At 48.8% G+C, this 141,664-nt stretch overlaps 2 protein-coding genes and 1 long non-coding RNA gene across 5 annotated transcripts; 2 read left to right on the forward strand and 1 right to left on the reverse strand.

Annotated features, from left to right (window-relative positions):
• The first annotated feature begins 5,486 nt into the window (after positions 1–5,486).
• Positions 5,487–59,134, forward strand: CCNJL (cyclin J like). Of its 3 annotated transcripts, XM_032337136.1 has the most exons (7): positions 5,487–5,855; positions 6,252–6,366; positions 29,456–29,490; positions 31,286–31,498; positions 53,912–54,214; positions 55,381–55,540; positions 56,992–59,134. In XM_032337136.1, the coding sequence occupies exons 2-7, from the start codon at positions 6,308–6,310 to the stop codon at positions 57,413–57,415; spliced, it is 1,194 nt and encodes a 397-aa protein (XP_032193027.1). In that variant the 5' UTR covers positions 5,487–5,855; positions 6,252–6,307; the 3' UTR covers positions 57,416–59,134. The 3 variants fall into 3 exon arrangements, with proteins under 3 accessions (XP_032193027.1, XP_032193028.1, XP_032193029.1); XM_032337137.1 differs by lacking the exon at positions 29,456–29,490 and having other exon boundaries at positions 5,488–5,855; positions 31,285–31,498; XM_032337138.1 differs by lacking the exons at positions 5,487–5,855; positions 6,252–6,366; positions 29,456–29,490; positions 31,286–31,498 and adding an exon at positions 48,636–49,087.
• A 7,168-nt stretch (positions 59,135–66,302) lies between these two features.
• On the reverse strand, positions 66,303–71,069 carry FABP6 (fatty acid binding protein 6). Its single transcript, XM_032334959.1, has 4 exons — positions 70,983–71,069; positions 69,588–69,763; positions 68,315–68,404; positions 66,303–66,406 (listed from the first exon to the last, which is right to left on the reverse strand). Exons 1-4 carry the CDS (start codon positions 71,047–71,049, stop codon positions 66,353–66,355), a joined length of 387 nt encoding a protein of 128 aa, XP_032190850.1. The 5' UTR covers positions 71,050–71,069; the 3' UTR covers positions 66,303–66,352.
• A 41,661-nt stretch (positions 71,070–112,730) lies between these two features.
• LOC116585634 lies at positions 112,731–119,247 on the forward strand. Its single transcript, XR_004283736.1, has 3 exons — positions 112,731–112,800; positions 114,387–114,575; positions 118,135–119,247. It is a non-coding gene; the product is annotated as an uncharacterized LOC116585634 (long non-coding RNA).
• Positions 119,248–141,664: the final 22,417 nt, after the last annotated feature.

Below are 141,664 nucleotides of genomic sequence, written 5' to 3' on the forward strand. Positions count from 1 at the left end.
TAATTAAAAAAGTAATATGGGCCAGCTTTCCAAATGTCCTAGGTTTTGAGCTCTGTTTGCAAAATGCTGTCTTTTTATTCTTCCTGCCTGGTTCTCAGAGATAATCTATAGAGTTGTATCTCAAGAATTTCTGGCCAAGGATCATAAAGGATTTGGCCAACGTTCTTCTGATTATGTACAGCATACTTCTAGAAACAGTTTGAGAGCGTTGGCTTGGTTTCTGGTTAAAGACCAAAGGGGTAAGTAAACAAGGCTTATGTCTTTAGGTTTATGGTCCAGATGTCTTCCTTCTGTCCCTATAAACAGAGCCAGCCTTCATGAATCGAGTTCTAAATGAAGAAATGCAAACCATTAAGACCCAAAAGAAACACTGCTCAAAGTATATGCTTATCTTCCCCTGAAAAGCCGAGTGCCTGAAGAATTTTTATCACTGACCCCTTTGACCCTGCAGGGTGGTCATGCCAGCAAAAGGCTGGAAACAACCTAAATGTCCAGCAGAAGGAGACTGCTTACATGTCTCATGATGGATCCATTCGCTGGGACATGGGATAATGCGCGTCTCTGCAGCCACAGGTGTGGGACCAGGAGGAAATAATAAGGTGCAGAGGGATGTGGACCGTAGACTGTCGTTCATGTGCAAGGAAAAAGGCAGGAATGTCTAAATTATTAAATGCACAGATCACTTCTGGAAGGAAACATAAGGCACCAGTTTTCCTCGGGGAGGAGAACGAGTCCTGGGACCAGAGTGAGAAGACGAACATTTCGCCCTACATATTTTAATGTGAGAGCTTGTATCCCATGAAAAAATGAGAGAAAAAGAAAAATTAAAGTGAGCATCTGGTAATATTAGATTGACTTGTCCACTGAAGCAGAGGGGAAAGGCCAGAGAAATTTTTTTTCCTTATTTTATACATGGGTAATTTGCAGATAGGTAGGATGGTCTTGCCCTGAACCTTTGGCTCCCAACCTGTGGGCTTCAGAGACTGGGGGTGGGCAGGTGTTAAGTGGCTCACAGTGAGCCCTTGATAAAGGTTTGGTTTTGAATGAATGACTGAGTGAACCAACAAATACTTCTTGGCTTGGGTGGGATGTAGTGGCGGGAGAGTAACTAATTGTGTGGTTCCGGGTTGGTGGCCGGAAACCTCTCCTGCTAGGAGCACCGACGTCATTTCTCCCTGTGGACAGGGACTGACCACCCAGACCATCCGTGCATTGCATATTTGTTCTTCAGAGATACCAGGAAAAAGAGAGTCTCCTGTGAATGATACGCAAAGGACAGCAGAGTACCCATGACTTCCTGAATCGTCTTAAAATCGCTCCTGGAGAAAAGCCAAGTATCTGCCTCCCTGGGCCATACAACAGAACTCCCGATAAGGAGAGTGGACATTCAGGAAAAGAGGAGTCCAAGTTAGTGAATCATCAAGGCCTTTCTTCATTTGGTGGACCCTGCATAGAGAGATGATAATGCAGCTATGAGGAAGGAACAACAGCAACACCGACAAAAAGCCAGATCATACCGTGACTTGTTATTCAGTGGAAGGCCCCACCAGTGAGCAAGGACATCATGTCATTTAAAAAAAAACAAAAAACATTGATGGGGCACCTGAGTGGTTCAGTTGGTTACACGTCTGCCTTCGGCTCAGGCCGTGATCTTGGGGTCCTGGGACTGAGTCCTGCATGGGGCTCCCCACTCAGCAGGGAGTCTGCTTCTCCCTCTCTCTCCCTCTGCCTTGCTTGGTCTTTCCCTCTAAACAAATAAAATCCTTTTTTTAAAATTGGCTTTTTTCCTGATTATAAAAGTAATACATGTTTCTTGTAGAAAAGTTAGAAAATACAGATGTCGGGGCACCTGGGTGGCTCAGTGGGTTAAGTCTTTGCCTTCAGCTCAGGTCATGATTGCAGGGTCCTGGGATCGAGCCCCACATTGGGCTCTCTGCTCAGCAGGGAATCTGCTTCCTCCTCTCTCTCTGTCTGCCTCTCTTCCTGCTTGTGATCTCTGTCAAATAAATAAATAAAATCTTAAAAAAAAAAAAGAAAAGAAAAGAAAAGAAAATACAGATGTCCTAGAATAAAAAGCAAAAGAAAATTTCCCATAATCCCACCACTCTGATTATAGTTAATATTTTTACAGATATTCTTCAGTATTTTTTGTGTATGTGTTTCACCAGTCCCTGTTCTAATAGTTTGGTACAATAGAAAAAAATGTGATAAACCTCCCTGTAAAGAAACCTTTGTACTCATCTGCTTCTTTCTTTTTAAATAAATTTCCAGGGATGCCTGGGTGGCTCAGTTGGTCAAGCTTCTCCTTCAGCTCAGGTCATGATCCCACAGTCCTGACATCGAGTCCTGCATTGGACTCCTTGCTCAGTGGGGAGCCTGGTTCTCCCTCTGCCTGCTGCTCCCCAACTTGTGCGCTCTGTATCAGTCAAATAAATACAATCTTTAAATTAATTATTAAAATAAATTTCCAGAAGTGGAATAGTTAGGTCAAAGGATACATTTAAATTTTTTTGAGTTTTATCTTTTAGTAAGAGGGTGTTAACTTATATTCCCAACAACACTTACATTTGTCAAATTTACACGTTGTGTTTCTAAAAATCCTCAACAAGGATGTACCACACTGTTTCTAAAAAGAAAATTTTTTTTAAGATTTTATTTATTTATTTGAGAGACGGTGTGACTGGGGAAGAGGCAGAGGGAGGGAGAAGCAGATTCTCTGCTGAGCAGAGAGCCCAATGTGGGCTCCATCCCAGGACCCTAGATCATAACCTGAGCCGAAGGCAGATGCTTAACCAACTGAGCCGCCCAGGAACCCCTAAAAAATTTTTTTGTAATGTCTTTGCTATTGAGTATGAACATTTTCAAAATGATACTAATCCATTTGAATTTCTTCTTTCACGGCGTGCCTGTTCATCCATTTCTGAATTTTGGTGTTAGTGTTTCATGTAGTACTGATTTACAAGAGGTCCAAATAGTAGTAAGACAAACTTAAGTCACGTTTATTAAAAACATTTTCTCCAATTTGTCATTTGCCTTTTCAGTGATACTCTACATGTCTAAGTCTTGCACACTCATTCAAATATATATACTCATCCTTTGGTTTCTTCCTGTGCTTTGTATCTGGGCTTTCTCCTCTGAAATAATTCACCTATGTTTTCTCTTAATTGTCTTGTGATTTTGTTGTTGTTTGCTTGTAGTTCTTTGGGCTTGATAAAGCTAATTTATAGGTAGGGACCCATAAAATGGAGGCTACCCTAGTGACCTGTTCCACATCACAAATCCAAACCTAAGTCAGACTGCACTCTTCCGGAAACACCTGGCAGGGAAACCTAACATATACCAATCACGAATCTCCAAATTAGCTTTAGCTAGTTTACCTTACCTTAGAAAATTCCAGGACCGGCTAGCCTTCTAAGGAAATCCCCATCCTCCTACTGAGCCAATCATACCCTGCTTCTGTATTGCCTTTTCTAACATCCTGGAAAACTTGTTCTTGCCCCAGATCCCTTCAGAAGACAGCTCCGCTGCTGGTGAGGCACTGTCTTCCCACCCCCCACCCACCCCCCACCCCCCACCCATGGACTGTCTTCCCTTGAATAAAGGACATCAAACTTGTCACTAAATTTTTTTAGTCATTTGACAGGTTCTTATATTTACCTTGGAGATGGTTTAAATAAATCTCTATAGTTACTAATTTCCCCAGCCTAATTTATTGAAGAATTTATCCTTTTCCCCACAAAAGTGAAATGCCACACTTATCTTAAGGATGATACTTAAATATCTTGTATATGCATCTTGACTTCAATTACTCCACTGATGCTTACCTGCCCATTGTTGTACCAACACCACACTATTACAATTGCAGCTTGGCAATATGCTCTAAGATTCTTAGTTTTTCTTCACAGATATTCTTCCCTTTGAGTCTTAGAAAAAGTGTTATGTGTCCTCCCTCACCCACCGCTATCTATCTGTAATCATTAGAATTTTATTAAAAGAACTAATTTGAGGGGCATCTGAGTTGCTCAGTTGGTTGAGCATCAGACTCTTGATTTCAGCTCGGGCTTTCAGCTCAGGACTCTGATTTCAAGGCCCAGGGTGGCCCCACGCTGGGCACAGAGCCCACTTAAAAAAAAAAAAAAGTTAATTTGAGTCAAGTCGGTATTTTCACCTCCTTCTATTTCTCCAAACCTTTCTTATTATGTTTCAACTTTTCTAATTTTTTCATTAACAGCCTGCACTTAACAGTAAATTTATTCCTAGGTATCTTATACTTTCACAAGAGCATATATATATCATATATATACATACACATATATGTATATATATACATACACACATATATATTACATATATATTATACTACAATAAATATATGCGTTACATTAAAACTGCTCTTTAAGCTCCAGTTGAAGCTTATCAATGCTGACTTAAAAATTTTTTTCCAGGTAGGTTATGTGCTTGCGGGAAATCAGAAACTAAAGGTTCTTTAGGCATGCCTATTTTTTTTGTTGTTGTTGTTCGTTTTTTTTTTTTTTTAAGATTTTATTTATTTATCAGAGAGAGAGAGAGAGAGAGCAAGCACAGGCAGACAGAATGGCAGACAGAGGCAGAGGGAGAAGCAGGTTCCCTGCTGAGCAAGGAGCCCGATGTGGGACTCGATCCCAGGACGCTGGGATCATGACGTAAGCCGAAGGCAGCTGCTTAACCAACTGAGCCACCCAGGCGTCCCTGTTGTTCGTTTTTTTTTTATACTTGTCATGGCCATTATTCTTTTACACGAATTATCTTATGTGATAATACATTATCTCCAGCAGGCTGGTGCAATTTTTATTCCCATTTTACAGAAGAAGGTTCCCAGCCTCAGAGTGTGTGAGGAACTTGGCAAAAAACATACACTTTGTAGGTGTATTTGAAACACATCTGTAACTCTCCAAAAGTAACACACACACACACACACACACACACACACAAGTCAGCCAACAGGACAGCTCACAGAAGAGCCAATAGATCAGCTGATTCATGGGAGTGCCTTTCCGAAAACAATCAGCTGAATTAAAATAACAATGCTTTCCATCCACCGTACCCTTCCAAAAGACAGGTTTTCCTCCAACCTAAGACGAGATCTACACTCTGCAGGAACATGTTAAATACTCGTTGGTATACTGATCCTCCTTTAGAATTAAGGACTCGTGGATAACCAAGAGTGGCTTTTCTCGAGCTTTCGTGGGAACTGTCCGTTTGGGAATCTACCTCCCGATAGCAGGACAAGTTTAGGGGAAAAAAAGAAAAAAAACCGTAAAGAAAAAACAGGTGAAACCTACGTAAGGCTGGCTACAGCGGAGCACGCGGGAGACAGAACTTTCTGGGGGCATCCTGCCCGCGCGTTTCACGCGTGGTGCACGCAGGTGGCGCTGCGGTCCCTGCGCTCCGCGTGCAAGCCCACGAGGCGCCCGGGAGGCCACCCAGAGACTCGCGAAGGTGAGAGGAAGCTTTCCACCCAGGCGGGGGAGGAGGGCGGGCAGGAAGCGGAGCCAGCCCTGGCGAAAGAAAAGACTCCAATTCCCAGCCCCCCGCCCCGCGGGGGTGCGGGCCGGCGGCGCATGCGCGACGCCCGGCCCCCAATTCCCCCAGCGAGGGAGGGAGGCCCCCGGCGGCCGGGAGGCTGCGAGCCGCGGCGGGACCCGAGCGCACACAGGGGCGCGGCGGCGGGGGCGAGCCGGGCTGCGGAAGCGGCGGCGGAGAGCGTGGAGCGCCCCGCTCGTCCGTCCTGGCGCGTGCAGGCACCCGAGGGCACCGCCGGCTCGGCCCTGATAGGGGCCTGGCGCCCGCAGCCCCCCACGGCCGAAGAGGGATGCGTGAGTTTCGCCCCGGCTCTAGGGCAGGATGTGGGAGCAGGACAAAGGCTGGGCGGCGGGGGAGGAGTGGGGGACGGCGAGCCGGTGGCCGCTGCCGGAGCCCCAGCCTCGGGCGACCTACCGGAGCCGACAACTTTCTCTGCAACTTTTGCAAAAAGGAAGATAAAAATTCTGCCAGTTGTTGCACAGCTCCAGGTCGCTCCGGCTCCCGCGAGCAGAGGGCAGAGGGGCACCGTACCCTCGCCGGGACCGGAGGCGACCACCAGCTCCGCCGAGCAGGGCAGGAATGGGCGCCCGTTCGGGCTCCAGCTGGGGACGAGCTAGGGTAGGGGTGCCGGGGGTCGGAGTCGGGGAGGGGGGCGTGCTGCGGCTGCTCGAGTTGCCGTGTCCACGCAGGGTGCGCCCTGAGGGCCCGGTAGCGTCGGATCGCTGCGCTGCAAACCCGATGATGGATGAGCCGTGGTGGGAAGGGCGCGTCGCCTCGGACGTCCACTGCACCCTGCGCGAGAAGGTCAGTTCCTCCCCGCCGCGGTCGTGGGGCTGGGCATTTAATGGGGTCTCGATTCGATGTCCTCACGTCGTCCCGCGTAGGTGCTCAAACTCCCGGTGCCTTGCCTTCGTCCTGCCCTTCCCCTTCTCCCGGAGTGTCGTGGGGGGAGACATTTGAGATTGGGAGAGCTTTAACTGGTCTTACTTATTAAGAACCCAGACGGCTCAACGGAGATAGTCACTAAACTCCTTAAAGCTGCGTTTCCCATAGTATTGACAGCTGAGGTAATTTTAAACAGTGCGTTAAAAAAAAAAGACTGTATTTATTTTAATGTGAAATTTAAAAATGTATATCTAGCAAGTTCTGCATAGGCTAGATGGTAATGATTCCCATTGATTGTAACGATGTAGCAGTTAGATAGAAAAAGCTGTGACTCGATGTAAAGAAATGATAGGTAAATGAAAGTACGTGGTATATATAGTTATGCCCCCCTCAAAAAAAAAAAAAATCTCTGGGATGGGACTGAATAAAATTGAAGAAACACTAGTCTAAAAGAGAGATTGCAGAACTGGGAGAATGTGGGGAGAAAACAGACACTCCCCTCCCCCTGCCAGTTTGCCTCTGGGGGCAGCTGAAATGTGATCCCTACACTCACTCCCCTCACCTTAAAGGGAGAAGTGCTGATGGGCACGGAGAAGGTAGAACTTCGGAGGTTGGTGGCATGGCCTGTGTGTCTTGCCTCCTGTTTCTGGGCTGAGACTGGGAAGGGTGGTGTGGGGAACAGGTGTGAAATAGAGGAGTGTGTTGGTTTTCTTTCTTTCTTTCTTTTTTGAGATTTTATCTATTTATTTGACAGAGAGAGCGCGCGCGTATGAGCAGGGGAGAGAGGAAAGGCAGACTCCCCAGTGAACAGGGAACCTGATGACGGGCTCCATGTAGGACCCTGAGATCATGACCTGAGCCACGCAGGTGCCCCCTGTGTATTGGTTTTCTAGGGCTGCTGTGACAAGGGGACTTAAAACAACAGAACTGTGTTCTCTCACAATTCTGGAGTCTAGGAATCCAAAATCAAGATGTTGGTGGGGCCATCCTAATCCTTGGAGTTCCTTGGCTTGCAGATGCGTCATTCCAGTGAGTTTGGCTGTCACAGGGCGTTCTGTTTATGTGTCTGTCTGATTTCTCTCCTTATAAGAACACTACTCATTGGAATAGAGTCCACTTCAATCCAGTAAGAGCTCATCTTAATTAATTACGTCTGAAAAGACCCTCTTTCCAAATAGGACCACCTACAGAGATAATAGGTGGACATGAATTTGGGGACATAGGTAGATACTATTCAGCCCAATATAGGGAGGGAGAGGTCTTCCTTGTGGGGTACCTGGGTCCCTACACAGATAGGTCCCACAACCAGTGCATTTGTATCCATTGTCTATGGAGTTCTGCTTAAAAAGTCACCAGCTGTTGGGGCACCTGGGTGGCTCAGTGGATTAAGCCTCTGCCTTCTGCTCAGGTCATGATCTCAGGGTCCTGGGATCGAGCCCCACCTTGGGTTCTCTGCTCCGCAGGGAGCCTGCTTGTCCCTCTCTCTCTGCCTGCCTCTCTGCGTGGTTGTGATCTCTCTGTCAAATAAATAAATAAAATCTTAAAAAAAAAAAGTCACCAGCTGTTGAGGGTTTTTTTCCCTCAAGGGGGGAGTGGCTGTTTTCCATTATTATTATTACTAACTTTTTTTCCTGTACCTATTAATCTACCTCTGTCTGACCTTGGTTCCCCAGGCTGTAGTTTTTTTCTGCTTCCTTTGGTGCTCTTTTGGGAGAGCAGAATGGCCAGGGTGCAGCCCATTCTGGTCATCTGGAGAAGGAATCCGGGTCTTGGTGGTCAGGTAGAAAGCAGGGATAGCCGTTGGTGTACCAGGCAATCTAGTCTTGGTTCTTTCCCAGAGCTGGTGGCTAAGTGAAGTAGTGAGAACTGCCATGGAAACTGGGCTTCCTTGTTTCCCATAGGCTTGAGTGTAGTCAGTTCTGCTCAGATCTTGGGAGCAATGACTGTCCTTGATTTGTCCCTTTGATGCAGGAAGGCTTTCTGCGAGCAGCATCAACTGAACTAGCTCAGTTACCTGAGAACCCCCCCATCTTTCATACGAGCCTTCCAGCCGCTCAGAGGAGCAGGGGCTGACAGTCCCCTGTTAACTGTGCCTCAGCCACACCGTGGTGCCATGGTAATTTCTTACGGGCTACCCACCTCAGCGAGGACACATATGTCCAGATTTTACAGGTTAGAAATAGAAGCCTCACCCAGGGGTTGATGCCCGGGGTCTTTTAAGGGCAAATCCCACGTTCCTTTGGGTATGGTGTCCTACCTCCTCAATATATTAACTATTTTTCTCCTTTATTTCTTCTCTCTGCCCAAAGAAACAGACGTCCCTCGAGACAGTTTGGCTTTATGGAGAGTTTGCAGAGAAAAGTGAGGACTAGGGGGAACCCACACCAGCCTCTCACCTTTCTTAAGGAATGAGGGCTGGCCTTTAATTTTCCCCAGAGTAATTTTTTGGTAGGCGTCTATTCCAGTAATACGTTTCTAACGCTGTAGGACAACTTCGCAAGTGTCTGGCACTTAGTCGACCCTCATTGTTTGTCACATGTTGCCAGGTGAACACAGAGCACGTTTGCTCGTGTGCTGTTGAATTGTCAGTCATTGAACCAGGCGCGGTTCTGCTCCCTGACAGATGTAGGAAGCAAGGCTGATCACATAGATAATGGCAGCCCCACTTTGTCAGATGTGCGATTCCTGTTCTCTGTGTCTCTCCATCAAATCATCCTGTTTTCTTTCCTTTAGAGTATTTGCCAGTACCTGGATTTATTTTCTGGTGATTATCTTCTCCCCTGCACTAGAATGTATGTTCTGCAGGAATTGGCCTGTGTCTGTCTTGTTCAGTGCCAGTGTCAGTATCCAGAATTGAGTCTCCCTGATCTGAGCAGAGTGGCAAGAAGAATGAATCTCCTTTGGGATTTTTTTAAAAAAGATTTTATTTATTTATTTGTCAGAAAGACAGGCAGAGCGAGAGAGGGAACACAAGCGAGGGAGTGAGAGAGGGAGAAGCAGGCTTCCCGCGGAGCAAGCAGCCTGATGTGGGGCTCGATCCCAGGACACTGGGACCATGACCTGAGCTGAAGGCAGACGCTGAACGACTGAACCACCCAGGTGCCCCTCCTTTGGGATATTTTATAGGAATGTTAGGAGCGAGTGAGGACCTGAGAACTTGGGAGATATGTCACATGACAGGCACTGTGTCTTTCCACTTAATGATTGTTAAATGTGAAGCTCAATGTGAAACGGATCATTGCTTTCACGTAGTGTGTGGTCAGAGTAAGGCCTGGGGCTTGTGACCACCCTCGGAAGGCTTCACAAGTGTGACAGGTAATCCTTATGAAGAAAGGCATCATTATCCCATTGGGCTTTTGGGTGGCAGGGGGTTGAGGCTGGGAAAGCCTTCAGTTTGCCAAAAGTCACGTCCTTGGGACCTAGCAGCTAGACACCATCAGCAAAATCTAAGCAGTTAGCCTAAAGCATCCTGACCATGTCGGGGAGAATGGAACCCTCCTCCCACCCACATCCCTCTGGAGAAATGTCTCCCTCTCTAGCTACTTTATTCCCATGCTCAGCCTTAAATTCCTCCCTTTGTCATCCTTCCTGGCTCTATTGCTTCTGCTGGAACCGACCTAGAACCCCTTTCTCCAGCTCCTTCCTGCTGGGGGTTGGGCTGCCAGCCGGTACGGGGGTGGGGGTGGCAGTGGTGGTCAGGTTTCTTTCTTGTAACACCTGTGCCCTTGAACTTCAGTGAGCAGGAGGCAGGGAACAGATCCTCACTTTTAAAGCATCACATCCTTTAATGTGTCTCTTCCAATGTCCGTGGTGGTTTTTTTTCTTCCACTCATTCTTCTCCCTTAATTCCTTAAACTTCCCCACTGCAAGGCCGACATTTGACTTTTCATAGAAAGTGTTGATCCAAGTCCCTGCTCCGCAGTTTGACTGGGTCACGCCCTCATTGGTTTTTCTATTCCCCTCCCCTCCTTTGGGGCTTCTGCACACCCAGGAGTGAATTCTTCCCAAATCAGGAGCCCAGACTAGATCTACCAATACCAAAATGCTCTTGACACTGGCCACAAGATGTGTCTGCCCAGCTTAGTTCCCGAAATGTGTCATTTAAGCCTGTCAGACCCCATTGGCTGGTTTGGATAAACCCTTAACTTCTGACAGAGCTGCCTGCGGTTGTGGTCTTCAAGGGAGATCCTAAGCTGTTGGCCCTTAGGGCCCCTTCCTGGAGGGTGAGGTGAGGCTTTTAGTATAAGCAGACTTCCCTGCAGCACTGTTGACAAGGGTGATTGGGCTTCCCCCACTCCCCTACCCCTGGGTTGTATAGAGGGGATGGAAGACGGATTGGGAAATGGCGTGCTCAGTGGGCCCACAACACTCACCTGAGGCTTGGTCTCACTGCACCTTACCTGTGGAAGAAGCACATTATTTTGGAGTCTTCCTTTCGCCTGCCCGTCAGGATGGTGTGATCCCTGCCCCACCTGCCTCCCAGGTGTCCCAGAGAAAATACATGGATATGGGCGTACTCAGTCAGCCTTTGGGGCCTCATGGATTTTGGGGTGGGGCAGGGGTTGGCAGGTGCCCCAGCTGACTGAGGAAGCCTGTGCCAAGTGAGGGAGGACGTTTCAGGCTTTGAGCTGGCCCTGTGCCTCTGCCCTTGACTTGTTCTTTGTCTTCCTAAACCACACACCCCCTTGGGTAAAGCGAGCGCAGCCAACGATTCTCTCGTATGTCTGAGCACCTGGCAGGTGACACTGTGGGTCTGCAGTTTTCTCTCTTTTTGTTTTTTTAAAGTTCTTAAACCGTGTACACACACACACAGTGGGGTGGGGTTTTTTTGCTTGTTTGTTTAGGAGACTGCAAAAACAAATAAAAGCAAGCAGAAGAAAGTCAAATTCCTCCTCCAGTCCCAGCACTTGGAAGTAATCTCTGTTGAAACTTTGGGTTAGGTTCTTCTCTTCCTTTGTGTGGATGTCATCATCATGCGTTTTATTTTGTTTTCTGTGTTTTGTTTTTTTGGTAAGAGCCCCGGGGGGGGGGGGGGGGGAGCTTGTCTCTAAACACTCTGTTCAATTCACAGTGTATCATGCCCACATTTCTGTATCATTCTTCTGTACCCAATTCCTGGTTATTGGACACTAGCAAAAAAAAGTAGAAACAAGTGATTGTGCTTATTTAGAATAATTAATATGAGAACATGGTAACAAAAATTAAGCTACACAAAAGGGTAGATAGTGGGGCACATGGGTGGCTCAGTCGTGTGTTGAGTGGCTGCGCTGGGCTCAGGTCATGATCCTGGGGTCCTGGATTAGGACCCCTGCTTAGCAGGGAGTCTGCTTTTCTCTCCCTCTCCCCTCCCCCTATTCATGCTCTCTATCTCTCTCTCTCTCACACACACACACACACCCTCTCTCAAATAAAATCTTGAAAAAAGAAAAGGGGGTAGATAGTGTATAGGCTTCTTTCCACCCTGTTCCGTTGCCCTGGTCTCCCTTTCTAAAAGGTACCACTGATCCCAGCTTCTTGTGAATCCTTCCAGAGTTATTCTCTGCATAAACAAGAACACCTCTGTGTGTGTGTGTGTGTGTGTGTGTGTTTTCTAACACAGGTGTAGTAAAATTTACACTTTCTTGTACCATTTGATTTTTTTAATGTATATTTTGTAATAATTCAGATTTTATCTGTGAAACCAGTGAACAGAATCTCCATGATGAGGACGGATTTTTTTTTCTGTCTTTTCTGCTCAGTTATATAGGAGATACTAATAAATTTTTATTGAATAAATGGCTGAGATATTTCTTTTTGGTCATTTTTAATCTAAATATATATATTTCATCTTACAAAATGCACTGTAGGGATGCCCGAGTGGTTCAGTCAATTAAACATCTGCCTTTGCTCAGGTCATGATCCCAGGGTCCTGGGATTGAGCCCTCCATTTGGCTCCCTGCTCAGAGGGGAGCCTGCTTCTCCCTCTGTCCCTCTCCCCTGCTCATGATTTCTTTCTCTTTCAAATAAATAAAATCTTTAAAAATAAGCCATTGTATAATATATTTCTAGAACTTAATTTTTTTTCTTTCTTAACTGTATACATTAAATAACTTTTTATGTCATTAACTATTTTTCTACGATGCCATGCATCGTGTTTTATTGTGTGGGTACACGGGGATTTGGTTGGCTCATCTCCTTCTTGGATATTTAGGTGGAGTTATTACTCATTTTGAGTTAAAACTGAGTTACAGTCTGCAGTAAGATGTACAGATCTTAAGAGTACATTCAGTTTACAGTGCATGGTGAGTTTGGGTAAATGTATGCAGTCATGTAACTACCACCATATTCAAGATACAGAACAGTGCCAGAGCACCTAGCTGGCTCAGTTGGTAGAGCATGTGGTTCTTGATCTCTGGGTCATGAGTTCGAGCCCTACTTTGGCTATTAAGATTGTTTAAATAAATAAATCCTTTAAGGGGCACCTGGGTGGCTTAGTGGGTTAAGCCTTTGCCTTTGGCTCAGGTCATGGTCTCAGGGTTCTGGGATCAAGCCCTGCATCAGGCTCTCTTCTCAGCGGGGAGCTTGCTTCTCCTCTCTCTCTCTGCCTGCCTCTCTACCTACTTGTGTTCGCTCAGTGTCAAATAAACAAATAAAATCTTTTTAAAAAAAAAAATCCTTAAAAAAAAAAAAAAAAAGATAAAAGCATTACCAAAAGATACAGAGCATTGCCATCAACCTGGAAGCTCCAGTGTGCTCCTTCTCAGTCAGTCACTCTCCATCCTGCTCCCCAGTCCCAGGCCATGGTCTGCTGTTTGTGGATTGTATTTGTCTTTCCTGGAGTTTCATGTAAATGTAGTTACCTGCATGGACTCTTTCCTGTCTGCCTTTTTCTATTTTGCATAATGTGTCTGAGGTCCATCCCTGTTGTTGTGTCTGTTAGGAGTTTATTTTTTTCCTGCTGAGTAAAACTCCATTTGTTTATGTGTATAACACAACAAGTCTCTGTTTGAGGCACTCCCTAGTGTACATTTGATTATAAATTGCACCGTGGTGGTGATCCTAGTCTGTCTGTGGGTATGGTCTTGGGAATAAATTCCTAAAATGAAATTGTTGGTGACAGGGTAAAATGTTAAAAACTTTGCACATTGCCCATTAATAAATTTCCTGAAAGATTGTGTCTGTTTGCACTTCTACCATTGGTGTGAGAGAGTGCCTGCTTCCTAGCAGCTTTGCGAGACCTAAGTATTGGATTTTATTTAAAAAAAAAAAAAAAAATCAATGCCCTTTGGATAGGTCAGAGGGTGTCTCCTGGCTGTGTTTGAAAGGAATGGGAACCCAGAGTGGACGAAGCTCTGGAGGGGAGTGAGAAGGGAACTCTAAATAGATATTCCCAGGACCTGGGGAGCCCCGTCTGCAGAGGGAACCAGCCTGGGGCACGTGTCAGTCTGGGTGAGGGCTGTTGAGGTCCTCTCCTACCTTGGCTGGAAAACGCACTGTGCTCCTTCTTAGACCACTCCGTGTGTGGTGCCACTGGCCCCCAAGGAGCAGTTCCTTAGAAATTGAATCCTTCTTGAGGCCAAATTTGCATTGTCCTGAGGTTTGGCTCTCTTGGAGGTCACAGGAGCAGGCAGAGCCAGAGGCTGGGCATTCTTTGGGATAGAGACATCCACACTGTATCACGAGCTACCCAATCTAGAAATGACTGGGCAGTGACTTGGGTGTGTGGGCTAAGGCTACAAGGATGGGCGGGGAGGGTCATTGAAAGAGAAGCATCAGAAACTAGATGCAGTGACTGTAAGGAAAAGTTGGAAAGAACCTAAATACCCATCAGAAAGGAATTGGTTTTACTGTGATTGGTCTAGTACACTAAAATATGGGGGGCCCATGAGGTATGACATTATGGAAGACAGCTTGGCACATAAACACTGCTGGTTTTCTGATCACTGTGAAAAACCCTGACAACTCAGAGCATGTCTGACTCTGGAGTGTCCCTCTGTTTTAATTTTTTAGGATAGAGATTCTTAAAGATACACAAAAGTAGAGAACAGAGTAAAATGAATCTGCATGTACCCTCCACCAGGCTTAGTACTTGTTTCATCTCTGCTTCAGACAGCATGTCAGTTTACCCATAAATATCTGGTAACAGACTTTTTTTTTTTAATGTAGCAACCATGCCATTATCACACCTAACAAAATCAACGACAATCACTGATAATCCATTACTGTCCGGTCCGTATTTACCTTCTCTACGGGTCTCAAAAATGGCTTTAATCATTGGTTTATTCAAAACATTATCCAGATAAGGTCCACATATTACATTTCTTAAAAAAAATTAACTCTTGGGGTGCCAGGGTGGCTCAGTCTATTGAGCGTCCGACTCTTGATTTTGGCTCAGGTCATAATCTTGGGGTTGTGGGATCAAGCCCCACAATGGGCTCTGTATTCAGTGATGGATCTACTTAGGATTCCCTCTCCCTCTGCCCCCCACCAATAAAAAAAGAATTTTTTTTTTAATTACTCCTAAGTTTTTTATTTGCTGTGGCCTCCCTGCCCACCCTCCCTGCCCAAGTCCCTTAAAAACATTTTTTTCCTGTAATGTTGACTTTTGGAGAAGCCAGGTCATTTGTTCTGATAAATGGCCCCTACCTTTGATTTGGCCTGTTACTTCCTCATGGTATCATTTAACTTGAGTTCACGGTTCACAGTTTCCTATACTTTCCTACTTTTGTGGGATTTGAGTATGTTGTAGCCTGCTTGCTGTCAAGCTGTCGGCTCAAACAGCACTTCTCAGAGAAGCCTTCCCTGACTCCCCGACGAGGTTGGGCCTGGGCCCCTTATTGCATTCTCAGACCACCCCGTGTTATTCCTTCATTGCTCAGCATGGTTTGCAATTACACAGTTCTTAAGGGGAATATTTGATTTAGAACCAGCTTCCCCCCATAAAGAGCAGGCCCGTCAGGGCAGTCTGGGGCTGTGTCTCTTCAGTTCCAAGCAGAGTGACTGTTGCACATCAGGGATGCTTATCTGGAGTCTCTGCCCTACAGCCTACCCATTGTCTTCCCGGACTTCACTGTTGAAACAGGCTTATGGGGTGGGTAGCATGGCTCCCAGTAACTCCATCCTGCTGGTAGAGAAGAGGCCTCTGAGAGCTTAAATGCTCAGCCAGGGTTTCCCTCTTAAGTGGGAGAGCTGGGATTTGAAAACCGTGGACATGCTGTCCGGAGTCTTAGGATGGCAGGAGAACGGCAGCCAGCCTTGAAGTCAGTGATGGCGTAATATGAACTTCCCTTCAAGCCATCTGAGAATGTGCGGGTTAGTGGCCTAAAGCCCTTGGCTCTGAGTTGATATCTCTTTTTTTTTTTTTTTTAAGATTTTATTTATTTATTTGACAGAGAGAGATCACAAACAGGCAGAGAGGCAGGCAGAGAGAAAGGAGTAAGCAGGCTCCCAGGACCCTGGGATCATGACCCGAGGCGAAGGCAGAGGCTTTAACCCACTGAGCCACTCAGGCGCCCCTCTGAGTTGATATCTCTTGTTAGTATCTCCTTTGGAGCTCATTTTCTGTTTTGAAATAATTCCAGACTTATAGAAGAGTTGCCAGCATGGTACAAAAATTGTGAACATTTTATTTAACATGTTTGCCTTACCCTTCTCTCCTTCCATCTTTATTCATTTTTTCTTCTAGAACCGAGTTGCATGGGGTGCCTGGGTGGCTCAGTGAGTTCTCTGCCTTCGGCTCAAGTCATGATCCCAGAGTCCTGGGATCAAGCCCCGAGTGGGGCTCTCTGCTCAGCAGGGAGTCGGCTTCCTCCTCTCTCTCTGCCTGCCTTTCTGCCTACTTGTGATCTCTGTCTGTCAAATAAATAAATAAATAAAATCTTAAAAAAAAAAAAAGAACCGAGTTGTAGGCATCATACTCCATTATCCCTTAACTCTTCGGGGTTCATTTTGCATGGGATTGGCCATGAAGTGGTTTCTGGGGGGCATTTTTGTCAGGCCACTAGGGACATCTTCCTAGGTGTCAGGAACCTCCCTGGAGGCCTATTTGGGGAGGAAGGGATTTTAGCACTCTGGTGAGAAGGGAGAAAGCCTAGGGGCCACAGGTAACCTTTCTAGACCATGAGTCTGGGGAAGGCAGAATTCTGGCTGATTTCCTTGGGCCATCTCCATGACCTCATTGGCAGATAGCCTTTTTATTCAGCATTTACTGAGCCCCAAATACAGCCTGTAGACCTATAGGGGGCTCTGCCAGGGTAGTATAGACTCAGCCATGTCCTGGGGACCCCCAACAGTAGTGTAACAATAGTGTAACAATAGTCCACATTTATGGGTGCTTGCTTGACAAATACTCCCTTCCACAACCCAAGTCCTCAGCAGCCCCCTCTAGTATGTACTATAATTATCCCCTTTTTACAGCTGAGACATCCTTAAGTGTAGCTAGTTAAATGACTTACCTAAGGCCGTACAGCTAAGAAGATGGCAGAGCTGGGATTGGAAGGTACACAGCCTGGCTCCAGAGCTCACCTTGTTAACGGCTGTACAGATGGTGATACCTCGTTGCCTAGAGATGTGTGAAAAGCTTCAAAGAGGAGGTGCGGTTTGGGCTGGGTTCAAAGAATAAGCAGAAGCTTGCTAGGCGGAGGGAGGTGGAGGAAGTTCATCTCCCAGAGCCCAGGGCAATGTGTGATGGCCACTCAGTGACCTGCGAAGGGCAGTCTAGTGAGTAGGGGAGCAGAGGGAGAGAGACCAGAAGCTTTGGCTCTGGGGAGGTGGGGCTCCCAAATGTGCAGATGTATCCCATGAGTGCTCAGAGTGCTGGGAGGAGGGGAGTGCTAGATCACTGGGAAATGGCCTTGGCCTTGGAGACCTGTGTCTTCATCGTTGGTGATGATCCAAAGAAATGGCATCTGAGCTAGGGCAGGAAGTGGGGAGACGAGAGTTTTAGGAAATAGAGTCAAAGGACCAGTTAGCAAAAGGAGGGAAGGGTTTCAAGTTTCTTACTAGTTGGAACAAAGTATTTTTCCATTGCTGTGCCTGATTGGCTTTTTTCACAGTGAACATGGTTCTTGGAAAGCTCTTTCTCTGGGAGTGCCTGGGTGGCTCAGTGGGTTAAAGCCTCTGCCTTCGGCTCAGGTCATGATCTCAGGGTCCCGGAATCGAACCCCACATCGGCCTCTCTGGTCAGCAGGGAGCCTGCTTCCCCCTCTCTCTCTGCCTGCCTCTGCCTACTTGTGATCTCTGTCTGTCAAATAAATAAATAAAATCTTTAAAAAAAAAAAAAAGAAAAGAAAAGAAAGCTCCTCCTAGCGTGTGCTAATTTCGGTTTCCTCTTTAAAGACTTACTTTAGTTAAGGGAGTTGATGTGTTTTGGGTGCTTGTGATAGGCCAGATGCTGTTAAATGCTTGGTGCACATTCTCTCATTGATTATTAATGTTGCTTTAAAAAAATACCAGTTGGGATGCCTGGGTGGCTCAGGTGAGTAAGCGTCTGCCTTCAGCTCAGGTCATGATCCCGGGGTCCTCGAGTCAAGCCCCACATCGGGCTCCCTGCTCAGCAGAAAGCCTGCTTCTCCTCCTGCCTATCTTGTGTTCATTCTTGGATTCAACATACATTGTTTAAAAGCTGATGACATGCCAAGCAGTACCATCTCCTGGGAATAGAAGTGGTGAACACAACTATGTTCTCTACCTTCACGGAGCTTGTAGTCAAGCATCAGGCTCATACGAAGCGCATGTAGAGCCCAGGTGGGTGTCCAGCTATGTCCCCGGGAAATCTGAGATGACGGTAAGTCTGGAAATGGGGAATGCACTAGACCACTAGGCTGCCTCAGGCTGGGTGGTGGAAAGCAGTAGAATTTTATTCTCTCACAGTTCTGGAGGCTAGAAGTTCAAAATCAAGGTGTCTGCAGGACTGTGCTCCTACCAGAGGTTCTCGGGGAGGATCCTTCCTTGCCTCTTGGTGCTCCTTGGCTTATTGCTGCGTTTGTGCATTCTTGGTCTCCATCTTCACCTGGTCTTCTCCTGCATCTCTCACTGCCCAGTCTTTCTCTGTATGTCTGTGTGTCTCTGTTTTCTGTTCTCATGAGGAAACCAGTCATTGTGAGCCCACTCTAATCTAGTACAACCTTGTTGTAACTGGGTCAAGACCCTGTTTCCCAAAAAAGGTCACATTCTGAGGTTGTGGGTAGATAGGGATTTTGGGGAGAGATTACCCAACTTAGTACAGGGGGAAGCCTTAATTTTTCTGTGAATTCTCAGAAGAGTCCAGTACCTGTGATCAGCTGACCACAGTGGCAAAAATCCTGAGCGGAACGTCAGCAGGGGAATGGAGTTCCAGCTGGAGAGACTCAGGGGTCGTGGTCATGCTTACCCTCTTAACCTGTTTTGGGCTCTGTGGTTGGGTCAGGGTGCCAGAGGATCCATTAGAGGGAGTCTGAAAATTGAGGAAGGGACCTGAAAGTGTCATGTGACGAGCTATTGAGGCCACCACTTAGGAATGGAGACCCAGGAGGGAAGATTGATCCAGGGTTGGACCTGTTACAGAGAACCACCCATGCACCTAAATAAAGGAGGGTGTGGGAAAATGAGGGGCACCCCCAGTTGAGAAGGTGTGAGGAATGTGGTCATATCGAGAAGCTGCCGAAGTGAAGAACTTGGAGGATGTTTTATAAAAGGCCATGAGTGTTGTCTGTGGAGGCATTGGGAGGTCTTCGGAGAGGAGCAGAGTGGGAGAGGGACTGCGGAGAGGCAGGCACACCTGTGTTTGGCCTCAGCTGGATACCCAGCCACTGTTGTGGGGCCTGTCACCGAATGTGCTTTGGAGGGCAGAGGCTCTGGCTTCTGGGAATAAGGTGTGTCTGGAGCTGGCCCTCTCCTGAGTTCAGGGGGCCCGTGATCCATGTGGTGGCTTGTGGAGACCTTTCTGTCCACTGGAGGTACGCTACCGGCCAGAGGTCAGCAGGAGGGAATGTCACTGGCATTGTGGGCTCCATGTGCCGCAAGCCACCCTCTCGAGACTGTTGAAATGGTTTTCTCGCAGAGATGTTGGTTCTTTACCGAAAATACCCCCTAGGGCTTTATGAAGCAATTGGGGCGGATAGGGGAAGGAAGGTGAGCCTCGGGCCTCCCAGGGCCTCCTAGGTCAGTAGCGTGCGCTCCTGAGGCCTCTGAAGAACCAACCTACCCCCCCCCCCTTTCTTTTTCCCTTTCAATTTGCAAGTCTCCACTTCCTGTTGGTCACCTTGGTTACACATGGTGTTTCTTCATGTCTTGCTACTCTTTGTTCTCAGGCAGACAAGATCCCTCAAGCTGTTTCCCAACCAGCTGGCCCCGTGCCTGGAGGCCCAGCCTCCCTAGGGAGGCAGCAGTTGGCAGCACTGAGACGAGAGCATGGCGGGAAGCACAGAGGAGACCAGTGTGGTTTTCCCTCAGTGGCTGGTGTGGGAGAGCAGCTCAGCCCCATGCTGCATCTTGGGCCATTTATGAAGTGGTGGTCACACACAACACAGCATCACACGCCAGGTCCCCGGGCCAGTTCCTCTGATGTCCCAGTCCAAGCTTTGCCACTAACCTGCAGGGTGGCCTCGGTTTTCTGGGTACCCGACCAATCCTGGTGGTGGTACCGCTAACTGGGCCCACCTCAGCAGGGTGAGTGCCAGGATGGAGAGCCCAGGAGTAACAGTTTTCTGTAGGTGAGTGAGAGGAGTGGGGGCATGTGTGTGTAGAGAACCAGCTCTGTGTACATGCTCATGCTTACCTCTCAGTGCTGCGATTGCTGGTGAATCTAATTTTCTTTGTATTCATATATGTGTTTCCTAAAATTTCTGTAGTAATGAGTTATTTTGTAATTGGTTGAAGATAACATTACTTTGGAAGGAAAGCACAAACCTAAACTATCCCCTGGAAGCCACAAAACCGTGTTACAAGCATGGAGTCAAAAGACCAGATTCAGAGCCATCACTTACGACCTTAAGCAAGTTCCATAGCCTCTCTGAGCTGTCCTTGTCTGGAATACCAGGATGCGGAGAATCCCCACCTCGCGGGCTTGTTGGAGGATGAGAGGACTGAATGCATGGGACACAGTATCTGGCAAATGAGATACATATGTATTTGAGATGATGTGTGCAACACATGTATATAAAATAGAAGCTTGTCTAGAACTATTCATCACAGTGGGTGATTCCGGATACTTGTGAAGACCAGAGAGGAGTTATAAAAGCCTGGGGATACTGAATTCTAGGGGAAAGAGAAAGCTCTGTCCTTTCCTTGGGGTGGCATATGCCTCAGTCTACCCAATAGGAGACGATTTCCAAGGAAGAATCAGTTGTTGCTTTCCAAGGAGGATTGAGAGTTGAGTTTCTATAGAATATATAGAAAAGATATATGTACATAATATATGAGGTGGGGCAGTTGGCAGGTTGGGGGCGGCATTTAATTTGGACCCGAGTCCCTAGACATGGGGCAGGGCACTTAGCCCTTGGCTGCCTGGTGGCTTCTGTAGCCTCTTGTGCTGGTCCTAGGCTCCTAATAACCATGGCTTTGTGGAAATTCTTACCAGGGCAGTTCTGCGGGGAGAAGCAGTGGTTTTTGATCTCAGCGAGCTTTTCAGTACATCTCTCGGCTTAGCATCATCGACTGATTGGGAGTTGAGCCAGGAATTTTCTCGGGAGTCTCCCCTTGCAGATGCATTGGGGTTTAATTTCCCTAGCACACCCATGCCCAGCGGCCAGCATCCTGAAGCACCATCTCCCAGAACTCTGGGAGTTCTGCAGTTCTGGGAGTTCCCAAGCTCTCTGGGTTGTTGTTACTCTGCCTGCACCCCAAAAGGAAGGGGGGTAAGGAAGATCTGTGGGTAACCAGATTTAATTGAGAGTGTCCTAAAACTGTGTTCAAGTTTTTTCCCAAACAAGTGTTTCAGGGCTTCTAGTGAGGTCATACATGATCCCTTTTAGGAAGGAACAAAGTAGGATGCAGTATAAAGTGTGGCCTACAGATCTCTGTTCTTCAGGGAGTGAACCTTGAGTCTGGGATGTGATGGAACACACATTAGGAAACATTGCCTTGGAAATGACTGAGTGCAGAGTGCATAATTTACCATTCTTGAAGTCCCCTGTAAAACACTACCTGCTTCCTCTGTGTTCACCCTCTGCTGCTGTTGGGTAGACTGAGGCACACACCACCCCAAGGCAAGGACAGAGCTTTCTCTTTCTCCTAGAATTCAGCATCCACAGGTTCTTACACCACCTCTCTGGTCTTCCTGAGTATTTGAAATTGCACATTATGATCGTTTCTTTCAAGCTAAGATCAGGAACAAATAATTTTTACTTACCTTTTCATTTCAAATATTTGCCTTTGTCCAAATTTGAATGTTTTGTTAATTATTAAGTGTCTTTTTTATGTCAAGTATTGGGGTCACAGAGCTGAACAAGATGAAACCATCCCTTTCCTCATGGTAATTACAGTTGAGGAGTAAAGAAAGACACTAAAAGTGGATGGATAGATGGATGGATGGATGGATGGATGGAGAAAAGTTCTAGATGCTTGAGGAATATCTGACAGGGCATGACTAGGTTGTACTTTTCAGAGGTGACTTTTGAGCTGAGATCCAAAGGAAGAGTAGATTAATAATGAGAAGTAAAACCATAAGGCATTTAGAAACAACTCAGTGCAAGACACCAAGGGTTAAAATGAAGACTTCCCTTCCTCCCTTAATAGGAGAAACCAGGGGTGACTGGTTGAACGTTTATAGTGCATGTGACCTTCAAACTTCTCTGAGGTTAGCCTCAAAATGCCGCCAGAGCCTGTGTGTGAAGAACACAGGCTGACTTTTCTCCCCCATCTGTCCTTCAGCAATGACAGGCGAGGGTCCCTGCCCGGCTGTCCTGGCTGTGTGCTCGGGGCCTGTTTAACTAACTACATTTTAGCCTGGCCTCACCCGTTCTCCCAGGCACATTTGAGCCTAGCCCAGGTGTAGAATATTTGCCACCTCTGCCAAGGTCAGTGCCTCTGTGGGGGAGGGGAGAGCAGTGGCGGCAAGATCTATGCCTGGAATCTTCGGAAGCCCGTCCAGGCAGCCCTGCTCCCTCTGTGTGCATCCCAGTTTGGGCTTTGTAGGCCTTGTGATTCACTTGTCTGCGGCCTTTCTGGGAGCACAGTCCCTGTCAGATAATCCTCCTGCTTTGCAACCCGCAGACAGAGCTCTTCTTCAGCAAGCAGAGTACTTATTAAAGGACTCAGCCTTTTCTGGACATGTACCAGCTACCTTTCCCCCAGAATGGTGCCCCTAGTCACAGAAGTGTCCTGTGCCATAGCAGTCCCCGCCTCTCCCTCATTGGTTACCCTAGTGAAGGATGCAGGGCTGTATAAGGGAAACTGTGGCAAGGCAGGGATGGCCACAGGCAGAAAAAGCATTCCCCCAGCTGGTGTTGGCTGAGATCACTCCTGTGTTCATCACGAAACACTCTCTGTCCATTCATTCATTCAAACATTCATTCACTCATTCAGCAGACACTCATTAGCCCTTGCTGTGTGCCAAGTCCCAGGAGCACGGCCAAGACATGGAAGGAAAAGTGACTCCCTCTCTCTCCCAGAGGTCACATTCTGCAGGATGGCGCGAAGAGGACAGTTACTAAGCAAGCAAACCCCTTGCTCGACAGCCACTGCGCAGTGTGGGAAGAAAGGGTCCTGTGGCATGGGAGGGAGGTCAGGGAAGACCTCTCTGATAAGTGACCAGCACAGACACCGCGAGGAGGAGAAACGGCCCAAACGTCCAGAAGGGGGTTCTGGTGAAGTCATGACACAACCTTACGGTGATAAAACGCTCGGCAGCTGCCGAAAACATGGTTTCCGGGGCTGTCTTGAAGGGAAATTGGGATACCCTTGTAGGTTATGATCCCCTTTTGTGGACATTTGCACAGAGAAAACATCTGAAGAGTCCATGTAAAACTTAACAGGACTCCTCTGTGCACGAGGGATCAGAAATGATATTGGTTACTTTTTTCTACTTTTGGAAATTTGTTGGCGAATATATGATTTATAACTAGTAAGGAGGAAAGAAAAAGAAAGATCACTGCTTCCGGGTTAGACTTGGGTGGGATCTTACGTCTTGTGTGGACGAAATAGGCTAGTTAGCACAGTGCTGGTGTGGGGCATGGTCTTATGAAAGGGCTGATTTTCTCACAGTTAAGATGTGGGATTGCCAGGGAATCCTTGGAAATACATTTTGAGTGGGGCCTTAGTACAGTGGGTGTCTAGTCCCTGCCTCTTTTTCTTTTCAGATTGGAAACACAGTCATTGAAATTCAAACTGGTTACACATTGAATGGTTTTTTTTGTTGTTGTTGTTTTTAATTTCAGTCATTCTTTTGGAAGTTATTTTTAAATTTGTTTTTAAGGTTTGTTGGACATACAACGTTCTGTTAGTTCCAGCTTGTACAACACAGTCATTGGATAGTTCTATGCATTAAGCTATGCTCACCATCATAAGTATAGTTATGTCTGTCACCATATAACATTATTACAGTGTATTGACTGTATTCCCCATGCTGTACTTTTCATCCTCGAAATCATCTTTTTTTATTGACATTATAGTAGTTTCAGGTGTACAACATAAGGACCGAATATTTGTATATATTGGGAAATGATCACCACAGTAAGTATAGTGTTCATCACTTCACGTAGTTACATTTTTATCTTATAATGAGAACTTTTAAGATTGACTCTCTCAGCAACTTTCAGAAGTACGAGTCAGTATTACTAACTCTAGTCACCATACTGCACATTACATCCCCAGGATTTATTTACTTTGTACTTGTAAGTTTGTGTCTTTTGACCATCTTCACCCATTTCGCCCATCTCCTACCCCCTCGCCTGTGGCAACCACCAGTCTTCTCTGAGTTTATTTGTTTGCTTGTTGGTGTGTTGTACTTCAAGTGTTTTTTAAGAATCCAGTGTTGAAAGCATGAAAATAAAAATCACACAAGATCTGAGCCCTCCAGAATACTGCTGTGAACATTTTTCGTCTAATAGTTTTTTCTTGTCCTTTGTTACAATTTTTTTTTTTCATTATTACTATTTTGAAAAACCAAAATAAACTGCTTTGGTAACAGAAGGGGTTTTTCGTAAAGATGGATTCCGCCTCCGGCACCTGAGCTCCTCACTGTCCTCTGTCCCTCTGTCCCATCCTGCTCCTCTCTGAATAGGGAGGACGGTGTGCTCTCCTGTCGGACTCAGGTGATGACAGGCCGGGGGCTTGGGAGGGGGAGTTTCTGGAAGCCCCTGCCTGTCCTGGTACCCTTCGTCTTTGATGCCCTCCTGCCCCCACCCCCCGGACTTCCTGCTGGCCACAGAGATGTTGCCCCTGCGCTGCTGAGAGGAAGGTCATTCTGCCTGGCCGGGTTCCTGCCCCTTTCCGCCCACACTGGCTGCTGAGCGCCTGCCAAGTGCCTGCCTAATCCGGGAGGGCTTTACAGGCCGCCCCTCTCAGGCTGCTCTTTTGTTTCTGGAATCCAGGCCCCTCCGGAGGAGGGGCTGGCTTCGTGCACCCTGGCTGCTGGCGGCCAGGGCCTTAAGCTGCCTTAGGTCAAAAGTGCTGGGGGAGGAATGCGGATCTTTAAAGCAAAGCCCTTGCAATGAAGACCTTTCCCCCTCTAATTGGGTTAGGGAAGGAATCAGCTGTGCCCTCCATCTAAACCAGGGAGGCACGCTGGCATTTCGTTTGCCAAGGAATCACCCTTCTCTGCAGCAGAAACCCAGGCTCAGAGCCCCTGATTGCATTTGGCTTGGGGTTCTCTGGAAGACCTGGGGTGGGGGGTTGGTTTCCTTTCCCGTGGAGGCCCTTCGGCCCCCTCGCCCCCCAGCCCCCCTGTAAACTCTCAGGTAGGAAGCTTCATTCCACCGGCAGAAGCAGGTTCCTTTGAGAGTCCAAAGAGCTTTTCACAGAGGCAGATAAGCTCAGTTTATCTGAAGTTTGATTGCCCAGCTCGAGGAAAAGGCCACTAAAGCTTGCTGATTGCCCTTAAGTGCCATGTCCTTTACAGTTGTGGCAGCGTGACACTCATTTTTTCCGATGATGGTGCCGGGGCTCAGAACTCACCAGGTTAATCAAAAGTGGGGTTGGGACCCCCCAAGCTGCCTGACTTCACAGTCTGTGCTGGGCTGTTCCCCAGTGAGTGGGGACGGGAGTGGACTGGGCGCAGGGAGGTACATAACTGATTCATCCTTGTTCTTGTTTTTTTAAGACTATTTTTTGGGGCAGTGTGAGGTTTGCAGCGTTACTGAGCAGAGGATACAGAGGTATTCTGTCCCCCACAGCTGCCTCCGCTTCCACATGCCCCACAAGGCAGTACCTAGTACCTTTGTTCCAGTCACTGAGCTCAGTGACACAGTGTCGTCACTTAAAGTTTTCGGTCTGCTTCAGGGTTCTGTCTTGGCAGTGCACGTCCTGTGGGTTTGGACAAATATATGATGACGTGTGTCCGCCATCATAGTAGGTTACAGTCATTTCGTTGACCTGAAAGTCCTCTGTGCTTGGCCTCTTCTGTCTGTCACCACCCCCGCAGCCCCCAGCAGCCACTGCTCTTTTTACCCTCTCCATAGTTTTGTCTTTTCCAGAATGTCATATAGTTGGAATCCTGTTAATATGTAGCCTTTTCAGATCATCCTCTTTCCCATCGTAATGTGCATTTGAGTTTCCTCCTGCCTTTTCCTGACTGTCCTTTTTTACTCATGCCTGTAGTTCTGGACCAGCTGCCTCGGTGCCGGGCACACACCGGACTCTGGGACAGTGGTATAGGCCACACGGCCCTGGCCCCCATCCTGAGGAGCAAGAGCTTAGCAGGAGGACACGTAAATAAGTAAAATTTGGCCATGAAGAGTAGCATGCTCTGAGAACCAGGGGGACCTGATTTGGAATGGTCAGAGGCCAGAGAAAATAGGAAAGGATATGTTACCTGTCAGAGAGAGAGAGCACAAGCTGATAGGGGGGTGGCAGGCAGAGGGAGAGGGAGGAGCAGGTCCCCACTGAGCAGAGAAGCTCCAGGGGGATTGGATCCCAGGACCCCAGGATCATGACCTGAACCGAAGGCAGGCATTTAACCGAGTGAGCCACCCAGGTGCCCCAGGAAAGGACATTTAAACCAGGACACGGGGAAGGAGCAGAAATGGGTTGAAGAGCCTCCCAGGGCAGCTGTTGTAGGTTTCAGAATCCTGCCCACTTTTGGCACCAGCTGTCTGCTAATTCCTTGATGTGTATTGTTGCCCGTTCCAGAGGTCCGTAAGTCTATAACTTTCTCTTTCTTTTTCTTTTTCTTTTTTTTTCTTTTATGCACAAATGGCTTCCTTTGAGAATCTGCTCAAGCCACTGGACCCTTCCCCAGAAAGGATACCGAGGGAAGACCTACAGTGTGTTGCTCTGAGCTCTGTTCTGCCAATTCATCCAAGAGAAAAGTCCAGAAGCTGTTAAGTTTGGCTGAGTTGAGCGGGGAGGGAAGTCCGGACTTTGCATGTCTTCCTGGTTGTGTGGTGGGACTTTGACCTGCCTTGATGAGGGCTGTGCAGACTGGGCCGAAGGTCAGTTGTCTGATGTTCTGTAACCAAGGATCTGTGAGTGTGGTTGCTTCTTGTCAGGAGCCTCCGAGCTCTTGGCCGAGAGGAAATAGCCACAGAACCTGCAGGTTTGTAGGGGCTGCTGGAGGGTAGAGAGGGAGACTGCTGTTGGAGCTATGGTCCCCCATTGGCTGCTGCTCTCAGCCGTCTGGCCGTGGTCCTGGAGGGGCCCGGGTCTTCACACATAGTCATCCTGCCGGTCTTGATGCCCTGCTCAGAGCCCTTCCATGGCTCTCTGGTGCCCTCAGGACAGGCTAGATATTTTAGCAGGGCACATAAGATGGGACTGTGCCCACCATCCCTGCCCGCTCTGTCCAGGCACACCCTGCCTGTCTCTCTGTTCCAAGTGCTTTGGATTCCCTGGGTGGAACACCTGTGTAGCTTTGCAAGTGCTGTTTTTCCTACGTCTTCAGCAGGTCAGTCCCTAGACATCCTTCCAAATCTTGGCCGGATACATCTCTCCTCCTTGAAGTCACCACTGACTGCTCCTTTGTACTGAGAGGCACAGGGCATTTGCTGCTCGCTGTAATTCAGTCCCTCATTCCTCCCTAGCTCTCCCCCTCCCTGCCTTCATTCCTTCCACAACTGAGTATTGGGCACCTGACAGTGTTCCCCAGTCACCTCAGGGTGGTGACTGAACGGTGAGGAGCCAAAGCAGACCCAAACCCTGCCCTCAGGGGGTTTGAAATCCCATGTTGGCCTCATAAATTCATCATGAATTCATCAGTGAAGATGAGTAATACACAAGTCAAGTCTTTCCTTTAAAGAAGTTAAACTGATGATAAAAGGGCATCTCCATTATTTAAACAAAAAGAAAGATGGGGGAGCCGGGCTGGCTGGGGTGGTGGAGCTCTGAACTCTTGATGTCCAGGTTGTGAGTTCAAGTCCCACATTGGGCATGGAGATTACTTAAAATGAAGGGTTGAGAAAAAAGATACATTGAAACTCTTGTGGTCTCAGATCTGGTGCAGATTAAGTAAAGCCTGGGGTCTCAGGACTTTTTCAACCTCTGTTTCTTTATGTGTAAACATAAGGGAGAGGCAGTAATTTATTCACTTGGGAGCACCTTCCGTGAGCGGAGCTCCAGGGTTCCCGGGTTCTGTGGGGGAACGCGCCAGAGGAGAAGAGGTCCCAGCGTGCAGGCTCATGTCAGGCTTCCCTTCACTGGGAAGGCCTTGCTCCCTCAAAGGTGTGCAAGGCAGTCACTGCCCCTGGCTTTCCTTTGTAGTATGGGTCACAGTTTGAACTTGTGTAATTGCCTTATCATTTGATTTTTAGCTCTCGCTTACTGGGCCATAAACCTCGTGAGAATGGGTGATGTGTCCATCTTATTCTTTTTACACAGCTGTATTGAGATATAATTCATATGCCATAAAAGTCACCGTTTTCAAGTAAACAGTTCAGTTGCTTTTAGTGCATGCAGAATTGTGCAACCATCAACACTATCTAATTTCAGAATCTCTCATGATCCCAAAGAGAAACCCCATATCCACTAGCAGTCACACTCCCCGCCCCCATTAACCTCTATGCACCCCTAGCTCCCAGCAACCAGTGATGGACTTCATGTTTATATGGATTTGCCTATATTGGGTATTTCATATAAATAGGACCACAATATGTGGTCTTTTATGACTGGCTTTTCTCTACATAGCATGTTTTTAAGGGTCATGTTCATGTTCTTTCTTGTGGCCAAATAATATTGCACGGTGTGGATATCCTGTGTTTTGTGTACCCATTCATCAGCTGGTGCACGTTCAGGTTGTTTCCATGTGGAAGCTACTGCCACTGCCAGCTGGCTGGGTTCCACAGACCGCCCCCCCCCCCAAAGTGGGTCCTTAGCTTCTCACAGGAGAGATATCAGACGTGAGACAAGAGGAAGTGAGAGCAGTTTGGTGGAGACCTAGAGCAGATAAAGAGTGTCTGGGAGACTCAAAGGAAAGAAGAGAGTCTCATCTTCGCCTGTAGTCTGGGTTTTTATTGAGGATGGTGGTCTGGTGCAGTGTCTTCTCAGGCATCCAGGAACAAAGAGAAGTGTTTAGGTGTCTGCCAGAAGGCTCTTATGCCCTGGAGCCAGGAGTCTCGGTGACTCATTGGTCTTGGAAAACCGTTCAGGATGACCCTACCTCTTCACTCTTTAGATGTTATCTGTTGCTCTGAAAGACTCAAGAAATCATTAACTCCTTGACCTTTACAAGGAGGACAGCCATTATCTGTACTGTAAGGTGTGTGTGTGGTGGGGCGGTAGGTCCTCGCAGGAGTAGAGGCAACAAAAAAGTAGTCTTTCTTAGGGTCCTTCTAGTTTCCCTAGCTCATGTTGGCTAATGCTGCTAGAAGCATTACTATGCAAGTTTTTGTGTGGCTGTAGGTTTTTAGTTTGTTCACATCCTCACCAACACGTGTTTATTTTCTGATTTTTGTTTTTACAGTGGCCATTGTGGTGGGTGTGAGGTGCTCTCTCAGGGTGATTTTGATTTGCATTTCCCTAGTGACTAAGTGTTGCACATTTTCTCATGGGCTTATTGACCATTTCTGTGTCTTTGCAGAAATATCTATTCCGCCCTTAGCCCATTTTTAAATTGGGTTCTCTTTTTATTGTTGAGTTGTAGAAATTCTTTATATATTCTGGATACAGCCTCCTACTGATACATGATTTCCAAACATTTTCTCCTATTCTGTGGGTTGTCTTTCCACCTACTTGATGTTATCTTCTGAAGCATGAGAGTTTTAAATTTCGAAGTCCAATTTAGATCTTTTTATCTTTTGTTGCTTCTGCTTTTGGTGTCCCTATTAAAGAAACTGTTGTCGAAGTCCTAAAGATTTGCTTCTCTTTTCTTCTAAGAGTCTTACGGTTTTAATCTTAAGTTTAGGTGCATGTCTGTCTTATTCTAGATTATATCCCCAGTGCCTGGAATAATGTCTGATACATAGAAGGTACTCAATACTTACTGAGTCAGATGAAGGAATTAATTTATATTGGATGAAGGTGCCTGGGTGGCTCAGTCAGTTCAGCATCTGCCTTTAGCTCAGGTCATGATCCCAGAGTCATGGGATCAAGTCTGGCTCTCTTCTCAGTGGGGAGCCTGCTTCTCCCTCTGCCTCTCTCTCTCTCTTTCTCTCAGAAATAAAATCTTTAAAAAAAAAGTTAAAAAAAAAAATCTCTTGAATGAATGAATGAACAGATATCTCTTGTCCCAGAACTGTTGCTCCCTACGAGAAGCCCCAGGGCTAGGCAAGCTGCATTGCACAGGTGAGGAGCTTCGGTTTGTTCTAATCTTGCCCCCAAGGAACCAGCTGTGCGTGAGCTCCCTCGGTTCCTTTTCTGCCAGCTCTTCCTTGCCCATTTTCCCTCCGTGTTGTTTCTCTTTAGTTTTTCGACTGGACAAAATATACTACAGCATTTCCTCAGTAAATCGTGTCTGGCCTACTTTGGTTAAATTGCAGATAGGGTAGATATATAAGGAAATTTTTCCTGTCCTAAAAATCTTGGTTGGTTTGATATTTCTTTTGTTGGCTTTTCTGGCGTTAGAGAAATATGTTCAGATAACACGGCAGTGTCCAAATTACAAAGTAAAAGTTGCCTCCTGGCGGGGAAGTATGTTTGGAATTTACTTGTGGGGAAAAAAGTGTATGTACAAGCGGAGAGCACGAAGGTAAAATGAAAACTAAGGAATCTGGGCGAAGGGTATTTTAGGAGTTCTGTGTACTCTTATTTTAACAGCTTTCTTTGTACATTTTTTAAAAGTTCTCTCTCACAGTGTCACCCACAGAGGGATTTAAGCCGGGGGACCCTTAGAGGGTCCCGTGTTCTGGATGTTTACATTCACTTTTCATCTGCTCCTCAGCTGTTGAGGAGGTGACAAAGATGAAGGCCGGTGACCGAGCAGGCACAACTTGGTGAAGTAGTACAGCCAGAATTTGGGTGCTGGTCCCCGAGCCCCAGGCCTGTACATACTCATCTTTTCCCCAGGGAATGACTGTCTTCAGGGCCTGTTATCTCCATCACCTGCCTCTGTCATCATATTCTTGGCACGTCACGGGCCTGTGCTCACTGAGGGCAGATGGGAGGTGGTCCAGGGGTTTCTGGAATGCGGGGGGTATGGCTGCCATCCTGGGACTTGAAAACAGATGAGTTATGGAGGGAATTGCTGCCCCCAACCAGCCAGCAGGCAGACCCTCATGTCTCGCTTTCCCCGGGCATCCGAAGCGCTCAGAAGGCAGCCCTGACCACCCCACCCCCATCCTGCCTGTCCTGCAGGAGCTGAAGCTGCCCGCCTTCCGAGCCCACTCCCCACTCTTGAAGAGCCGCCGGTTCTTTGTCGACATCTTGACCCTGCTGAGCAGCCACTGCCAGCTGTGCCCCGCAGCCCGGCACCTGGCCGTCTACCTGCTGGACCACTTCCTCGATCGCTATCACATCACCACCTCCAAGCAGCTGTACGCCGTGGCGGTCTCCTGCCTCCTGCTCGCAAGTATGTGCACTCGCGGCTTCCCACCGTCCCCCTCCTTGGAGCCCGGGTGCTCCCGAGTCATTTTACGTTTCTGAGGTCTTTGCATGTCTTCTGTGTCTGTCCTTTGCTGAGTGCAATTTGTAGTCATAATAATCACCATTTTCTTCAGCATCAGTAACATCCTGGACTAAGCCATGAGGATTTTCGTAGCAGATCTTAATGAATCCGCACAGTGACCTTGGAAGACAGATACTTGTAGTACCCCTCCGTATTACCGAGGCACAGAGAGATTAAGAAGCTTGCCTTGGGTCATCTAGCTTAGTAGATAGCAGCCAAGATTTGAGCCCAGAATGGCATGATGACAGACCTGTTCTCTGAAGTCTGTGTCCCCTGCTTCCTGGCATAGGGGCTCTGAATATGCTGGAAGGGAAACCTGAGCAACCGCTCTTCTTAGAGATGTGACTGCTTGACCGGGGCCCAGCGGAACCCATTGTGTGGTCACTAGGCCTGGGCACTGGCCGCCTAGGATTTGCATCTTTGAGCAAGGCCTCACAAAACACGCAGTGTAGTTTTGACCTCTGTCTGTCTTCCTTGGTGGAGATGACCACGTGGCTGTGCTGCTTGGGTCATGCACTTAAAACACGGTTTTGTCCTGCCATCCTGCCCTGGTTTACCAGCAGTCTGAGGAGAGGGATCAGCTGTCCAGGTCCTGTCTGTCTGACCTCGTGCATCTCCGGCCAAGCCCCCTGCTGTCGTAGAACTTTGCACACAGCACACGCTGTCTCTTCTGTCTGGAGAGCTTCCCCTACACCACAAACCCGGCCCAACTGTGTGGTCCTCATTAAATGTCACTGGGCCCTGCATCCCTGAGAAACCAACCCCCACTGCCCTCATGAGATAGCCCTGGTACACGTTTCCCTGCATCAAGTACATTTCATTAACACCCACCTCCCCTGAGAAAGAGCTTCAGGGAAGGTAGGGAGCTGAGTACATCACAGGGCCTCCAAAAAAAAAATGTTGGTGGAGCAAAGGAGTGAATGGAGCTAGGGGTTCCTTTTGTGCTAGGTCCTGCGCTTCTCCAAGGTGGCCATCTGTGGTCATCACTCTTCCTTGACGTCTAGTGTTTTCTCCATAGAAATCAGTTAGATTTGACATTCTCCTCCATGATACGTAATCGTCCTGTTTTATTACATCAGCCGTTCCCGAATCCTTGAGTCGCACGGGTGCCGCAAGAAGATGGTACCCGTTTTCTCCTGTGGCTTTGTCTGCTCTTGGCACACTGCCATGAACCTCTCCAGGCGTGATCACCCAGTTCTGGAAGCATGGCTTTCGAGTTTTAAACACTCTCATTTCCCGCCACGGCACCGTTCACTTGCCGTTACTTGTCACCAGTCCCTTTCGTGGCTTGCAGTTTACAGCCGTCCCTGTTTGTGATTTGCTTTCCCTTGGGCCAGCGGCATTGGCTGTGTTCTGCAGAGAGGGCAGCCTTGCGGGGTGGGAATCTGGCCTGCCTGTTCCTTCCAAGTCCCAGATCAACATGCCGCTCTCTTCCATCGTGGGCTTACAAGGCATCCCCGCTAGCCTCAGCCTAGGGCAGAACCGGCATCGCGTTTCAGGCGGCCCGGGAGGAGTCTGCACCGTGGCCTTTGGCCTGCTGCTGTCTGTGATCTGTGGGCTGCATCCAGGCCCCATGGGGGCAGGGGACTTAGATTTCCACGGGGCCGTGCAGGCTGTCCCCCAGTGTCTGTCTGGGGAGCTGGGACGTGAGGCACACACTGGAGACTCCTTTGTGCTGCTGCCGCCATGGTGGAGGGAAGGGGGCCTTTCAGACGGAGAGGCAGACGCCAGCCCCCACTCCGCCTCCCCCATGTCTGAGGGGAGCAGCCAGCCTGGAGCAGCAAGAACGGATTTCGTAGGACACCTGCCATATGCTCAGGCCTCCGGAAAGAAAAGTTTCCATGACAGCCTGAAACCCTATTCATTGCTCCCTCCCCTCTGCCCAGGCTGACTGTCAGCCACAAGGGGGGGGTCACCTTGCCTCAGGAAGCTTGGAGTTCTGCTAATTCAGTACCAAATTATTCTCAAGGAGAGGTGTGGTTCCTGTCCCTGACTTTCAGTTCTTTGGGTTTTAGAGCTGCTTCCAGATAAGGGCCTTGGCACAGATGGAACCTTCTCACCTACATACATTCCCTCTGCCCTCATAAATGGGGTCGGTCAAAGGGTCCATGTCCACAGGCCAATGGAAGGAGATGGGAAAAGCAAGAGCCTATAGGTGGTTTCATGGCGGACAAGTGGCAGAGCCGCCCCTTGGTCTTCCTGTGCCTGAGTTAACTGCATTTCCTATACAGGAGAGCACCCCACTCTAATTATAGTCTGGCTATAAGTGTAAATCGGGTAGAAAGGCTCTCTCCACTTTCTCCACCTTATACAGCTTCCCATCCCCTCTGTCTTTTTGTTGGTGTTGCTGTAGTTGCTTAATTAAAAGGATAATTGGACATCCTGGAGACCCCGCAACTTCCAGGTGAGTTGGCTTTGACAGGACTCCTTCACTGTCGTCCCAGAGGCAACAAGCTTTGTTGTTTACCCGTCCCTTTCTGTGCGCCCAGGCCTGGGCCAAGCAGTGAACTATCTTCCCAGCCAGCTTACGTGGTTGTGCCCATTCTTGAGGTTCAGAGAGGCTGAGTAACTTGCTGAGGGTCAAGTTATTTATTCTTTTTTTTTTTTTTTTAAGATTTTATTTATTTGTTTGACGGAGATCACAAGTAGGCAGCGAGGCAGGCAGAGAGAGAGAGAGAGGAAAGCAGTCTCCCTGCTGAGCAGAGAGCCCAATGTAGGGCTCAATCCCAGGACCCTGGGATCATGACCTGAGCTGAAGGCAGAGGCTTTAACCCACTGAGCCACCCATGCACCCAGAGTTTTGTTTATTCTTAATTGGGGTAAAATACATAACAGCATGAAATTTACCATCTTAACCGGTATAAAGCATACTGCTTCGTGCTGTTTAATACCTTCACATTGTTGTGCAACTGTCCGTCCCCTCTCTTTATTCCAGAACATTTTCATCACCTTGAAAGGCACCCTTGGATCCACCAAGTGGCTCCTTCCCACTCCTTCCCACTCTCAGCCCCTCATCTGTTTTCCATCTCTCTGGATTTGCCTCCTCTGGATACTTCCTCTGAAAGAGTCACACAGTCTGTGAGCTTTTAAGTCTGGTTTCTTTCCCTTTTTCTCACTTTTCAGGGTTCATCCAAGTTGTAGCACACATCAGTGTTTCATTCCTTGTTGTGGCCGAATAACGTTCTGTGGTAGGACGTACCCCCGCTTACCCTTTCATCTGCTGATGGACATTTGCATTGTTTCTGCCTTTCGGCTGCTATGACCAGTGCTGCTGTGGACATTCACTACCAGCTTTGTTTGAACACCTGTTTCCACTTCTTTTAGGTGTAAATGCAGGAGTGGAATTGCTGATTAGAATTGGCTCTTCAATGTTGAACTTTTTAAGGAAACTCAAGAGTTTTGCTTTTGCCTGGCTCAGAGATGCCTGGGGGTTGAGTCCTTGGCCCCGGGCATGGCGCAGCCTGAGGTAGGAGAGAGGATGGGAGAAGCGCCTGGGTGGCTCGGTGGGCTAAGTGGCTGACTCTTGATTTCAGCTCAGGTCGTGATCTCAGGGTCCTGGGGTGGAGCCCTGCCCCGAGCATGGAACTCTTTTAAGATTCTCTTTCCCTCTGCTCCCTTCCCCCTTGCATGTGTGCTCTCTCTCTCCCTGAAAAAATTGAAGAAAGGGGAGAGGGTGGGAAAGAAAATCAGAAGAGCCAGAGGCATGACCAGCGTGGCCTTTTTGCTAGGACAGTATGACCTTAAATATAAGACATTATTATGATGATTAAAAAAAAGACGTGGCGTCCGGGTGGCTCAGTAGGTTAAAGCCTCTGCCTTCGGCTCAGGTCATGATCTCAGGGTCCTGGGATTGAGCCCTGCATCCGGCTCTCTCTGCTAAGCAGGGAACCTGCTTCCTCCTCTCTCTCTGCCTGCCTCTCTGCCTACTTGTCATCTCTGTCAAATAAATAAAATCTTTAAAAAAAAAAAAAAGTATGAGATACATTTTTATAAAAAATCCAGATAAGTAGCACTTGTATAAAAAAATTCGTTTCCCCCAAACCTGTTGTCCTGTTGCCACAGTTTGCTGTGTATACTTCCAGACCCAGACTTACTTGTGTTTTTTTATAATTAGGAAAATAAATCTATTTTTATTCACAAGGAGGAAAAATGAATCCTAGATTATGCCCATATGAACTGCCCAGTAAACAAACGTTATAAGATTCCCCCTTTGTCCCTTCTTTTTCTTTTCTCTCTCTCTGTAACCCTAGTTCTATCATACTTTCTCTTCTGGACCGTGAGCCTCATCCTGCCCCTTGCTGACTACTTCTAGGAAAAGCTAAGGGTGACACGTCTGTTTCTTAGGGTAAAGTTCTGACTTCTAGGATTTTGTAGGTGAAGCCGAATCCTCTGCTACCCTTCATCTCAGTACCCTCCTCCCCAGGAGAGGGAGGCATCAAGCAAGAAGGTGGTCACGTGCCCTTTTTGCAAGACACTGGTCCCCCTATGGAGCAGGGTCCTTGAGCCCAGAGTGAATCTGCCATGCTGTGCTACGTGTACCCGGAGAAAGGCTCATTTTCCTACTGTACATTTTTATTTATTTTTATTTTTTTAAAGATTTTATTTATTTGAGAGAGAGAGCATGTGCACAGGAGCAGAGGGAGAGGGAGAGACAGGCTCCAGCAGACTTCACATGCTGAGCTCAGAACTCAAGACGGAGCTGCATCCCATGACCCTGAGATCATGACCCAAGCTGAAACCAAGAGTCAGATGCTTAACTTTCTGAGCCACCCAGGTGCCCCTTTCCTGTAGATTTTTAAAATTAGAAATGGTATATTTACTGGGGCAGTGAGATCCAGAGAATAAAGTAAAAAACATGTTGCCCATCCCACTTGCCAAAGATAGCTTCGTGGTAGTTTCTTCTGTCTTTTCCAAAACCGAGCTGGTATAATTTTCAGAAAAGTTGTGTGCATGTACAGGCACATGGTTCTCATGATTCAAAGATTCTGTACTTGAGAATTTTCCTATTCACTAAAATTTATTTGTAAGCTCAAAAATCTGTATTTACAGAACTTGGGCGGTCATTTGAGGACACGTGCAGTGACCCCGTACACCCTGTGCATGTTCGCAACTGAGGTCGAACAACGCAAGGCTCTGGCTTCTTGTTTTCAGCTCTTGGACCTACAAACGAGGGTCCTTTTCTCTGTTTAGTGCCACACTTCCTCGTTTTTGTGCTTGTTGGTGGTTTTACTGTCCTCAAGGGACGCCTTGGTGGCTCAGTCACTTACGCGTCTGCCCTTGGCTCCGGTCATTAACGCAGCGTCCTGGGATGGAGTCCTGCTTGTGGGATCCCTGCTCAGTGGAGAACCTACTTCTCCCTCTTCCTTTGCCTGCTGCTATACCTGCTTCCGTGCTGGCTGTCAAATAAATGAATAAATCTTTAAAAACTTAAAAAATAGGGCGCCTGGGTGGCTCAGTGGTTTAAGCTGCTGCCTTTGGCTCAGGTCATGATCTCGGGGTCCTGGGATCGAGTCCCGCATCGGGCTCTCTGCTCAGCGGAGGGCCTGCTTCCCTCTCTCTCTCTCTCTGCCTGCCTTTCTCTCTACTTGTGATCTCCCTCTGTCAAATAAATAAATAAAATCTTTAAAAAAAAACAAAACAAAACAAAACTTAAAAAATAATACAGCCCTTAAGGAGCTCCTGGCTGGCTCAGTCGTCTGAGGGTCTGATTTCAGCTCATTTCAGCTCAGGTCCTGATATCAGGGTTGTGGGATCGAGCCCTGCCTCGGCTCCATGCTCAGCGAGGAGTCGTCTCTCCTCTCTTTGTCTACCCTCCCCACAAGCACATGTGCTCACGTGCTCTTCCTCTCCGCCCCCCCATAAAATAAGTAAGTGGATCTTTTTATAAAAAACAAATAAATAAATAAATGGGCCCCAAGCATCACGCTGTCTATCATTCCTGAGCACAAGGCTGTGATGTGTCATACAAAGAAAACAATGTGCTGGATCAGGTTTGTGTGGGCGTGAGTTCTCATGCTGCCGGCTGTGGGTTCGGTGATAATGAATCAGCAGTCTATTGACCAGAAATACACCGGTTCGGCATTGATCGATGGATGAAAACATGACAGAGGCTCAGAGGAGCCTAAGGCTGTATGTGCCCTGGGAAGGTGGTTCTGTGTTCGCTGGTACAGTGTCCCCAGGGCCTTGATAGAACACAGCTTCTGTGAATAAGCAGAATGAGCTGTGTCCGTACGCAAGGGGGTTAGTACCAAAAACGCGTTCTTGGTAGTCCATCAGGGAGCGTCTTTCCTCTCGGTCTGCAGGGTTTACCTTACTCTCGATCGATCGCAGAATTCTCTGTGTCATAAACACTGCCGTCTGTGGGATGACTCCTGTCGGTGGACATTTCAATTGCTGTCCATTTTTTTCACTACTATAAATAAACAGTATGACAGCAGCACTCCTTTTGCCTATAACTCTGCCAGTGTAAGTAAGTGTGTCTGTGAGAAGACTGCCCCACGGTGCCGTTGCTTTGGTCAGAGGTGTGTGCACTCTGTGCCTTTCAGATTCGGATGGGTAGTCCTAAATTGCTTTGCAGAGGCTTTAACTAACAGATGATGAGATCCCTTTTTTCTTAAATTGAGCTTAATTTCTGGGAGCCTTTGGAACCACGCTTCTCCACCTAAATAAACCACCAGAAGAGCTGCAGTGTCCCTCCCCTTTGCTGGCCCCTCACAGGTGTCTACTTGTGGCTTTTCTTCTGTGCTCCCAGCAAGGGGTGCATTCATGTCCCACCTGTCTGCCTGTCCTGTCCAGCATGCCCAGATGAGACATGAGCTCCCCAGACCCAGTGGATTTTAAGACTCCTTAAGCCAGAAATCAATAACCTCATCTCTTAGCAAAGGTCCAGATAGAAGCCATTGCCTGTCTAGGGCTTATGCTCTGGACCTCAGGAAATTCTAGGAGAGGCCCTTATCTCTCCCAGTCAAACACCTTCACTCCCCCTCAGTCACCCCTGCTTTGATTACTTAGCAACTGCTGCTTCTTCCAAGCAGCTTCTTTGACAGCAGGGCAAGGGGGGTGGGATGGGGTCTCTGTTGGAGATCTGGAAACTTGAAAGCAGTGTTAATCCCTCCTGGTAGACAGGAGTGAAGGAAGGCCTGAGGAGGTTAAGCACACAGCTCTTCCCCCAAACTGGGAATGCTTGAGATGCCTCTAAGGCACTGATTGTAGCCAGCAGATGCAAAGGGGGCCATTTTCCCAGGTGTCCTTTTTTTTAGGTGTACTTTAGACAAAGCTTAAGATTTATTTACAGGATTAAACCTTTGGAAGGAAAGAAATATGGCTGCCTCCCTTGGCAGGAGGTAATTCGTGTAAGGGTGGTTAGTAGCAGGGGCGCCTAGGTGGTTCAGTTGGTTAAGCATCTGCCTTCAGCTTAGGTCATGATCTTGGGGTCCTGAGATCGAGTGCCACGTCAGGCTCCCTGCTCAGCAAAGAGCCTCCTTCTCCTTCTGCCGCTTCCTCTGCTTATTAGCTCTCTCACAAATAAATAAATAAAATCTTTTTAAAAAATACAAAATAAGGGGCGCCTGGGTGGCTCAGTGGGTTGAGCCGCTGCCTTCGGCTCAGGTCATGATCTCAGGGTCCTGGGATTGAGTCCTGCATCGGGCTCTCTGCTCAGCAGGGAGCCTGCTTCCTTCTCTCTCTCTCTGCCTGCCTCTCAGTGTACTTGTAATTTCTCTCTGTCAAATAAATAAATAAAATCTTTAAAAAAAAAACAAAACAAAATAAATTGAAAAAAACCTTTGAAAAGAAAGGTTGCTAGGAGGAGTACTAGCATTTCCTCCCTGCCATGGCCTTACATTTCAGGAATCGGGATGGCTTTGACATTCCACATGTGCATTTCATGTGACAGCCATCAGTTATTTCCTCCAGAAAGCTGCAGCAACATCGATGTGCATCTCCTAATCAGTGGCATTTCGCTGGCAGCCACACAGCATGGGGCGCACTGGAAAAAATGGCCTGTCTCATGAGGGTCACACCAAGTACATCTGGGCCCACGGCTCTGATGTTGCAGGGAAGTGAGTGAGGACATGGTGACTTTTTCCATTTCCTGTTCCCATCTCTGCAGGCTGGCAGGCTTATTTAGAGCTATTTTCAGGGAAAGGATTCTGGGTGATGTGTCGGTCAGAAAGCCGACTGGGCCAGAAACTCAGAAATGTTGTTTGCTTTATAGCAGGTTTAGTGCTCAGGCCTGTTGGTCCAGGGCCTGAGGTTCTGGGATCCAAGTGGGGTTTTGGGGCGGGGGGTTGTGTGTGTGTGTTTGGAGAGAATAAGGGAGGAATCTTAAGATGCATGGGTTAGTTGAAAATGGGAGTGTTAGGAGCCCTTGACCCCCAACATGGGCAAGTCGCTCAAAAAACATTTATTTGACTCTGCTGTATACCAGAAGTTGTGTATCTGGGGAGGCGGTGGCAAACGAAATATCTACAGCCCTTGTCACTGAAGATAACTCAATCCACACACATGATACCTACTATGCGCTGAGCCTGGGGTACCGTGGGGCACAAAGCAGATCAAGTCCCCGTCCTCATGTTGCTTAGGATCTGAAGGCATCTCCCAGAGAAGCAGCCTTCAAGCCAGGGATTACCAGCAGGGCTCTGGGCACCTGCCCAGCCCAAGCCAGTGGCCCTTCTAAGAAGATCTAAGTGTCTTTACTTTCAGGAGAATAGCCTGGCCTACGTCTTAGAGGGAAAAGGACCAAGATTGACGTCAGGTGCCTGTCTGATCTTCCACATTTACCTGCAGCTTGGCTGCTGGGAGCTGAGTGTCTTTCTTCTCGTTTACTTTAAACTTCAACCCTCTCTGGACGTGTCTTACCATACTTTGTCGCCTGTTACATCCAGGATTGCATTTACATATTCTCCTGTTAATGCTGAAGTGAAGAGGCAGACCTATGGGGTTCTTACTCATTGGGCCGCTCCCCACTGGTAGAGCCACCGCTGAGTTTCCAGAGCGTTTGCTCTGCTGGTCCCAGCAGCCTGCGCTTTGCTGGGAACCCCCACCACCACCACCACCTAGTCAGCGTGACTCAGAGTCCTACCAGCAGGGCAACGTCCACTTGTTTTAAAACTTTCAGACCCAGCCCATTATACCCTTGGGTGGGGAGATTAGAGATGAATTTTTTTTTTTTTTAAAGATTTTATTTATTTATTTGACAGAGAGATCACAAATAGGCAGAGAGACAGACAGAGAGAGAGATGAGGAGAAGCAGGCTCCCTGCTAAGCAGAGAGCCCGATGCGGGACTCGATCCCAGGCCCCTGGGATCATGACCTGAGCCGAAGGTAGAGGCTTAACCCACTGAACCACCCAGGCGCCCCAGAGATGAATTTTTTTTTAAGATTTTATTTATTTATTTGACAGACAGAGATCACAAGTAGGCAGAGAGTCAGGCAGAGAGAGAGGAAGAGAAGCAGGCTCCCTGCTGAGCAGAGCCCGATGCGGGGCTCGATCCCAGGACCCTGGGATCATGACCTGAGTCGAAGGCTGACGCTTAACTGACTGAGCCCCCCAGGTGTCCCAAGGTGATTTTTATGTTAGTTGTGTTTGCCTGGATTTTCAAGATTGTCTTAAAGAAGTATCTCTTGCCTCTTCCTCCTGAGTGTTTAATTACAGGCATGTCAGTGTCTAGACAGGAAAAGTGTCTTCTTTGTCACCGACATGTTGGGGTTCCTGGAACTCTTCTAGGAAACTGTGGGCATTTGTAAAGCAGATTCACACTGAGATAGTCTTGGACTAAGGCAGAATCATGTTCTGGAACCTTCTTTGGCAGTTATTCTGCTGCTTCTGGCTTCTATGGTCCCATCAGTGGCATCCTCTGAGAATTTTAAGCTGGTTTTTTTTTTTTTTTTTTCAGTGGGAGAGTGATATTTCTTCTTTGTAGAAAATTAGAAAATAAACGATCAAGATTAAAATAAGGGGCTGGCTAAGTTGGTGGAGCTTGCAACTGTTGATCTGAGTCGTGAGTCTGAGCCCCGTGTTGGGTGTGGAGCCTACTTAATTAAAAATAATAATAATAAAATAAATTACTTGCAAATTCACTACATTATTTTTTTCTGTAATCAAAATTTGGGGGTGGAGGGTAGATCCTGGCCCCAGTGATCAGGGAAGGGTAATATGTTGTTTATATGCCAGGCAGGGTTTTGAGTTCTTTGCACGGGTTTACTCATTTGATCCTCAGAACAATCTTATAAAATAGACCGTTGGTGGTTAGGTGACTTGCCCGAGGGTACGGGCATCTCCCCGAGTCCTTGCTTTCAGCCACCACACACAACAGCCGCCTTTGTCCTATAGCTAGCTGGATGGCTCCCTTCCATGGCCGCCCCCGGGAAGACAGGCCAGCAGGTGGCGAGGTTTGCTAGGAGACTCCTGGCTCTCTTTGTGGAGCCTGCGGACCCACGTGTTGGCTGACCGGGGTGAACTCCTCGGTCTTCAGGACCAGGTCTCTTGGCTGGAAGCCGCTCCCCTTCTAACCTGGAGAGACGTGGCCGACGTGGCCGACGTGGCCTCCCCTCCTCCTTCCCCCTGCTCCAGCGGAGGTGCCGGGACCCCTGATGTCCACACCTCTAGCCCTGCAGGCCAGGAGGACTCGCTCCTGGCTCTCCCTGCAGCCACAGCGCCATCAGGCCTGGTCCCGATCGGCCCCCTGCGAGCTGGTGGGGTGCATTCCGCAGAGCAGCGACCTCTGTTACTGGAGAGAACGCTGTCCCTCTGCAGGAAGCCCTTGCTCAGCCGCGGCCCCAGTTGCCAGTTGTGTCCCTGACAAGGGGCCTCTCCCTCTGCCACCCCGGCTCTTAAGTAGTCAGGGAAATAATTCGTGAACCAGAGTGCAAAGGAGCCCGGGAATTGCCAGAGCCACTGTGTGACACCATTGTACCCGTGGCTCCCTTCTGAGACAGGGAAGTCCTCGCAGCCTGACAGGAAGCCGGTGTGTGACCCAGCTGGCCACATGCCACCTCTGACCTGGGAGGCCCTTTTTACGATTTCCTCCTGAAGAGAACAACCACCCACAACCTCCCCTCTTGTCTCTGGTTCCAAAGTAGGACTCGGGAATTGCCTCAGCCGGTCAGAAATGTGCTGTCATTCCTTCCTTGGTTTGCTCATTCATTCATCCTGCCGGTATTTGAGCCCTGCTCTGTGCAGACTGGAGACGCAGCCATGGGTGGAGCAGTCTGCTCTGGGGGAGGAGGGAGACAGGTGCTGAGAGGAGGGACACAATGTAAAGCAGCTTGTGGACGGGGCCAGATCTGTTGTGTGCTCCACTGTCTCTGAGGCTTGGTGCCTGGGACACATATCCGTGTGGAATGAGTCCTCTTCAGGGACAGGGACTGTAGACATTGCTGCTACTCACAGTCTCCCTGGGGCTGTCAGCCACTGTAAGGATCTTTCTTTGCCTCCTGAGCAAGGATGAAACTCACCCAGGCCTGGTCCCAGGTGCACCTTCATGCCAGGTCTCCCAGCTGGCCCCAGAGACCAGAGGGTTTTTCTCCAGGACATTCCTAACCTCCAGATCTCTGCAGCAGGTCAAGGGCAGCAGAGAGGGAGGGGACGCTCCCTGCTGCCCGCCCCTGCTGTGGGCTTCACAGATGCCTCCCTTTAGCTGGAGGGTTTTCCTGCTCCGTCCCTGGCTTTTTCTCTCCCCTTTATCAGACCCTGTCCAGAAACCAACCTGTCACTGTCCCTGTGACTACAATTGCACAGTTGGCCCCAAATCGACAGAAGTGCACCGATAGAGCAAGGACCAGTGTTGGTGGGGCACCGGACACCTTTCCAGAACACTGAGCTCTCACGTCACCTTTGCCAGAGTTCCACGTCAGTTATGCCCGTCACGGGGGCCAAGATGTTGAGACTTTGTGAGTGGCTGGGCCTCTGTAGAAGCCGGGGGAGTCACCATCAGAGTCATCATCGTGCCCTCTCTGCTGCTCCACCAAGCAAAACAGCCTTTGAGAGGGATCTGTCCTCAGAGCAGTTTCCTGGCTTCTCCATCAGTCACTTTGCTCAAAGTCTGTCTCCCGTGGCTCCTGAGAAAGACGGTGCCTGCCGAACCTATGAACGGTGTCCCTGAGGGAGACAAGTATGAAGCCCCCTTCTGGCCTCCAGTAACTACAGAAAGCCAAGGAATTTTTTTAGTGGAAAAGCTGTTTTGGGTGGGTGGGTCGGGGTGTGGTCCCTTATTACAGAAAGTGTCCCCTGTAGAGACGCGCTCTTCCGCATCAGTCCTGTCATTGGAAGAGGAGAGTGGGTCCTGTGGAGCGTACACATCTTCCATGGAAAGGCTCTGGGTTCGGAGTGCTAACTAAAGCAGAGGGGGGATGAAGACGAGAGTGTGTGTGCAGAACAGGGCCTTTAGCTGGGGAGAGGGCAGGGCACAGCTGGCCTCCTGCCTGCATCCACCATGCACCCAGACAGCCGTGGGATAGCAGGGACCCCGTGACTGTGAGATGCTCTGGACTGTGGAGCCATTTATTCATTATTTAAGGAAATAAATTTGGGGGCACCCAGATGGCTCAGTCATTAAGCATCTGCCTTCGGCTCAGGTCATGATCCCAGGGTCTTGTGGTCAAACCCCACATCAGGCTCTCTGCTTGGCGGGAAGCCTGCTTCTCCCTCTCCCACTCCGCCTGGTTGTGTTCCCTTTCTCACTGTCTCTCTCTGTCAAATAAATAAAGCCTTTTTTAAAAAATTAAAAAATAAATAAATAAATCTGTATTAAGTTTCTGCGGGATGCTGTGCTGGGTGAAGGGGCGCTGTGATGTTCTTAGGAGACACACAGGAGCCCTGCCCTCCTGGATCAGATAACCAGATTTCCAATTTTCCTCTGTCCCTGACCAGCTGGGTGGTGGGAACAATGGACTCGGTCCTTCTGAGTTCCTGATTCCAAGTGGAAGACACTCCCAGCCCCCAGGCTTACTACTGGAATGCACTGGGAGACTGGCCCTCCCCAGCGGCTGCCTGTGTTTCTTGATGTGGTGGAACCAGGCTTACAGCAGAGAACCAAACGCGGCGGTCCCTGTGCTCCCAGAGCTCAGACCCTGGTGCGTGCGCATTCTGCCTCTTTTGCTGGCCAGCTCAGTGACTGGGAATTCCTTCCCCTGTAGGGAGGACCCATCTGGGAAAGGCTGTGGGCCCCAGACTCCCCTTTGCCTCCCTCTCTGAACCTTGGAACTTCCAGCCCCAGAGTGGAGTTCAAGGTCACAGTCCAGGGGAAGGAGGCTGGAGCCAATCTACGTCCAGCACAGCTGGGCCAGTGGTATCGGCAGCCGAGGTGGGGGAGGGTTGTTGGAGGGGACCTTTTATTGAGTTTATTTTTCCCCTTTCTCAGAGCCTGTAAGAATATGGCTTGGGGCACCTGGGTGGCTCAGTCGTTAAGCATCTGCCTTTGGCTCAGGTCATGATCCCAGAGTCCTGGGATCAAACCTAGCATTGGGCTCCCTGCTCAGTGGGGAGCCTCCTTTTCCCTCTGCCACTCCCCCTGCTTGTGTTCCCTCCTTCACTGTCTCTGTCAAAAAAAAAAAAAAAAAAAAGAAAAGAAAATCTTAAAAAGAAAAGAAAAGAAAATGTCTTGTAGCGCTCCTACCAAATTTGGTTCATCTGTACCTCTCAGGACTTTAGAAGAAGATTGCAGATTTGGGGTGCAAAGGATGAATACCATGTTCTGTAACTTACAGAGCAGCAGTTGCTGCCGTTTATGGGTGCTGTCTATGCCCGAGGCCTAGAGCCAGTCACCGTGCCCGTGCTGTCCCGAGCCTCCCTACTACCACTGTTGGCGGTCTGGGTTTCCTGATGATCACACCAGTTGTATCTGTATTATGGGGGCAAGGATGGAAAACTGGCACCTGAGCCTGAACTTAGGAGACTTTTAGGGAGGGCATTCCCAACCTGTTTCCAGTTAGGGCCTTCTTCAAAACCTGGGCTCTCTCTGGTCACAGAATTCTCTGCTTTCATTAAATATTCTCAGCTCACATTAAATATTTGCCCCTTCTGGTGGCCACTTCTTTGCCCTCATAGGAAGGAAGAATCTGTGGAAGAAAGAACTAACAGCCAAAAGGTCCGCATTCAGCTTGGTCCTGCCCGGGAACTCATGGGCCTGTGCTTCTACCCCTGGGTACCGGGGAAAGCTTCCCTTTGGGCTTCTGCTACCTCTACTGCCCAGCCCTTCCCAGTCACCTCCGAAGCTGTTGGGCCCACCCAGAGGGCCAGGTGAGACTGGGAAGCCTCTGGAGTGGCTCTTTATCCCTCAACGTTAGCACCCTACAGAGTAGGACAGAGGGCTTCTGAGGGGTGTGGCGTAGCCATGGGGGTCTCATTTCCTAAGCTGATTTTGTTCTCGTTCTCAGATGACAAGGTGGGGGGGCTTTAAAATAGGAGAGTGGCCCTTCTTGGGGAATAGTAGCTTTGCCTGTTTTTAAAAGCATGCAGTTTAGGGTGTCAGGGTGCTTCAGTCCCTTACGCGTCTGAATCTTGATCTCAGCTCAGGTCTTGATCTCAGGGTCGTGAGTTCAAGCCCTGCTTTGGGCTCCATGCCAGGTGTGAAGCCTATTTTTAAAAATATTTTTAGGGGCACCTGGGTGGCTCAGTTGGTTGTTGAGGGTCTGCCTTTCGCTCAAGTCGTGATCCTGGGATCCTGCCCCACGTGGGGCTCCCTACTAGGCAGGGAGCCCGCTGCTCCAAACTCTACCCTCCCCTGCTTGTCTGCGCTCTCTCTGTCAAATAAATAAATAAAATCTTAAAAAAAAAAGAGAAGAACTGCATTTCTTTAGGTAGGAAGGGGGTCCAGCTGTTTAAAACCTGGTTCTCCTTAGCCAAGAAACTGGCCTCAGATTGGAACCTAGGTCTAGCTCCTAAATGAATCTGTAGACAGGCATCTTTTTTTTTTTTTTTTTTTAAGATCTTATTTATTTGACACAGAGAGAGAGATCACAAGTAGGCAGAGAGGCAGGCAGAGGGGAAGGGGGAAGCAGAGAGCCTGATGGAGAGCTGGAGCCCAGTGCAGGCAGGGCTCAATACCAGGATCATGACCCGAGCCAAAGGCAGAGGCTTATCCCACTGAGCCATCCAGGCGCCCCTGTAGACGGGCATCTTGCTGGACCTGAAGGACTGACTGGGGCGGGACGGGGGGTTCACAGGGAGCAGTGTGTCAAGCCACCTGCTTAGTCATGGATGAGCGGCCCTATGCCTGGATATCACAGATGGTGCCCCACTGACGTTTTACAGAATTCTACTCTGCACGTGCACTGTTTCATATTGGAATTTTTCTAAAGGCCGTCGAAATGTTGATGATTGTTGGAGGTAGGTAACATCTTCTTGGGGGTTCATTATAACATTTCTCTCTTTTTGGTATATTTAAAATTTTCCAAAATAAAACATTCTTTCAGCTATTAAAAATACTGTGTCTCTTGGCCCTCATTCAGAAAAGTCAGGAATTCTGTTTGCCCTGCTTGAGGCTTGTTTGCTAGGACCTTGGGTGGAAGAAGAAAAGCCAGGCTTTGGAGGAGTCAGTTCGTAGAGACAGAAAATAGAATGGTGGTTACCAGGGGAGGGGGGAGCAGGGACAGTGAGTTACTGTTTCATGGGGATACAGTTTCAGTTTTGCAAGATGAAAGGCGTTCTGGTGATTGGTTGCACAACAGTGTGAATGTCTGGAAGACTGCTGAACTGTGATGGTTAAAATGGTAAATTTTATGTTATGTGCATTTTTAACACGACAAGCAAAAATGCTATTAAAAAAAAAAAAAGGATGGGACGCCTGGGTGGTTCATTCAGTTAAGCCACTGCCTTCCGCTTCGGTCATGATCCCAGAGTCCTGGGATCAAGTCCCATGTCGGGCTCCTTGCTCAGCAGGGAGCCTGCTTCTCTCTCTGCCTCTGCCTTCTTGTGCTCGCTCTCTCTCTTTGACAAATAAATAAAACAAAATCTTTTTTTAAAAAGGGGGGGGACATGAAAAGCTGGCCTGTGAGGGTCCCTTCGGAGGCTTGCTGAATTGACAGCTGTCTTGCCTCTGTGGTTGATTAGGCCACTTGGCTGGACTCACTGTGGTCAGCACGGTAATTGTGTGACCTGCGTGGAATGGCTGCGGCCTTCCAGGTTGTGCACCAGCCCCCAGAGAAGCGGGAGGAACCGTCAGCCAGGTGTGCAGAGGGCTCTCAACAGCATTCTTTGCAGGTTCCGCTGCACTGAGGGCTCACGTGCTTCTCTGCCTGAGCTCCAGACCCAGGGTGAGTACTTGGGGAATGTTAGGATTAAAAAAAAAAAAGAAGTCTTTAAAAGTATGTCGATAAGGTTCCCCCGGCTCACATTTGGGCGGTGTGACCATCCAAAAAGAAAAATGTAGATGGGGCATCTGGGTGGCTCAGTCATCAGGCATCTGCCTTCAGCTTGGGTCATGATCCCAGACCAGAGTCCTGGGATTGAGCTCGGGCCTGCATCAGGCTACCTCTTGCACCCCCTGTGCCAGTTTTCCCTCTCTCTGTCCAATAAATAAACAGATAAAATCTTTTTTTTAAAAAAAGAAAGAAAGTAAAATGTAGATAGAGTGATAGAATTGTTAAAAATTCTTTTTCGGGGGTATTGGGGTGGCTCAGTCCTAAAGCGTCTGCCTTCTGCTCAGGTCATGATCCCAGGCTTCCTTCCCGGGGGAGATGTGCTTCTCCCTCTCCCACTCTCCCTGCTGTGTTTCCTCTCTCGCTCACTCTCTGTCAAATAAATAAAATCTTCTGTTAAAAAATACTTTTTCAACCCCAATGTAATTATTTGTTCAGGAAAGACTCATTTGTGGATGCCAAAGCATTGAGTTAGGTTGTTGGAGGACAGGATATTCACGGAGTCTGATGGTGCCACCTCACAGATTCCTTACTAATTTCACAGGAAAATGGTACCTTTAAAGTGGAGAGAACTGGTGTCCCCACCACCTTAACCAAGTGATCTAATGTGGCATCGCTATTGCTGGGACAAACTGACATGATGTAACTCCTGATGGGATCCGGTAAGAAGCGACAGAACATGGCCTCTGTAGTTTCCTTACCCAGCCTGTTGGGTGCTGAGGAGACAGTCCAGAATATGGGGCGTAATTTTTCTTTTTTCTTTCTTCTTTTTTTTTTTTTTTTAAGTAAGCTCTAGGCCCGACGCGGAGCTTGAACTCAACCCTGGGGTCAAGACTTGCGTGCTCCACCACTGAGCCAGGCAGGCATCCCCAGAACGTGGACATTTGAGAAGAAAATGGGTGCAGATTCACCCAGAGTCAGTGTCATGCAGAGCAAAGGATGGAACTAAACAGATGTAACAGGCACCATGTGTGAGCCTTGTCGAATCTGGATCCAGAAAAACAAAAAGTTCCAAAAGGCATTTTGGGGACTGTTGGGGGAAAGTCAGATGTGGATCGAATATGAGAAAATGCTGTTGCAGAGGCACCTGGCTGGCTCAGCCAGGAGCCTGCAACTCTCGGTGGAGGATGGTGCGTTTCAGCTCCCTGTTGGGTGTGGGGCCTACTTCAAAAAAAAAAAAGAGAGAGAGAGAAAGGAAAGAAAATGTTACTGCATTAATGCTGATGTTTGTAGGGTTGGTAATAACGTTATGATTATGTAGGAAAATGATGTCAGGCATGGATGCTGTCCAGGGGTGGCATGTCACGTCTGCAGCTTGGCTAGAAATGGTCCCTCCCGCAAAACCAGTGTGTGTGTATACACACACACACACACACACACACCCCTCAAATGTGACTCAGAGTCAGCACTTGGTAAATCTGGCTAAAGGGCCATTTGTGTTCATTGTTAACATCATTTCATCTTTCCTGTGGATTTGAACGTTTTCCAAATACAACGCATGTTGAAGGAGTCATAGTCTGTGAGTGTGTGGCTCTGATCTGACTTGGAAAGACTCAGACGTTTGTCCCTCACACGTCCCGTGGGACCTGCCTGAAGAGTTCCAGGCATTTGGTGTCAATGCATTTTGTCGATAAGGAGCAAGCGGCTGAGTGGCTGCGCTCGGTGGCCGAGGCACCCGGGACAAAGGGCTGGCGTGCTCTTGCGCTCTCGTGGTGGGAGGAGGGGAGGCAGTGTCCGCCAGGCACGTGCGGCACCAGGAAACTCATAAAATCTTTTCTTGGCCACAAACTGTCTCCTGTTGGGGAGTAGCTGCTCAGCTGGGGTCTGCCGGCCAGCCGCGAAGAGCAGGAACTATGAGGTCACTGCTAGATGTGCAGCGAAGTTCTCTGAGCTTTTGCTCTGACAAATGTCAGGTCCAGAGCAAACTCACTGAGGATTCAGACCCCGCTCTGCCTGGCCCTGGCCTGCAGCAGCTTCTCCAGCCTGGGGAGCAGGTGAATTCAGATGCCTTAGTAATTCATGGCCCCTTCCACTGGAGGGTAATCCTTTTGGGCCTGGTGAGGAGGGAAAAGGCAGAGCTCTGAAAGGTTTGAAAAGCTCTGAGGGCAGGCAGGAAACTAATCTCATTGAGCACAGCTGCCGGTCAGAGCAGATTGCTGGGCGAGGGTCTTAGCACCACCCCCAGGTTGATACACACTTTAGCTGGGGCTGTGACCTTCACGGTGCCACCCTCTGCTCTGGGGAAGAAATAAGCCCTTGTATCCCCTGAGTGTCTGTGAACAGAGTTGGCTTAGTTCAGCACAAGGTTCAGGGAAAACATCACAATTTTGCAAAAATATTTTCTCTTTCTTTTTAAATTGCACAAAGATAGGCTCATTGGAGAAAAAAATTAGGGGATGCAGGTAATCTGAGAGAATCAGAGGACAATTAAGATGGCCTAAAATTCAGCTATTAAGAGAATACCATTCATCTTTTCAACGAATATTCATGGGGCAGTTACTACATACCAGGCAGTGTGCTGGGACCTGGAGGCAAACTGCAGATGGGTCACACGAGATTCTTGTCCTCACGGGCTTCAACCTATTTAATGACCTATTGGTTAGGTGCTAGTCATTAATATTAATAGTTGATACTAAGTAGTCTGAGCATGAGAAGTGCCTTGATGACATCCGGTGGCCTCGGAACTTGGTACCAGAGAACGCATGATAGGGTGAGTGAGGGGTGAGTACTCCCAGCTGGAGGAAGGGTCCCCTGCTTAGGGAGGGTGTAGGGGGCTGGCAAGGTCTCGTCAGCCAGGCCCCACCCCAGGATTTCCAGCCATACAAGCGGCTCTTGCCCCTTGGGCAGCATTAACCTTGCTGTTCCTGCTTGAGTTGCCCTTGTGTGCAGGACAGGGGAAGGTGTGCGCCCTGAAGGTGGCACCCCGCCAGGCTTGGGTCCTGACGGTAGAGCTCCGGAAGGAGAAGGTCTGGGCTTGCCGTCAGCTGTGGAGGGGCCGCTCTGCCGTCTCGGCTCCTGCCCGGCAGAAACCAGGCTTCGTGTCACACCGTCTTTGCCTGCGTAGTGGCCTCCTTACGGCTCGCTGAGAAGACAGAGATGCTTGCTTCCCAGAGGCCGTGTTTCATTTCTCAGGGACATTTTTTGAGGCCTGCCTGAGAGATGCATTATATCTGCTATAAGGCAGCCTGAAGTGGTTCCTCGCTTCTCTCTCCTGAGAAGGGTGGAAATCTGATGGGAACTGGGTCACGAGGAGCTCACTGTGGTGCACAGGTGTGTAGATGGTTTGTTGTGCTTTTAATCGGCGCAGACAGACGCGTGCTTTCTGAGCTCAGCAGGCTGCCCCGTCTCTCCTGACACTCACTCAGCTGTTCTGTCTGCAGTCAGCTTGGGTTCAGAGGCCACAGGTGACCACGCTGAGGCCAGGCTCGGGAGTCACTGTGTTGTGAGGGTCAGGTGGGACGGGGACTGTGGTCAGGGAAGGCTTCCAAGGGGCAGGGATGTGGGTGAAGGACAGGGAGAGAGGTTGGCAGAGCGAAGAGGGGAAGGGGAAGAGTGCCCCAGGCAGGGGGCTGTGTAGATGAAGGCTGGTGGGCGACCGGGGTTGGGGGTGGGGGGTGCTTCAGAGAAGGGCACGGACGGAGCCACAGCCAGGTGTGTGTGGTTTCTGCAGGGCTCTATGGGTTAAGGCTGGGAGGCCCGTGGCGGCCCCACCTGCAGAGCCTCCCACCGTGCAGGCCGCCCCTGGAGCTCCCCGCCCCTGCAGAGTGCCAGGATTGCTGTGTAAACACCTCAGTTCCCTTGACCCTGGAATGGGGTCACTGAGGCTCGTGTTTAATGTGTTTGTGTCTAGCCCCATGCAGCTCTGTTTCATGCCGTTTGTTTCCAGGACCTTCCGGTATTTATTCATGGTTCCTTCGGTTCCTTCAGTACCTTCTGAGCTGTGTGACGTGCCTGTGTGGGGGGTTTCACATCTTTTTGCCGCTGCCATTTGATAGGAATATATCGCAGTTATCTGTTCCTGCCAAACAGATCTTGCCTACACTCGGCGATCTACACAGCAATGATGTGGGTTGCATGCCTGGCGTTTCCTCTGCCAGTTTCATCCGCGCTCATTCATCCAGCCCCGGAGGGACGCGGCTGGAAGGGCTCATTTGTGTGTCTGAGAGGTGGTACTGGCTGTTGCCTGGGTACCTCTGTTCTCCTCATGGCCTCCCCACCTCCAGCAGGCTAGACCTGCACTCCCAGCATGGCACTCCAAGGGAGGAAGGAGGAAGTCCGTAATGTCAACCCACACCCATTTTCTCTAAGATATAATTGACATTTAACGTTGTATTAGTCTAGTATATGTGCTGCTGAAGCGAGCACATCGTTGTATTATTACATAGTTATTATTACACAGTTTCATGTGTGTAAAAACCAGTTGATCTATGTATGTATTGTGCAGTGATCCCCAAAGTAAGTTTAGTTAACATCTGTCACCTCACATACAGTTTTTTTTCTAGTGATGAGAATTTTTTTATTTTTTTATTTTTTTTAAGATTTTATTTATTTATCGGGGGGGGGGGGGGGGAGAGCGAGCACAGGCAGACAGAATGGCAAGCAGAGGCAGAGGGAGAAGCAGGCTCCCTGCCGAGCAAGGAGCCCGATGTGGGACTCAATCCCAGGACGCTGGGATCATGACCTGAGCCGAAGGCAGCTGCTTAACCAACTGAGCCACCCAGGCGTCCCGATGAGAATTTTTTAAAAAAAGATTTTACTTATTTGAGAGAGAGAACATGTGCGAGAGAGCACAAGCCCCGGGAGCAGCAGAGGGAGAGGGGAAAGCAGGCCTTCCCACCGAGCAGGGAGCCTGATGCGGGGCTCCCTCCCAGGACCCTGAGATCATGATCTGAACTGAAGGCAGAGGCTTACCTGACTGAGCCACCCAGGTACTCCTGGAAGTTTTTGCCTTTGGACCACCTTCACAAGTTTCCCCCACCCCTGCCTCTGGTAATCACCAGTCTCTTCTTTGTGATTATGGTCTAGCTGTTTGAGATTCCACATATAAGTGAGATCATACATTATTTGTCTTTCTCTTCCTGGTTTCTTTGACTTAGCGTAATACCCTCAAGGTTTATCCGTGTTGTTGCAAATGGCAGGATTTCCTTCTTCATAAGGCTGAATATTATTCTGTTGTATATAAAGACCAAATCTTTATCTGCTCATCTGTCAGTGGACACTTGGGTCATTTCCCTGTCATGGCTATTGTAGTCAGTGCTGCAGTGAAGGTGGGGGCATGGATAACTTCAAGATAATGTTCCCTTTTTGCCTTTCCTCCCTTTCTTGTCTTCTCCCATATTCCCCACCTACCCGTCTTTCCTAGGCTCACCTCCCAAGCAAACCATTTCTGAGGAATCCAAGCTAAAAACCTGTTGACAGGGCTTAAATCCAGTGCTGAGGGGATGGGGAGCCATTGTTGGGCTTTTCTACATGGGGGTGGGGGGACAGGGTCAGATTTGTAAGGTCATTCTGACTCTGGCTGTCTGACCCCTGACCAGTCCTGAGATTGAACTAGTGAGGGCCAGACGGGATTGGAGAGAGGGCTCCCTTATTTCCCACGCCCTCGCTACTGTCGCTAACGGCCACTGAGCACCTCCTGTGTTCCACGTGCTGGCCTGAACATGTGGTGTGCACATCCTCATCGTCCCTGACAAGCTTTATGAGGTTTAGTTTCCATTTTACAGAGGAGGCAGCTGAGGCACGGAAAGGGTGAGACACCTGGGCACGATCACGCAGCTGGAAGTGATGGCTTGGGGAGCCAAGCCCTAGTGTGTCAGATCCAGAATCTGTGTTCTTGGTCCCTTGGCAGTAGGTAGCTTTCTGTCCTCCCTGCCTGCACTGTCCAGGCACTTGAAGGTGGATCTTTACCTCTTGGGGCAGGCAAGTGCCGTCTTCCAGTAACCTCTGCTTCTCTCGCAGGTAAGTTTGAGGATAGGGAAGACCACGTCCCCAAGCTGGAGCAGATAAACAGTACAAGGGTCCTGAGCGGCCAGAACTTCACCCTCACCAAGAAGGAGCTGCTCAACACGGAACTGCTGCTCCTGGAGGCCTTCAGTTGGAACCTCTGCCTGCCCACGCCTGCCCATTTTCTGGACTACTACCTCCTGGCCTCCGTCAGCCAGAAGGATCAACACTGCCACAGCTGGCCTGCCACCTGCCCCCACAAGACCAAAGAGTGCCTCAAGGAGTACGCCCACTACTTCCTAGAGGTCACCCTGCAAGGTGAGGCCCGACGGCCGGAACTGTTCCCCTTCCCCAACCACACAGAGGCATGTCCACGCACGGAGTCCTTACTGAGCAGAGCCCATCCACCCAGAACTCTCCTACTTCACAGGGGTCCACAAGGGGCGGGCAGTGGGTCTTCCAGCATTACTGATACTGTGTAACGATAAATAGCAGCTTGGATACTGGCGGCTGGCACCCTACTGATGTACTGATCACCTGCTAATTTTTCTTATGATCATTAGGTCTTAGGTCATTCCAGAAGAGCTGTCATTGTACAGGTAGGGTGGGGGAGGGGTAAGTTTTAGTAATAATGTTTAACAATAAAGTTACCCTGTTTGGGGACATTATTTGAATGGACTCGTCCCACTGTCTTAAAATCCAAGTATCTTGGTATCTTAAAATACCAGGTCAGAAATACTGTTGATACAACCACCCCTGATAACCCGCCCCAAACCAAAATGGTTCCGAGTAACAAGATCAACAATTAGGATATCAAGCATTAGTGGAGCATATACGGTGAACCAGGCCACTTATTTTAGTGCTTTGGGTTATATGATGTCATTGGAATTTCCCAGTGACTCCGCATGAAAATCACTCTGTTATTCTTGTTTTACAAATCTGTTTCCTCCACGGGTGCTCAAGAGGTGAAGTAACTTACCCAAGGTCATTGCTAAGATTTGAATCGAAGGAGTCTGGCTCTGTGCCGGCTCCTGTCACCGTAATGCCACCTGCTTGACTCTGACTTTAACAGGCCGACGCCGAAGTCGTCAGAAATGATAAGCAGTGTAAGAACGAGGGCACAGTCGTCCCCAGTGTCCTTCATGAAAATCCTGGGCCTCTGAGGAGTTGGCCTTTGCACATGAGAAGGGCCGGCTTCCCCGTGGTGCCAGACATGTTAGTAGGACACTAAGATTCATTTCACGCCGTATCCGTGTACCAAAACAGCTCATGGATTCCTTACATACGTGTAGTTTTGATTGGCCAGTCATAGGTCCGTCGAGCTGAGGGTGGGAGAAGGTTCCTCAGTAAATGGAAGTCGGGTGCTAGTTTTAGTTCTGAGTACCAGATGCTTATGGCTGTTCACTCATTCAGCAGGTTTTTATTGAGGCCCTGGGAGCCCAGAGCAAGGTTCTGTGGTGCTGACTGCCATGGTTCTCTTTCAGATCATATTTTCTACAAATTCCCGCCCTCTGTGGTTGCTGCGGCCTGCGTTGGGGCCGCCAGGATCTGCCTTCAGCTTTCTCCCTACTGGACCAGAGACCTACAGAGGATCTCAAATTACACCCTAGAACATCTCAGCACGTGCATTGAAATCCTCCTGGTGTAAGTTCCACCCCCTGATCTTTCCGTGTTTCTGGAACTTCCAGGCACTTATCCTCGAGACCCACGTTACACAGTTTCTCAGAGTCAGAGGGTTGTGGTGGCTCCCCTAGGCAGTGTCTCCCGTAAAGTGAGCCATGGTGACAACTGATAGAATTGAGGTTTGCAGAAGTGAACCTTCCTGTTTTGGGTAGCTCTGGGTTTGCAGTGTTAAGGTCAAGGGGTGGGGGAGAAGAGAAGCTGTGTGTGCATACCCTTCTGAGTGTCTGGGCTGTGTGCTCTGAGCCCCGGTACATCAGTCAGCCTTATGGATGGTTACACTGAATGATTACACTCGTGATAAGCTACTTTCCTTAGACGTGGCCACAAAGCTGACCTCTTAGCCAGCTAAGCTCAGAGGGGCTTAACATAAGAGGCCTCAGTGGGAATACTGGGAAGGACATACTGGGTGTATCAGAGAAGGTGCGTAAGGGCAGCATAGATCCATCACTATGAAACTGGTATTGAAGGAGGAAGCGTTCAGTGGTGACCTCAGGGAGGAGACAGAGAGAACTGAGAAGTCTCCTGAGCTCACCCCTTTCCTCTTTCGCCCAACAGGTGGCAGCATTTGCTAGATGCTGGCCCCACTCACCAAGGGGCCAGGCCCCCTCCCCGACCCAGAGCTGCCTCCCAGCCTCCTGGTGAAGGAAGCTTTGCTGGTAGCTGGCTGCCTTTGTGTTGTTGTTCCAAGCCGTCCACCCTGCTCCCTGGACCTTGTTTTAAAATCTGTGTTTGTCGAAGGTGCTCAGAGCCAGAGCATATTGTCTGGTCTGAATGCAGATAGGTGCCCCCAGATTTGCAGCCACCAGCCCTGCCTCTTCACCATGGTGGTGGCTTCTGGGATGCCCAGCTTCTCAGATCCAAGGCCTCCCTGTGCTCCAGTCTTAACCTGAGTCTCTGTTAGATTAATGGAATTGTTATTTCAAGAAGCTTTATGGGAAGCTTTTTTTTAAGATGGAAATAAACCTGTGGATCCCCTTTTCAGAAGGTGAAACGTAGGCCCCAAGGGTGGCTGGCTTGAGATCTGTTCGGGGGTGCCTCGAAGGCAGAGGTTTTTCTCATCAGCTGCCGGGCCATCCCTCCTGGAGCTTGCGCTCAGCAAGGGGCCGGATGGTAACCCGGAATTTATCATCTGGTCGGGTTGACTGCTGAGATGGGCCAGTGTAGTAGCTTAGAGGACAGTGAGGCTAGTCTCCAGGGGCCAGAAGGGGTTTCCGTAGGAAGCAGATCCGGGCTTGGTCTGAGGTCTGAGTTTCGTCAGAGAAGAGCGGGGACGGCCCTGCGGGCAGTGAGCATGGGCTGGGCGCGGCCGTGGGGTCACAGCACACAGATCTCGAATTCCACTTAGGGGCTCACTCAGGGGTCTGCTGCTATGGCTTTTGACCTCAGGTCTCACCCAGGTCCTCTCCTTTCAGAGCCTATGACAACGTCTTCAAGGACGCTGTCGCAGTCAAGAGCCAGGCCTTGGCAGTGGTGCCCAGCACAGCCCCCGCCCCCACCCAAGTGCTGTTCCAGCCGCCCGCCTACCCCACCCTCAGCCAGCCGGCGACGCCGGGCCTGGCCTCGTTCCAGACCCCCGTGCAGGACCTCTGCTTGGCCTATCGGGACTCGCTGCAGGCCCACCGCTCCGGGAGTCTGCTCTCTGGGGGATCCGGCTCATCCCTCCACACCCTGTACCCTACCCTCCAGCCCCTGGATGTGTGCCCCGTGTCCCTCCCCGCGCCCCTCCGCGTGCAGATGGCCATCACAGCTGAGCCCAGGCACTGCCTCACCACCAGCTACGGAAGCAGCTACTTCAGCGGAAGCCACGCATTCCCCACAGGCTGTTTCGACAGATAGGGCACCTTTGGTCCACACAGGGAGGCCTTGGAAACTCACCTGGGCAGAGGAAGAGGACACAGTTCAGGGGAGCTCAGCTGAGTGAGGCAGCGGGGAAGCCGTCCCCACAGAGCCTCGCTGACTTCGAACACAGAGGGTTCATGTTCTTTTTAATGAAAGCCAACAAAAGAGCAAAATAGTCAATGCCATCCCTCCCCCGAGTGAATTCCTCTGGAAAACGTCTTCCACATGTGCAGCTGGGGTGCAGGGGGACGGCTCAGCCACAGTCCTCTGGAGGAGGGACCTGGTGGAGTGAGAAAGACCTGGTAAGAGGCCAGGAGACTGGACACCGGTCAGTCCACGAGCATGTCTGGTGTCTGGCATCAAAGACTTTATTCCTTGCCGGCATCGGTGACACTGAACAAGGAGGGACTGCCTGACGTGTTCTCAGGACCCCCGGCAGATGCCGAATTCGGTGCTCTTTCCCTGGCTCCGTACAGAGGAGCCTGCGTGTGTTTTTGCCTGAGCGTCTGCCTTCTAAGGCACGGTGGGTGGTTGTCTTGCTTTTGTTGTTAAATCTAAAACCTTATTTGGCTTTTTAGATATTTCACCCACTGCTGCTTCCCGAAGTGACCTAGCTTTCTGTTCAGTAAGATATCTTGTTTACATACTGTATCAGGGATTTTATGATACTTGAAAATTCCTTAGGAGAAGAAAAAGGTAGATTGCCACACTGCCTGTCGCACGCAAGCTGTAGGTTTGAACCCAGCTTGTAACAGCAGAAAATGCGTTTTCAGAAGCATGTGGTTGGGGAAAGCCAGTTTCCAGGCTCTCACTTCCAGAAGATTCCACGTCTTGGATGCTGTGTTCACCTGTAGAACTTCAACAACCACCCAGAGGAAAAAAGTGATTGAAGGGTAGACAAGGGTTTACCACGAACAACCCCCACCTCCCTCCACCATGGGCTTAATGGTGCACGAGGTTAAACCCAGCCGTGGCTTTGAGTTTGGCTAATAGGGAAGGATAAAAATGTGGGTATTTGCTTCATGCCAGCTGACTTGGGGAGTGGGCTCGTGCATGGGTATATGTCACAACCACTGAAAGGCAAGCGATTGGTTGGATCGAAAGCCAGTATTTGGGTCCCCGCCGCAATTGGGCTCTCAGGAAGACTCCTGTAACCATGTGCAATATGTTTCTATTCTGACTCATGGCTTGTGCTCATTGTTTTGTTTGTTTGTGTTTTTGCTTTTTTTTGGTTGGTTTGGGGTCAGGGGGACACAGTGTTCACCCATCAGAACTGGGAGGTGCAAAGAACCACAGAAGCAGTTTTTGTTTGTTTGTTTGTTTGAAGAAGAACCCATCTCGGTTTTCTTGGCTTACGAGCCAGTCCAGGAGACTGGCTCAGGGCCTGCCAGGGAGGCAGCTACATGCTGCTGAGTTGGATCCGAAGGTGATTTCCAGAGCGAGTGGAAGCTTCCACATAGAAGCAGAATAAGAAGAGGTGACGTGGATAAGGGCGCTGCTGCACCTTTGTCACTCGAGTGTGGGATAACTACACGTTCGTTTGTTGCTTTTCTCTTTTTCGTTTGCCAACCTCCTTCTATTTATGTGAAACTGGTTTGGATTCCAAGTTAATATGTCCATCTGTTCTGGGACTGGGGCTTGTGAGGGGCCCCCCAGTAGAGCTCCCAGCCAGCCCAGCAGCAGAAGGCGGCATCCTGCAATAAACATGTCACCTGCTCTTGGTCTCTGTTCTCTTCCTGCCCTTGTCCTCTCCGCCAGCCCCCGGGGGTGTCTTCCCTCCTGCTGGGAAGTTGACGGGGGGTCAGGGGGATGGGGTAGGTGTGGGCAACATGAGACTGGCCGCCGTGGAGCTGGGTGCTGCCCCCCGAGTTGGAGCTGGGCCTCCTTGGGGACACCCATGGCGGAAGTTAAGGTTGGACACCCCAGCTCTACCAGTACTGGTCACAGTTCTCTCTCCACAGAAACGGAACCCGTGATATATGTAGCCAGAGGGATGTGTTGTAAGGAATTAGCTCACCCAGCTGGAACTGACAGGTCAGGAACTGTGGAGGACAGGCCAGGAGGCTGGGGTCCAAAATGTGTGGGGCAAGCCAGAAACTCAAGACTTCTGCCACAGTCTCTGGGGAGAACTCCTTCTCCAGGGGACCTGTTTTTGCTCTACAGCCCTCACCTGACAGCATGAGCACACACACACACCCGCCATGTGCACACACGGAGAGTAGTCTCCCGTACTTAAGGCTTACTGATCGGAAGGGTCTCAGTCACATCTACAAAATGCCTTCCCAGCGACACCTGGACTGGGGTTTGACTAAACGGCCGCGCACCGCAGCCTGGCCAGGCCACCACGTACGACTCACCACAGCCACTTGCTGGCTGTCAGGAGGCAGCTGCCTCCACAGCCCTGAGCCTCCATCTTCTCACCTTTTGAAGCGGGGGTGATAACACTCACCTCGGAGGGTTCTCCTGAGGATTAAGCGACGTAATGCATGTCAGAACCAAACATGAAGTTATCTTCAGGATGCACCATTGTCTTATATGCCAGTAAGAAGAATTAAAGGAAAACCTGCCAAGTAGACCAGGGCACCGTGTTTAAGATACTGCTGATGAAACACTGCTGTCAGGAGGGTTACAAAGTAAAAATTTATGTACCATAGAGTCGATGATGGAATTTGCTGTCAACCTTTCTGGGGATGCGGTGTAAGCGTGGCGCTGAGTGGTTCTCACAAAGCACGGATGCCTTCAGTGAGGATGGGAGGTGTAGAGAGATACATGTTCAGGGCATGAGGCTGAGGTCCAGCCCCCGTAGCTGTTTGGGAACCACGCGTGTTGACAGGGCAGGGCAGGGCTGGGGATAGGACTCCCCACCTGCTGTGTGCAGGCCAGGCGAGGCAGGAGGCTCTAGGTTTTGGGGATTCGACAATAAGGCAAGTCATGGCTCTACCAAGAGCACCCACTTCACTATCCCTCTGTCTTTAGGCCTCAGTTTCTCCACCAGTTACTTTAGAGCTGGTTGAGTAGTGTGGTTTTGGGCTCAAGAAGGGGACTGAGCCACAGAGGTCCTGGGCTCCTGCCCGCCTTTGCCCCGAGGGATCCTCTTGTACTTCTTCCACACATGAGCTGTCCATGTTGGATTTGATTCGTGCCCATGCTGGGCAGTAGTTCGGAAAGCTTGAAAAAGCGCAGAGATGCATTGAAGGCCCCTCTGGGGCTGACCTGGTTCATTCCAGAGATTTTCAAACCCGAGCAACCTGCACACTGGCATGGGGCATTCTCCAAGAGGAGTGGGGTCTGGAGATCTGCATTTCTAGCTGGCTTCCAGGTGACTCAGACGCATGTTTTCTCTGACATTCCAGCAGAGGACTTCACACAGGGCCTGCTTTCTGGCCCAAAAGACAGAGGAAGGAAACCGCATGCCTGTCTGAATTTCTGAGCCACCTGAGTTCTTGACGTAGACCTTGTTCCATCTTATTAGTTCTTTGTTCTATGCAGTATTTCTTTTGCCAAGCCGTGTGGAGGCTTGGGACATGCAGATGCATTTTCCAAGGAGAACCTGCTTCCCTTTAGGTTTAACATCGTAAATGCCTGGATTTGCGTTGGGGTCAAGGTTCCACTTCCTCATGCCTTTTGGGTTCAAACTCCGCCCCCCGCCTCTTGTTCTGCCACCAGCATGCTCCTCTCCCTTCATCCTTTCCATCCGTGATTCTCAGCAGGGCCCATTCTTGGCCTCCTGGAGGACGTTTGGCAATGTCTGGAGATGTTCTGGGTCATCACTAGTGGGGTGGAGGGTGGCAGGCATATAGCGGGTAGAGACCAGGGACCCTGCTGAACATCCTACAGCCCAGGATGGCCCCCACAAAAAAGAACAGTCAAGCCCAAAGTAACAGCAGTAGAGAGGTTAAGAAGCCTCAGCATGTGTTACCTCCCAAAGAGGTCTGTAAGAACCCTAGTCACTCGTTACTCTTACTTTCTTCATAGCTGTTAAAGCCATCTGAAATGATCTTGTTAGTTGGCTTACTTGGTTTGATGGTGGTGCCCTCAGCTACCTTCCCCCAGTAGAACATGAAGGATATTACCACCTGGTGACGGTAGCATGAATCATAGCTGTTAGCATTTATTGAGCATTTACTGTGTACAAAGTGCAATGCTAAGGAATTTGCTCCTCTTGTTGATAATCATCCTAGTAACGCTACAAGGTAGGATCTATTATTAGCCGTATTTTACAGATCAGAGAATGGGGGCACGGAGAAGTTATTTGCAGTGAGGAAGGCAGGAGTCACAGTTCACACCCTGGCAGTTTGAATCTGTTCTGCCGCCTTGTAGTACCTCATTCGAGGGCTTTGGATGAGTAAAAGGCTCTGTAACGGTCCCAGCTCGCCACTGCACTCACCTAGTGGGGAAGATAGGACAGGATAAGGGATATGGGTTCATAAAAGAAAAGGGTTGCCAGCCGTTTGTTCTCCTGATGGACGACGTGGCAGGCAAGCTCAGCAACAGAAATACAGAAATGGCTTCTTGCACATCTGCCCTAGGCTAACGTGATTTATGGCTTCAGCTGTCTTCCCCCAGCAGGCTTGGATCTGGGAGGGTCCCCGAACTCCATGTGAAGGTGGAGAGCTGGGACCAGGCTGGGCCTTTCCCAGAGCATCCCCTGGGAGGAACCCTGCCTCTGGACTGGCTCTGCCCATCCGTGGCACCACATGCCTAGGAAAGAATCTTACCAGCCCTCATTCACCTCATTCTCTATTTCTCAGGGAAAACCTCTGTGACTTGAATTTCTGCAGAAAGGCCATAGCATTTTGCAGGAGTCTCAAGTCCAGATGCCTACCAGGACCAGGCAGGAAACACAGTGAGTCCAGCTGGGTGACCGACACAGCATGATGCAGTGGGTACTGCGGTGAAACTAGCGTCTCCCTAGAGGATGTGGCTTCTACTCCGCTCTGGTCAGTTAGTACCTTTCAGGGACATAAGCTCCACATTGCTGAACCGTCAGAGTTCCAGAGCCACTGGAATCTGTACTTTCTAGGAAACCTACTAATTTTTCATTTAATTTAAAATTAAATTTTAAAAATTCTTAACACAATAGAAGACCAGTAAAATACATTGTAAGTTAGAATAGTTCTTTGGCTGGAAGTGTGAAACTTCTAGTATATAGGTGAGAGCATTGGGCCTCAGAGGTGGAAGGTCGAGTTTGTCTGATCTTAACTAGATGACCTTGAAAAAAGCCACCACTCTGCTCTCTGTCTCCCCATTTCTAAGGTGGGAAGGCTATCAGCTTGGGCTTATGGTAACTAAGCATGGAATGTACAGTATCATTATTCAACAGTGAGTTCTATGAGATAGAGTGTAAATAATTGGGCCTCTCCCTTCTTTGGGAACTCAGGTGAGTTTCTGAGCTTCACTTCGGACCCAGCTCTATCTTCTAAGGAAGAACTCGAGTGGTCTGGCTTCTGCTGGGCCAGCTCTGACCAGTATTTCAGGCTGCTGCCCTGGATCGACACAATGGGCAGGATACACAGGAAGTCATGCTTTCTGCAAACATGGGAGGCTTGGGACCCAGAAGAGTCTCCAAAGTCCTTTGTGGCTGGGGAGCACTGCACAGGGACAGTTCTCTAGTCTCCATCCTTAAGGGTACAGTTCAGGAGGACTGGCGTAGGGCCCAGCGGTCCTTTTAAGAGGACCCTCAGGAGATGCTCGGGCACAGCCAAGTTCGGACACTTTTTCTGCTCTAAATGCTCTGACCCTACCTGTTCCCATTCTCCCCAGTAGAACTGCAAGAGAGGCCCTTAGAGCTGTTTAATGAGCGCTTACAATGTTCCAGGGCCTGTATTTGACACTTCGCTCATGCTCTCTCTCTCAAGAGCTTGTATTATTACCACCGTTTTCCAGACCAAGACACTGGGGTTCAGGAATGCTCTAGGTCTCAGTATGGGTAAGTGGTAGGAATTGGTTTCAAATTTAGAAATGCCTGTCTGAGGAACCCAAGTAGCCTCCAATGCCATTGTCACCCGTAGATGACATAACACTCGGCCACCAAAACCCAATCACTTGGATCTCACTGCCCACCCTTCGCCCGGCACCCACAACAGACACTCCCACCTTGTCCTCTTGGGGCGTCAGGTGGGTGGTGGAGCGCCACCTAGTGGTGGTCTGTGAAGATGGCTTTGGAAAGCCCCCGCTTCGCTGGATGAGCTTTCTGGGGGAGAAGTAGTTACCCACCGCGGAGTGAAAGAAATGACTCCCACGGGTCAGGATGAAAGTCACGAAGAGACTGGGATACGGGGCCCCCTAATTGAGGCCTGTGGAGTGGGGAGTCACTATAGTATCTTGGACAGTGCAGCAAAATGACGAAGCTCTTCTTTCTGGAAGCCCATGTACATGGGTTTTTACCCTTAATCTTTGCAACTTCCCCATGACCCGGGAAGGAAAGGTCTTCTTGGTCCATGTTGCACACGGACAAGGTAAGACCCACAGAAAGCCAGCAGCTTGTGCCTGTGCCTGGAGTCAAGTGAAGGAAGCAGCTAACCCTCTCATCATGCTGGTTGGGAATGGCGGTGGTGATGGTGGAGGTGATGGTGGCTGGTCATGGTGGCCACAGCTAACTATTTAGTGAGCTTGTAGCATGACAGCTCTACAGGTGAGTACAATTATTATCCCCATTTTCAGATGAGGAAACCGGCTCAGAGGAATGGGTGAACTTACCGCAACGGGCAAAGCTTCTAGGCCATGGAGGAGGGTGAAATATTTCAAACCCTGTCAGTGTGTCCCCAGAGTCAAAGCTGTCAGCCTGAGAAAACCTCCCTGCCAAGATGCCGTCAGAGTGATGCTTTCCTCCAGCTCGCTTTATTCCATCTACCACCTCCCCGCTGCCGCCCCTGCCCCAGAAGCTGGATTGAGAAACTGTAGCCTCCATCAGGTGGCAATACCCAAACCCACGTTATTCTCAGAGACACTCGCTGTCATGTGACCGTGGGCAATTGTCTTCCCCTCTCTGAGCTACTGTTTCTGTATCTGTGAAATAGAGTTTAAACTAGTTGAGCTCTGAGGTCTGCTTTCTATGCGTGTGTGACTGTAACAATACTGGCTTAAGAATTTCTCCCCTGCTAACCATTTGAATTTGTCCTTGAATCAGTCGCCAAAGTAAGAACAGTCTCTCTCCTCTCCTCTCCCTCCTCCTCCTCCTGCCTCTCCCTGCCTCCCTCTCCCCTCCCCCCTTCCCTTCTCTCCTATCCTCCATCCTCTCCCTTCCTCCTCCTCCCTCTTTCTCTCAATCTCTCAATTTTCAGCCTAATTATGGTTAACTCTCTGTTATTGAGAGACTTATTATCCAAGCTCATTATGAGTAATTATTCAGTCTGGAGGGGAAACAGCAACACTGCTAGTTTAATTTAATGCTTACCTAGTTCACTTAATTAGCAATAAGTCTTGGCAAAACGATGGAATGCACGGGCTTGGTGGGGGCTGGGGGGAGGCTGAGTGCTGTTCTTGGGAAGATAAACAAGTTTCAGGGCAGAATGTGGGAGGAGGCAGGAGGGAGCCACCAGTAAGCTGGGCCATGTCACCAAGGATGGCCTGTGACAGTGAAAGGCTGTGCATGACAGAGGCTGGTAGCACTTATGAGGCACCTGCTGTGTGCTAAACCTTGTGCAAGGCACTAGCAAACCTAATTTCTAAGGCCCCATATCTGGGACTTGGACAATCGAGATAATTTAGATGATCAACTCTCATAGCGGGTACATTCTCTTTTCAGTAGCCTTGCAGCAATTTTGATTTCACCAAGGACAGTGTGGCTTACTTGATGCTGCTTTTCCTGTTACATCTGTCTTCACTTAGGGAGGCCGCAGGCTCGGGGCTCTAACAGGATGTAGCTGTTGTCCAGTTTTGGCCTTTTTTGATAGTTTTCATCAATTTGTGGAAAATGATGTTAAAATGTAGAAGTGATGTAAAGTTTCTATTGTAGCAAAAATAAGTGAATTGTCATACAGAAAAATATAGGGTAAGAAGTCAAGGAGGGGTCCTTGGGGGTCTAAGGAGGAAGGAGAATGGGAAAAGGACCATTCAGTGCTCTGGGTTAGGGATTCTCTGGTCAGGGCACAAGCCGCCCTTCCCCCCACCGCGTCCACTCCCATGCCCTGGACAGACAAAATCAAGCAGGGATGACCCAAAGCCTTCCTCAGAATCCTGGACTCAGCTCTAGGAACCCAGCAGGAGGTCAGACCACCTTCAGACCACCTTCCCCAGCCAGCTGAAGCCCCTCACAGGGTCTCCCAGGCACCGCTGTCCAAACTAGGACATCCCAGGTCCTTCTTGTCCCTCTTGGCACTCCCATGGCCCCCTTGCCATCTAATACTCTCTTGTTTCTCTTCAGTCCTTTATTGGTCTTCCTGGCCCCCTCGTGTGCCACTAGGTAAACTGAGGCCCAGAAGGATGCCTCCACAGCCAATGAACAGCAGAGCCACGGCCATGCCAGAACACCTTTCTGGCCAAGTGGTAGTGTCTTCCTCCTTCATCTGCCAGCCTTGGAGGCCAGCAGCAGGACCCTCTCCTGGAAGTGCCCCCCCCCACCACCTGATACTCCTGCCCTGCGGCCCACATGAAGAGTCAGTGTGTTAAAGGAGACCTGTGTCTCTACCCTCAGAGAAGTGGATGGCAAGGTGGGGCAAGGGTGCCAGGAAATGTGCCCACCCTGCTTCTCGAACAGCAGGGGGTCGGGAGTATTGCTGTCCACATTCAGGCCTTCCTCTGCCACACTGCTGAGCCCACAGGGGTCTCAGGGCCAAGGTTTGCCCTCTGTAGCCATCCTCCGGCCTTTCCCACCCTTACCCAGCTAGAAACTGCCCCACGACACCAGAAAACAAAAACAAAGACAAAGAAGTTCAGAGCAAACAGAATGTTTTCTTCTTCCAGCTTTCCTGGTGCCTTTGGGACCCTGGCTGCTCAGGCCAGTCTCTTGCTCACACGCTCATAGGTCACACCTCCGATGGTGGAGATCTGAAAGAAGCAGCCAGAAAGCGGGAGTCATTGCAGGGGTCCCTAAGTGAGACGGAACACAGCTCGGGGAAGACAGGCCTCCAGTCCCAGCCGCGAGTAGAAGTGAGCAGGTCGCACCACTTCTCTGAGCCTCAGTTTCCCAATTTGTTACACTAGCTCCTGTGTAGACTCAGCGAGGCAAAAGTGCTAAACAGATGTGAGGGCTGATGGGGCTCTTTGTATTGTAACCTTCCATCTGTCCACTGAAGTTCCACCTACTCCAGGCACTTCGGTTGTGTTACCCCATTTAATTCTCCCAACAATGCTGTAGGATTGTACCCATTATAGAGGAGTGAATACTGAAGTCTGGAGGAGTCAAGTAACCCCTTTAAGATGGAGAGGCCACACTCAACTTCACCACACAGCATTTATGGGGCACCTAATCCGTGAGCATGCCTGTGCCCTTGTGCGTGTGTGTGTGTGTGTGTGTGTGTGTGTTCATGACAACCCTCAACTCCGGGCACTGCTCACAGCACGCAGACTCCATAGTCAGGAGCCTCTCGGAAGCAGGAAACAGGTTTGTTCAGTTCCGGAAGATTGATCCTCGTCTTGGACACAACCTGCTTCTGGTTCTGCCGCTCTGGGTGCTCCCCACACACCTCACAAGCTGGGAGCTTTGCTTCTTGGAGTCAGAACCCACTGGCTGACATTTCATGTAACAATGTGTCCAAAGCATTTATAGATTTTCTAAGAGGTCAATTTCCATCCAGGAAAAAATGGAGAGTCACTTTTGTTCTTTTATATATATATTTTAAAATACTGTGCATCTCTTTAGTTGTAGATTTTATTTATTTATTTATTTATTTATTTATTTATTTATTTATTTTAATTAAAGACCCACTAGCCTGGGGAGAGCTGGCAGAGAGCCTAGTCTAGAAGTCAGCCTTTGGGACCTGCCTCCACCACAAACTAGCTGTGTGGCTTTGAACAAGTTACTTGTTATCTCTGAGCCTCTGTGGCCTCTCTGTAAAAACGGAATAATGGGAGGTCATGGAGACTCTTCGGCTTCTAGCTGGTTTTGAGATGAAGGAAAAAGAATACGAGGGAGAAAAAGAGAAGAGAAGACGGGGGAAGGGGGTGGCAAACCCCACCTCCCGCATCACTTCCCTTCTGGAGAGTCTTGGGGAGGGTAGTCTGGACCCCAGGGAGCTCTGGCCCAGGACATGTGCTCCCAAGGGGAGAACGAAGTGTGGAAGAGCCTACCTTTGCTTTTAACTTCACATCCATTTCTTTCACCTAGGGAAAATTCTGGAACCCCGGGGGAAGAAACGGAAGTGAGGTGAGGGGAGAGCAGCCCCTCCAGGCTGTGTTGACAGAGCACGGGGCGTGGGAAGGGTCCAGCCACAGATGTGTGTGTTACCCCTGCCAGCATTTTTTCAAAGGTTTAATTCATTGCCAACGTTTAGTAGTCTGAAGGTTTCACAAAGAAGTGCAAATTTCCAGCTTCTCTTAAAAAATCAGAAGATCTAGCAGGGAGGGCTTGAAGTCCCTTGGGGGAGTGGAGCAGCATGGTGGCTGCCCTTTTGGGGCCCACCCAGACTCCCCCCTTGGTTTAAACTCGGGGGAGGGTCCCATGGGCTTCCACGCTTGGGCCGCTGAGGCGGCAGAGTCACTGCCAAGCGTCAGTTCCCAGCACTGTCAGAGAAGCTAGGTGCCCTCCAGCTAACCACTCAGCTCCTAGCCCCTCAGTGCCCTCACCTGGAAGATACAGGGAAACATCCCTACCTATCAGGGTATTGTGAAGGTTGAACGAGATGATGTCCCCCGGGCACTCAGCACAGAGCCTGGCACATGGGAAATGCCCCTAGAGCCAGGGCTGGAGGCAGAAGAATGTTCTCATCATCGTCCCAGGAACCAGCAGACACTCACCTCCACCAGCTTGTCACCCACAATCTCCGAGGTCTGGCGATAGTTGGGGAACTCCACCGTGATCTTCCCACCCTCCATGTGCACGGTGGCCTGCAAGAGAAGCATAACATGGAACCTGAGCTGGCAGAGGCCCCCAGATGTGGGCCAGTCCCCTCTGGGACTGGACTTGGCTTGGAGGTGCAGGACATAGACGACACACACAAGTCCCCCAACCTCGCTGTGCCTCAGCTTTCTCACCTCTGAAATGGGGGTAGTAACGGTACCTCCTCCAGAGTTCCTAAGAAGACTGAAGGATTTCATAGGACATATGGAAAGTGCTTAGAACAGTGCCCCACACGTAAGGAGCACTCCTTGTTAATTGTGGAGTCGGTTAGGATCCTTATTGTTAGGATAATGATGATGTCATCTCGGATGTGGATTGCAGCATTGTCACTGTAAGCAACCTAAACAGCCATCCGAGCTCTCCACCAGTGAATAACCTCAGTGTCTATCAATGAGGGCGTGTTAAAGGAAGGGTAGCATTACCATACTGTAAGATACTGTGTGAGCATTAAAAAGAATAAGGCAAATCGATCAGTGCTGACACAGAAGGACATCCTGAGAAATTAAAATCCACAAGTGCCAGAAGATGAACTTCAGGAGCACTCATTCTGTACCGTGGCAGCCATGGCTGGGGGCGATAGAGGGGACCCAGCATCGGTGGAAGATCTGCGGGATCAGGTTGGGTTAAGAGAGGACAGTCACCTTTTACTTCTTTCTTACGTAAGATTACAGTTTCAGACCCACGAGAGTCCGATTCTAGGGCTATGCATCTGTAGGCTATGCAGGAAGGCAGCCCGAGCAAATGGTTATGGTCTCTGAAGCCAGGCTGCCTGGGCGTGAAGGTCTGCCTGCGCTGTGTGACCAGGGCCACGTGACTGAACCCCAGGGCTTAGCCTAACTCCCTCCTCTGTAAAATGGGATAGTAACTGTTGTGACTTCGTAGGATTCACAGCATTAATGTGTGTGAAGTATTCAGCAGGTGTGTGGAATATACATTAAGTGCTTGGCAAGTGTTAGCAGTTTTTAACAGTTTCGTTACAGTGTCTTTTAGAGGCCGAAGCATTAAGAACGGGGAGTGGCTAACATGCTGAGTAACTCAAGCGCTTAAGGCTGGACACTAGACTCGAGAACCGAGCCTCAGTTTGGGGTGGAGCCCCAGGGAACAGGCTTGAGACCAAGAAGTTAGCCAAAGGCTTAGGGAAAGAGGGAAGGGCAGCTAGTGGCCTCTCACCTTGAACTTCTTGCCTCCCATGGTCTCCATGTCACACTCCTTGCCAATGGTGAACTTGTTGGTCATGGAGTGGCCGCCCGGGTAGTGCTGGGACCAGGTGAAGTTCTGCCCGTCCTGCTGCACCTCTGTGACAATCTTGAAGTTTCGGCCCTTTTCAATAGCATCACTGGGGAGTCCTGGACCAGGGATGAGCAGAACAGCATGTAAGAACTGCTGACAGCCTGTGGCTCTGGGGGAAGACTCTCCTCCCTGGTGGCTGGCTAGCTAGCATGATGGTCAAAAGCACAAATCCCAGTTCTACCATGAACCAAGAGCTTGGATACCTTTCTGAGCCTCAGTGTTCCCATCAACAAAATGGGGGTAATAAGGTCCATTTCACAAGGCTGTTGCGAGGATGAAATTAAAGTGATTGTGTCTTGGGGCACCTGGGTGGCTCAGTGGGTTAAAGGGATTGTGTCTTGTAAAACTCATGGCATATAATTGACAATAAATACTAGCTGCTCTCCTGACAGCACTATAACACAAATAGAACAGACACTGCCACACACCCAGGGTCTTAGATGAACGGGACCATCAAGACTGTCTTCTAACACTGGGGTTTCACAGATGAGGCAGTGAAGACCCAGAGCAGGAAACGGGCTTCACAGCCTCTCCTCGGAGGCTAACAGCAGAGCCAGGTCTACCACTGAGACTGGCCCCATTGCAATTCTACATGAGGCTGTTGTAGGTGACACCAAGTCACCGTTCCTTCTGGGCCATTCCCAGTAACTGACTCAGAAGGGCTCTTGTCTCCCCAAGGCCCCAGAGCGCACGTGCCCTGCTCTCAGGGCCTCTCCCCTGGGGCCTCCCTCTGACTCTTGACAATGGCACTGCCTCGACTTAGAGAGTGCCCCAGGATTTCTGCAGGAGTGTCACGGCCACGGTCCCATGGGTTCCTCACAATGGGCGCTGCAAACGGAGCTGTGAAGGGGAGCGGTTTTCTAATCTCGGCCCACAGTTCCTAGCGCAGTAAGAGGCCCATGTTTGTTGAATGGCCAAATGAATGCATGGCTTGTCACACCTGGCCTCTGGGTCACCTCTTCCCCAGCACCACTCATCATCTCATCACTGGGTCCTGGGTGCTCATCATCTCTGCCCCTAACTGACAGCGTGACCTTGGGCATGTCATGCTGAGGCAGCCCATCAGGAACCCGGGCTGGCCCTCGCCTGTAGCAGGTCTTCAGTGTATGTATGAATGAAGGAGTAAACCAGTCAAGTCTGCACCTCACCAACTACTGGCTCTGTGTCCTCAGACTAGTAACTCAGCTTCTCTGGGTCGCAAGGAGTTTGGGTTGGTGGCCCCAAGCTGGCTGTGACAAACTAACCCAGGGAAGGGGTCCTCATGCCCTCACTCACCGAGGCGCTTCATGAACTCGTCATAATTCTTGTCGCTCTCGAACTCGTACTTGCCACTGAAGGCCATGCTGCTGGGACAGCTGGAGGATGAGGAAGAAGGGTCGTGGTGCTGAGGGGCCCGGCGCCCCAGCTTATAAATTGCCGTCACACGCTGGGGCTCGGCCCCTAAGTCACCCCACCTCTCCCTCCAGCCCTGAAGAGGAAGCAATTGCTGTTTTACAACATGGGCAGGACCTAGCCCAGCAGGGCCTTGAGGTTGTTCACCTGGGGGAGTGCTCCCTCTGCCACTCCCAGCAAGGGCGATGGCAAGGCCAGAGCTTCCGAGGTCTCAGCCACCTCTGCCCTCCCTCCATCCTTCCCCTACCTTCTAGCCATGCTCTGCACACCCCTTACTTACTTGTTCAGCCCCTCATCATCCACCAAAGCACATGGAGCACCTACCGCTTGCAGGACAGGCACCGAGATGACACGGATGGACGAAACATATGCCCTCCCCCTAAAAACTTCCAGTCTAGTTCAGAGACAAAACACAGGACTGTGGAGGACCCTCATGCAGGCAGAATGTGACCAGTCCCTAGACAAACACCGATGTGTGGCCTGGGGCACAGGGAAGGAGCAAGCCGGCAGCTGGGGGGCGGGGAATCTTTGCTAGGAGATGGCATTTGATGCTGATCCAGAAGAAACCATAGGACTTGGATGTTTAGAGAAACAGAGGGTTGGAGAAGGTGGGAAATACAGGAGACAGTACTCTAGGATGAGGGAACAGTGTGGTGGAGGTGGGAAGGGCCATGACGAAAGGAAAAATGAGTTTGACTGCAGCAAAGAGCCCTGCAAGGAGAGACAGAAGCAAGTGCTGGTAATGCCAGCAAGGTCAGGTAGCAGCCCAGGGGCCCAGGGAGCAGCTTGGAGCAGGAGTTGCCATGGTGCACCGAAGACCCGCCACATGCCAGCCACAGGCCAGGAGCTCGGTGGATTGTGTGTTGTTCGAAGCTCACAGCTGGCAGGGTGGGGGTTCAGACCCCAGACTTCCAGGTCCTGTCCCACCTGTCTTACAGGACTGCTCCCTAGATCCGACTGACCGTGCCTTCTCTGAGGACTTTCCTTTTTCTTATTATTAAATATGAAAATTTTTGCAAGTTGGTCTCCTTTTCCAGAATCAGCTCTGCATGAATCCCCATCATTTCTTTCTTTCTTTTTTTTTCTTTTTGAATCCACATCATTTCTGTCTAAAGCAGACCTCACCACAGCTCTGGGACCCAGTGATTTCTGACCAGGTGAAACCTACTTTGCCCCATTTTGCCAGTGTTCAGTCTCCAGTCTTGGAATTCCTTACTCCTGCCAGGGGCCTTATTTTTTAGAAGACCATAAACACACACACATACACACACATACACACATCCTCATCATCTTTATCATTGTCACGGATTTTCTGATAAGTTACATATATTAACATTTCATAAGTCAGAACAAGTAACAGTCCCGTCGCTTGGCAGAGATGGTCCTTGATAATAGTTTGTATCTATCCTTCTGAACTTAAAACATACATATACTTCTTATGTAAATGAGACTATATTGTACCCGAGTTTGTTTGCTTTTTAAATTTTATTGATTTGTTTTGAAAGAGGGCACAAGCAGGGGGAGCAGCAGGTAGAGGGAGAAGGTGAAGCAGTCTCTCCACTGAGCAAAGAGCCCAATGCGGGGCTCGATCTTAGGACCCTGGGATCATAACCTGAACTGAAGGCAGACGCTTAACCCACTGAGCCCCCTGGGCGGCCCTGTAACCTCATTTTTATGTAATGATATGGGTCCATGTCTGTATCATGACATGAAGGTAAATCCTTTTAAACCCTTTGAGTTCATATTCTATTGTCTGTATGTTGTGATTTACATAGCTATTGCTGGATTTTCAGGTTATTTCTAAACTTTTTCTATAACAAATAACTCTGAGATAAAAATTTTTTCAGTTTTATGCCCTTGACAGTCAGCAAATAGTTCTTATCTACATTAACTGTCTGTAGATTTTCAAAAGTGGGGGTACCTGGGTGGCTCAGTGAGTTAAGCCTCTGCCTTCGGCTCAGGTCATGATCTCAGGGTTCTGGGATCGAGCCCCACATCAGGCTCTCTGCTCAGCAGGGAGCCTGCTTCCCCCTCTTTCTCTGTCTACCTGTGCTCTCTCTCTCTGTCAAATAAATAAATAAAATATTAAAAAAAAAAAAAAAAGTGGTGGCAGGTACTCAGGCAACCAGCCTAGAGAGCTTGTTCGGTGATTCTTCATTCTCGTGGTGTTTTCTGGACAACCACACACCGAGACGGAATGGAACATTCCTTATTCCTTTGGCCCAGACGGCTTTGTTGAACGTGGCATGAATGTGCGTTATCTGGAGTTCCCATCTCTTTCATGGCACTCTTTGAGTGCCCGAGGGACGCGCTTCCTGAAACCCACTCTGTGGACGCTCCTGTGAATGGTGATGCTGTGTTCTCCGGTCACGACCCCCTGCCGCCCTTCTTTGCCGGAGCCGCTCTGCCGGGGCTCGGTTGGAAAGTTGAGATAAACGTTCTCTTTCACACCCTGGTATACATGTCAGATTATTTACTAAAGGATGAATTTCTAGATGGGAAATCCCTGGAACAAAGGGGTTTTGTATCTATGTTTATATCTGTTACTCGGCTGCCTGCCGGAAAGCCTGGAGCCGTGTCCGCTCGCACCTCGAGCATGCGAGGATTTCCCTTCTTCGATACTGATGACGACAGAGCAACAGCAATAATGGCTACATTTATCAGGTGTTTATTATGCACTGGGCACGCCGCTGAGCGTGTTACACGGATTACCTCATTCATTCTTCAAAGGGAGTTTATGAAGTCAGAGTCATTTTCCCCATTTTGCCAAGGAGGAAACAAGGCTTTAGAGCAGTAACTTGCCCAAAGCCACAGAGCCCCTGTGGAGAATGCCAGCAACTGTCAACAGCATCTAAAGACATTTCCAAAAATCCTCCATAACCCATCGCCCGGACTCAATAAGCGTTCCTTTTCTTCTGCTTTCTTCCTCGCTCTGTCGCGCTTCTGTCTCCTCTCTCATCCTTGTTTTCTTTCTCACAGACCTCTATTATGGCAGATGAATAAGGGCTATAATCACTACATAAATGCAATACACCACTCTATTTTTCTTTGCTCAGCATTAGTTTGAAAACACAGTCCCATGTTTCCATGGAGCGGCCACGTTTATTATTAGAAATGGATGCATAATGTTTACTGGTGGACTTTTGGGGGGCCCAGCTTACTCCATTAAATGTGAGACCACAGTGAGTTTCTTTATATGATTTTTTTAGAAAGCGTTTCCTTGAACTAAAGCCCCAGGATGGAATCACAAAGTTATGGGATCTGGAATATTTTGTTTTTAAAGATTGATTGATTGATTGATTGACTGATTTGACAGAGAGAGGGTGAAGGAGTAGGGTAGAGAGAGAGGGAGAGATGCAGACTCCCCACTGAGCATGGAGCAGGGGCTCAATCCCAGGACCCCTAGACCATGACCTGAGCCGAAATCAGGAGTCCAACGCTTAACTGACGGAGCCACCTAGGCGTCCTGAGGTTGTGTTCTTTACAGTGCAGGCTTGTGAAAGGAAAGGAAGGCTTGTGAAAAATAGAAATTTCTGGGCTCTGACCCCCAGAAGTTCTGAGTTGTCAGGTGGCGGAGTCCTGGAATCTGCCTTTGCTACAGTTGTGCTGTAGTGGTTGTGCTGCAGTTACCCTGAGAAGCTCCAAGCCAGAGGATGTGCAAAAGAGCCAGCAGGATGGACCACATAGCCTCCCCGGGGCCCCACCTAACTTCCTTTCCCATTGACCTCCTTCTTCATTGTCAGAACTGTTTTTTCCTCAATAGCTGCTCATCCAAGGTCAGCATCAAATGCAAGGCAGGCGTGGTGGGGGTGTGGGACAGGACGACATTGGCACCTGGACGCCTGACTCAGCGGTGCTCCTCTCCCCTTCATGGGAGTTTACAAGCGCATCTGACCCTCCATCCCCCCTCCCACCCGTGCCCTGCCCCTTTCCCTTTTCAGCTGGGGTCCACCTGTTCCTTCAGTTACTCATTGTGAACCTTCCAAGAGGGATAAATGAACTCAAACTGCCTCCATATCACAGTGAGGTTTTATGGGGCAATTGAGCTAACAGAGCGACTCTACCCAAGTGGAGGTCAAGAAGAGCCCCAAGGCTAATGCCCCTGAGCCACCCCCACTTCCCACCTGGACTCTGGCTCTAGCGTCAAATCAGCCACCATTATTCTGAGAGTAACTAGCCTAGGGAGTGAGAAATGCAGATGCTTTAGTCCCTGGTTGGAGGAGAAGCCCTCCGCCTAACCTCCCCACCCCAGGACCTTCTGGCACCTTGCTTGGAGTAAGTGATTGACTGGGGTTACACATACCTTAACCAAACCTCCTTCCTCTTCCTTCCTCAACCAAAAATCTGCAAGTGCAACTTGGAGTTGATCCTAGAGTGTCAAGGCTCAGTGGGATCTTTGAGGACAATTTATTCCATGATGATTTTCCTAGCTGTGCTCTCAGGAGTCAGAGAGAGGCTAAGAAACTCAGCAATCCCTCGGGACACCCAGTCAGGACTTTGTTAACATACCATTTAAAGCAGATGTATTGGAGACTCTGAGGCTAAGAGGACAGGATTTGAATCCCAGATCTGCCACTCACTGGCTGCGTGACCTTGTACAAATCATTTATCTTCCTGTGTTTCTGTTTTCTCATGAGTTACTTAAATAAGTTAATTAATAGGCGCCTGGGTGGCACAGTCGGTTAAGCGTCTATCTTCGGCTCTGGTCATGATCCCAGGGTCCTGGGATGGAGTCCTGCATCAGGCTCCCTGCCTAACAGGAAACCTACTTCTCCCTCTGCCTGTAGCTCCCCCTGCTTGTGCGCTCTCTCTCTCTCTCTCTCTCTATCAAATAAATAAATAAATAAAATCCTTAAAAAATAAATAAGTTAATTTTTGTAAAGCATTTTTCACAGAGCCTGGCATACCTCATTTCGTTGTGCTTTGCTTTATTCTGCTTTGTAGATGCTGCCTTTTTTTTTTTTTTTTAAACAAAACCCCATGTTAAGCAAGTCTACTGGTCCTATTTTTCCAGTAACATTTGTTCACTTTGTGTATCTGTGTCACAATTTGGTAGTTCGAGCAATATTTCAAACTTTTTCATGACCATTATATTTGTGATGGTGAGCTGTGATTCGTAACTATGACTCACTGGAAGCTCTGATGATGGTTAGGATTTTTTTTAAAGATTTTATTTATTTGACAGAGGGGGGGGGAGTACAAGCTGGCGAGCAGCAGAGGGAGAGGGAGAAGCAGAATCCCTACTGAGCTTGATCCTAGGACCCTAAGATCATGACCTAAGTCGAAGGCAGGCGCTTAAACCACGGAGCCACCCAGGCACCCAATGGTTAGCATTTTTAGCAGTAAAACGTTGTCTTTTCAGACAGCCGCTACTGCGCACTTAGTAGACCACAGCATAGTGTAAACTAAGTTTTATATGTGCTCAGAAACCGGAAACGTCGTCCAACTTGTGGTGGTCTGGGATGGAACCTGCAATGTGTGTGAGGGTTGCCTGTGTGTAAGTGTTAGGTCAGTGTTGCCAGGACTGGCCAGTTGTGTGGCTTCACTGCTACTGTGTCTGGTCACCAGCTTTGCAGTCATAGTCATCTCCCTTTCTGCTAAATGTCAGAAGCCCCAGAGTTTGGTCCTCATTCTTGTCTGTTCTGGGAGCACTCACTCCCTTGGTGAGCTCGCCTGACCAAGGCTTTAAAGACCAGCTCTATGCAGATACCTCTCCAATTGCTTGCTCATCTTAGACCTCCCCTGCGGACGTAAATCCAACTGACTACCTAATAGCCTTGCCTCATGTCTTATGCCACCTCAAGCTTAACATGTCCCACAGCCCTGGTCTTCAGCCCTCAACAAAGCCTCCTTGATTGCACTGCTCCAGCTCAGCTGGTGAGGAATCCGAGGGACCAGCATCTATTCTAAACCTGCAATGTGCTAAATGTTTGACAGGAGTTAATACTCAGTTCTCTCAACCAAGTGGTTGGGTAGGTCCTGATATCATCCCTACTACGTAGATGAAAAAACGGAGGCTCAGAGATGTCACACTCAGGTGTGAAGTGGAGATGACAGTCTGGCTTCAGGTCCCTGCCCTCATGTCCTCTGACTAAATGCAGCAGTTTAGTTTGGATGGAGCTTCCAGAACCAGCCAGGTATTGGAGATCATTGTTGTTCTTGCCATACTTCGAGAGTGATACCAAAGTGCCAGGCACCATGCTGACTGTTTGACACAGGGCACCTCGAACTTCCAAAAGAGCTATTATTATCCCTATTTACAGAAAAGAAAGTCTAGGCTCAGAAAGGTTAGGTGACTTACCCAAAGTCACACAGCTTGTTGTTGATGACGCTTGTATTTGAACTCAGTTCTCTCTGACCTGAGGGGTGCTGAACGCCACTGTGGATCCTGCCAGATCTCCGATGAAGCAGAAAGTCAGTCTCTGGTTCTAATGGCAGAGTTAGGACCCATGCGTTTGTTAATTCATCTAATCTGCATTTCCTGAGCACCAGGTTGTGTGTTAGGGGCAGCGACACACAGCAAGAGAAAGCAGTCCCCACCCCCAGTAAATGAAGCTCCAGCCTCCCAGATGATCCCCTTTGCCCCACTCCACCCCCTAATTTTAGGCTCACTTCCTTTCCTATCCAGCCCGTCGATGCATCACATCCTCTGCCAGGACCATCAGTTGGGCTGGGCTGGGCAGTTTGTGTCAATGTTCATTGGTTACTTTGGCTTCCTGGGCCCCATCCTTGAACAGCCCCCCGCCAAAATTGTCTTTCCACCTTCCATCTCCAGGACTGCTGTCTAGAATTAAAAGAAAAGGCCCAGTGCAGTGGAAGGGAGGGCAACACTGCCACAAATTCATGGTTGTCCCTCAGTCAAGTTTCCAACACTCAGTAGTCCTTCCCCTCATCACTGGATACTTATCAACTCTTACCAAGTCTTGTACATCATTCCCAACACCCGAGTCCACTGCAGCCCCAGCCATCACTTTAATGACCATATAACAATCCACAGTACGGATGTATCCCAACTTATTCAACCAGTCCTTATTGTTGGACAACAGGAAAAAGTACATGCATGAATGGGAGACACCACGATGGGGAGAAAACAAAGGCATTATTGAAGACCATGAGTTAATATGAATAGTATTATTTGAGGAAGGCGGGAAGAGGCTGAGGTTCTAGTAGAGGTTCATGGGTCCTGAGATTTATGGAGAGAGTGAGCTCCAGGGAGGACAGTGAACCGAGCAAGGAGGCAACATTCTGAACACATTTATGAATGTTCTGGAGTGGGTCCCTGGCTTTCATCATGTGTTCCAAGGGGGCCTCCCCAAAAGTGAAAAGCCACTAATCTGGTCTATAATTTTTTAACATAAGCACTGATCAGAAAGGCCCAGAGAATTTATTAAAAAGATCAGTGCAGTGAAAATGTGAGTTTAAATCCCACAAAGGCCTGGGGTCAAATCCTGGCTCTTCAATTTCATTTGTATACCTCTAAGTAAGTTACTAAAAGTTTTTGAACCTTTAAAAGAGGAATTTAGTGGCATCTGGGTGGCTCAGTGGGTAGAGCACACAACTCTTGATCTTGGGATTATAAATTCGAGCCCCACCGTGGATGTTGAGACTACTTAAAAAATAAACATATAAAATCTTAAAAAAAAAAAAAAAAGATACCCATGGATCATAAACCAGTCTGGGGCCGGGGTGGGGGGTGCCTGGGTGGCTCCGTGGGTTACGCAGCTAGCTCTTGATTTCAGCTCAGGTCATGATCTCAAGGCCCTGGGATCTGATGCAACAAGGAGTCTGCGGGCGGACTCTCTCTCTCCGTCTCCCTCTGCCCCTCCCCCTGCTCACTCTCAAATAAATAAGCAAGCCAGCACAGGACAGTGACCTCAGAGACAGTACTAGAGATGAGATGGGAAGTCTTATAGCCTTCCTTCTGCAGGGCAGCCCCTCACTGGAAACAGTATCGGGCAGACAGGAAAACCCTTGTTTTCTGTTTCTGCTCTGTCTCCGATGGTTCCGCTCTATTTTTGAACTGATGGAATGTCTGACTGATGCAGACACAGACCTCCAGGTTGCAAATAAAGAAACCCACTCGAGCTGGCTTAGGCCAAAAGGGGGAACTGACTAGGTTAAACCATATGTAATTGCTAATATTTGATCTTCTTGACCTTACAAAACAAGAATTTCATACGGTTCAATCTAATGTACGGATGCACAGCCGACTTGGAGAACCCAAGGGGTAGAAATGGAGACAGGGAGGAACCAGGACCAGGAACTGGAAGCGCCAGGAGCCAGTTCTTCTGGCGTCATGGGCAGCTTCTCTCTCTGTGTGTACTTGATCCTGGCTTCCTGCTGTCCTTTTTCTCCTGCCCGCCCGCACCCAGACCTTCAGGGCCTTCTGAGCAACTAACAAAAGCTAAGTGAGGAGATGTAATCTGATGGGTCCATCGTGAGTCAGGTGTCTGCTCTAGTCCAGCCGTCTGGGGGCAGGAAGGCAGGGGTCTTTAGTGCAAGCAATGGGAACAGATGTGAGTGGAAAAGAAAGTTATTGAAAGATTATAGATTAGATCACAGAATTGTCAGGCTTGGAAAACAAGCCCAGACATGAGAGGATAAGCAGCTAGAACCATGGCCTCAGTGACATCACAGCAGTGCTTTTGTTGGGATCTGCTGGGCTGGGCAGTTTGCGTCCTTATGGTTGGCGACATGGCTCACTGGCATTGCCGCCACCGTTGCCCTGGGCAGTGGGTATGGCCCCCCCCAATCTCCCAGTGCCCCGCACCAGAATGGAGTCTCTCTTTTTTTAAAAAAAAAGATTTTATCTATTTATTTGACAGAGAGCACAAGTAGACAGAGCAGCAAGCAGAGGGAGAGGGAGCAGTGGGCTTCCCGCTGAGCAGAGAGCCAGACTCAGGGCTCCATCCCAGAACCCTGGAATCAGGGCCTGAGCCGAAGGCAGACATTTAACCGACTAAGCCACCCAGGCACCCGGGGAATGGATTCGCTCGTCCCTGCTTCTTTGCATCACCAGCTGCAGAGGAAATGTCTCAGTGGGAGTGTCTGATTGATCCGAAGTCATAAGCAGGCACCTCATTGCCACTGAGTGAGGGGCACAGGAGTTATCTGGCCTTTGCAGCTTCCTATTAGGAAGTGAACCCCACCTTCCACCAGAACCATGCAGTGGTTCTGCATAGATGAGGCTGCAGACACTCCAACCCACCAACAGGGCCACCGCCCGCTCCGGTGGAGAGGGACAGTTTTTAAGGAAGGGGACTGCGGGAACGGGCAGATGCCCAGGAAGTGTCCACAACAGTGACCTTTCCCCCAAGATCCTGCCCAGCTCCTGTGCTGTGTTCTCCAAGAAGCCTTTTTCTGCCCCCAATGTAGTCCACCCTGGCCAGGCTTCCTTCTGCTTATAACCTGCAGGGGATTGAACTGTTACTGCTGCTTTTCTACCTGAGATTGAAGCAGCAGGAGAGCAGGAAGTTTGCCACATGCATCTCTGTAATCAGTACAGACCACCCAGAGTGGACCCGTGGTAGGACTCCAACCAGTCCTTGCTGGTCGACTCAGACATTAGTCAGGGCTCCTGCAGATGCACATAACAGACACTGATTCTTAGGGATCAGCGAACTAAAAAGAAATTTCTGGGGAGGGTATGGGTAGCTCATAGAAAGGTTGGAAAAGCGAAACCACCACATCTCAAGACGGCACATAGCCCCAGGCAGCAAGAAGGTAAGATGAGCGACTCACCTTCAACGGTCCCTCATCCTTACAGCGTTCCACTTAAGACTCCGATTCCCAGCTTGGCCAACTACTGGCCGTTACCACTTGGGCGGGCGACTAAATTTCTGTGCTTGGGTTTCCACGCTGGCAGAATGGGGCTAAAACAGTCAAACCCATCTGCCGGGAGGATTGGTAACCCCGTACATGAAGACAAGACGCTCAGAAAGGAGACGGCACCTGCTCTTAATGGAGAGAGGGGAGTGCACGTTCTTCCAAGAACTGCAGGTCCGCTCTATGATGCCTTAGCTACTAAGGCCTGGAAAGGAAGACTGCTCACCCCGACATCTGCAGGATGATCCTGCCTGGGGCCATTGCCAGGAAGGAGGAAGAGAAGTGCAGGAAGCAGCTCCAGCAACATCCAAACAACCTCACCTCCACACTCGCAACCCCAGCAGCCATGACCCTCAGAAAATACGGCTTCAGGCCAAAGTCAGGTGCCAAAAGGTCTTCATCCAGTTGCCTGTGCAATTATTCATCCTCCCCTCTCCTGCCTCTGGCTAACTGTGATTAATTCCTGTGGCCATCATAGGAATCACTCCTAATGAATTTCTAATGAACTCATTTGGTGTTAATGCAGTATGTAATTCCGCAGGACACTCATTATAATTTAGCCTTATTAAGTCTCTAGTTATTGGAAACTACTATTGCTCTAAGCTCATAAGCAGGAGAAAAGTAATTATCCGGAGGAGGCCGTTAAATTATGGAAAGGATTGGACATTCGGAGAAGGCTGGCCAGTGGCTACTCCTATTTTTTTTGTTTCTCCTTGGGCTGTACTGCTCTGTGGAGAGGAGCCAGCCGTGCAGGTCTTTGCACTGAGGCAATGGTGCCCTCTCTGACCTTCTGTTCGGGGATGTCAGAGCTGCACCGGCTGCGGCCTGTGTGGTGGGAGTTTTAAGCCCCATCCAGAGGTGGCCCTCTTCCCAAATGGTCCACTCGTCTCCCGCTGGCGTCTGAATTTACACCGCCCTGGCAGATGCTTGGGCCTTGAGGCTCTGTTGCCTCTGGGGGAGGTGTCCTGTGCCACACCTCAGAGGTCACAAAGGGTGACAGATAGGCTATCTTATCTGAACATCACGGCATCCCTGTTATTGTCATTAAACTCCTTTGACAGATAAGAAGATTGAAGTGCACAGAGGTGAAGCCACTTGCCCAAGGTCACTGGGCGCCAGAGTGGCAACGGAAGCTGTATCTCCAGGGATGCCTGGGGGGCTCGGTCGGTTAAGCGTCTGCCTCCGGCTCAGGTCCTATTCCCAGGGTCCTGGAATGAGTCCCGCATGGGGCTCCCTGCTCAGCAGGGAGCCTGCTTCTCCCTCTGCCTCTGCCTGCCACCACCACCACCACCCACCCACCCCTGCTTGTTTTCTCTTTCTCTCTCTATGTCAAATAAGTAAAATCTGAGAAAAGAACCCACATTTCCAGACCCCCCAAGTGAGCTCTCTCTCTCCAGCTCACCTCTCATATACCGCCTGGCACATTTCTCATGCACACATGACTCACATTTCCTGCCTAGATCAGCCATCCCTTGAGGTTGGAGCTATGTCTGTGACCCCGTTACCTGTTTGACTGGCCTTGGTCTAGAGGATGGGCTGCCAGGCCCCCTTGGTAAGGGCAAGGTCCCTGAAGACCTGGAGTGTTCTCTCATGCGAGAGTTCATGTAGTTCTCTTCTCGCCTCTCCCTGAAATTTTCTCCCGGTTTCTCACCACCAGCTTTATACTTTTAGCTAAAAGGTAGAGGTGCCCGGGTGGCTCAGTTGGTTTAGCAAGTGCCTTCGGTTCAGGTCGTGATCCCAGAGTCCTGCGATCAAGCCCCGCACTGGGCTCCCTGCTTCTCCCTCTCCCCGCCGCTCTGCCTACTTGTGTTCTCTCTCCATCTCTCTAATAAATAAATAAAATCTTTTTTAAAATGTAGATTAAACTTTTTTAAAGTTTGAAATCATTTTCTCCTGGAGATAAAAGTAACCTGTGCTATTTGCATAAAATTCAGAAAAATGCAGAAAATTCTAAAGGACATTAAGAATCCTCTGTAACCCTCTCACTCAGGTGTAACTATTGTATAACAGTTGGTATAAATATCTTTCAGCCCTCATGATATGCACGTATAAACACACATACGAACATTTTATTCATAATGGGATTCTACTCTATATATTTGTATATACTATATGTATATGTACTATTGGGAAATTTTTTTAAAAGATTTTATTTTTAAATCATCTCTACCCCCAATGTGGGGCCTGAACTCACAACCCCAAGATCAAGAGTCACAGGCTCCACTGACTGAGCCAGCCAGCCAGATGCCCCTGGAAATTGCTTTTTATTAAACTTGGGAACATGAAATTTCTGAAAGATGAATTTACATTGTCAAAGAATAAAAGCTAACTTCAGAATATTCTCGGCAACTGCTCTGGGTTAGGAGAAAATATAGAAGAAGGGGAATTTAGAAAATAAAGCCCAAAGCATCTCATCTCATACACAAGCCAGAAAGGCAATGTGCTTCTTGCTACCTTATCTTCCACAGCATCTCCTTCATGACTGTGCATATCAAGGGCATGGGAAGAGCAATGGGTGGCAGACGAAGGTCTGAGTGCAAAGTCACACGGCACCGGGGTCAGGATGAGGGAATGGGCCATGGGAATTTAAAGGTAAACCCAGGGGCCTGACGTGGCCCTCGCCCAGCTCCCCAGCCTCATTTTCTGCTGTGCCCTCCTTCTCTAGCTACAAACTCATTATCACTGGACTCACCCACACCACCTCTGCTACTTTGCACCTACTTGCCTTTACACATACTTTTCTGTCTCTCTAGAATGCCCAGTGGCATAAATGGTGAGAACTCACTTTTGTGCAATACCTAAGTCCATTGTTTGCCTAGAAAGTAAGCAAAGAAAACTCCTTAGAGAGCCAAGTAGGTTTGGGGTCAATATGGAAGGAAGTGTTGGGTGGTTTCCACCCCTTCGAGGTGGAAACAGACTCCTCCCTGCCTTTCTTAGTGCTGTGTTCAGTTCGGCTTCCATGACCATGGAGCCGCTGTACACACGTAAGGCACACTGGAATTGACCTCCTGCTTCCTGGGCTGTGTTCCAGTCTGCAAGTCCCTCTTTCCTAACTCTTTCCAGAACTTTCTGTCAGTCCTGGGTGAGGTGCTGTTGGCCTCTGCCTGTGGTTTCTCATCTCGCTCACAGCCAAGCATACTCTTGGAGCTGTGGGTATGTTCATCATGGCTGTTCAGACATGAAGGCATGGGCGAATTTGTGTTGATAGCAATGTGACCAGTATGTGTATCTTTGTGCCTCTCTGTACAAAAATGCGCATTGCCCAGGTGCATGCATGTCTGTGATACTGTAAGAGGAATGGCACACACGTGTGAGAAAGTGTATGTATATACACATACATACTGTAGCTCTGTGTGTCCCTGTAGCTCTGTGTCCCTGTAGCTCTGTGTGGGAGAATGTGTGCTCTCCCTGTGTATAAGGTGTGTACACATGTGGAGTATTATGCACTTGTGTGTACATACAAAGCAGAGTGCGTGTGTGTTCAGCTGTAGTTTTCTGTGAACGGCTCTGGGTCTGTTTGTACACAGACATGTGGGAGTGTGTGTTTACTGAAGGGAAGAGAGATATTAATTGGATGCCTAGACTACAAGTAAAAACAAATAGAGCACTAAAAACCCTCAAACAATAGTTATTATCTCACATAACTGGAGTTTCAGAGACAAGGACGAAAGGACTCTCAAGCTGACTGAGTGCATTGATCAAAACATCTTTAAGAAGCTGTGCTTTTAGGGCATCTGGGTGGCTCAGTGGGTTAAAGCCTCTGCCTTTTGCTCAGGTCATGATCCCAGGGTCCTGGGATCTCGGACTCTCTGCTCAGCAGGGAGCCTGCTTCCTCCTCTCTCTCTGCCTGTCTCTCTGCCTACTTGTGATCTTGTACAAGATCACAAATAAATAAATAAAATCTTTAAAAAAAAAAAAAAAAGAACCTGTGCTTTCCACCTCTGAGCTGGGATGCAGTATCCTTCTGGTCACAAAGTGACTGCAGCATTTCCAAATCCCACACTGAGACACTAAGAATCCAGTAACATAAATGATCTTTGCTTTTGGGGAGACTTTCCTAAGAAGGAAAACACAAGTTTTTCCAGAAATCCCAATCCTATTCCCTGCCCCCCACCAGGCAGCCTCATTGCTAGAACTTGGTCACATGGTCAAAACTAAACCAGTCTCTGTTAAGAGGACAGAGACCACCAAGTTCCACTTAAACTAATCAGGACACCCCCTCCTGGAGCTAAGGATAGAATTAGCTTTTTAAAGCACAAGGCTGGGGCACCTGGGTGGCTCAGTCAGTTAAGCATCTGCCTCTGTCTCTGGTCATGATCTCAGGGTCCTGGGATCCAGCCCCACATAGGGCTCCCTGCTCAGCCGGGAGTCTGCTTCTCCCTCTCCTTTTTCCCCTCCCCCCGCTTGTGCTTGCTCTCCCTCTCTTGCTCACTCTCTCAAATAAATAAATAAAATCTTTAAAAAAAAAAAAAAGGCACAGGACTGCTTAGAGGAATGTCAGTCATTTGACAGAGTTCTGTTAGGACAGGTAATGGGTGGGGTGCCCGGGGCTCAGCTGGTAGAGCTTGGAGCTCTATCTCTGGATAGTGAGTTTGAGTCCCACATTGGGTGCAGAGATTACTCAAAAAACAAAAAAACAAACAACAACAACAAAAACTTTAAACATAAAAAATAAATTAAAAACAAACAAACAAACAGGGGCACCTGGATGGCTCAGTCAGTTAAGGGTCTACATTAGGTTCAGGTCATGGCCTCAGGGTCCTGGGATCAAGCCAGGGCTCCCTGCTCAGCGGGGAGTCTGCTTCTGCCTCTGCCCTTCCCCCCACTCGCTCTCTCGTTCTCTCTCTCAAATAAAATCTTTTAAAAAATAAAATAAAAAATGTTTAAAAAAAGACAAATGGGAACGGGAACGGATGTTGCGTAGACAGGTGTGCGCGTGTATGCAAGCACGTCTCTGAGTGTACATGGCTTGTGTGTATGACATACGACTGTATAATATGTATGGGTGTTTCAGTGACCCACTGTTGTATAACAAACCGTTCCCAAACACAGTGGCTTAAAACAGCAAAACTGTGGGGATTCACAGTGCCTGGACGGATAGAACCTGCCTTGTACATGCCTCCCCAGCGGAGACTCCTGGGAAAGCAGAGAAGGAGTGCCCTGAACCCTGGGCCTCCTCTGAAGTTTCTTGGCTGAAGGCTCCCAGATTCTTACCGCGGCTCAAGGTTCTCGACTAGGGAGTCAACACAGGCACGGGCAGCGGTCACGGACTTCACGAACTCCTTGCCTTGCACATGGCGGATTGATTAAACTCACAATAAACGCAGAGCTAGAGCTCAGCTCGAGGCCTTTTGCCCCTGGAGTGTTGGCCTGCAGGCCCTCTCCTTTCTCCTACTTTGGTAGGAGAAAAGTTCTGGAGTGAACTTTTCATTTGCCGTCTCAGGGTTTACTGACCAAACCTGACACAAAACCTGATCAGTCCCCATAGTTCTGTGGGTCAGGAATTTGGACCGGGTATGCCTGGGGGTGGTCATCTCCATACAGCATCATCTGTGCGACTCATGACGCTATATTCCACTAGTCACTGGGCTGAGCTGGAAGGCGGAGGCTTCCCTCCCATGTTTGAGGTAGTGCTTCTCTGCATGGCTCCTCTCTCTCCTCGCACGACGAGCCTGGGCTTCTTCACAGCATGGTGGCCTCGGAGGCTGAGCTTCCTACACAGCAGCTCACTCCCAACGAGGAGGAAGCAGAGGCTGCCAATCCTCTTCAAGTCTGGGTTTAGAAATCTCAGAGTGTTACTTCTACCACAAATATTCAGGCGGAGAGAAATAGAAGTGACCGTTGGAGAAGCAGAAAAGCACACACGTGCGGAGGAGAAAGGAATCCACGGCCGCCATCTTTGGAAGTGGTCTACAACAGGAACAAAATGTATTGAACGGGAAGGTGGGTGTTTCTGAGCGTGTGGATCCTCGTTTGCAGGCATGAAACAAGTGTGGGTGTGTCTGTGTCTGTGTGCATGTGTCTGTTAAAACCAGCGTGCCTGTTTATGTGCACACATGTACCTGCGGGTGGCAATGTGTAGAGCACTGTGCACGCACACATAAGGAGAGGTGTCCATGAGTACCGGCACACATGTCCCCCTGCGCTAGCGGCACACACAGCAGGGAAAGCTGATGGAGTGGACCTCGCCTAGCTGTGGACTTCTGGGTAGACACGCTGAGCCTGCAAATTCTGGCCTGGGTAACAATCTAATCATTACTAGGATTTTATCCTTGACTAGGAGACTGTGGGTCTCAAGTTGGGCAAAAGGCTCAGCCTTTTCCACATCCCTGGAGCCACACTGCTAGCCACAGAGGAGGAGACCCCCTAACCTTTGTTTTGATTTCCTGAGATCCGGAGGTTTTTTCTACCTGTGATCTCCTATCCCAGGCCTGCCCTTGGGGCTGTAAATCTCAGGACAGGACTTCAGAGACAGTGGGAGGCCCAAGCTCAAGGCTGGTCACAGGGTGGTGCTGACCCCCTGGCTTCTCTTTTATAGCACATTTCCCGGTAAAGAAAATCTGACAGAAGGGCGGTGAGCAGGGAGGAAAAGACATGGATGGAGCACTACCTTGTGTGGTCCCTGCGAGTCCTCTCTGGAATTTCACTCAGTCGCCACAGCAAGCTCTGAGGCAAGGACTCAGTGGGTCTTTTTGCAGGTAAGGGAAAGGATGCTCAAACATCCCACAGTCACACCTTTTAAAGAGCAAATGGTTTTGATTTGGATTTCCCTGATGGCTAATGATGACGAACATTTTTTCATGTGTCTGTTGGCCATTTGTATGTCTTCATTGGAGAAGTGTCTGTTCATGTCTTCTGCCCATTTTTTGACATGATTATCTGTCTTTTGGGTGTTGAGTTTGAGGAGTTCTTTATAGCTCTTTGTCTGTAGTGTCATTTGCAAATATCTTCTCCCATTCCATGGGTTGTCTCTTTGTTTTGTTGACTGTTTCCTTTGCTATGCAGAAGATTTTTATCTTGATGAAGTCCCAAAAGTTCATTTTCACTATTGTTTCCTTTGCCTTTGGAGATGTGTCTTGAAAGAAGTTGCTGTGGCTGATGTCAAAGAGGTTACTGCCTACGTTCTCCTCTAGAATTTTGATGGATTCCTGTCTCACATTGAGGTCTTTCATCCATCTTGGGTTTGTCTTAGTATATGGTGTAAGAGAATGGTCGAGTTTCATTCTTCTACACATAGCTGTCCAATTTTCCTAGTCCATATATACAATGGAATATTGCTCAGCCATCAGAAAGGGCGAAAACCCAACTTTTTCATCAACATGGATAGGACTGGAGGAGATTATGCTATGAGTGAAGTAAGTCAAACAGAGAAAGTTGATTATCATATGGCTTACTTGTGGAGCATAAGGAATAGCATGGAGGACATGAGGAGAAGGAAAGGTAAAGTGAATGGGGGGAAATCGGAGGGGGAGATGAACCGTGAGAGACTGTGGACTCCAAGAAACAAACCGAGGGTTTTGGAGGAGAGAGAGATGAGGGGGATGGGTGAGCCTGGTGGTGGGTATTAAGGAGGCCACGTATTGCATGGAGCACTGGGTGTTGTACATAAACAATGAATCTTGGAACACTGCAGCAAAAACTAATGATGTATTTTATGGTGACTAACATAACACAATTAAAAAAAAAAAAAAAAAGAGCAAACCGGAGTGAAGAAGAGGGGGATAGAGGGGACAGAAGGTACATCACTCTTCTTTTGCCACCAATTCCTTTTCATTAAGGAGAGTCTTAAAAATCAGGGTGCCTGGCTGGTTCACTCAATAAAGCATGTTGACTCTTGATCTCAGGGTTGTGAGTTCAAGCTCCGTGTTGGGTGTGGAGCCTACTTAAAATAAATGAATAAATAAAGTAATTTTTGGAATAGGTAAAATATTCCTAAATTTCAATATTCAAGAATAAGAAAAGGGGCTACAAAGCAAATTCCCCCTTCACACTCCTGGCCCCTCTGCCATTCCGATCCCCATGCCCTGCCCAGGCAACAGAGCAATCCCTTCTAATGTATCCTTCAGAGCAATGTGACGCATATACACAAACATGTATACACTTATGTGTGTTTATATATTCTCCCTGCCAGTCACGCTTTGATTTTTAAATTTAGTAGAGCTTGAAGAATGTTCCATGCTGGTGCCAAAGAGGTCCTCCTGCTGTTTTCCAGCAGCCTGGTGTTCCATTCTGGGGCTCCATCATGTATTTGAGCAATCGCCTGGTGAAGCAATGTTTAGGTTGCTTCCAACCTTTTGGTATAACAAAGTAGCAGTGGGAAATGTGCATTATTCTGTTCCACATCTGTAAGATTGTATCTGTAGGGTCAAGTCCCCTGAAGTACAACAGCTGGGTCAGAGGATGTGCTGGAAGCTGGCAGATCATGCCCTGCATGGTTCATTCCACCCCCCTCCCCACCCCCCCTCCCCCGCCTCTGACATGGGTGAGAGCATCTCCCAGCCTCCTCCAACTCCCAGCTCCATCCCTGTGCTGTCTTTGAAGGGAGGTCCGGTATAGCCAGTCAAGGAGGGAGGGTGGAGATGTACCCAGGGAGGGAGGGGGGGGACATGACAGACACTTGGAAAAGGTCCTAGGACATCAGCTGATGACAGAGACCTCTCCCCAAGATAAGGCAGCACCCTCTGTGCCCAGTGGCCTCTGCCCACATGTGCAGGAAGAGCTGGGGCCTAGAAATTAGGAGATGGGATTCTGGGTCCAGGGCTCCCACCTCCACTTACGAGGGGCTGTAGACAAGCCCCTTCCATAACGATAACAGCCATCTCCAGGCAGAGCTCTGAGCTGGCACCTCTGCAGCCTGAGTTCAGAGCAGTTAGGGAACCCACCCAAGGTGGTCCAGCCCTTACATCACAGAGTCAGGATTTGATCCCAGACTTAACACTGTGTTTCATGGCCTTGGTGCAGTGAGGGACTTAAAGAGCAGCTGGTTGGGGTAGAGCAGGTGGGCACGTGGCCCCCTCCATGGAGAAGACTGTGTCAAGTTCCACTTCTTGCCCCAAAACCTGAATCCTCAGCAGTTTTTCTGATTTTTCACACTGGTTTTGCAGTTCAGCCAAGGCAGTGAGCACCCTAGTATCTGGTACTAGGGCTTACCACAGAACGGGGTACACAGCCAACCAGCTGATGGAGATGAGGGAGAGGTGTTTAGGTGAGGGGTGGGGAGAAGCTGGGTAGGGACAGAGAAGCCATAGCAGGTAGGACAACAGGGCTAAAGCCGGGAGCACCCTCTCCTGCCCCAAGCCTCCTGCTGCCCCAGGATGCCGAGACCTGGAGCGCCCTCTGGTGGCACACTCTGCAGCCTGGCCAGCAAAGGCACCCGGTGGGGTGGGGGGCAGTCTGGGTCCAGGGGAGAGGGGCTGTGCCCTTCCGATCACTATCCTCTCTGGCGGGCTGGCCGGCCTGCCACTATATCCAGGAGTGTCCTTCCTTGGAGGAAAGTCAGCTTAAGCATAGTAACAACGAGGCACTCACACAAAGAATCACAAAGGGACCACTGGAAGGAGGAAGGGGACTCTTGAAGCCATGACTGGCCCATCAGAGTTACAGGAAAAGTGTAACGAATCTCACAAATGTCCTCTCCACTGTAACCTGAGACATCCCAGCATTGGCACCCATGCCGTCTCTGCGCCTTCACAGAGCTGCCTGGGTGAGCGTCTGTTGCCCTATCACCAGGGGCTGGACCAGCCTCAACCTGTGAGCCCTGCTGAGCTGGAGGACAAAGCCTGCAGTGAGACACAGAGTGTAGAAAGGGGCTCTGAGACCATCTTATCACTTATTCACTTGTCTATTCAATAAATCTTATTGATCCCTACAATGTGCAGACGCACGGGGTCTGGGGATGTGGAAATTAAAAATAGGCAAGGTCTCTGACTTCTGGGAATCCAGAGTCCAGGCTGGGAGAGGCAAACAACAAAGGGACAAGGTCAAGAGTGCTGGGGACATTGTACAACAGGGTGACGCACCAGCATCTAAGGAGGTCATTTTCACACTGGTGGGCAGGGAAGGCCTGGTAAGAACACGGGGTGCAGACACTTCAGTGCTTGGGACGCAGGACTGCGGATAGCAGGCGCAGGAACTAAAGGCAAAAGTTGAGCCCTACAAAAGCTGGGTTAGGGTGGGGGGCCAGCTCAGCAAATGGCAGAAACGGAAGGACAGGGCAGGGCGAGAGAAAGAGCAAGAAGAGCTGGGGTCAGAGAGGGCAGGAACCACACAGGCTCCAAGACTGCGCCAGAGGTTTGATTTGATTCTGAGAGCTAAGGTGGTCACTGCAGGGCTCCGAACCGGAGGACAGCAAGATCCGATTGGCATCTTTAATAGGCTGTGCCTTTTGCTTTGTGGAAACTAAAGGATAAAAGGGATGAGGTGAAAGCAAGAGGCCAGCTAGGAGCGGAGTCCAGGTGTCGAGACACAGAGGTGGTTTCTGCAGTGGGGCAGGAGTCATGTTCTGATGAACCTGAGAGGCACAGTGGGCAGTGGGCAGTGGGCAGGACCTGCTGGAGGATTGCTTGGGAGGGGCCGGGAGAGCCCAGAGCGAGCTGGGTGCCTTCTCTCCCACTCCATGCCCCTTTCAGCCTGGGTCTAGGGCCTACTGAGTCCTCTCCCTCAGCTCACTTCCAGCAGGGGAAAAGGACCTTACACTCCACTGCCAGAGGTGCCCTCCTGCTGCCCCCCCCCCCCGCCCCCGGGCTGTATCACCGGTGGGTGTGTTCACTAGGGACCTTGGGACCAGAGGTGCTCTCAGCCTTCTATAGCTCTCCATTTCCTCTCTGGGTCTCCCTCTCTGCACCCCACTTCCTCTCTCTCGCTCTCCTCCCTCTCCCTCTCTCTCTCTCTGTCGCACACACACACACACACACACACAGTTTACTGCAGCCTTAACAGAAGGAAGTCTGCGGCACAAACAAGGGGTCTCCTGGGACAGAGCGGGAGGCGCTGACTGTGGACTTTTCCAAGGAGCGGGAGGCAGCCCTTTGCTGGCTTCCACATTCCATCCTCCTGCTGCCTCCACTGTAACGCCCTCCTGGTTGGTGCAGCCAGAGGAGCTGCGATTCCCAACTAGAGGCAGTTTTGTCTCCAGCCACTGGGCAGCCTCTGAAAGCATTTTGGTTATGCTGACTGCGGAGGGAAGGAGACAGGCATCTAGTGGGGAGAGGCCAGGGATCTGGCCCCCAAGTCAACCCTCCGTGGGCTTGCTGCCATCAGAAATGGAAGAGCCCATCCTCTTCTCCAAGGTCCTGCTGTCCTCACGCTGCCATGACTCAGGGGGCAGCCGTCTGTGGCTGCGTTGCTCCCTTAGTCCTCTCAGCAGCGAGGTAGGTGGGACTACCTCCCACGGTCACACAGAGAGAGGCCGTGCAGGTCTTCAGACTCCAAAACCAGCCTCCTTCTCCAGTGAACGAAAGGGATTTCACAGGGTGCGTCACTGTTGCTATCAATGCGACACTTTGTTTCAAGTGAAGTCATACTGGGAAGTCCAGGGTACAGGAGATGAAGTAGGGCTGCCTAGGTTGAAACAGCCTGCCGGATTCTCAGAGCCCCTTCCATCCCCCCACTTCCATCCTCCCCATGAAGCCTCCGAGGCCATCTCTCTACTCGGGACCACTGTGCAGGGCAGCTCAGGCTGTGCTCTGCGAAATGGGGGACAGCATTCCTGGGGGTTACTTCTGGGGCTGGTGGGGCTATGGCGAGCTACCTCCAGGGCAGGGGTGGCAAACAGGTGGTGTCTTGAACATGCATTGCTGGTTAGATGAGGTGCCGTGAGTAACTAACGAGGAGCAGAAGGGGGGCAGGGATAGCTGCGAACGCTGAGGCTCTGCCTTCCCTGGTCTAAGAGATGGGAAACTGGAAACTGAATTTTACAAAGAGATGCCTTGCCACTCTCTACTCCTTACAACTCCATGGTGACTTGGAAATGGAGATATCACCACAGCTTGAAAAAAACCCGCCCAAGGCTGGAGGCTTAGCTACACTGTGGTGCCTGAGAGCCTCCAGCATGCCCTTTCCCAGAACCCGGGCAGGTTTGCTTTTTTGGGTGCTTCTACATCACCTGATACTGACCTAGCATCCTATGTTTGGGCAGAGAGGGGCTGTCATTGAGATTTTTTTCCCCCCATCTCCACTATCCTTTGGTGGGAAAGGCTTGTAGCCAGAACCGGCCAGAGGAGCCAGACTGGGGACTGGCGGGACATCTTCCCCCTCAGGGCCTTGGCTTCTTCCCACCCTTTGTCAAGCCGGGTGGCATCCCTGGGGTCTAGCCAGGAGGACCAGCAGAGACCTTGTAATGCGGGACAGCAGGCACGGTCTGTTCTCTCTGCAGGGGTTTCCCCAGTGGCCCAGAGCCTGGGAATCTTCCAGCCTGGGATGAATCATCCTGGCCCTCTGTCTTCACACCCTCCATCGCTCTGCCTGGACCCAGCTACAGAGCGAGGCCACTATTGCCAGGAGGGATGTTCTCCCTTGTCTCTGGCTAGAGAGGCCAGGAGGTGCAGGTTGCAGGCCTCTCTGGGCCACATACCACAGAGAGAAGAGCCCAGGGAAGGGCCAGCAGCAGCTGACCTCCAGGGAGGAGAAGCAGGGAGACACCTCATGTATACCCTTTTGTACCTCTTGAGATATGCGCTATAGTGGACTGATTTTCAAGAAAAAATTAGAGAAAGCATCAGCACTACCTGGTTCATTCAGTCAGTAGAGCATGCAACTTGATCTTGGGGTCATGAGTTTGAGCCCCATGGTGGGCATAGAGTTTACTTTAAAAAAGTGGGGGGCTCCTGGGGGCTCAGTTGGTTAAGCAACTCTGCTCACGTCATGATCCCAGTGTCCTGGGATTGAGTCCCACTTGAGGGTCCCTGCTCAGTGAGGAATCTGCTTCTCCCTCTGCCCCTCCCCCTCTCATGCTCTCTCTCATTCTTTCAAATAAATAAAATCTTTATTAAAAAAAAAAAGCACCTGATAAATCAAAACAAACAAATAATCTTTATGGGGCACCTGCCTGGCTCAGTCATTTAAGCATGAGACCCTTGCTTTCAGGGTCGTGAGTTCAAGGCCCATGTTGGGGGAATTTTGTTTAAAAAAAAAAACAGAGGAAGAAGAGAAAGCCCTGGTTTGGGGTTGATGCTCGGGGGGGAGGTGGCCAGGCCAACAGCACACAGAGTAGGCCCCGGCTAGAAAGGTGGAAGGGCTCTGGGTCTCATCCCTTTGTCATAGCCTCAGAAATATGAAATTCTGGGGTGCCTAGGTGGCTCCGTGGGTTAAAGCCTCTGCTTTCAGCTCAGGTCATGATCCCATGGTCCTGGGATGGAGCCCCACATTCCCACATTGGGCTCTCTGCTCAGCAGGGAGGCTGGTTCCCTTCCTCTCTCTCTGCCTGCCTCTCTGCCTACTTGTGATCTCTGTCAAATAAATAAATAAAATCTTTAAAAAAAAAAAAAAGAAGAAAAATATGAAATTCTGCCTTCCCAAGAAATTCCCTATCTGTGCATTTGTTAACTCAGGAAACAGGTACGTTTTAAAGATTTTATTTATTTGACAGAGACAGACACAGTGAGAGAGAGAACATAAGCAGGGGAGAAGGAGAAGCAGACTTCCTGCGGAACAGGGAGCCTGATGTGGGGCTCGATCACAGGACCCTGGGATCATGACCCAAGCAGAAGGCAGACACTTAACGACAGAGCCACCCAGGCACCCCAGGAAACAGGTATTTCTTAAGCTCCTGCTTTGTGCTTGGCACCATGCTGGGTGCTGGTCAAGGTCCCTGCTTCCCTGGAACAGCCAGGCCTATGGCATGTGTGTGAGGTGTAGACAGGGAAACGGGTGGACAGTGTAAAATGCTGAACTGGGACCTACTACCCGGCCTACCATCAATGTGGGGTCTGAGGAGCCAAGGAAGTCCTCCCGGTGGAAGTGGTATGCAAACTGAGGTCCAAAGACTGAATCAAAGCCAGGGAGGGTTGGGGGTGCAGTGCAGAGGGAGTCTGGGTGAGAGGCCCAGCTCTGAGACAGGGTATGGGGACTTCTGGTAGGATTCAGGAGCCATGTGAATAATCTCCAGCTGCCTTAGAGCCTGGACCCCTTTCAGCAGAACCTGGGCCCATATATAGTGTCTGGTCTTACCATGTGCACCTCTCTCTGCCCAAGGGACCAATGTGTCACTAACCCGGGACTGAGTATGGGTTTTTGTGGTTGCCCTGCTGCACTGGCTAACACTGGGCCAGGCACGCCATCAGGTTCTCTTGAATGGTTCTGGTACAAGTTCATGATCTCCCCTTGGAAAAGGACAGAGATCCAGCAATGAGGAGTTATAGCTCATCCCCTGGGGGAGGGACCCAATGCCGGAATGTCAGATAGCAGGACTGCCGGAAAGGAAGAGAAAGACACAAGGCTTGTGATAAACGGGGGTGGGGGGTGGTCAGGGAAGCCTGGCTGGGAGGGTATCCCTGGGCCATCTCCCCTACAAAGCCCTGAGGGCGAGGTAAGGGGGGGGTCCTAGGAACAAAAAGAAAGCCCTTGAGGCTGGAGTGAAGGGAAGGAGGCAGGAGGGGAGGTCAGGGCGGAGACAGGGAGGGACTAGGGAACAGCACCCTGTAGGCCAGGCTAGGTTTCACCTGTTATTCCAAGTCCATGAGGAAACCTTCCAAGTTTCTTTTCTTTCCTTCTTTCTTTTTTTTTTTTTTTAAGATTTTATTTATTTATTTATTTGACAGAGAGATCACAAGTAGGCAGAGAGAGAAAGGGGGAAGCAAGCTCCCCGCTGAGCAGAGAGCCCGACATGGGGCTCGATCCCAGGACCCTGGGATCATGACCTGAGCAGAAGGCAGAGGCTTAACCCATGGAGCCACCCAGGTGCCCCACCTTCCAAGTTTCTAAGCAGGGGTGTAGCAGGACTTGATCTGCACTTTTATTCTTTAATTTTTTTAAAAAAGATTTATTTTAGGGAGAGAGAGAATCTCAAGCGGACTCCCCACTGAGTGCAAAGCCCCATGCTGGGTTATCTCACAACCCTGAGTTCATGACCTGAGCAGAAATCAGGAGTCTGACATTTAACCAACCAAGTCACCCAGGCACCCCTTGATCTGAACTTTTAAAAGATCACAGCAGCCCCAAAGATTCGGGATCTATTTCCAAGGATGAATGAAAACAAGTTGCCAATATGTTGGACGTGGCTGGAGGGAAGGGAGGAGTCCTAGAGGGCTCCTGGATTTGGGGCCTGTGCAGCAGTTACTTGAGCTGCTGTCACTAGAAGGAGCTCAGTTTGGGAGTCAGATAGCCCCAGACCTCAATCCGTACTTAATGTTTTCAAGCGTTGGTTTTTCTCTCTTCTGAAAAATGTCAACAATCTACAGTGACAGTTGCACATTGACGGGGTTAAGGCTTGTCCCTCTGATGAAGGATAATTGGAAGGCAGGTAGGGACAAGATGCCACCCACCCCCAAGAGGAAACCACCCTTAAAAGGATTTTACACCACCCTGGAAGAAGCCCTCCACCCTTTTCCATAGCCTAGATAGGTGACAAAAGTCTGATTGGATGACGGGTGCTGGGAGGGCTAATCACACTGAAACAGTCCGCCAAGTAACCCATAAAAACCTCTAGACTTAGAAACTCTGGTGGTGACCCTTTCGGGTCCCCACTCCTCCGTGGGAGTGCAGTACAATCACTTTGGTATCGCTCAGTAAGCCTTGCTTTGCTGCCCACCATTCTGTCTGGTCCACCTCTTCAAAGTGTTGGTGTGACCAAGAATTATAGGCACGGACAGAAAACCAAAGAGATTACAGATGTCCAGAAAAAAAAAAAAAAAAAAAGCTGTCCTAAGGTCTCATACCCAGACTAGGTACCTCCAAGTATGCTCAAAGGAAAACAAGATGAAGAGAGGCTCTGAAGGCCAATGTAACACTCCCTTCCAATCTCAGGTCTGACCATGTGACTCTTGATCTCAGGATCATGAGTTTGAGCCCCACATTGGGTATAAAGATAACTAAAAAAGAAAGAAAGAAAACCCAAACGAATAAAGAAACTTAAAAACTTAGTTCTGAGCCTCAGTTTCCTTACCTGTAAAATGGGATTATGGAATATGCCTATCTCCTAGGCCTGAGATGATTTTAAATGAGATACTACACAGTGATCACCTAGCACAGTGCTGTCACAGTAAGCACTCAGAAAAGGGGGGAGGGGAGTGTAGGGCCTATCCCTTAAGTCCCTATGTTCTGCTGGGGACACATAATCAGCTACAAAACAACATACACAAAAAATAACACCTCATTCATGCAGTATCTTCATCTGTGGTCTGACTTCATCCCTGCACCCATGCTGCAATCTGTCACTACTTTGCAGATGAGGAAACAGCTCCAGAACAGCTAAAGAACCATCTGCAAAGCTCCCACCGCAAAGCCTGGGCTGTAAACCAGGCTTTGTCCATTGTTGCCTGTGGCTGAGTTGTCTGTTTAGTGCAGTGGGCTAGCTAGGAATGGCTTTTAAGTTTTTAAAAAAATAAATAAAAATAAATTTTCTTGACATGTGAGAATGATAAATTCAAATTTCAGCTGCCATTAACAAGGTCTTTACATAGCCTGGCTCATTTAAATGGCTGCTTTGCCACAAGGGCAGAGTTGAGTAGTTGTGACAGACAGGGTAGGGCCTACCGTATTTACTCTGGCTCTTTATGGGGGTGGGGGAGAAAGCGGGCAGACCGCTACTGGGAGGCACAGCTGTACTTGGACAGTTCTCGCCCCAAGGAGGCAGAATAAATGCCATCCGAAATAAACCAGGCCCCACTCGAAGGCCATCCGGGAAGAAGAGTGTCAAATCCAAAAAAGGCAGGTCATTCCATAGACCCCTCCAGCTTGGAGGGACCTCGGAGAAATCGAGTCCGGCCGCCGCTTTTTAGGTGAAAAAACCCGAGGCCCAGAGGCAGAAGGCAACCTCCCCAGGCCACCAGCGTAGGGGTGGGTCGGGTGGAGGGCTGCCTCCCTCCCCGCGGACAGATGCGGGCCAGCACCGGGAGTCAGAGTAGCTGGTGCTGGTGGGGGGGCCGGGGCCTCTTCAGTTCAGTTGGGCCCCGGGGGGCTGCGGGGCGCAGGGTGGGGAGAGCGGGCAGCCCGCCTACCGGGCGGGAAAGAGGAGGCGCCTCCGCTAGGCCTCCGCGGGCCCGCACCCCCTTTGCTGGGCCTCCCCTGCGCGCACCACCCCCAACCCACCCCCAGCTCTAAGGAGAGGCCGTGCCCAGCCTGCGGCTACCTGGGCGCAGGGATTTGCCCAGCCTTCTTTTGTCTTTCGCCTTTTGTCTTTCTATTTTGCAAAGCTTGCGGACACGCCCTGCTCCCCGGGCTACGAAAGCAGGGGGGACCCGCGCGGCGGGGGAGCGCGGGCGCTGGGACTCTGCAGGAGCCGGCGGGCGGGCGGGCGGGGCAGCCCTGGGTGCGCGGTGCCTCCCGCCGCCCCCGGGAGCCGAGCCCCGCCCCAGTCCCCTGAGGCGAGCCTGGAGGGCCGCCCCGGGGAGTTTCGAAGGCTCCTTTCAATTGCCGCCTGCAGAAATAAGAAATGTGATAGCAAACATTTATTAAGGGCGGGGCTCAAGAACCGCTTGTTGCTCTCAGTTCGTTTTTGCCACCGTTCGATCTTCCGCAAGCCGGAGCTTCCCACGGCGTCCCCGGACAGTCACCTGGAACCCTGGCCGCCACCAACCCCGCACAAGTCCTCATCTGATCCAAATCTCCAGCCCCTCCCGCGACAACCCTTCTCCGGGGCCCTTCGCAGCCGCAGTCCACGGCAAACTGCTGGGTACTCAGCCTCTTCTCCGCATGTCGCCTTCACCCCCACTGCCCTCAAACCGGCCGCCGCCCCATCCTTACAGCCCTTTCAAGGGAAACTGTTAATTTTCCCACACAGTCCTGTAGATCAGGGCGCAGCGGTAAGGTCACTCTCTGGCTTGCTCCTTGGGGAGCCTTGCAACCTGTTTCTCTTCCCTTCTCCCGAAGTCATTTCTGCCTGTGGACTTAACTACCACCAGCCCAGACAGCCCCAGCCCCACTTGTTACCACAGGGAAGGAAACACCTGAGGTCTAACAGCTGGGTTAAGAATTTAGGTGGGATAGATGGGCAGGAGGAAAAAAAAAAACACCATAGTTTTAGTACTGGTCCCCAGAGGCCCAATAGTGAATTTGAGGCCCCAACAAGGCAGGCAGTTTTTATACTTTTTAGGCAAAAAGACAATAAATCTGTGAGGAATCGGCAGGACAAAGAAAATTTAACTTTGGAAACCTCAGGCGGTAAGGAATGCTAAACAGAATTTCGGCTGGGGGCGGGGAGTAAATCAGTGACAAGTACCAGGACTGTTCATACAGCCTTCTGGGCTCTGAATTTCCCATCTCTGAGTCAGGATGTCTCTCCACCTCCTGGTACAGGGCGGGTGTCTCTCATGTGGGAGGTTTATTTCCTGCTCTCAAAGGGGACAGAGCAGGCTCTGAGTGTCCTCCTTACACAGGCTGTCCCTTCAGTAACTTTTATTTAAAATCAACAATATGCCAAAGTGGCCCGTCTTGGCGCAACCTCCCCTTGGTCCCTGCATTACGCTCTCCTGCAAGCTGCTTGAAAGTGACTTTCACTGGTCACTTACTCCTGTCACCTTCCACCCACCTCAGCCCCTTCCTCCCTCCCTGGTATCCTTTTTTTTTTTTTTTTTTAAAGATTTTATTTATTTATTTGACAGAGATGACAAGTAGGCAGAGAAGCAGGCAGAGAGAGAGAGGAAGAAGCAGGTTCCCTGCTGAGCAGAGAGCCCGATGCGGGACTCGATCCCAGGACTCTGGGATCACGACCTGAGCCGAAGGCAGAGGCTTTAACCCACTGAGCCACCCAGGTGCCCCCTCCCTGGTATCCTTAATTCTTATCACCAGCATCACAATTTTAGGGTCCTCATTCTCTTTAACCGGCACTTCCTCTCCCTCCTTTTCCCTTGTCTTCCCACCAGCATCTCTTCAACTTCGTCCAGACCTCCAACCCACTGTCTCTGTCGGCCGCCTTCTCCCTTCCTTCCAACGCCATCCACACACACCCAGTTCTTCCCAGACTCACCACTAGTATTGGTTGTGTGTGTAGTGTTTCCTCTTGCCTAGAATGCTTTCTTGAAACGCTTTTGTTCTCCCGCAGAAACGTCTTCCCTTTCCTTGCACGTCACCGGCTGACCGTTCTCAGTCTCCTGAACGCGTTCAGGCATCAGAATGTTATGCCCCTCGCCCCTTCCTCACTTGTGGTCCTTGAACTAGCTCTTAAATCAAGGCGTGTCTAGGTGATCTCATCCTATGCTGTGACAGCACCCCTAGGCTGTCACACCCACATTTCTTTTTTCATTTCTGACTTCTCTGGGGTCCAGCCACTAACTTGGCACCCCCACGTGGAGGCCTAGCAGTTGTCTCAAAGCTAACATGTATTCATCATAGTGACTCTGCTTGTTTCGTGTTGGCAGGATTCTCTCCCTGTGTCTCCCGTCTTGTGCCCCCCAGTCTCCCCCCACTGCAATAAATGGCATTCACACCACGGTTGCTCAAGCCCAAACAAAGCATCATCTTTGAAACCTCTCCTCCCTTCTATGGCCACAACCAGCCTCTCAGGAATCTTTGTCAATTCCAAATGCATCCTTGCCTGCCGTAGGACTGAACACTCGCCCCCCAGATTATCACAATATTATCGCTGATCTCACAATATTATCACATTGCTTCCTCCTCGAGCCCTACAATCTATTCACATAGCGGCCAGAGGGACCTGTCAGGTCAAACTGTCCCCCTGCTCAAACCCTGCGTGTGTCCCATTTCCTTCCAAGTCAAAGTCCCTACAGTGGCCCACAAGGCCTAATGGCTTGGGCCCTGTGACCTCTTACACAGTCCATGAGGGCTGCTGTAACAAAATACTACCAAGTGCGGGGCAGATCGACAGCAGGAGTGTGTTTCTCACGGTTCCGGAAGCTGGAAGTCCAAGATCAGGGAAGCAGCACGGTCCACAAAGGGTCCTCTTCAGGGCCCGTCTCTGTGTCTCACATGGCAGAAGGGGGCCAGGAATCTTATCTCTGGAGCCCCCTTTATCAGGGCACTGGTGTCCTTCAGGAAGGCTCTGCCTCATGACCTAAGTATGTCCCAAAGGCTCCACCTCCTAATATCAGCGCCCTGGGGATTAGGATTTAGACATGAAGTTTGAGGCCAGCACATGGGCCACAGCCCCCCTCTGACTCCTCTCTTGCCAGCCCAGTCAGCCACACCGGCCCTCCTTACCCTGTTCCTTCCACATGCTCGTTCCCCACACAGGGCCATCGGCTGATGGTCTCCTCTGCCTGGGAAGCTCACCCCTCACCATCTACATTTTGTCGATGTCACCTTCTCAGTGCGAAAAGAAGAGGCACTTTGGAAGTATTTCCAGAATAAGTGACACCAAATCCCCTGCAGCCTTTCTGCAGGGCCTTTGCTCAGCAGTTCCTGTCCCCCAGGGCTGTGCCCCTCCAGAGTCAAGGCCCCCTCCCTGTGCTGGAGCCTGAGCTTTGCTCACATTTCCCCAAAGACACTTACTGGCTAGTGTATCTGGTGTCTGTCCCCTGACTTGCTAGATGAAGTTGGCATCTCCTTTCCCTGTTCTATCTGACCACTGGGAGATAGACTCTCAGGAAGTACTACCAGATGGGCTTAATATTTGCATTACAATACTTTTCCCTGACCCTCCAACCCAGCCCTGAATAGTGAAGAGGGAGATGTTCCTTGAGTTTTCCATCAACTCTTCCCAAATAACTTCAAGCCACCACAGCCCAGAGAACCATCCATTCATGTATGTATTCAGTTAACCTCTGTTAAGCAATCTCCGCATGCCCGGGACTAATGTTAGGTGCTGTATACATTACTTGTATATATCCGTCTAATCTTCACAACTCTATGACATAATGTTCTTACCCAATTTACAGATGAGAAAATTGAGGAACATGGTAGAAAGTCTGGAGTCTGTTCTCTGCTAAACCTTAAGACCAGGAAGACCCAAAATCCAGGCCAGAAATTCCAGCCAGACTCTGGGCAGAGCCGACTGGATGCCCCTCAGGCATTTCATACTCCACAGGTCCCTAGCATTTGCCTCTCCCCCATACTTCTCTTCCATGACTCCTCACCACCACCTCCCCGCCTCCATCCGCCTGTCATCCGGGTCAGAAACAGGCCTCATAGATCTAATCCGGCACCAAAGCCCTCCTTATTTTGGCGACTCCACCAAGCCAACCTTCAGCACTTGCCTCCAGCCCACAGCACCCTTCCTCCAGGTCCTGAGCTTCCTAAATGTGTAATATCCTGCAGCAGCTCCCCAGTGTCCTGACGGTAAAGTCGGTGCTACAGTCACTTGCTCCACTTCCACCTTGCTCTTCCCACCCTACCAGATCTAGAGCTCTGGCCGCACCTGGGGCTGGGACTGGAGCACTGGAGCTGTCTTACACCTCTGTCCTCTCCCTGGACAAATGCTTATTGGACCAGAAGTCTCAGTTTAGCCTTCTGTGAGCCGTAGGACTAGATGATGCTGTGACAGCCAATGCTCTTCCCTACCATGGCGGCATTGCTTGTCTGTCCGTCCTGTGCCCCAAGCAGAATGTAAGCTGAAGTGCTGGGATCCCACTGGCCTTGCAAACAAAGGCCCGGCAGACAGGGCAGCTGCTCAACATTATAGGCAGTGAATGAGTGAATGAACAGAGGAACTAGTGAAGGATCAGTTTGGATACCAGGCATGGAGGTAGGCACGTTTACATGGTTATGCTAGGATCGGATAGTCATACTCCTGCAGTGGGATGGCCCAGAGCCTTGGCTTTGGAGTGAGACCAATGGGTTTGCATCCTGTCTCTGGCAGTATTTGTGTGGGTGACGTTAGGTGGACTCCTTGGCTTCCCTGTGCCTGAGGTTTTCCACCTGGAAGGTAGGATGATACTATCATCTCCAGGTGGTTACAGTAAAGCCAATGGGTGACCAGTGCGTGACCAGTGGGTGACCAGTGCGTGACCAGTGCGTGACCAGTGCGTGACCAGTGGGAAGGGCTCTGCAGACAGTATTGATTAAAGGGTGGTTCTGCCTATTTCTGCGGCTTGGCAGAATAGTGGGGTGACGCTAAGGATTGGGCGAGCAGGTTGCCTGGGCCCAAATATTGACTCCCATGTATTAGCCGTGTGACTTTGGGCAGATGACTTCACCATTGTGAGTCTCAGTTTTGCCATATACATTGGGGTGATGGTGTGTTCTTCCCAGGGTTGCTGCGAGAATTAAATAAGATGCTGTAGAGCTGTTAGCCCGGTGCCCCGAGGGCGGGCGACTGTATTTTCAGCCGCAGCCAACACTAGCACACGTGGGTCCTGTGATGCAGGGAGCCGGCGGGAACCCTGGGCTCTCCAGGAGTGAGTTAGAGACCAGCTCCTTCTCTCTGCTGTTCAGGTGGCACCTCTCAGGAGCCCCGAAGTGCTGTGATTCTGAGTCCTGCCTGCTCTTTGTCATCCCTAACACCCCTGGGCACCGTCTCCAAGGAAACCCACTTTCCGAGGAAAGAGGAAGAGACCCCCTTTTCAACCCTCCAGCTCTGCTGCCTCAGCCCCCTCGAAGCGGAAGCCGGCTTACTGGGCTTACTCGGTGACTCATCCCCGAGGGGTAGGGGGGTCGCCGTATTTCCGCCTTCCGCTGGCTGCTAACGGGTTAAGCTGAGGCGCTAATGGAACCGACAGGAACTCAGTGTTAGCTCACTAATGGGTCGCCCCATCTGCCCTCCCTGCAACATAATACCTTCACCCTGGTAAAAGGCACTCAGGGACTTCCTGTTGGCTCCAATGTGCTGGTTTCTGACATCTTGAAAGGCAGAGGCTGGAGAGGGAAGGAGGTGGCTCCATGGAAGTGGGGACAAGATGAGAGAGGCTTTGAACCAGCAGTCACGACATCTGTCTCTCATCCCAGCTGTGTGAGCCTGCACACACCCATTCCCCTCTAGAAGCCTCAGTTTCCTCGTCTGTGACCCCTACAGATTGTGCTATAAAGGTCTGGCTAGAGCAGACATTCTGGAATTATCCAATCCCGTCACTTTGCAGCTGAATGTCCTTCCAGAATCATTGAACCCCCATAAAGTAGGGAGCACCTACAATGTGCCGGTCTATGCCAGGCACTGTGGACGGGGGCCTGGGTGTGCCAAGGAGGCACCGTCCTACCCCAGGAGCTCCCAGGCCCTGCGTTTTCTGCTCCAGTTTTTCTCTTTGCAAATGGAGGAGTGCAGAGAGGCCTCCAGGCTTCCCGAGGGCCTCCTGTCTGCCAGGCTCAGGGCACAGAGCAAGTACAGAGGGCTGGAGATCTTCCTTTTTTTTTTTAAGTTTTCTGATGATACCATGTTCTCTCCCCTCCTAGCCTTTGCACAAGCCATTCCCTGTGCCTAGAATAGTCTCAGCTCCCCTGCTCTTTGCCTCTCTAACTCAACTTATTTCTCAGACCTTGTCTGCCTTTCTCCTCCCTTCCTTCCTCCCCTACTTCTAGAGCATTTACCATCTGCCAGGCTGTGCCAAGAATTTGGGATCCAGAAGTGAACAAGATAAACTTTGTCTCTGTCCCCTGGGAGCTTACAGATTCTTAGGGGAGGAAACAGCCAATTAATTCCACAAAAAAATAAGATACAGTAATTTAAGTCGCAATGAACGTAAGCGGGACAGAAACAGGGCTGAGACAGAAGGTGGAGTGGGGGCACTCTTGGAAGAGGCAATAGCACGTGCACAGCTCAGAGGCAGGAAAGCAAATGGCTTATTAGGAGAGTGGAAGGGCCAGTGTGCTGGAGCGTTGGAAGGGAGGAAGGCAAGCGGGATGCTGGAGAGACGGCCTAGCGGGAGCCGATCAGCCTGGAGGTCCTTTGTGGGGAAGCCAAGACTCCTCCCCCATGTGTGGGTGGGTGTTCCCCCTTTCCTTCCCTATCATAGCAGACATCACACTGGATCGTCACTGCTCATTTCTCTGACACCCCCCCCCCCAAAGAAACCACAAATTCCTAAGGACAGGGACCTCTTCCTGTAAGACTTGTACTCCTCCTTCCTTTTTTTTAAGATTTTAAAAATTTGGGCACCTGGGTGGCTCAGTGGGTTAAGCCGCTGCCTTCGGCTCAGGTCATGATCTCAGGGTCCTGGGATCGAGTCCCGCATCAGGCTCTCTGCTCAGCAGGGGGCCTGCTTCCCTTTCTCTCTCTGCCTGCTTCTCTGCCTACTTGTGATCTCTATCTGTCAAATAAATAAATAAATAAATAATCTAAAAATAAAAATCTAAAGATTTTTAAAATTTATTCTGAGAGAGGGGGAGGGACAGAGGAAGAGAGAGAATCTCAAGCAGGTTGTACTCTGACAGGGGAGCTGAGCCAGAGACGGGGTTTGATCTCCCAACTGTGAGAACATGACCTAAGCTGAGACTGAGACGGATGCTTCAAAGACTGAGACACCCAGGCGCTCCTCCGTTTTAATTTTTTTTTTTTTTTTAAGTAATCCACACCGAACTTGGGCTCAAACCTATCACACTGAGATCAAGAGTTGCAAAAGCTGCACGCTCCACCGACTGAGTCAGCCAGCCACCCTGCACCCTTGATTCCAGACTCACTGCATGAAGCAAGACACTTCTCTTCTGTAGAGCTGCCAAACACTGTCTCTCCTGTCAGCCCCGTTTCAGTTAAGGGCTCCACCACTCCCACAACATACGCAGGCATCGTGGTGGACACCTACATCTCACACCGTCACCTGGGCCACCGAGGGAGCTGCTCCATTGCTCTCTCTTCTACCTCCCCATCATACCACTCCCCTGCTTAGAATGTTGGCAAGTACATCTTTTTTTTTTTTTTTTTTTAACTGTGCAGACTGAAAAGCAAAAAAAAAAAAAAAAAAAAAAATATAATCTTTTTCCTGGTCTACAAGTCCTTGCTGATCTGGCCTTGCCTGGGTCCGAGCTCCTGTCCTACGCTCATCCCTTTGCTTTTTTTTTTTTTAAGATTTTACTTATTTATTTGATAGACAGAGATTACAAGTAGTCAGAGAGGCAGGCAGGGAGAGAGGAGGAAGCAGGCTTCCTGCTGAGCAGAGAGCCCGATGTGGGGCTCGATGCCAGGATCCTGAGACCATGACCAGAGCTGAAGGCAGAGGCTTTAACCCACTGAGCCCCCCAGGCACCCCTCTCCCCTTTGCTTATTTGCCACACCGATCATTCTCTCTCTCTTCTGATGCTTGCATATTCTAAGACTCATTCCTGTCGCAGGATCTTTCCTGTGCTGTTCCCTTCTTGTTTTTTGGTTTAGTTATTTGTTTACTGTCAGTCTTCTTGCTCTCAAAGTTAAACGGTATGAGAAGTCATCTGCCTCACTCAGAGCTGTAGCCCCAGAACCTGGCACATCAGAGGCTTTCAGTTTTTGGGTATTGAGTGAAAGAATTTATTTCTCTCTTTTATATGCCAGGCTCTGTTCTACGCACTTTGCATGTAGGATCTGACTGAATCTTGCAGTGGCAGCCCTGAGAGAGGAGCGGCCACTTAAAGAGGGGAAGTGACCCACGGGAGGTCACGCAGTGAGGACGTCGTGGAGCCTGGCTTCAAACCGGCCTGCCTCCCAGGACCACAGTAGCAATTACAAGGATGTGCTGATCCCCATAACAAACTGTCCAGTCGTAAGAATGAATGAAGGAATGGGCAAACGATAGTCTCGTGGACGAGTGGCATGCTTGAATGACAGACAAGCTCACCGTCTCTAACTCCTTGGGTCACTGTTTTGAAGCAGGAAAAAAAGCAGGGAGCATTCTCAATGACTGAGGGACGTTGTGGGTGATGTCCTGTACCCAGTGGCCCTCCTGGTTCTCTGCTCTGCCTAGCATCGCTGTCATCAGCCTGTGCAATGGGGGACCCCAGGTAGCATCCTGGTAGCTGTGGGCTGCCCCACCCCCCACCTTACAGGGCAACTCTGCTATCTTGTGTCTCTGCCTGGCTGTCCACTCGCCTGCCAGCCAGAGCTTCTGAGCTCATCAATCACACCGCCGTGCTCTGCTAAGCTGTATCTGAGGAAGACAAGTCAGCTGAAGATGGAATGGGCCTCAGGCTCAGGAAGGAATGGAAGGTATTGGGGGGAGAAAGAGGGGGAGGAAGCCCAGAGAGACAGTCAAGGTCTGGATCCATCCCTGGCTCTGCTAAGGAGGGTCGATTGGGAGAGGAGGCAGGGGCAGGGTTCCCCTTAGAGAAGCAAGGGGGTGAACAGAAGTGGTGAGGAAAAGGCTGGGTAGGGCTGGGGTAGTTTCCCATTGCAACTGAAATCCAATCTCCCCTGGTGCCCAGGGAGCGGACTGACAGCTCTGGGAGGGCGGGCAGTTTGTGGGGAGGATTGCCAGCAGGCTCAGCTGCCCTCCCACGCTGCTTGGCGGCGCCCTGGGGCTCTGCTTCCCAGCACCCCCTGCTTCCTCACCCCGGTGGGGAGGGGAGTGGCCGCAGAGGCTGGGCGGTCTGCAGCTTCACCCCTCCCTCTCCTTCCTCAGATGGGAGCTGTTTGGGATTGGGATTTGCACTCTCTCCCTGGAGAGGTTCTGCTGAAAGTCAAGATGTCTGAACTGAAAATTCCTTAGAGATGAAGCTTCAGGTCCAGTGAGGCAAATCGGCAGGCTTTTGTGTTTGTTTTGCTTTTCAGTCTGCACAGTTAAGAAAGAAAGAAAGAGTTAGTTGCCAACACTGAAACAGGAATAGATTGCACATAAAAATCTGATTTCTAGTTTGTCTTAAAAAATGCAAAGATATGGCAGCTTTGGGCTGGCTTTCCCAGAACTGAGCAGCGGTGGCTTCCTGCAGAGCCCACCCTTCTGCTCAGCCCTTTGCGCCCCCTCCCAGGCTTGCAGTGGGCTTGGACTTTTTCACCCCTCACCTATTCCAAACCCCTCCCCATTCACCAATGTGAATATGTGTGGTAGTATATGAAGGCTACAGGTAATACTGTCATCCCGGCACAAACCACCCCCACACTGAGCGGCTTACAACAACGTCGTATTACTGTCTCTTGCTGTGGTGTATGTGGCTGGGTTCACATGGATGGCTCTCACCTGAGGTCTCCAGCATGGTGGCATCGTGGTCACACTGTGGCTGGGGGTGCGGTCACCCAAAGCTCGATGGGAGCCGAACGTCTCAGGTGGCTTTCTCACATAGCGGGCATTTGCTCAGATGGGGCTGTGGACCGCAGTGCCCACATGGGGTCTCTCCCTGGGGCTTGGGCTTCTCCCAGCTTGGGTAGCTGGGGGCTGAGAATGTCCCAGAGGAAGCAGTGAAAGCGGACCAGATGTAGCTGCCTGACCTTGATGTCACGGGGTGGCACTCGCACTATTCTTTATAGGTCGCAGCAGATGTAAACCCACTGAGATTGAACGGGAGGCGACACAGACCCTACCACTGTTGGGGCCATCTTTTAAAACAATCACTATATATATATATATATATATATATATATATATATATATATATAAAATCTCGAAGCTGAGAAAGAAGTCTCCCTTCCACCCCATTGCCTCAGAGCTGAATTACCCTCCCTAGTAGCAACCAGTAACCCACTTCCTGTGTGCTTTCCCAGGGAGAGTCCACACATACAAGGACACAAGCGCTCTGTCTACGCAGATATCCACAGTATTTACTCTGGTGAGCCAAACACGATCCTAAACTCAGGAACCAGATGGATTCAGATAGCCTCTCGGGTAAGCTATTTGCTGTCAAACCCTTGCTGTTTGCTATCTGAAATGAAATGCAGGAGTCAAAGATTCCAATGATGCACCATCCTCTGCTATCTGAACCCTCATTATCTGAATTCAGAAACCAAACAGATTTGGATAGCAATAGATGCTTGTGTAAATATACATGAAAACACCTCTCCCCCACCCGAAACGTGAACGTACTAGGCACACCGTTCTGTTCCTTGCATTTTTCACTTCACAGCGTATCTAAGATCAGACTATATGAGCAGGGTCTCATTCCTTGTTAGAGCACAGAGCATTCCATTGTTCAAATGCACCATAATCTGTTTAATCAAATTGGCTACTTGCTTTTTCTCCCAGTTTTCTGATAATCGTCATCCACAGTACAGTGAGTAACCTTGTCCCAAGACCTTTATGCCCTTGTGTAAGATTACCTGTGTGATAAATTCCTAGAGGCAGAATTCTAGGTGGAAGGGCAGGGTTCCTGTGACCATCTCTCCTACATCCCAGCAGGACAGGCTCAGACTCCCCCTCTGCTCTTGTGTCCTGGCCTGGCTCTTCTGTCCTTGTTTCTGCTGTCACCTGTGGGATCCTGCCTGCTTCAAGGGCAGCAGGTGGCAGCTGCCTCCTAGCTGCTCATGTAGGAAGTTCAGGGGCCTGCCGCGGGGAGGGGAACGAGAAGACTCTGCAGGGACAGAGATGATGGCCTTTGCAGAAGGAGGACGCGGGGAGCCCACAGACCCCCACCCGCTTGTCTGCCCCCTGATCTTGAGCAGCATTTGTGTCTGCCAGTCTCAGACCCCACAGAAGTTGCTGAGGAGAATCAGGCTGTTCTCCCTTTAAAGAGAATGAGAGCTTGCTTCTTGTGTGCAGGTGCAGAGCTATCTGTAGAAGCTTCCAGATGTGCAAAGGCCAGGAGGAGGAGGTATCATCAGGGGCACCAGTCGCTCCTTCCTTTGCTTTTCAGTGTCATGAAATGCTCACAGCGGCTGCGTGCTACTCCCGTGCTTACCACAGCCCTGAGCCAGGAATCAGGGACTAAATCCTTGCTCCCACAATGTGTGTCTTCCATTCCCATTTACGGCACAAGTGTCCTTATGTGCCCTGCATGTTGATGAGGTAGCTGTACAGAGTGGTTCCCTGCCCTTCCCTGGCTGGGCTCAGCATCGAGGGCTCAACATTCCCCAGGCTCCCCTGCCCACTGGTTTCCTATTAGGTCTGGCCCATGGGAGGTCCTGGGCAGGATGTATCCCCAGCACCAGCACTTCTGTAGTCTCTGGCAGTGACTCCACAGGATGGCCCCTTCCCTCAGGGTCCTAGCTGCCCCCTGGCATGGCTCACGGGCTACAGTGATACCGACTCAGCCTGGGGCGAATGGTGGTTTCCTATAGGTGTTACTCTCTAGGTTGCCCCACCTGTGCTTGGTTTCCATCTCTGCTAGCTTCTCTAACTGGTCGCTTATCTTGACTCCTTCTCTTGAGCTCCCTGCCCTGGGTTTCGATTTCCTGCCCGGACCACTACTGACCAATGGGTGAGCATGTGGAGGCAGGCTGGTCGGAATGCCTGGGTTCAAATCCCAGCTGAACCACATACTAGTTGTGAGACCCTGGGCAAGTCCCTGACCTGTCCATGCCACAGTTCCTTCATCTGTAAAGTGGGAATGATACTAGTACCCATCTCCTTGGCTTATTGTCAAGGTTCGTTCGACCAGTAGTTTGTAATGTGCTTAGAACAATGCCTGGATATAGTAAGCATAACAATAATATTAGAGTTTGCTTTTGTTTTTTAAGATTTTATTTATTTATTTGACAGAGAGAGAGATCACAAATAGGCAGAGAGACAGACAGAGAGAGAGATGAGGAGAAGCAGGCTCCCTGCTGAGCAGAGAGCCCAATGCGGGACTCGATCCCAGGCCCCCGGGATCATGACCTGAGCCGAAGGCAGAGGCTTAACCCACTGAGCCACCCAGGCGCCCCAAGTTTGCTTTTGTTTTGTTTTCCATCTTCCATCTACTCATCCTAACTTCTCTGAACCAGGCTGTCATCGTCCTGATTTTCCAGACATGGAAACACAGGCCAGAGAGATAAAGTAACTAAAGCCACATAGCTGTAGCGACAGGATTCAGACCAGGCCAGTCAGATTCCAGTTGATGTCCACTCTAGCATGCTGCCACATGCGGTGGCCAGGCTGGGGACCCGGGCAGGGCTGCCGCAGCTCCCAAGCTGACTGACAGGCACTGGGTGGTTTGGCCCACCTGTCACCGTAACCCTCTCCCCCAGCCCATCTTTGCAGATGAGAAGCCAATACAGCCAGCAGCCCGTTGCCCAGCTCAGGAGGACAGGGAAGCGTCTGTGTTCTGGAAGGGAACAAGGAGGTGGTAAGGGAGGCATAGAACCATTTTCACCTTCTTCATTGTTGTGACCAGTCACTGAGCGCTTCTTATGGTGTCAGATACTGAGCTCATGGCTTTTCATGACAAACAACTTAAGATTTTTGGATCTGCGTATAACAAAGCTCACCACGATTGGCTTCAGGAAAATGCCAATGAGTTGGCTCCAGGAGCTGGGAAGTCCAGGAGTGGATTCGGTTTCGAGCTGCGCATGGCGATGTACACTACACCATCATCACCTTCGTCGTCATCATTAGGGCCACCATCTTGGCTCTGTTTCCTTCTGAGAAGTAATTTCATCCACAGACAGATGGACTTTCTCCAAACTCATGTTCCCCAGCTCAGGAACTTCATGCGGGAGAGATCCTTCCCCAAGGCCGACTCTGGTCAACCTGCGGGAATCCTGAGTCCACCGAAGTCCACTGAATCGCTGTTGCCAAGAAGGGGATATCATAATGGGCTGGTATGACCAATGCCCCATCCCTATGTCCAGGAAGAGGCCAAGGCTCTGTGACTGAAAGTCTCAACAGGCCACGTAGAACAATCTAGATCCCAAGGAAAGGGAAATATAAAAAGAGAGTAAATGCATGAATTCATGACTATGTCACTAATTATGCATTACTTTATTTAATCTTTACTATCATTAGCTTCATTTTTTAGAGGAACAGTCAAGCACAGAGAGGTTGAGCAAGAAGGCTACTTTTATGGGTAGAAGAGGAATCAATGAAACAAGATGGAATTGGGAGGGAGACAAACCATAAGTGACTCTTAATCTCACAAAACAAACTGAGGGTTGCTGGGGGGAGAGGGTTTGGGAGAAGGGGGGTGGGATTATGGACATTGGGGAGGGTATGTGCTTTGGTGAGTGCTGTGAAGTGTGTAAACCTGGTGATTCACAGACCTGTACCCCTGGGGATAAAAATATATGTTTATAAAAAATAAAAAAAATAAAAAGTTTCAAATGATGAAAAAGTTAAAAAAAAAAAAAAAAAGAAGGCTACTTTTATCCATGATCGCTCCTGTCCTCACAGGTCCAGCAGGGCCCAAGTGGGAAGGGGAGAATCTAGGAGGAATGAGAAGTGGGAGAGAAGATGGCCGACTTTGCTTTGGGCCCTGCCTTCAGGGACCTATAGTTATTTCCAACAGGAAGATCCAAGCTTTCTCTGTGAGCAAGGAGCTCACCAGTAATTGTGCTCAAGGACTCTGTTGCACCTTCCTAGACCCCGGACCCCGACTAGGATCTGCCAGCTTGTTTTCTTCTCTGTGGGCCTAAGTCAGCTTTGCCCTGGGCTCAGGTTTGGGGCTGAGCTATGTTGCTTGTTGTCTGTGCATTTGTGCATTTGGGAGTCTGCCCTCCTCAAGGCCCGTGTGCCACAGCCTAGCCTCCCTGTTCCTGATGGAAATCCCCGACACCTCTCCCCGATCCAGCTCTGTGCCAGACAGCTCCCCTGACAGGCCACAGCCTCTCCCGTCTCCTGGAGCCTCTGTCTCATGCTGTTCCTTTCACCTACCTGGAACACACTTCCTTTGCCCTCTATCCGCTGACTCCTCAACGTATGGAATTCAGCTCGGGTCACTTCCTTCAGGAAGTTCCTTTGGCATGCCTGCTGCTCTCCTCCTGCCATCCGGGCCTCTTCCCTCTGCTTATTCTTAGCCTTGCACTAATCACGTTCTGATGAAATTCTTTTTACTGGTTTGTCTTCTTCACCAAACCCTCAGACCTCTCACGGTAAGAACTTCATTTCTGAATGTGCTCCATGACTGAGTGTTAAATTAACAGATGAATTAATAAAGGGCACTCCAGGGCCAGTGGCATTTGCTTTGCAGGTCTAGGGACTGACCGGGATGGCTTGGGGTGTGCCTGGGGGTAGAGGCAGGTCAGGCACGCTGCCAGGATCTTCGAGTCTTTGTGTGGGCAAGCCTCTGATTTCAGGCAACTGAGGCAGATCTTCGGAGGCCCAGGTCTCTGCTGGCTTCTCTTTGCCCTAAAAAATAGATACAGTAACATTTAGTTCTTAGGCAAATTATAGAGTAAATCACAGACTTATGTGGAATGGCGGAGTCACGGACACCGATGTCAAAGGGAGATTTTTTGATTATCTAAAACATTTCCTGGGGTGCCTGGGTGGCTCTGTTGGTTAAGCATCTGCCTTCAGCTCAGGATGTCATCTCGGGGTCTTGGGATCAGGCCCTGCTAGGCGGGGAGCCTACTTCTCCCTTACCCTCTCCCTGCCCCCTGATGGTAGGCTCTCTTTGTCAAATAGACAAAATCTTCAAAAACAACAACAATAACAACAAACTTTTCCTATACCCTGTTAGGCTAATTTTTGAGGCCTGAAAATTAAACAAAAAAAAAAAAAAGAGAGAGAGAGAGATTTGATCACATCCAGACAGGAATTCACAGGAAAAAAATGACTCAAGGCAGTGGTTAGAATTTGGGATTCACACACCATGTTCCTAGGGGAATGGAAGAAGGGAGAAGGCACTTATGGGAAAACAAACGACTTTAAGGAAAGATAAAGGGGCCCTTAGGAGACAGATGAAATGATAGTTTGTGACTTTGTCTGGTTAGGTGTGGTCATTCCATTCTCTACTTAGTCTTTCCTGGTTGCTTCCCAGAAGGGATTTAGGACAATGGAGTTCTTTGGGGAGGCTATGTATTCAAGCTGATACGTCATATTGGGAACTCAAATGCCTTCTTCCTGCCCCAAATAATTTTGGTGCCACAGTAGCATATCCTTGACCTCGTCACTGAAAAGTCCCAGGATTATGGGGTGCCTCGCTGGCTTAGTCAGTAGAGGATGTGACTCTTGATCTCAGGTTGTAAGTTTAAGTCTCACATCAGGCATGGAGCTAGCTGAGAAAGAAAGAAAGGAAGAAAAGAAGGAAGGAAGGAAGGAAAAGAAAAGTCCAGGAGTTAGATACTGAATCAGTTAAAGCTGAATCCAGGGGCTCAACCCATTTTATCAACTCTTAGGTCTCCATCTCTCTCTCATATACATCAGTTAATTAATTAATCTATTCCACTCTCCCTTTCTCCTCCTCAAATTCTCTCCCTCGCATTCCATGCTATCTTCTGTGATGGCTTCATTCTCAAGAAAGCTCCTCCAGGGTGCCTGGGTGGCTCAGTGGGTTGAGCCGCTGCCTTCGGCTCAGGTCATGATCTCAGGGTCCTGGGATCGAGTCCCGCATCAGGCTCCCTGCTGAGCAGAGAGCCTGCTTCCCTCTCTCTCTCTCTGCCTGCCTCTCCATCTACTTGTGATTTCTCTCTGTCAAATAAATAAATAAAATCTTTAAAAAAAAAAAAAAAAAAAGCTCCTCCAGTGGCATGGCCAGATGGTTTCTAGCACCTCCAGATGTGCACCAGACCAATTGTTGGCAATTCCTTTTTTCCCCAAGAGTTTCAGCAAAATACCTTGGATCGGATCTCATTGGATCCAGCAAGCAGAAAAATTAGCTGACGAGCCACTCCAGGCCTGGCACACGTGCCCACCACCGAGCCAGGTGGGTAAAAAGGCCAGGTCAGCCTCACCCAAACTGCATGGACTAAGAGTGGAGGAGGGGTGGTTTCTGGAAGGATGACGAGGGTGCTACTAATAGAAGGAGTGGAGTGGATTCCAGGCAAGGGAAAACCACAGATGTCCTTTATAGAGAGAGAAGTCTACAGTGAGAAAAGCTGAATCATAGTCGTGGAATCACAGACTTGCAGAAGGTTGGAGCTAAAAAGCCCCATAAAAATGGTCTCATGAAGCCCTTTTTGTGACAGCTGCTTGTCTAGTGCCCCAGGGAGTTCCATGCTGTCGCTGGCTGATGCCTGTGTCCTGGCTGGCCTGGTCTTCTCCCTCCCTCCTCACTGCTCTTCTGCTGGAAGATTCTGGGTCACAGCTGCCCACGAGGGCCCTTGTTCATGCTCCTTCCCGGTGAGCTCTGGACTCTGGCCATCTGCCAGCCTGGCAGTCAGCCACGCCGACCATGGACTATACACTCCCTCCTTGACACAGAGGCCCAGTGGGGAAGACATCCGGGGCTCCTCCGAGCGAGAAGCCAGGCAGGAAGCAGGGAGCAGTACAGCCCGAGGCAGAGGCCTGGGTCCCTGCTGGGACCTAGGCTGCTGAGTCTCCCCCCACCTCCCTCCACCAGCCCTAGGAGCCAGGGCCCGCCACTTAAACCACAAACTGGAGCATCCTGTTCAGACGTGTTCAGACACTTCTGGGGCTTGGGGCCATTGTGTTTCTCCCCAGTGAGAGCTGAAAGCCAGAGGAAAAGACAGTTAACCCAAACAAAGCTCTACAGACTGGAAAGGCCGGCCTTCCTCTCCCTCTCCCCCAACCCTCCGCTCAACCTGCAAGGGTTTGGAGGCTCAGCAGAGGCTGAGCCGGATCTCGGGGAGATTTCTCTGGGGCTCCCGCCATCCTTCCTTCCTTCATGGCTTCCTTCCCGCTTCCCTTCCCCCTTCACTTCTCACGTAGAATGTTCCAGCAAAAAGGGTGCTTTAATAACACCAACTCCAGAGATTGCAGACTGGCGGCTCACAGTTCAGAACATGTTGTATTTGGCCCTCCCACTGTTTAAGAAAAATTTGAGCCAACATTTTGAAAATTGGGAGATTTTACATAAAAATTCACAGTCTAGCTTCTTGAGGAAGCTACGACCTGATAACACTGGGCCCGTGGGTCCGCCTGGCCCCCGTTGGCGACGCTGACGGTCAGCTGCTCCTGTGTATGGGGAGGGCCTACGGTCCCCTTTTGTCCTCTCCACCAAGACCAAGTGCCAGTTTCCATTTTCCTTTATGCTTGCCATTTTTGTTTTTATTACTTTAGATCGCCTACATGGCACCATCAGAAACAGGAAATGAAGGGCTGACAGAGTGGCAGTCCTTCTGATTTAAGCAAATCAGAAGAGAAACGTTTCTATCATTAGCCCGGCCCCAGTGGGCATTTGGGTTTGCAACCCCAATCTCATGAACACCTGAATTTTGCCCAAAGACGAATCAGGGCTGAGAAACGTGCGGTCTAGTCTAGTGTCTTGGCCAAGGATGCATACGGAGCCAGTGGAAAGGTATCTGAACCCGTATTTCTTGGATAGAGAGGGCTTTGGGTTCCCTCCATCCACACCTGCCCCTCAGCAGGGATGAGGACGTCCTTGTCCTTTCGGAAGCAGCATCACCTTTGTCTGTGTGCCTCTGGCTTAAAGCGGGAGCGTTTGCTGAGGAGACCAGCCAAAGCAGGATGGGCCTGGGGCCCTGCTGTCAGAAGCCTTCCAGGAAGGAGGGGTGAAGAGGGATGGACCGAGGGCTGTGGTGAAGAAGCTGCCTGGGAGCGGAGAGCCCACTTGTTGTTTTCTGAGGCTGCGGGCTCTGTGCAGTGGTCTCTGGGAGACAGACATCATCTCACAGACAGAAGTTTTTATTGAAGCTTGCCGTTCAAAGAAAGAGCTGCCGGGGGAGGGCGAGAAGGTCTCGCTCGTGGAGATGGCCAAGCAAGACCGAAGCCTACTGTGGGGATGTTGTAGGGAGATAAGAGGTAGAAAGTTTGGGTTGGGATGAAGTTATTTTTTTGGAGGTTCTCTGAGAAGTTTTGGAGGTTTGGGGAACCCCCTAAAATCACAAAGAGCTGTGTGTCTGAGGATAGCATTTATGGCTCTTTTTCAGATTCCCAAAGGCTTGCATGAGTCGACAAATAGGTTATTGTGCAAATGGGCAGGTAGCTGGCCACGAGACGGGACAGTGCAACGTGAGGAGCACAAGTTTGCCCGTGTGTGGCCTGGGGTCTGCGGCTACCCCCCCCCCCCCCGCCCCATTATTGGCCATCAGCAGCATCCTGCCAGCAGCCCCCTCAGCTGACCTCTCTCTGCCTCTGTTTCTGCATTTGTAAGACAAGGAAAATAATGGCACTTACTTTGTAGTCTTATTGTAAAGGTTAAGTGAACTTACAACAGTAGTTGACACAGGATTAACTATTATTGTTGCTAATACTACCTTCAACTCTGAGCTTCTACTGTAAACAGATTCATGCCCCTTGAATATGTGCAAACCTGGCAAGGCTTAGTATGGTCTTGCGTTTTTGCAGGAGGTGAAGCTATGATCCTGAGGCAGGACTCTTTTTTTTTTTTTAAGATTTTATTTATTGATTTGAGAGAGAGAGCACAGAGGGAGAGTGAAAGGGAGAAGCCGACTCCCTGCTGAGCAGAGAGCCTGATGTGGGGCTTGATCCCAGGACCCTGAGAAAGGTTTTTTTTTTTTTTAAGATTTTATTTATTTATTTGACAGAGAGAGATCACAAGTAGGCAGAGAGGCAGGCAGAGATAGAGAGAGGAGGAAGCAGACTCCCCGCCGAGCAGAGAGCCCGATGCAGGACTCGATCCCAGGACCCTGAGATCATGACCTGAGCCGAAGGCAGCGGCTTAACCCACTGACCCACCCAGGCGCCCAGTTTTGTTTTTGTTTTTGTTTTTTTAAGAGATCTTATTTATTTGACAGAGAGAGAGAGAAAGAGAGGGTACACAAGCAGGGGGAGTGGGAAAGGGAGAAGCAGGCTTCCTGCTGAGCAGGGAGCCCGATGCAGGGTACAATCCCAGAACCCTGGGATGATGACCTGAGCCAAAGGCAGACACTTAACCAACTGCACCACTCAGGTGCCTCTATTTGTTTATTATTTTTTAAAGTGATCTTTTTACCACACGTGGGGCTCGACTATGACCCTGTCATGTGCTCCACCAACTGAGCCAGCCAGATCTCCCTGTTCAGAACTTTCTTAACATGACCTGAGTTCACACTAAGTTAAAGTTAGGTAAACTTCTTATGGTCTTAGTTTCTACAGCTATAAAATGGGAGTCAGGACAGCTCCGACTTCCTAGGGTTGCTTTAAAGATTCATAATTCATTCGAAGCATTCAACCCGTGTCTTGCACCTATGAGAAAGCACTCAACAGATGACAGGCCCTCCTTCTGGGTGAGGTGTTCTTTGTCAAGCTCCTATAGCCACAGGGGCCCGGTGTGCTGCACTGTACATACGAGTCCAGGCGTCACCCTGTAGGTTCCTGAAATTTCCTGTTTACTTATACAGGCTCCCCTCGTAGACCTAAGGCTCTTGGGGACAAGAAACAGCGGCCACCGCAGGAAGTGGAAAGAGAGCGAACCAAGAGCAGTGGGTTCCAGGCCAGGCTCTGGCATGAACTGGCACTCTCTCTGCTTTATCTCAACATCTCATTTGTAAGAAAGTGTAGCTAAGAATTATTCAGCCATTCTCTTGTGCTGATCACTGCTTACAATGATTAAAGGAGACAATTTAGGTGATACAAACACATTTATTTAACACTTCATGAAGCAGGCAGTCTCTGTTCGCAAGGGCCCAGAGAATGGCAAAATGGGGCAGAAGGCAGGAAGCTTTTGCAGGGTAGAGAAGATGTGACAAGGAAGAGAAAAGTAGAAAATACTTAAGGAACAGGAAATGAGTGTAGAGCCCAGAGCTCCCTTGGCTTTCGGGGATTGGCTGCCCGGATAGACTGCATTTCGGGTCTGGCAAAGCATTTACACCAACACAAAAGCAGCCGCAATTTCCTCTCGCTGACTTGGCCCCCCCACGCAGGAGTGGCTCCATGCTGGGCCTAGAAGCTGATTTCGACAGCACATTGTGCCGACCTTCACGTGACTGATCTCCCTGAACCACAGAATAACTTTGTAAAGTACCTAGTAGTATTCTCCGTCTATTGTGCAGATGGGGAAACTGAGGCTCAGAGGTTGACTCCAGAGCACACAGGAGATAAGGGTTGGGACTAGTTTTGGACCCAGAGCCTATGTATTTCACTGTTTAACACAATGATTTCTAAAACCTCAATACGCCAACCCCATATGCAGCTCAGAGTCACATCCTAGAAACGCCAATCTGACCCTGAGCCGTTTCATTCTCCCCACTCTAGCTTATCCACCTGACATCTCTCTTCTTCCTGCTTCTACCCTCAGTACTTCTGGGTTGCCTGGATACTGGGTTCCAGCAAAAGAGCTCCTGGTACCAAAAGCCCTCATTCTATTTTCTCTTCTTTTCTCGGCCCTGGAGATACGAACTACTCTTGGTCCACACAGCTAAATATATCTCCCTTAGGCTGATGGCTTCTCAAAAGCTACTGAAATAATTCACCTAAAGTGCCCATTTGTTGTGTGCTGATTTGAATAAATAAAGCTTGATCTCATCCCAGAGTGACTCTAGAGTGCCCTTTATTTCACAAATGTTTATTAAATGCCCTATGTGCTGGATACGGCCCTAGCCGTGAGGCCAGAGTGAATGATTTTCTCTCTAGCAGAGGGAGGAGGAAGAATGAAACCAACAAGTACCTCCATAAGCAATTTCAGGTAAGGGTAAACACCGTGGAAGTGAGATCTGCAGTGAGTAGGCATGGGGAGGGCTCTGTGAGGCAGTGTGGCTGCCCGCGGGTTTACACTCCAGCATGGCCAGCATTCCTCAGAAGACCTCCAGGAGGAAAGTATTACAACCTTTATTTTACCGAGGATGAATGAGGCTTCCAGAACTTAAACCTTTGCCCGTGTTGCAAAGCTCAGAAGTAGCCAACTGGGATTCGAACCACCTCCCTTATGCTCCAAGTCCCATCACTTCCCTGGTGTTGTGTTCACATTGCTCTAAAATGAGTGGGTTAGATGGGGCACCTGGGTGGCTCAGTGCGTTAAAACCTCTGCCTTCAGCTCAGGTCATGATCCCAGGATCCTGGGATCGAGCCCCGTATCTGCCCACTTGTGATCTCTGTCAAATAAATAAATAAAATCTTAAAAAAAAAAAAAAAGAAAGACTGGGTTAGAGTAAGATGACTTCTAAAGGTCTTTCTTCTGAAGTCATATATATGGTTGTGGGGGTTGGGTGCACCTGGGTGGCTCAGTTGGTTAAGTGTCTGACTCTTGATTTCAGCTCAGGTCTTGATCTCAGGGTTCTGAGTTCAAACCCCATGCTGGGCATAGAGCTTACTTAAAAGTAAATAAATAAAGTGAAATAAAATAAAATATACAAAGGAGATCTGGTGGCAACTCATGCCCTAAGAGCAGGTGCTCTGGCTACTCTGTCTATGTGCGAGGAGTGAAACACGCTTTGTGGCAAGAAGGCTGGGATGTCCAGGCTTACTTATGTTCTCTCTGTGCACTGGGGTTTTGGAGAAAACATATCAGTGATTTAGCAGCTGCTGGAACAGGTCAGCAGTCAAGTTACCAGGGCAAATGCCTTCTACCCAGAAATTCCTGCCTTGTGAACACAAGTCTCGGACAGTCTCGGAAGGGCTCAGCTAGGCAGGCCACCAGAGCTCACGCTAAGGGTGTAGAACCTCTTTCTAGAGCTTTACAATATTGTGATTTCAAGCTCACAGGAGCTGTAGTTTTGGCCTCCCCAACCTTCCCCATCCAACTCTATGGCAAAATCTCATTCCAGTGTCAGCTCGGCTGTGAAACGGTCCCTGTGCAGACCACAGGCAGGGTTGGCCAGTTTGCTTGCTCCCAATTCCCTAGCTCTGCTTCCTCCCTTTTTAAGAATACTTAAAGGGAAAAAGTGATGATAACGAATATCTATTATGCCCTTTCCTAAGAGGCCTTGTGATCTCATTTAATTTTTCTTTGTTGTGGTGGTGGTAGAATATATATAACATAAAAATTTACCATTGTAGCTATTTTTCTTTTTACTGCTGAAAAAAATTTTTTTTAACTTTTATTCAGGAATAATTAATGTACGGTGTTATACTAGTTTCAGGTATACAGTATAATGATTCAATAATTCTATAAATTACTCAGTGCTCATCATGATAAGTGTACTCTTCATCTCACTGCCCCCCCCACTTCCCCTCTGGAAACCACGAGTTTGTTCTCTATAGTTAAAAGTCTGATTTTTTTTTTTTTTTTTTTTTGCTTGTATCCTTTTTTGTTTGGTTGGGGTTTTTTTTTTTTTTTCTCCCTTTTTCCATTTTCTTGTGTTGTTTTGTTTTAGAGAGAGTGTGTGCGAGTGGGATCGGGAGGGGCAGAGGGCAAGGGAGAGAGAGAATCTTAAGCAGGCTCCACGCCCTGCACAGAGCCCATTGTGGGGCTCAATCTCACAACCCTGAGATCATGATCTGAGCCAAATTCAAGAGTCAGACAGTTAACTGACTGAGCCAGCCAGGTGCCCATTTGTTCATTTGTTTTTTCCCTAAATTCCACATATGAGTGAAATCATAAGGGATTTGTCTTTCTTTGACCGACTTATTTCACTTAGCATTACCCTCTAGATCCATCCACGTTGTTACAAATGGCAAGATCTCATTCTGTTTTGTGACTGAGTAATATTCCATCACACACACACACACACACACACACACAAACACAAACATTCCAATATATATGTATACATATGTATACCACATTTTCTTTATCCATTCATCTACAGATGGACATTTGGGTTGCTTCCATATCTTGGCTATTATAAATAATGTTGCAGTAAACATAGGTGTGCATATTTCTTTTTGAATTAGTGTTTCCATTTTCTTTGGGCAAATACACAGCAGTGGAATTACTGGATCATATAGTAATTCTATTTTTAGTTTTTGAGGAACCTTCATCCTGTATTTACGGTGGCTGTGCCAATTTGCATTCCCACCAACAGTGCACACAAATTCCTTTTTCTCCACATCCTTGCCAACACTTGTTACTTCTTGTGTTTTAGTTTTAGCCCTTCTGACAGGTGTGAAGTGATATCTCATTGTGGTTTTGATTTGCATTTCCCTAATGATGAGTGATGTTGAGCATCTTTTCATGTATCTGTTGGACGTCTGTATGTCTCCTTTGAAAAAAATGTCTACTCATGTCCTCTGCCCATTTTTTTTAAGTACACATATTTTTTAAAGATTTTATTTATTTATTTGACAGAGAGAGATCACAAATAGGCAGAGAGGCAGGCAGAGAGAGAGGAAGGGAAGCAGGCTTCCTGTTGAGCAGAGAGCCCGATGCCGGACTCAATTCCAGGACCCCGAGATCATGACCTGAGCCGAAAGCAGAAGCTTAACCCACTGAGCCACCCAGGCGCCCGCTCTGCCCATTTTTAATTGGATTATCTAGTTTTTAGTGTTGAGGTATATAAGAGTTCTTTATTTTGGATATTAGCCCTTATCAGATACATCATCTACAAATATTTTTTTTTTCCATTCAGCAGATTGTCTTCCATTTTAACTATTTTTTTTAAGTGTCCAATTCAGTAGCATTAGGTACATTCACAGCCAGCCCCTGGTAAATATCATTCTACAGTCTGTCTCTGAATTGGCCTGTTCTGGGCAGCTCATGGAAGTAGAACAAAAAATATTGTCCTTTTGTGTCTGGCTTATTTTACTTGGCATGATGTTCTCAAGTTTCATTAATGTCATAGCACGTACAAAAACATCATCCCTTTACAAGATTGAATAATATTCTGTCATATGTATATGTTACATTTTGTGTATCCATTCATTGGTTAGTAGACATTTGGAACGCTTCCACCTCTTTGCTCCTGTGAATCATGCTGCTATGACATGAGTGTCCAAACAGCTGTTCGGTTCTGTGCCTTCGATTCGTTTGGGTATATACCCAGAAATAGAATTACTGGAAGATAGCAGTATCATCTGCATTTTACAGATGGGCAAACCAAGGCTCAAAATAATCAGTTTTCCCAAGGCCAGGAAGTGGGTGAAAAGCAATGTTATCCTTGCTTTCTTGGAGCTTTCTGGGAGCTTTTTCCCCAATCTAGTAGGGAGAGAAGAAAGACATTAAGCAGCTAATCACACAAAATGTTACTCAGTCACAACTGTGACAAGTGCTGGGTCTTCTCTTGTACTACCACAGTTGGTCACCAAGCCCCTCATCTCTCCACAGCTCTCAGGTCCCCCTTCTTTGCTGCTCTCTGTGGCTGCTAAAATCAACAGGCTCCCCAGCAGTCACCCAGCTTCCATGCACCTCCAGCCCATTTTCCTACCCAGCAGCTAGATGCCTTGCTAACGCGCCAGGCTAAGCTTGCCATTGAATCCGTTAAGATCCTTCAGTGTCTTCCTGAGGTCCTCCAAAAGGGCTTGTCATTCCTATGTGTTCCTGCTTACCTTCCCCTCTCTGTGACAGTAGGACTGAAGGTCAGGATGCACAGATCTCCAATGCAGCTCCAACCCAAGGCTTCTCCACTTTGAAACTACAGACATTTGTGGTAGGAGCATTCTTTATGTAGAGGCCTGTCCCGTCCCTTGTAGGATGTTGAGCAGCATCCCTGGTCTCTCCTCACTAGATGCCTGTAGCACCTTCTTCCCCCAACTGTGACAAGCAAAAATGTCTCCAGACATTGCCAAAGGTCCCCTAGGACACAAGATCACCATACACCTATCCACTGTGGTTGTAGAAGCTTTCACCCACCTAGCAAACTCATACACACTCTTCAAGTGTCTCTCCTGGATGCTCCCATCCAGCTGTATCTTGTGTTTGCCCTGCCTCTTCCCCACTGCCAGACTCTGAACATCCTGAGAGCAAGGACAGTGTCTAATTCACCTTGGTGTCCCCAGCACCTGGCTCAGTAACTGGCTCTATCCATACTGGGCCCAGGAAAATTTGTTGGATGGAAGGATGCATACATGAAGTACAAACTGTCCATCTCTCCAGAACAACAGTGACTTCCTTTTGAGGAGAACTATCCATCTCTAGGTCTCTAATTGCTCCAGGAGAGCTTGCACCTGGGCAGATATTTCTGTTAACATCCACATTAGACATCTCTTGTCATACCTTGCCATCACTAACTATTGACAGATGGGTTGCTAAGGAAAACAAAGGTGTTTGGGGGATGCCCTAACTTTTGAAGTTGTGAACAGAAGGACAGCATGAGTCGTGGATGCAGGGCAGTGCTGCCCAATAGAACTTTCCATGGTAATGCAACTCTTCTAGTAACCCATGGTCTTAGATGTTGAGCACTTGAAATGTGGCTGTTGAGCCCTTGAAATGTGGTAAGTGCAAATGAAGAATAAAATTCTTTATCTTATTTAACTTTGAATAATTTAATTCTAAATCTGTACAGGTCAGGGCGCCTGGGTGGCTCAGTGGGTTAAAGCCTCTGCCTTCAGCTCGGGTCATGATCCCAGAGTCCTGGGATTGAGGCCCGCATTGGGCTCTCTGCTCAGCAGGGAGTCTGATTCCCCCCTCTCTCTGCCTGCCCTTCTGCCTGCTTGTGATCTCTCTCTGTCAAATAAATAAATAAAATATTTTTTAAAACAATAATAATAAATAAATAAATCTGTACAGGTCTAGAGCATTGGTTTCAGAGTCAAGGTGCTTGGATTCTAGTCCCGCCTCTGACTTTAACTCATCAGTGTGGCTTTGGACAAGGAAGGGCTTTTCCTTCTCTGAGCCTCAGTTTCCCGATTTGTAAAATGAAGGACTAAGATTAGGATAGGGATGACAAATAGGTCTCTTCCAGCATCGCAGGCTTCATGGATTGCTGGGGGCTGGCTGGAGCACAGGCCGGGGGAGAATTCTGAAGGCCTGTATTACCTGGAGGGAAGAGCGCAGTGTCTGACAAGCCCATGCGGTGGATCCTGAGGGGCTGCTGCAGGCTCACGGCTCTAGGACTGAACTGTTCGTTCTCTCTGCTGCCAGGAGTCCTGGAGTATTAGCGCCAGCTCAGCTGAGCCCCTCGGTAGGACTGGCCCTGGGCTGAAAGAGCACCACCCCCACCGGCCAACGTGGGGGTTCACAATAGGAGGCAACTCTGCACGGGTCATTCCAGCTCTGGAGCTCCATCATAATGCAACTTCTCCCTGATCCCCTAACCTGCTTTCCTCTCCCCCGACAGCTGCTGTTCCTGAAAACATCTCCAGGAAATTTCCTGCATGCATATCTGTCTCAGACGCTACTTCCCAGAGAACCCAGCTTTAAGACAGCGTGGTGATGGTGGGGGTGGGGGAGGGGTGGGGGCTAGGTACTGGTGGAACTTGGGTTGTACATTTGCCATCTAGGGCCTAGAGAAGTTATAAACTAAGCTTTCTCACAATGGCCACTGGTATCTATACAGAATGACAAAAAACAGCCCAGCTACAGTCCTGCTTTTAGGAAACTATATTCCCACCTGAATCCAGCATCTGATGTTGCTGTCATTAAGCAGAGGCCAAGAGTGAAAGCCAAAGGCAAAGCCCACAGTTCATTAATCTTCGACGGTTCTCTGATGGTTCTACCTTGCAGAGAAGACTGGGAGGCTGCCCTGAGTTCCCTGACATGCCAGCAGGCCCCAGGGACCTTTGGGAGGCCAGAGAACGATCTGACATTGACAGAAAAGACAGGCCTGGGAGGAGGGGACTCTAGGTGGCACAAGTCGGAAACCACTTGTCATGCAGCCTGGGATGGGGAGGGTAGCATTAGCAGGACAGAAGTCAAGTCTCTTGGTGTACACATATGCTGAGTGTTTCTGCACACTTATGTGCAAGTAAAAAGGACATCACAAACATTACCTAATTTAATGAGTTCCATCCTTTCTGTGTTAGGGACTCTGATCCCATTTTATTTTATTTTTTTATTTTATTTTTTTTTAAAAGATTTTATTTATTTATTTGTCAGAGAGAGAGCGAGTGAGAGCGAGCACAGGCAGACAGAGTGGAAGGCAGAGTCAGAGGGAGAAGCAGGCTCCCTGCGGAGCAAGGATCCCGATGTGGGACTCGATCCCAGGATGCTGGGATCATGACCTGAGCCGAAGGCAGCTGCTTAACCAACTGAGCCACCCAGGCGTCCCTCTGATCCCATTTTATAGACAAAACTAAACTCAGGTCCAAAGAGAACAAGCTCACCTAAGATTGCATAACCAGTAAGTGACATTGCTGGAATTGAAACCCGTCTTCCTTTCCTACCACCTCCCAGGCCTTGCTTCTCTTGTGATTACAAAACTAAGCGTTCAAATTCATCAGAATATCAGAGCTGGTTATGCCCTTAGAAATGACCCAGTTTAGGCTCATGGACAGTAGACACCAAACTGTGTGCCAACTCTGATCCATTGTTGGTAGCTGACTAGAAAATCACTACAATATAGTGATCCATGTTGAAAAGGATTCTGAGGGCGCCTGGGTGGCTCAGTGGGTTAAGCCTCTGCCTTTGGCTCAGGTTATGATCTCAGGGTCCTGGGATTGAGCCCCACATCGGGCTCTCTGCTCGGCAGGGAGCCTGCTTCCCTCTCTCTCTCTCTCTCTGCCTGCCTCTCTGCCCACTTGTGATCTCTCTCTGTCAAATAAATAAGTAAATAAATAAAATCTTTAAAAATTTTTTTAAATTAAAAAAAAATAGAAAAGGATTCGGAGACTGATTCCCAAGTGCCTTCCTTCATCCCCATCACCCATTTCACCCATTCCCCCACCCGCCCATGGCCAGGATGGATCAGTGCCATCTGCCATGGGAGCGGTATGTGTGGCAGAATATAAGCCTCGTCTTAGCCATCCCAGCACTGGCCCAACCCCCTCACTTCACAAATGGAGAAACTAAGACCTCGCAAACTGATGGGACTTAAGATACAGGGTTGGTCAATGGCAGAACCAAGGCCAGAATTGGGACAACCAATTCTTCCCCTTGTCTTCTGAGATCAGTCTGCATTTTGTGCCCTCCGCCTCAGGCAAAAGAGCTGCTTGCTGAAGCTCAGAAATACCCACTTCTGGTGGGTGGAATCACTTGGCGGTGAGCCTTCCAAGGTCAGGGGTCTCAGGGTTACCTAGTTCTATATGCACCACTGGGCGATGAGTAGCGTCAAGACAGGGAAAGCCCTGAACTCACTGGGCTCTTCAAAAGGGCCCCTGGGACTGAGCGGACGTCATGGCCTGACCAACTACAAGTTTCATCCCCTGTGGCTCTCCATTTCCCATTAGCTGACAAGCTTGTTGGAGGGTGAGGGGCATTCCCAGGAATTCCAACAAAACCAATGTGTTTAGTCCATGGCACTGATTTTGAGAGAATGTTTGCTTTATATTTGGGTTTTCTCTGCAACTGCTGAATAATTTTTACTTGTTGTCCCAAGGGAAAGCCATTCCTCCCCGCCCCCGCCACGACCAGACAGAGAAAGGGAAAGATGCCATAAAGACATTTCACAACTCAGAGGGGCACTGACTTGAGCGAGAAAACAGATCATTCAATCAGAAAAAACACTGGTTGAAGCTGAGCAGGCAATGGAACAAATTCCTATGGTAACTCTTGGGGGAGCTCAGAGGAGTGGACTAAATGAATGAATGAATGAATCAATTAATTAGAAGCTACCCCTCGAAGAAGCCTTGCTTGGCAATCCTATTTGGAAGGGGAAGCTCACTTCCCCTTTGACCTAGTCACTTTCCATCTTAAAACCCCCATTTGTTCCTTTATAGCATGTATCTGAATCTCGAAAACTTATTCGTTTATATTTTGCCTTTCTTCATGAGAGTGTAAGCCTCATGAGATCAGGGCCCTCTACATTACAAACCACTGTATCCTCCGTGACCAGAACGGTGCTTGGCACGTGGTACCTACTCATTAAGGTTTGTTGAGCAGCTCCCTGAATAAGGAACGAAGTCCCGAGAAGCCAGGTGGTAACACAGCGTTATTATTTTTTATAACAGCTCTACTGCGATATAACTCAAGTAACGCTTATCCATTTAAAGCATACAGGTTAGGGGAACCTGGGTGGCTCAGTGGGTTAAAGCCTCTGCCTTCAGCTCAGGTCATGATCCCAGAGTCCTGGGATGGAGCCCCGCATAGGGCTCTCTACTCAGCAGGGAGCCTGCTTCCCTTCCTCTCTCTCTGCCTGCCTCTCTGCCTACTTGTGATCTCTGTCAAACAAATAAATAAAATCTTTAAAAAAAATAAAGCATACAGGTTAGTGTTTTTTAGTATATTCATAGAGCTATGTGGCTATCACCTAAATCAATTTTAAATATTTTCATCAACTTAGAAAGAAATCTCTAGGGCACCTGGGTGGCTCAGTGGGTTAAGCCGCTGCCTTCGGCTCAGGTTATGATCTCAGGGTCCTGGGATCGAGTCCCGCATCGGGCTCTCTGCTCAGCAGAAAGCCTGCTTCCCTCTATCTCTCTCTCTCTCTCTGCCTCTCCGTCTACTTGTGATCTCTCTCTGTCAAATAAATAATAAAAAAAAATAAAATCTTTAAAAAAAAAGAAAAAAAAAAAGAAAGAAAGAAAGAAATCTCTACCCACCAGCAGTCACTACCCCCCATTCCCCGCAACAGCCCCCAGCCCTGGGCAACCATTAATCTAACTTTGTCTCTATGGACTTGCGTATTCTGGACATTTCCTGTAAGTGGAATCACACAGTACGTGGTCCTTTGTGTGACTTCTTTCAGTTAACGTTCCATTTTCAAACTCCATCCAGGTTATGGCATGCGTCAGTCCTTTGTCTGGCTTTTGTTTGTTTATGTTAAATTCCAGTATAGTTAACATAGAGTCTTATGTTAGTTTCAGGTACAATATAGTGCCTCAACACTTCTGTATAATACCCCGTGCTCATCACAACAAGCACCTCTTCATCCCATCACCTATTTCACCCATCCCCCTACCCACCTCTGAGCTGGTAACCATCAGTTTGTTCTCTGCAGTTACGAATCTGTGTCTTGGTTGGTTTCTCTTTTGTTCTTCACTCCTTTTTGTTTTTTTGTTTCTTACATTCAACATCTGAGTGAAATCAGACGGTACTTGTCTTTCTCTGACTATTTCAGTCAGTATTGTACTCTCTAGCACCATCCATGTCCTTGCAGTGGTACTGCATTTATTTTTACTGCCAAATAACATTCCGTTGTGTGGACGTACCACCTTTTATTTATTCATTCTTCAATTGATAGACATTTGAGTTGTTTCTGCTCTTTGGAGAAGAGGAATAATGTTGCTATGAACTTTCACATCCAAGTATTTGTGTAGACATATGTTTCCATTTCTCCTGGGTATTTACTCAGGATTGGAATTGTTGTGTCATGCGGGAACTCTATTTTACACTTTTGAGAAATGGCCAAATTGTTTTCTGAAGCAGCTGGACTTCCTTACATTTCCATCAAGAATGTATGAGGGTTCTGGTATCTCCATATCCTGACCGAAACCCGTTATTTTGTGTCTTTTTAATTTTTAAAATTTTGTGTATCTATTTGACAGAGAGAGACAGAGTATAAGCAGGAGGAGCAGCAGAGGGAGAGGGAGAAGCAGGCTCTCTGCTGAGCAGGGAACCTGACGCAGGGCTCAATTCCTGAACCCTGGGATCATGACTTGAACAGATCCTTAACCAACTGAGTCCCCCAGGCCCCCTTGTCTTTTTAATATAATAGCCATTCTAGTGGGTATCAGTGATACCTTGTAGTTTTGCTTTGCATTTACCTGATGGTTGAAGATTTTGAGCATCTTTTCTTTTGCTTGTTGACCATTTGCTTATCTCCTTTCAAGAAATATTTAGCCAATGTGTTGGCCCATTTTTAAATTGGATTGTCTTTTTACTGATACAACTCCTTTATCAGATATATGATTTGCAAAAATTTTCTCCTGTTCTGTGGGTTTTCAGTTTCAACATGGGCTTTAAAATCAGAAAGAATGGGTTCAAATTTCAGTTCCCTTATTAGGCAAGTTATTTAACTTCTCTCATCCTCAATTTCTTTTTTGTAAAATTGGCATTAAAAATGCCTACCTTGCAGGCATATTGTGAAGAGAAAAAGAGATATATAGTGCAAATTTATTGGCACATGCCTAGACACCATACATGGTAACTTCCAGCATGATTAATTATAAAATGGACTCAATGAATAAATCAGAAAAGCGACAATACATCAAACTCCCAGAGGCTTCTGGTGGAGGAGTCCCAAACTTGTTTGGGGGACATCAAGAGAGTCTCTAGTCCTCTAGGGGAATTATGTAAATATCTCTAAACAGAGTTAATATAAATTTATTTTAGATAAAACTTAATCCAGCATGCCCTAAAGGAGTCGGGGAAGGGGACTAGCTCTGTGGGCCGGGAATGAGGAGTGAGGAAGAGAGAAGTGATGACTGTGAGTCCAGCAAGTCCACCTTCTGCCTGTGGTCACTGCCAGTGAGCACCCTCACATGCTTCCCGTCCAACGCCTTCCTGCTTAGTCAGAGGCTCCGGGAAAGCAGAACAGCTGTGACTCTACAAGCGCTTCCTGGGAGGCAGGGTTTTGAAACAACCCAGCAGATTGCAAGGAGCCATTCTGAACCGTCAGGACGGCTCAGGGACTCCGTAGTAAGGAGAGGCCCATTTAGTTAGCAAGTGCTCTGGGAGCCTTGGGTTTGTCACCTGTGTCACCCCTGGGAAGAGGTGAGTGTGGCTGTGAATGTGAGGCCACACGAGGTGGATGGCAGTATGGGGGGAACCAAAGAGGACTGTCTCAAGAGAAAATTCTCTTGGGGCACCTGGGTGGCTCAGTGGGCTAAACCTCTGCCTTTAGCTCAGGTCCTGATCTCAGGGTCCTGGGATCGAGCCCCACGTTGGGCTGTCTGCTTAGCAAGGAACCTGCTTCCCCCTTTCTCTGCCTGACTCTCTGCCTACTTGTGATCTCTGTCAAAAAAATAAATAAATCTTTAAAAAAAGAGAGAGAGAGAGAGAGAGAGAGAGAGGATTCTCAAAGACCAGGCACCCACTTACAACTGGGAAAAAATTTTTCATTGGCGGCCTTCAAGAAGACACTGAGGAACATCATCCCAGAGGTTATTTTGGACAGAATGGGAAAATTGAAGTGATGAAATCATGGCTGACCAAGGCAGTGGCAAGAAGAGGGGCTTTGCTTTTGAATTTTTGAGGACCATGACTCAGTTCACAAGATTGTCATTCAGAAACACCATATTGTGAAAGGGTGCAAACTTGCAATTATAAACTGAGTAAATTCTGGGGATCTAATGAACAGTGTGGTGACTATAGTTCACAAAACTGTGTTGTGTATTTGAAATTTACGAACAGAATAGATCTTAAATGTTCCTGCCACACACACACAAAACGTAATTGAGGTGATGGATATTCACAGGGATGCCTGGGTGGCTCGGTTGGTTGAGTGTCTGCCTTTGGCTCAGGGCATGATCTCAGGTCCTGGGATGAACTCCCATGTTGGACTCCCTGCTCAGCGTGGAGTCTACTTCGCCCTCTTCTTCTGCCCCTCTTCCCCACTCATGCTCTCTCTCCCTCTCTGTCTCTCAAATAAATAAATACTTTATTTACTTCATAGTATATATGTATATCAAATCATCACATTGTACACCTTAAACTCACAGAATATTGTCAATTATATCTCAATAAATCTGGGGAAAAGAAGAGAAATACCATGTGATGAGTGACCACATCCATTAAATAAGGAAATCCTACATAACTGAGCAAAGGCTAGTGCTTCCTCCAGACGGAAACCTTGAAGTCATTTGGAGACTTTGGTGGTGATTGTAATGGTGGTTTTGAGGGTGTGAGAGCTTCGGTCGTGCAGGAAATTTCAGCGATTGAGGTGGCTTTAGCGGTGGTCATGGTGGTGGTCGATATGGTAGTCATGGGGATGGCTATAATAAGTTTGGCAATAATGGAAAAAATTTGGGAAGTGATGGAAGCTAAAATGATTTGGGCAATTACAATCAATCTTCACATTTTGGTCCCAGGAAAGAGGGAAGCTTTAGAAGCAGAAGCTTTGGCCCCTGTCGTGGTGGAGGCCAATAGTTTGCCAAACCACAAAACCAGGGTGGCTCTGGTGGTTCGAGCAGCAGCGGCTATGACTGTGGCGTAAGTTTCGCATTGCTGCCTGGGAGTAGAGCTCAGCCCAGGAACCAGAGGAGTGGCAGGGAAGCTGCAGGGCACCACAGATCTGTGAAGTCACCTGAGGACCATGGTGGCAGCGCTGCAGTCGTGGAAGACCTGTTTTAGACGATTCTCATGTATATGGGAAAAAGCTCAAGCATTGTATTTCTGACTAATTATATATAAAGGTGATTTATATCTGTACAGGTGATTTTAGTCTCTGCTCTGTGGAAAGTTGTAAATCATTCCATCAGAGGGTTTTAATGTAGATTTTTTTTTAACATCCATGCTATTGATTGTTCAATGTAGATAGTCTGATCATGTCCCTGAATGAATGCGTCTTAATCTCATCAGCGATCCATAGATAAAAAAGTGAACCACAGCATAAACCCCACAGCTTATACAAAGGTTAGACCAAAATGGGTCCTAGACGTAAGCGTAAAATATAGAACTATAAAGTTCATTTACTTACGTAGGCTCCACACCTGATGTGGGGCTCAAACTCAGAACCCTGAGATTAAGAGCCACATGCTTTCCCATCTGAGCCAGTCAGGCACCCTAAACTATAAAACTTTAAGAACAAAACTAGGTGAAAATTCAGTATCTAGGGCTAGACAAGGAGTTCTTGGACTTGACACAAAAAAGCGGAATTCAGGGGCACCTGCGTGGCTCCATTGTTTAAACATCTGTCTTAGGCTTAGGTCATGATCCCAGGGTCTTGCGAGCGAGTCCCCCCATTAAGGCTCCTTGCTCAGATGGGAACTGAGCAAGGCTTCTCCCTCTGTCTGCCACTCCTCCTGCTTATGCTTTCTCTCTGACAAATAAATAAATAAAATCTTCAAAAAATTTAAAAATAAAAATAAAAGAATATAGAACTTCTGTTCTATAAAAGCCCATGCAAAGACAATGAAAAGACAAAATACCCAATGGGAGAAAATATTTGCAAACCACATACTTGACAAAGGACTAGTATCTAAAATATAGGAAAGAACTCTCAATCTTGGTAGTAAAAAAATAAACAATCTGCCAATTAGCATCTAGTAAAAGCCATGAAAAAAAAAATCTCATCAGAAATGATATACAGATGACAAGCACATTTCATATCCAACATCATTAACTATTAAGAAATGCAAATTAAAACTACAATCAGGGGGTCTGGATAGTTTAGTCAGTTAAGCATCAGACTCGATTTCAGCTTAGGTCATGATCTCAGGGTTATGAGAGTGAGCCCATCCCGAGTTGGGAGACTGCATAAGATTCTCTCTTTCAGAGTGCCTGGGTGGCTCAGTGGGTTAAAGCCTCTGCCTTCAGCTCAGGTCATGATCTCAGGTTCCTGGGATCAATCCTTGCATTGGGCTCTCTGCTCAGCAGGAAGCCTGCTTCCCCCCTCTCTCTGCCTGCGTCTCTGCCTATTTGTGATCTCTCTCTATATATATCAAATAAATAAATAAAATCTTCAAAAAAAAAACCTTAAAAAAGAAAAGATTCTCTCTTTCAAGGCAGACAAACCATAAGAGACTCTTAATTATAGGGAACAAACGGAGGGTTGCTGGAGGGGAGGGGGTTGAAGGGATGGGGTAACTGGGTGATGGACATTAAGGAGGGGATGTGATGTAACGAGCACTGGGTGTTATATAAGACTGATGAAGCACAGACCTGTACCTCTGAAACCAATAATACATTATATGTTGATATATATATCTCTCCCTCTCCCCCTGCCCCTCCCCCTGCTCTTACTCTCCCTCTTTTTCTCAAAACAAAACAAAGCAAAGCAAAACTACAATGACCTATCCCTACACATCCATCAGAATGGCTACAGTAGAAACTAGTGATGACACCAGAAGCTGGTGAGGATGAAGAGAATCCTCACTCTTGTATTAATAGTGGGGATGTAAATGGTATGCCCACTGTGGAAAATGGGTTAGCACTTTCTTGAAAATATACTCTAAATATTCAACTACCCTATAACCCAGCAATAGCACTCCTAAGCATTTACCCTTAAGAAATAAAAAACTTGGGGCGCCTGGGTGGCTCAGTGGGTTGAGCCGCTGCCTTCGGCTCGGGTCATGATCTCGGGGTCCTGGGATCGAGTCCCGCGTCGGGCTCTCTGCTCAGCGGGGAGCCTGCTTCCCTCTCTCTCTCTCTGCCTGCCTCTCCGACTACTTGTGATTTCTCTCTGTCAAATAAATAAATAAAATCTTTAAAATAAAAAAAAAAGAAATAAAAAACTTACGTTTACACAAAAAGCCTGTATACAAATGCTCATGGCTTTTGTCTATTCTGTGTAATAGACAAAACCCGGAATCAACCCAGCCTTCTTTCAGTGGGTGAACAGTCAGACACACTGAAGTACCCACCCCTCATGGAATGCTACTTAATAACATAAAGGAATAAAACTACTGACCCATGCAACAGCCTGGAAGTATTCCAAGGAATTTAGGACAATTCCAAAAGATTGCCTACTGTATGATTCCATTTATGTAACACTTAGAAATTATGACAAAATTTTAGAAGGAGGACAGATGAATGGTTGCAGGGTGAGGGATGAAAAGGGGAGGCAGAAAGGAGATGGGTGTAGTTACAACAGGGCAACACAGAGATCCTTGTGGTGATGGAATATTTTGTATCTTGACTGTGGTGTGGAAGCAGGAATTTATACAGGTGATACTTTGTATAGAGTTAATAATACACACATACAAATAAGTACAAGTAACACTGGGGAAATCTTTTTTTTTTTTTTTAGATTGTATTTATTTATTTATTTGAGAGCACAAGTAGGGGGAGCAGTGGAGGGAGAGGAGAAGCAGGCTCCCAGATGAGCAGGAAGCCCAATGAGGGACTTGATCCTGGCACCCCAGGATCATGACCTGAGCCAAAGGCAGACACCTAACTGACTGAGCCACCCAGGTGCCCCAAAACTGGGGAAATATAACTAAAATGAGAAGACTGTGTCACTGTCAGTATCCTGGTAGTGGTATTACACTATAGGGTTTTTCTTAATTGTGGCAAAATACACATAAAATTTACCATGTTAGGACGCCTGGGTGGCTCAGTTGGTTAAGCAGCTGCCTTCAGCTCAGGTCATGATCCCAGCGTCCTGGGATCGAGTCCCACATCGGGCTCCTTGCTCCGCAGGGAGCCTGCTTCTCCCTCTGACTCTGCCTTCCACTCTGTCTGCCTGTGCTCGTTCTCGCTCGCTCGCTAACAAGTAAATAAAAAAATCTTAAAAAAAAAAAATTTACCATGTTAACCATGTTTAAGCCTACAGTTCGGTAATATGAAGTACATTCATTCACATCATTCATGCTGTTATACAACCAATCTCCAGAGCTCTTTGTATCTTCCTGAATTGAAATTCTGTAGCTATTAAATATAATGCTTGTTTTGTCCTTCTCCCACCCCACCCCGAGCCCCTGGCAACTACCATTCTACTTTCTGTCTCTCTGAATTTGACCACTCTGGGTATCTCATATAAGTGGAATCATATGGTATTTGTCTTTTTGTGACTGGCTTATTTCACTTATTATAATGTCTCTCATTTTTAAGGCTGAATAATATTCTACTGTGTGTTGATACCACATTTTGTTTATCCATTTATCCATCAGTGAACATTTGAATTGCTTTTTTAAAAAAAATTAACAGATAGTGTATTATTGACTTCAGGGATACAGGTCTGTGAATCATCACTGTTACACAATTTCCAGCACTCACCATAGCACATACCCTCCCCAGGGTCCGTAACCCAGCCATCCTCTCCCTACCCCCCATCCCCCAGCAACCCTCATTTGTTTTGTGAGATTAAGAGTTTCTTATGGTTTGTGAGTTGCTTCTATCTCTGGGCTATTGTGAATAATGTTGCTATGAACATGGGTGTACAAATATCTCCTTAAGACCCTTTTCAATAGACATCAATAGAAAGGGTCAATAGATAGAGGCACCTGACCTGGGTGGTGCAGTTGGTTAAATGTTGGACTCTTGGTTTCAGCTCAGATTGTGATCTTAGGGTCATGAGATCGAGCCCCGCATCAGCACTGAATCTGTTTAAGACTCTCTCTGGGGGCTCCTGGTGGCTTAGTTGGTTAAGTGACTACCTTTGGCTCAGGCCATGATCTCAGGGTCCTAGAATTGAGTCCCACATCGGGTGCCCTGCTTGGCAGGGGTCTGCTTCTCCCGCTCCCTCTGCCTGCCTGCTAGTGTTCTCTCACTCTCTCTGTGTCAAATAAATAAGTAAAATCTTAAAAAAAAAAAAAAAGACTCTCTCTGCCCATCACTTCCCATGCTTACACTCTCCCTCTCTCTCTTTAAAAGTAAAGAAATCTTTCAAAAAGCATCAGTAGATAAGTAATTGCTTATGCATAATAATTTAACTATAATTGTGAAAAGTGCCATAAAGGAAAATTATAAGCATATAACTTGGCTGGCCAAGGAAATAACATTTGAGCTGGCATCTGAAGAATGAGTAGGAGTTAAAACAAGAGAGAGGGGTGCCTGGCTGGCTCAGTCTGTGAGACTGCTACTCTTTTTTTTTTTTTTAAGATTTTATTTACTTGACAGACAGAGATCACAAGTAGGCAGAGAGGCAGGCAGAGAGAGAGAGGGAGAAGCAGGCTCCCTGCCGAGCAGAGAGCCCGATGTGGGGCTTGATGCGGGGCTCGATGCGGGGCTCCATCTCAGGACCCTGAGATCATGACCCGAGCCGAAGGCAGAGGTTTAACCCACTGAGCCATCCAGGCACCCCAGAGACTGCTACTCTTGATCTTGGGGTTGTAAGTTCGAGCCCCACGCTGGATGTAGGGATTACTTAAAAATAAAATCTTAAAAAAAAAAAAAAAAGGGAAAAAGATTTTTGTGAGTTTCTCAATTCTTTTGGGTATATCCCTATACCACGATTTTGTAACATGCTAACATTGAAGTGTACAAGGGATTTTTTCTGTATTATTTCTTACAACTGCATATGAATTTACAGTTTTCTCAAAATTTGAATTAAAAAAATTAAGCAAATTTTTCTTATCATGTTAGCCCCTATTCTGCTGCCTCATAACATCTTTGCACTTAGATAAGGAACCCAAGATAGAGAGAAATTGTCGGCTTTCCTGCGGACACACATAAGTAAGCATTTAATTCCAAACTACATTCCCTCCACTTCCAACCTCATGAAACCTTCCAATCTGACTCCTAACCCACCTGAGAACTCTGTTCTGCCCACCTGGGTCCAATTCCACATTCTTGACCCTTGTTTCATTTGTCTATATTTTATTTTTTCAAATAACTTCTGGAAGGTTTTGCTTTCTGCAAAGTGCTTGGTATAGAGTCTTGTTACATGACAACTCTGGAAAGCTTTGGGCTGGTTGCCAGATCTTCCAGATCGCTGCCTGAGTCAGCCCTGCCTGTCCTTAAACCTTACCTCAAAGCCCCCTCTCACTCTGTGCTCTCACACCTGCCTTCCCCCAATCTCTCCTGCCAAACACCTTCCCTCTGCAGGACCTTTGCATATGGCAGGAACACTTTTCCCCTTTTGTTCTAATTCCTACTCATTCTTCAGACACCAGCTTAAATGTTACTTCCTTGGCCAGCCCTATTATATGCCTATAATTTTCCTTTATGGCACTTTTCACAATTATGGTTGAATAATTATGCATATCCAGTTACTTGTCTATTATGCATTTCCTCACTAGCCTATAGGCCCCTGAGGCCAGGGACTGTGTCTGCATGCTTATCATGGTATCCTCAGTGTCTAGTCCACTGTCTGACACATAGAAGAGGCTCCATAGATATTTAGCAATTGACATAATTCATGGGAAAGGAAATGCCTGGACTAGGAGAGCTGAAGGTATGTAATACATTGGGGGAAAGATGACATAGTCCTGGGGTGCCTGACTGGCTAAATTGGTGGAGCACGCGGCTCTTGGTATCTTGGGGTTGTGGGTTTGAGCTTTGAGTTGAGTGTGGAGATTACTAAAAAAAAGAAGCAGCACTTAATAAATAACAGCTAATCTTTACAGATCTCGTACCATGTGCCAAGTCTGTAGTGAGCACTTCATATATACCAACTCACTTAATCCAGCAGCAGCAGCAGCAGAAGAAGAAGAAGACAAGGACAAGAGTTGTACCCAGGAACCTGAGAATTAGGATGGAAAGAAGGCTTACCTTTCACTCTACTCTTCTGAGTAGTCAGAATTATTCATTATGCTCATGTATTTGTTATAAAAATGTTTCTTTTTTAAAGATTTATTTATTTGAGGGAGAGCAGGGGAGGGGCAGAGGGTGAGACTGTTAAGCAGACTCTGTGCTGAGCTCAGAACCCCACGCAGGGCTCGATCTCACAGCCCTGAGATCACCACCTGAGTCGAAACTAAGAGCAGGACACTCCACCAACTCCTCCACCCAGGTTCCCCAAGGAGGGGACATTTGGATCTAGATCTTTGCCTGGAATCTTTCCATGTGCCCATCTGCCTGTTCTCACCGGAGCTCTGGGGGGACTTCAGAAATAAGTGGCCCATTGCCCTAGCAGGTGACATTCTGCCAGTTGCCTGCATTGCCATGCAAACCAAGGACCCGTGGGGAATTACTTTTTTTTTTTTTTTTAAGATTTTTATTTATTTATTTATTTGACAGAGAGAGATCACAAGCAGAACAGAGAGGCAGGCAGAGAGAGAGAGAGGGAAGCAGGCTCCCTGCTGAGCAGAGAGCCCGATGTGGGCCTCGAACCCAGGACCCTGAGATCATGACCTGAGCCGAAGGCAGCGGCTTAACCCACTGAGCCACCCAGGCGCCCGGGAATTACTTTTGACTCTGATTTTTCCTTATGCTCAAACATGCCTAATCCTCCCAAGATACTCTTCTTCCTAGTTGGTCATGGGTCCTCGTCCAATATCAGGTCATCTGGAGTCCCAGATCTCCAGTCCTTTTAAAAACACTGACTTTTATCTAAAAAGAAAGATAGAAAGGGAGGGAGGGAGAAGAAAAGGAAGGATGGAAGAAAGGATGGAAGGAAGGACAGAGGGAAAGGAGGAAGGGAGAAAGAAGACCCTTTCTTTTTTACCCCTTCCTGATTCTGAGTTGCTGTCAGAGCAGGGGGCATGGTGGGCCTTGCTCTTATTCTCAGAACAAATTGGTTTCTATTGATTCTGTCCTTTAAAGCTTCCCCAAGTGGCCACCTGCCCAAAGAAAGCCGTGCTCTGGCCTCCACAGAGAATTCAGGGCCAGGCCTAACAAGTCTGTATCCTAGCTACCTTGGAAAATGGGAAAGGACCTTGATGAGAGAGGAGCTAGAAATAGCAGGGGAGTGTTCTGCGAGGGAGCAGGCAGACAGGCGCAGAGGACACAGCTGCCTCTGGATCTCAGCTGGAGAATGTTGGTTGGAAAAAGCTAGAGCCTTATTAGAATAGGCTTTAGACTGAGACGACAGAAAGAGAGATTGATTAAAGAAGGGAAGCCAGGGGGCGCCTGGGTGGCTTAGTGGGTTAAAGCCTTTGTCTTTGGCTCTGGTCATGATCCCAGGGTCCTGGGATCGAGTCCCACATTAGACTCTCTGTTCAGCTTCCCTTCCTCTCTCTCTGTCTGCCTCTCTGCCTACTTGTGATCTCCTCTGTCAAATAAATAAATAAAATCTTAAAAAAAAAAATAAAAAGAAGGGAAACCAGTGTGTGATGGTCACTCTGCCCGGTGTGATGTCTCATGTTAGTTGGTTTCCTGCATACTAGGTTGTCTCGTCTTCCTAAAATTCCTTGATGGTAGTAATTATTAACTTGTGCAGCAGATGGGAGAACTAAGGCCCAGAGAGGTAAGTGATGGAACCAGTATGTAATCTCAAGGCTGCTCCCAAAGCCTGTTCTTTGGGTATGCTGCATCTCTGAGGGCTGATATCCTGGCCCCGTGGCTGGGGTACTCTGATCAGCTGTCCTGGGTCAAGCATTAGCTACGGTCTCTCCCAAGTGACCTTTGGTGTGACGGCTCCACAAGCTGTTAACTAACCATCAATCAGTCAACCACCCTAACACAAATTAATCAAAAGTTTCAGCTTTAGAGTTCAACTCCCTGGGTCTGAATCTGGGCTTTGCCATTGACTAGTTCGGTGTATTTGAGGCTTTAGACATTGAAATGACCACTTGGTCTTTCTGTGCCTTCATGTGTTCATCTGTGCAATGGGCAACAGGATATTGTAAAGGATTAAGTGAGTTGGTATATATGAAGTGCTCACTACAGACTTGACACATGGTACGAGATCTGTAAAGATTAGCTGTTATTTATTAAGTGCCTACTGCATGCGAGGGTTTAAAGATGAGCAAAGCAAGAGCTGGTCCTTGCTTTCTTTGGTCTAATGCAAGGGGAAACAAGGAAATAATCAACCAAATAAACAGAAAGAGCTGTGTGGGGGTGGGGCAGGTACGTAGTTCATAAGATCAGGTGGAAGTTGCGATCTGGAAGATGAATGGTGGACGCAAAGGGGCAGGGAAGAGGGCATAGTGCTCCATCCAGGCTGAGTGAAAGGCATGTACCTGGGCTCAGAAGATCGCCTGGCTTTTTAAAACCCTTTCTGTTAGAATCATCTGAGCCAGAGGACTTTTGTCTATTACTTCAAGTACAAAGTCACGTCCTGAAAGCTGATCATTGGACCAAAGTCATCACAAACACCATCAGTGGTTCTCCCAAGCAAAGATTCTTCTGGGGCAGTAAGAAAACATGATTAGTACTGGGATCAAGACAAGTGAGAGGTTAAAAAGGTGGGTTTAGGGTTAAGACTGAACTAGGTCTAGGTCTTCAACTTTTTGTGGGTTTCATGTCACCGTGGAGACATTTCGATACATCCCAAGGGCGCACTCTAGGGAGTCCTGAGTTGGTGACTTATAAGAGGTCTGGAAATCTCCATTTTCTTATGCTTACGCAGGAATGAAAGAAAGCCTTGGCACTGACTCTGAATCCTGGCTCCACCACCCACCTCGGGAATTACTTAACCTCTCTGAAAACCAGTTTCTTCAATGAATATAATAGTATCTATCCGTCGGGTCATTATGAAGAGGAAATGATATTAATACATCAATCCTTGGCAAGTAAACATTCCAAATATGGTACTTATTTTTATTAGCATTTTTGGCTAACAATGGAATGTTCCTTTAGTAAAGTTGGCAATGGGAATGATGTATTATGAGTATCCTGACCCTTTGTAGGCTGGCAATGATTCTGTGGGCTGCCAGGTGGATCAGACATAATTTGAAATTAAGTTCTTGTCCTTCCCTTCTTAATTTCTCTTCTTTGAACTACTGATTTTAAGTGGACCTAACAGCACTTTGGCCTTAGGTGAATGTTAGGTAAGAGTGAGTTCATTCCTCCTACAAATCTTTATTGGGCCTACTGACTGCCAGAGACAGTTGTATGTGCAGGGATGGGGGCAGTGAGGGAGTTGTACCAAAGAGACAACAATTAAGTAAGTGTATAAGTAAATAAGATCTGTCATTTCATAGAGTGATCAGCGATGAAAAGGAAGGAACAAGTGAAGGGGTAGAAAGGAGAGGGGAAAGTGCAGTGTCCAGATAAATTATCATGTTTTCTTCAAATTATTCACTTTGAGCTGCTTTACACTCATTCCAAATATATTGACATTATTCATTATGATTTTTTTTCTCTTGGAATAGCTTGGAGAGGCCAGAGCACATGCTTTTGAATACTCTTTATAGTGGCCAATATTTATCCATTAAAGGAAAAATATCCTTATGGAAAATTTTAATCATGCAAAAATATAGAAGAAAAATTACAGTGGTTTTGATTTCTAACATTCAAACATGACCATGTTAATATTTTAGAGTATTTATTCCCAGGATTTTTTATGTCTTTATTTATTTTTCTTAAGATTCATTTGA

Source organism: Mustela erminea, chromosome 3 (assembly GCF_009829155.1).
Source record: "Mustela erminea isolate mMusErm1 chromosome 3, mMusErm1.Pri, whole genome shotgun sequence".
Taxonomy (NCBI): Eukaryota; Metazoa; Chordata; class Mammalia; order Carnivora; family Mustelidae; genus Mustela; species Mustela erminea.

What these genes read in the sequence shown, in the direction of transcription:
- CCNJL (XM_032337136.1), top strand. Translation starts at nt 6,308, where the DNA reads ATGAGCCGTGGTGGGAAGGGCGCGTCGCCTCGGACGTCCACTGCACCC. An exon ending in ACTGCACCCTGCGCGAGAAG is followed by an intron (nt 6,367 to 29,455) that starts GTCAGTTCCTCC and finishes TTGTTTTTACAG; the next exon opens with TGGCCATTGTGGTGGGTGTG. An exon ending in CCTAGAGGTCACCCTGCAAG is followed by an intron (nt 54,215 to 55,380) that starts GTGAGGCCCGAC and finishes GTTCTCTTTCAG; the next exon opens with ATCATATTTTCTACAAATTC.
- FABP6 (XM_032334959.1), bottom strand. Translation starts at nt 71,049, where the DNA reads ATGGCCTTCAGTGGCAAGTACGAGTTCGAGAGCGACAAGAATTATGAC. An exon ending in CGAGTTCATGAAGCGCCTCG is followed by an intron (nt 69,764 to 70,982) that starts GTGAGTGAGGGC and finishes TCCCTGGTCCAG; the next exon opens with GACTCCCCAGTGATGCTATT. An exon ending in TGGGTGACAAGCTGGTGGAG is followed by an intron (nt 66,407 to 68,314) that starts GTGAGTGTCTGC and finishes TGCTTCTTTCAG; the next exon opens with ATCTCCACCATCGGAGGTGT.